We start from the raw sequence: 144,179 nt of genomic DNA on the forward strand, positions 1-144,179 counted from the left end.
TTTTGTCTCCAGCCCTAGCAACATGCACCGGATTGGTGGATATGACAGCTCACGCTGCCTGCGATTGGCCGTTATTGTGGAGCATTTTGAGCAGAGAAATTCATCTCTTGCTCTACTGGGTGTGGGTTGGTGTAGGAGGCTGCAGCAGAATGCTGAAAGAGCCAGCAAATCAGGCTGTAAGTTTGTTTTACCTCCGCTATATGAAAAAGAAATAGAATGGATGCTATGAAAGTGTCATTTCAGCCGGTACTCGTGCAGTTTATGTGGCAGCCACACATCAGAAGAGATCCGAGTTTAGCATCAGCGAGATCGTTTTTCTATAATAATTAGTCATGCTGATAATGAATTCAAATGGAAATGACTAAAGGCATGCAGGTTTGTCATGTGACCTTCAAAGGAAGAAAGTCAGCCATATCTTTGCCGTTTCTTCCCATAAAATCATTTTTAATGCATGCATACTCAAAAGCCAATAATATGGTCCTTATCAAGGCACATTCATACTGTATGTCAAGCACATTATTATATTTTTGAGAGGCGAGTCTGCAATGCAGTGCTGAACACTAATCATGGATAGAAGGTGCAATGCAGAGGAAAACCATTTGGTCTTCTTAAATTCAGTTGAGGATTCACCACGGTGTCTGAACCTGTTAAATAGTTAACAAAAAAATGACAGGACTTGGAATTGAGCACACTTTGGTGTAATTCAGCATTTTGAGTAATTGTTCTGTTTTTTTAGATGAGTAAATAATAGAGGAACAATACACACAACCAGCATTGACATGATGCATCTGTGACTACTTGAGTTTGTTTTTTCTGTCTTTTTATTGTTATAATTATTTTGGCTCTTGTGCAACTGCTACATAGTTATTCACATTCAAGATATTGTCACTCAGGATACAGCTAAAAGTAAAAAGAAAAAAAAATTGAAAGGAAAAAAGGCAAATAAACGATTTTAAAAATACTGCCAAAGACAATGTATGGTCCATGTTCTGAATCGGTCACGGAAACACTGATTCGGTAACTTCACTTGTTTAAACCACACGTTCAATGTGCATAATATGACAAGAAGAGCACTCATATATTGTTCAGAGAGCAAAACATTGCTTAACAATGTCATGGTTACAATTTACCAAGAAAAACGCCGGTACATTTAAGTGATCAGTAGTGTTTCAAAAGTCAGCCTAGCTAAAGAAAAAAACATTCCATGTCACATTGGGCAACGCCCATAACAGATCGATTTATTGTTAACAACCACAATTTTGGAATAGCAAATCAAAACGAAAACTGATCAATTATAAATAAACAATAAGAAGCCAGTTTACTCTTCAATTATAGGAATACATAACATCCAAGATATAAGTTAATAAAGTCAAGCTATTGTATAAATACATCACCAGCATGCACAATATTGAATCATTGATAGTATCGTTGTAATTATCTGACACTGACGAAACAGTATACTTGGCAAGTGCAAAAATAAATTAAACACAGAAGTAAACCACAAACTTTGAAGCTGCAATTTTTTCCTATTTTTTTTCTTTCTTTTTGTTTTTTTTAAATCCAGATCAGTCTCTGCCTTTTCCCCCAAACTGTCCTTCAAAAAAGTCAATGGTTCCAGTAGTATCAGACTGATTATGATGATTATATGACAGTGACTGAACTTTATCTGTTTTGGTGCATTCAAAGAACACAAGTTCAATCGCTGCACTTCCGTCTAATGGCTAATTGAATTTCCAGTTCAATCAATTGAGCGCAAACAAGATGAACTTGTGACTAATACTGGAACCATTTAATACTATCATTATCCTTCGAACACCACCTAACCCTCTTTTGAAATGCATTTCTACGACCCAAAACATAAATAAGCAGCATCCCTTTGAAATACATCAGTCCATATGCCAGTGTGAGGCTGCCATTCCCAACCAACAACGACCGCTTCCGGCTGATTGACTGACATTTCAGTGGTTTTGGCAAATGTCAAAGAGAACCAAGAAGAGGGAGGCCCATTCAACTATATATATTTCTGTATATATTCAAACTAGGACTTCAGCCCCCCCTTTACCACCCTTGATATTTTTTTCTTTTAACTCGTGGAAAAATAAAGAACTGCTGCTGCAGAGGAAACCATGGCAAAAGCTGCTGCCAAAGTCCACCAGCCATTTTTATGTATCTAGATAGAGAGACTGTCTACTTTTAATTGTTGCCCTCCCCAGCCTCATCGTCTTGCTGGTCACTCGTCCACAGTGTTAAGTTGTCTCGGAGGAGCTGCATGATGAGGGTTGAGTCTTTGTAGGAGTCCTCATTGAGGGTGTCGAGCTCAGCGATGGCGTCGTCGAAGGCCGTCTTGGCCAGATGACAGGCCTGCTCCGGAGCGTTCTGGATCTCGTAGTAGAAGACGGAGTAGTTGAGGGCCAATCCCAGCCGGATGGGGTGGGTGGGCTGCATGTGCTCTTTGCTGATCTCGTGTGCCTCGTTGTAGGCCTTCTCGGAGGATTCCACCACGGTGGAGCGCTTCTCGCCTGTGGCCACCTCGGCCAAGTAACGGTAATAGTCTCCCTTCATCTTCAGGTAGAAGACCTTGCTCTCGTGCTGGGTTTCGCTGCAGTTCTTGATCAGGAAGTTATCCAACAGGTTGAGCACGTCCTGGCACACGGCCTCCAGTTCCTTCTCAATCTTCTCGCGGTAGGCCCTCACCATCTCGATCTTCTTCTCGTTGCCATCCGCGGAGGTCTTCTGCTCGATGCTGGAGATGACCCTCCAGGACGAGCGGCGAGCGCCTACCACGTTCTTGTAGGCGACCGACAACAGGTTCCTCTCTTCGTTGGACAAGGCCTCGTTCAGCTCGGTTACCTACGAAGGAGGCAGATAGAACGCCGTTTGAGAAAAGAGACGTAAAACATCCAACAAGGTGATTACGGATATGCTTTCTTCATAAGTTGAGCAAATTTACATTAAAGTCGCCATGAAATCATAATGGACAATTCTTGTTGTTTTGTGGAATATTGCAGTGTTCGTTATAAATGATATATCCGTGCATACTAGGGCCGCACGATGAATGAAATCGCAAAGGCTGCGATTATTTTTGTATGAGCAGCTTGTCAGTGACGTACAGTGATCAGTAGTAAACGCTGCTCCATCTGAAAGCACTGCGAGTTTGAAAAAGCAGTACGCGTCAAGCATCTTTCAAAACATCATAAGCATTTATGAACCTCTTGTCCAACATCAATCTTCAATTTATTCAGCTACAGCAATAGTATGATGCCCATAGGGATTTCCTGGAATGAAGCATGTTGTCTACTGGCGTGTCTGAGTGAGAGCGCCCTCTAGCTTTCAGATGGAGCAGTGCTGCACTGACAAACTGCGCATAAAATAATCGCAGCCTTTGCCAAATATTAAGACCTAGTGCATACCGTTATTTAATTTTTTTCATGTGCTCTTCTCTTCTCTGATAATGTGTTTAATGGCACAAGAGCGATAACGGAAAATCACATCACTCACATGAGATTGACCAATAGCAAACCACAACCATCCAATGATCCTATCAATTCTCCTTTGACAAAATCAAGTCCTGCCCTACACTTTTTCTCAATGGAGAAACCGTTTCACTCGGATATACATCGCAATAGGGAACAAAACTTCAATTTCTTGCCGACTTTAACATTAAAACGAATGCACAATGCTTAATTTTTCAGTTGCATAATGATAATATCCACACAGAGCTTCATCAGCTGGCTGAATCCATTGTGCAGCCATGAGCTCAAGTTATATGCCAAGTGCAGTTTCCATGGCAATAGTCTCATTTTGTACAGTAGTCCAACTCTATCTAGCGAGATGACGGAGCACTAGCGCTACACAATGCACTAGAGGTGAAATCACTTCAGCTGAGAGTGGGGGCAGGGTGAGGATAGGGGGCAGGGGCAGGGGCGGGAGGCGAAATGTTCCCACATACCCCTCAGGGCAGCTGCAGTGTAAGTTAACACGATCTCTGTGTGGCAGTTCATGTGTTAGGTGGCCTTCTCTCTGACCTTTCTCTTACCAAACTGTGACTAACATACTAGGTATGTAAAACTAGGCTGATTCCATATTTTCACAAAAATCACTCATTTCAACTACAGATTTCCTTCTAGTCACAATGTCAGAACCTCTTTGTGGAGCACTAACATAATATCACATGTGTTTTCTGTAATGATGAAGGAACTGTATGTGCAATTAAACACTTTTCAAAGGCCATGTGCCTCAGATCAAAGTTTCTGATTTTAGATTTCAGCTAAAATTATTCCCTCAGAGTACAAAGAGAATTGAATTCAAAGAAAAAGATCAGAGTAGAAAACAGGAACAGTGGTAGGACAGGAAGACTAGACTCATAACGAAACACAAGCAGGAGGATATGAAAGAGTTTTATTTAAAAAGGAAACAACAAACGTATAGCTATTTATGTCTGGGTACACAAGTTCTGCGCAACACAGATTTGGCATTCCTATCGAAGACAGATAGTAACGGGTAGTTGTGGTGGGTGACGGGGTAACCTTGTTACCTTGGTAGCCGTGTTGAAATCGGATGCAAATTTTTACACATAAGGAAGCCGTTCACAAATTTTAAGTAAAAAGCCGGATGATCTTACTCAAATGTGAAGTTTTAAGCTTGGCCTATTGCTGCTCATCTCTTTGGCTGAATGCATCAAGATAATGGTAATGGAAGCCTGTGGGCACTTTCCCATCAGGTCTGTGGTGGCTAAATGGGCTTTTATCCATGGGACCAAAGTAACTAGAGTCAAACTGCTTTTAAATCTCCCCCACAGATCCATGAAGCTAAAATTTCCTGTCCGGTGTACAAAACAATCTTTGCAAGGATGGGAACCTTCCCTTTTAACAGTCATTTGGGATTTCGATCAAGGTAATATGGCGGGCGGTAAGAAAATATATCCATTTTAGCTAAATTGATCTGGCAGATCTTTGCAATCAATAAACTTATTGTACATTTTGGTATTCAATTAAGACTTTATTTTATGTAAAAATATTATTAAAATATTTATCTAAATAGGTCGTAGAGTAAAAAGCATAAAGTAGACACATCTACATGCCACTTGTAATTAAGTCAAAAATGTATTGCCATGGGCAAGAAACATTCAATCACTCAAGAAATAAGAGAAGAGATGCTAGATGACACCCCTCCAGAAAAAAAAGCATGATGTCAGCACTTGACAAAGCAGAAATGGAGGGGTCCTCCTCAATCTCCATAAACCTATGTAAGACTAGAGTCTCCTGAATGCCCTCACTCAGATGGGAATATAGTCAGGATGCTGACGTGAAGAAGTGTTAGAGCTTAAGATGCAGATGTTTGCTCCCCCCTCGAGAAGCCCTAAGGCCTTGAATGATTTCGTTATGGAGCCCTGTATGCTCACCCCTAAAACATTGTTAAAAATAAAATAACAGAAATAATATTAACTAGAAATAAACACTATTGAAGAGATACATTTCCTTCAATAAGCTAATATATAAATCTGTGGGTTTAGAACAAGAAGGAATCATGGACCTTACTGAATCATGGACCTTACTGCAATATGACAAGGATGGAAGATTCTGGAAGGAATGCTGCTGCCTCTAACGTTGGTTTAGAGGAAATATCTTAACAACTCCTATATGTAGAAAATGAATATGGGAAGACATAAGCAAATTATGAGAATGCGTGAGGGGAAAAAAAGGCATTTTGAATTGATATATGCTGGTGATGGGAAATGAATATCTAATGTATTTATGACAATACACTAGGTAATGAACAACAATGACAAAATGCCTATTTCTAGTGTAAATTCAAATACTATCCAACACTGCGTTTATGACCATGAATATGCATTATGTTACGAAGAGCAACTATTTAAAAAAGAATAAAGTGCAAACTAGGGATTTTCTCTCTTTTTTTTCATTTCTTTTTTTCCATTAACTCTGAAAGCTATGTTGAAACAGATCTTTATACATTGTCATGTGTCGTCTCATTCATTTGAGTGTGGCTTCGGGTAAGACAGGAGGCACCGCCCAAGATCCAGACAGTCTACACCCGATCCACTGCACTCTCAATAATACAGCTCTGATTTATCATAGATCAACACTCTCCTAAATATTATACGACACCATATTAATGCATTTCGTTACATGCAATATTTTTCTGTCACTTCACCCATGTGGTCTTTCAACACCCTACCCCTTTTCCTCCAAATGCATCGAGCTTAGGCTACAGTAGGCTATGCATAATACGACAATTATATCACCATATTATATTATACATATTCTAGAAATAAATTGAAAGAATGACTTACCGATTTCATGGCTGCTGCCATATCATCATATCTCTCTGCCTGTTCAGCCAGCCTGGCTTTTTGAACCAGCTGCTCGCGGTCAACCATGTTGGATGGTTATGGTTTGGACGATATAATTTGTTTTTGGGGAAGAATTGGTAATATTGTATGAGCTATGCGGTGTAATTGACTGAACGAGAGCTTGTCTGCAGCTGTTCCTCGCTATCTGCGCTCGTGCCGACGGGCCACCCTCGCCCCTCCTCAAGCGCTCGAGGGCTACGTCAGGGTTCTATAAACGTGGGTGCTATGGCAAGCTGCAACATCATTTCTAACAGTTGCTAAAACTAGCAACTATTGTTATGTTAATAGCACATTTTTAATTATTAGTAAGCAATCCAACAGTGACTAGTATCTTTATGTATTTATATATATATATATATATATATATATATATATATATATATATATATATATATATATATATATATATATATATATATATATATATGCATGCTATAAACACTGCCGTTCAAATGTTTGGGATCGGTAAGATTTTTTTATGGTTTTAAAAGTAGTCTCTTATGCTCACCAAGGCTGCATTGTTTTTTTTTTTTAAACAGTAATATTGTGAAATATTATTACAATTTAAAATAGGCTAATTGTTTTCTATTTTAATATATTTTAAAATGTAATGTTTTCCTGTAATCAATGCAAAGCTGAATTTTCACCATCATAAAGGCTGATTTATACTTCTGCGTTGGACCTATGCCCTGTGGGCTACACGTTGGTTTTCATTTACTTCTGCATGATTGGCCACGTTGACACGCAATTACACATGCAGAGGGAGCATGTGAAACCAGAGGGAGTGGTTCTAGACCAATCACAACGCTTGAGGTCATTTTTTGGAGAGGTGCAGGTCAGGGTACGCATGCTATGAGTGAGTTTGATGCAGAAGTATAATTTGGACTTTACTTAAGTCTTCAGTGTCACATGATCCTTCAGAAATTCGAATATGCTGATTTGCTGCTCATGAAACGTTTGTTACTATTATTATCAATGTTGAAAATGGTTATGTAAAAAAAAAAAAAATCTTTTATTCAGCAAGGATGCATTAAATTGATCAAAATTGACATTTAAGACATTTATAATGTTACAAAAGATTATATTTCAAATATAACTTTATTATTCACCAAAGAGTCCTGGGGAATTGTCCACAACTGTTTTCAACATTGATAATAATAGTGAACTATGAATAATAGTTAACTATTTATTAATAGTTAATTAATAGTTAAAGGTGGTATCAGTGATTTCAGGCCCAAAAATATTTTTATCACATTCATTTAATCTTTCCTAACGATCCGCTAGCTGCTCGCCCCATAAGCATGCCGTCAAAAAAACGCGTCTCTGTAGGCAGCCTAGGCTCTGAGATCTGCACACAAAAACAAATGGTTTAGCCAAACACTCAAAACCAAAACAAATAGTGTTCCAACCAATCACCGACAGGGGGAGGGTGTTGTGAGGATTTGAGCCAGCTTTTTCTTCAGCTCTGACTTCGCGTGCAGCCGTACACGAGCACAAAACCTCACAACACCCTCCCCCTGTCGGTGATTGGTTCACTATTATAATATGCTGATTTGATGCTCAAAAAACTATTAACAGTTAACTAGTGATAGTTAATTATTAATTACTTTTAACTAGTAATTAATAGTTAACTATTAATTATTAATTACTAGTTAATAGTAATTCATAATTAATAATTAACTATTACTAGTTAACTATTAATAGTTTTTTGAGCATCAAATCAGCATATTAGAATGATTTCTGAAGGATCATGTGACACTGAAGACTGGAGTAATGATGCTGAAAATTCAGCTTTGCATCACAGGAATATTTATATATATTCAAAAAGAGAACAGTTATTTAACATTTTTAACCCTAACCCTTACCCTTTTTAAATCAAATAAATGCAGCCTTGGTGAGCATAAGAGACTTCTTTTAAAAACATTAAACATCTTACAGACAGATAGATAAACAGACAGATAGACAGACAGACAGACAGACAGACAGACAGATAGATAGTTTAGTTTTAAAAGAATCAATGTTTAAATGGCTTGCCATATGGGTGCCTCACTCATGATGTAATAGTCCTTATATGGGAGTGAAGAGGCCACATATCAGCAGTGATGATGATGGCACATTAGAGGTCTTCTAAGAACAAATGCAATATGGGAGAATGAGTCACCCACTATTACCAATTCTAGCACCCCTCCTCTATGGAGTGGAGGATTTTGGGGATGACACAATTATGGTAACATTTAGGATACTAATGTGTCTCATGTTTTGTCCATGCTCAGAAAGGTTATAGGTTATTAGACCGATGGAACAGACAAACAACTTGGTCTTTCATATGAGTCATTTTACAAGAACGGTGAAATGTGTATCCCTTATATAGGGGAGACTGGGGCTAGTTGTCATATGGGGAATTGGGCACAAAGTTTAACTTATCTTTAATATTCTCTCTATGAATTCATTTATTTTACATTGTTCTCTATAAGTAGGTAATTTGAAAGTATCATCAGGAAATTCCAGAATAGAATAGAATAGAATAGAATAGAATAGAATAGAATAGAATAGAATAGAATAGAATAGAATAGAATAGAATATGGAAGTCTCTGGAATATGGTCACTGCAAACAGGAAATTCCAGAATAGAATCGAATAGAATATGGAGGGTCAAGAATATGGTCATTGCAAACAGGAAATTCCTGAATAGTATAGAATAGCATATGGAAATGGAAATGACAGCAATATGCCAATTACATATATGAATAGAATAGAATAGAATAGAATAGAATAGAATAGAATAGAATAGAATAGAATAGAATAGAATAGAATAGAATAGAATAGAATAGAATAGAATAGAATAGAATAGAATAGAATAGAATAGAATAGAATAGAAGTCAAGTTTTTTCCCCATGACCGTAGCACCTGGTTCATACAATATCTCCACAATATTTTTTGGTTCTCCTTAGGTAAGCCCAGGCAAACCTTTTTTTGTTTACAAAGGATTGTCCTGAAAGGGTGAAAAGGACATGCTGGGTTACTTCTTTGGCGATAATGCGGTTAACAGCTAGCTCTACTTGGCACAGTTCAGAACGGATGGCTCAGCTAATCGGCAGGGCTGTGCGCAGCAGGACTGGGCCAAATCCACTGGCAGAGCGTTATTCCTTTTCCCTGTCCTTTCTCGCCATGGCGTGAAATTTGTTCATTCACTAAATAATTCAATAGACTATCTTTAAAAAAATGGACTTGACAGATGTCAGATTTGCATTTGGAGACGTTTCAGGTAAAACTGATCCATTTCATCCAAGAGGATTAGTCTCAGGCAGATTATCTTGGCTCCCTCTCTTAATGCTAAAGCTAGGGAGCATATGGGTGTTTGCTAACCACCTGTCTACCTACTGAGGGGACATCAGACGGACAGTCACTCACAGGGATAGAGGAAGAAGGCTGCAATGATTGGGCTGGATGTTTATCTATATCCAGATGGTCTTAGGGTTGCTTCACCAGAAGATATAGAGAAGTGGGAATCAGAGAGGGAAATGTATGAGCCAAATGTGCGCCTCTTTGTGGCTCTGTTCTCATACAACCCTGCGGTGATGTCACCAAACCCTGAAACAATGGAGGAGGAACTGCCTTTTCAACAAGGACAGATCATTAAAGTAAAGATGATTTTTTCTTCTTCTCAGTTGTTCTTTTATCTAATTCACAATTCGCACTGCATCATCTTCAGATCTTTTGTGTTCTGCTTCGCTCATGCTGTGTTGGGAAGCTTCAGAGTCAGTGGGATATGTTCTCTTGTAGGTATATGGAGATAAAGACGCTGATGGCTTCTATAGTGGGGAGACTGGTGGTCGCTTTGGTTTTGTGCCAAGCAACATGGTATCTGAGATTCCTGTGGAAGACGGAGAGCTTAAATGTCATCTGTTCCAGCAGGGTTTTTTACCAGAGGAGACGCCTTCTATAGGCAAGTATTTTTCGTCTTTTTTTTTTTTTGATAAAAGTATCCAATTAACACATTATTAAAAGTATTAAACTATTATGGATTTATTGATTGATTCATGGCTTCTTTGTACCATTAATATTAGCACCCAGTGATACTTCTAGTGTGGCGGATGGTGGGAAGGTCCACAGGATGGTGGCCATTTTTGATTATGACCCTTGGGAAAGTTCTCCAAACTTGGACATTGAGGTGATTAATAAATATTCTAAAAAATAAAAATGTTTACATATCTCCATGTGCTCCAAATATTAATTTTACAGCTATTTGTGTGTGTATGGTTCCGGTAAACCCAACATTATGGGGACAAAATGTCCCCACAAAGATGGCAATATCCGAAATCCATGTCCTTGTGGAGCCATTTTTTGGTCCCCACAGCTTATAAATATGAAATTGAAATTTGAAATTTGAAAAAAAGTAAAAATGCAGAAGGTTTTCTGTGATGGGTAGGTTTAAGGGATAGATTATACAGTGTGTACAGTATGACAGTTATTATGTCTATATAGAAAGTCCCCATAAAACCGAGAGAGATCGTGTGTGTGTGTGTGTGTGTGTGTGTGTGTGTGTGTGTGTGATTTATTTAAAAAAAAAAGAAATTATAAAATATTTTAATAATAGAAATTAATAATAAAATAAATAGTTAATATTTAAAACATTTTGATTTTGAAATTATTATTAAACTAATAAGTTTTATATTAAAATATTTGAACTATTATAAAATAATAATTATATATTATTGCGAGCATTTGATTTTTAAAAAGAATTAAAATATGATATCAATATAACAAGTATGGAATATTATTTATGGTAAAACTTTAGTTTAGGGTCTAATTCTCTAGTTGCTTATGGATATTGGCTGTTTATTAGTACTTATAAAGCACATATTAATCATATATTCTACAAAAAGCAGTAATTAGGAGTTTATTGAGGCAAAAGTCATAGTTAATAGTTAGTTAATGGTGAGAATTGGACCATGTGTGACATTATTTATTTATCAAATGATAATCAAGACATAAATGAAACATCATAGCAACATCCTATTTATTGATAACTTTATTTAATGAAATAGCACTTAAATGAATCCTTAAATATAAAATATCAAATATAATTTATGTGTATTTGGTTGTTTTCTTCTTTAGGATGAGCTTCCCTTTCGTGCTGGAGACATTATATATGTTTTTGGGGAAATGGACAGTGATGGATTTTATTATGTAAGTATTACAACTCTGTCTATACCATGCATGCATTTTTTTTTGTAAAGATCACGAGTTAAAGAATGAATGTTTTATTGATCCAGGGGGATCTACATGGTTATCGAGGTTTTGTGCCATCAAACTTCTTGCAACCACTGCCTTGGGATTAATGAAATGAGCAATCATAAATCAAGAACAGAAGAGTGACCTCAGATTGTGACTGTAACCCACTTTACTGAATTCAGCTCCAACTCCATTCTTGCTTTTTATTTTTCTGGTTATTTATTTTATATAAAGTGTCTTTTTTTCCTGTAATGTACTGTACATGACACTATATGCGCCCCCTTATTGCACTCGACCTTCTCATTCACTAACTTTAGCTCAAGTACGTACATTAAAGGGAATTCACTTCTGTATAATACAAGAGCTTTCGGAAGCAGCTAGTGTATTATAGCCTTAAATAACTGATAATGGCAGTTTAATAATTTTCGTTTTTTACTTTATAAGTAAGTGTGTCTTCTTTATATGATTTAAGCTATTTTTGTAATGTCATTCGTCTGTGTTATTTTAACAACTCCGCACTCTGTTTTTCACACATATTTGCAGTTTCTTAATTTCCCCATTTCGTAATTTATTCAATATACAAGTTAATGTGCATATGCAGAAAAAAAAATAAAAAATAAAACAGCCATGAAACACATTCGTAATAAATATTTCATAGATGGGACGTTCATTTTCAGCATCTTTGGTGCTCCATCGCAGCCAACAGTACACTCATCCATAAAGTAGGAAACACTACACCGTGTAAAGACCTTTAGTAGTGCTGTCTACTTTATGAGTGACTGCACTGTACCTCTGAAGTTCCCGCCTCGTCTCTTCGTGGTCCAATCGTTACATTGCGTGCTTCCTCTTATCTCCATGTGCTCCAAATGTTCATTTTACAGCTATTTGTTAAACCTGTAAGAAATTAAATCAAATGAATGCATTTAAATGAGTCAAATCATGTTTAAACATGGTTGGGTGTTCGGCTGCATCTACTTCATAGTTCATAGTGACTCACTGTAAACCATAAAGGAGTTTAGAATCATTTTTATTGCCTATATATAGTGCTATAGCAGGTAAAAATGCAATATTAAACTATTGCTGAACTAATCTAAAAACAGTATCATGTGTAATACATCCAGTTTTGCTGCGTATTAAGTTTTTAATGTGAAGTCTGAACCTTTGAAATGGACTATTACATTTTGGTATTGCTAAACTACTTGTAAAATAAATGTGTACAAAGATAAAAAATGGGTGTGTGTGTATTTTATTTTATTTTTTTATTTTTTTATTTAAGTTGTAACAAATTCACTTAACTCTATTCACAATCACATCGAGCAGTTCACCATCTTAGATAATTGAAGCCAAGTTTATAAAAACTGTATTTTTATCCAATATTTTAGAATAAACCGAAGAGCAGTGACTTACCAGTTCTCTGCCTACTTGATCCCGGAAACAACAGAGAAAAGAGAAAGAAGTTGTCGCCTTTTAACACTTTTTAGGCCACATGGTGCAAACCACAGGAAGAGGCCCTGCAGTCGCTGTCTTAAAGAAGCACAAATTCGCACGCCTATTGGACTACAGCGAGTTTCGTTCGAAGACAGACTCAAACTAATTCCTTTTAAGGGCATTTTAACCGATAAAAGTCCGATCAGAAATGACAGAATAAACCCTGTGGTCTTTAGCATATATCAAAATCACACAAAGACATAAAGAGGAAGTCTAGTAAACATGTGATCAGATTGCACCAGGCTTCCACATAGTCTGACTTTGCATCTTTAAAGCTACATTATTCCATTTTCAACTTAAATAACAGCTGTGTTGGGCTATGAGAAAGTATGGTCAATGGAAGATGTGCACATGTTTTGTTTTAGTTATAATCAATAGCTTCACTATAGCTTAAATATATTAAGCATAATCTTGCTCGCAGCTCTTGGTGAGGGGGAGGGGTGCTTGTGCAAAACCACACTGTTTCATCAGCATATTACATATAGCTTTGAGTGGAATATGAGGGTGCGATGATGTGTCATAAATGTCAAATGAGAGTTATTTAAACTGATGGCTTGCTAATTTTACATCGCTTTATGGTAAGATGCTGATAAAAGTGAAACAGTTATCATCTGTTGAAATATTGCGCACGTAGTTAATCGAGCAGATACGAGACTATCGAATCATATGTAAATCAAAATGTAATTCGAGTCACTCTTTCTTCGGTGTCATTTTCCTCAGACGCTCAGACTGAAAGACTCTTTGTCCCAGACTCCCCTGAGTACGTACTTTGATAAACAGGAGGCCGTTCTCCCATTTCCCTGAACATGATGTACACGCGATGGACTTGGTTGTCTAGACAACCCAAACCTCAAACTCTCGTTTGACACGCACAGAAGGAAGTGGGGGATGTGCAGACACTTCTCTATGATGTACACTGATAATGTACCTAGTGTTGTAAAAACTTTTTTACAGACGAGTGATTCTTTAAAAATGGGCAGTTTGGGCTATGTGGGCTTTGCTTTTCACATTTGCACGTTTATTTCATTTGTTTAAAGGGTTAATTCACCCAAAAAACACAAATGAGGATATTTTTTATGAAATCTGAGACATTTTTGTCCCTCCATTGACAGCTATGCAACTACCTTGATGCTTCAAAAAGTTCATAAAAGTTAATAAAGTTCATAAAGATTGTAAAACTAATCCATATGAATTGAGCTGTTTAGTACTTAAAATGTCTAAAGAGACTTGATCACTTTATGAACAGTTTGAATTTAGGCTTTTATTCGCACATAAACATTCATCAAGGCACACATAAGTAATGGTAAACAGAAGCTCAAGCATGTTCGTTTGATGTACGAGAAACAATGAGGTTCATCCATTCTTGTGTTACGCAGCACGTTTGAGCTTCTGCAAGAACCAATGAGGTTCATTCTCGTGTTACGCAGCACGTTTGAGCTTCTGCAAGAACCAATGAGGTTCATTCTCGTGTTACGCAGCACGTTTGAGCTTCTGCAAGAACCAATGAGGTTCATTCTCGTGTTACGCAGCACGTTTGAGCTTCCGCAAGAACCAATAAGGTTCATTCTTGTGTTACGCAGCACGTTTGAGCTTCTGCAAGAACCAATGAGGTTCATTCTCGTGTTACGCAGCACGTTTGAGCTTCCGCAAGAACCAATAAGGTTCATTCTTGTGTTACGCAGCACGTTTGAGCTTCCGCAAGAACCAATGGGGTTCATTCTCTTGTTACGCAGCACGTTTGAGCTTCTGCAAGAACCAATGAGGTTCATTCTCGTGTTACGCAGCACGTTTGAGCTTCCGCAAGAACCAATGAGGTTCATTCTCGTGTTACGCAGCACGTTTGAGCTTCAGCAAGAACCAATGAGGTTCATTCTTGTGTTACGCAGCACGTTTGAGCTTCAGCAAGAACCAATGAGGTTCATTCTTGTGTTACGCAGCACGTTTGAGCTTCAGCAAGAACCAATGAGGTTCATTCTCGTGTTACGCAGCACGTTTGAGCTTCCGCAAGAACCAATGAGGTTCATTCTCGTGTTACGCAGCACGTTTGAGCTTCCGCAAGAACCAATGAGGTTCATTCTCGTGTTACGCAGCACGTTTGAGCTTCTGCAAGAACCAATGAGGTTCATTCTCGTGTTACGCAGCACATTTGAGCTTCCGCAAGAACCAATGAGGTTCATTCTCGTGTTACGCAGCACGTTTGAGCTTCCGCAAGAACCAATGAGGTTCATTCTCGTGTTACGCAGCACGTTTGAGCTTCAGCAAGAACCAATGAGGTTCATTCTCGTGTTACGCAGCACGTTTGAGCTTCTGCAAGAACCAATGAGGTTCATTCTCGTGTTACGCAGCACGTTTGAGCTTCTGCAAGAACCAATGAGGTTCATTCTCGTGTTACGCAGCACGTTTGAGCTTCTGCAAGAACCAATGACGTTCATTCTCGTGTTACGCAGCACGTTTGAGCTTCTGCAAGAACCAATGACGTTCATTCTCGTGTTACGCAGCACGTTTGAGCTTCTGCAAGAACCAATGACGTTCATTCTCGTGTTACGCAGCACGTTTGAGCTTCCACAAGAACCAATGAGGTTCATTCTCGTATTACGCAGCACGTTTGAGCTTCAGCAAGAACCAATGAGGTTCATTCTCGTATTACGCAGCACGTTTGAGCTTCAGAAAGAACCGATGAGGTTCATTCTCGTGTTACGCAGCACGTTTGAGCTTCCGCAAGAACCAATGAGGTTCATTCTCGTGTTACGCAGCACATTTGAGCTTCCACAAGAACCAATGAGGTTCATTCTCGTATTACGCAGCACGTTTGAGCTTCAGCAAGAACCAATGACGTTCATTCTCGTGTTACGCAGCACATTTGAGCTTCCACAAGAACCAATGAGGTTCATTCTCGTATTACGCAGCACGTTTGAGCTTCAGAAAGAACCAATGAGGTTCATTCTCGTGTTGTGTTACGCAGCACGTTTGAGCTTCCGCAAGAACCAATGAGGTTCATTCTCGTGTTTCACATCACGTTTGAGCTTCAGCAGGAACCAATGAGGTTCATTCTCGTGTTACGCAGCACATTTGAGCTTCCGCAAGAACCAATGAGGTTCATTCTCGTGTTACGCAGCACATTTGAGCTTCCGCAAGAACCAATGAGGTTCATTCTCGTGTTACGCAGGACGTTGGAGCTTCAGCAAGAACCAATGAGGTTCATTCTCGTGTTACGCAGCACGTTTGAGCTTCAGCAAGAACCAATGAGGTTCATTCTCGTGTTACGCAGCACGTTTGAGCTTCTGCAAGAACCAATGAGGTTCATTCTCGTGTTACGCAGCACGTTTGAGCTTCCGCAAGAACCAATGAGGTTCATTCACGTGTTACGCAGCACGTTTGAGCTTCCGCAAGAACCAATGAGGTTCATTCTCGTGTTACGCAGCACGTTTGAGCTTCTGCAAGAACCAATGAGGTTCATTCTCGTGTTACGCAGCACATTTGAGCTTCTGCAAGAACCAATGAGGTTCATTCTTGTGTTACGCAGCACGTTTGAGCTTCCGCAAGAACCAATGAGGTTCATTCTCGTGTTACGCAGCACGTTTGAGCTTCCGCAAGAACCAATGAGGTTCATTCTCGTGTTACGCAGCACGTTTGAGCTTCCGCAAGAACCAATGAGGTTCATTCTCGTGTGTTACGCAGCACGTTTGAGCTTCCGCAAGAACCAATGAGGTTCATTCTCGTGTTACGCAGCACGTTTGAGCTTCCGCAAGAACCAATGAGGTTCATTCTCGTGTTACGCAGCACGTTTGAGCTTCAGCAAGAACCAATGAGGTTCATTCTCGTGTTACGCAGCACGTTTGAGCTTCTGCAAGAACCAATGAGGTTCATTCTCGTGTTACGCAGCACGTTTGAGCTTCCGCAAGAACCAATGAGGTTCATTCTCGTGTTTCACATCACGTTTGAGCTTCAGCAGGAACCTATGAGGTTCATTCTCGTGTTACGCAGCACATTTGAGCTTCCGCAAGAACCAATGAGGTTCATTCTCGTGTTACGCAGCACATTTGAGCTTCCGCAAGAACCAATGAGGTTCATTCTCGTGTTACGCAGGACGTTGGAGCTTCAGCAAGAACCAATGAGGTTCATTCTCGTGTTACGCAGCACGTTTGAGCTTCAGCAAGAACCAATGAGGTTCATTCTCGTGTTACGCAGCACGTTTGAGCTTCTGCAAGAACCAATGAGGTTCATTCTCGTGTTACGCAGCACGTTTGAGCTTCCGCAAGAACCAATGAGGTTCATTCACGTGTTACGCAGCACGTTTGAGCTTCCGCAAGAACCAATGAGGTTCATTCTCGTGTTACGCAGCACGTTTGAGCTTCTGCAAGAACCAATGAGGTTCATTCTCGTGTTACGCAGCACATTTGAGCTTCTGCAAGAACCAATGAGGTTCATTCTTGTGTTACGCAGCACGTTTGAGCTTCAGCAAGAACCAATGAGGTTCATTCTCGTGTTACGCAGCACGTTTGAGCTTCCGCAAGAACCAATGAGGTTCATTCTCGTGTTACGCAGCACGTTTGAGCTTCCGCAAGAACCAATGAGGTTCATTCTCGTGTGTTACGCAGCACGTTTGAGCTTCCGCAAGAACCAATGAGGTTCATTCTCGTATTACGCAGCACGTTTGAGCTTCCGCAAGAACCAATGAGGTTCATTCTCGTGTTACGCAGCACGTTTGAGCTTCAGCAAGAACCAATGAGGTTCATTCTCGTGTTACGCAGCACGTTTGAGCTTCTGCAAGAACCAATGAGGTTCATTCTCGTGTTACGCAGCACGTTTGAGCTTCCGCAAGAACCATTGAGGTTCATTCTCGTGTTACGCAGCACGTTTGAGCTTCCGCAAGAACCAATGAGGTTCATTCTCGTGTTACGCAGCACGTTTGAGCTTCCGCAAGAACCAATGAGGTTTGTTCTCGTGCTTCAAGCAAGTACAGTTGAGCTTCTGTTTCGCTGATCAGTGTTTATATGTGAATAAAAGCCTAAATTAAATGTTCTCATCATAAAGCAATGTTTATGTTTCTTCAGAAAATTTGGAATAAACCGCTCAATTCATATGGCTTAGTTTTACAATCTCTTTATGAACTTTTTGAAGCGTCAAAGTAGTTGTGTAGCTGCCAATGGAGGGACAGAAATCTCTCAGATTCAGCATTTCAGAGAAAACTTTTTTGAACATTTTTGTTCAAAATTTTTTAATTTCATGGCTAGCAGTTATTCATCCAAAATACGCACAATTAAAAAAATATTTTCCCAGTATTTGCATAAAATTGGAAAACATTACAGCTTGATTGGAAATTATGTATAATAAAAATATTCTTTTCACAAGTACCCAAGTACCTTATTTTTTTTTTTCGGTTTCCTTACATATTCTCATATTTTATCTCAAGCTCTTCACTGACATGTTTGTCTTGGCCTTGGTAAACAAATTTATTGCTAGTCACGCTCGAAAGGCCTATATAAATAAAATATGTATAAAAATAAATTCTAAATATAAAAATATAGACCATTTATAAATATAAAAAAAGTTTTATCATTATTTCACTTCTTGTTTCTTGTTAAAATATAATAATTCATCTTTTTACGATGAAATGTTATATTTTATGATTTTACATCTGTGTCCGGGACAAGGGTAAAACAATAAAATGTACACATAAAACCTATTCAAACATATTAAAAATAAATGATGTAGGCGTGATAAAAAGTTTCTAAGGAAGTTCATGTGTTATGTGTGACCTTCAAATAACAAAAAGAGCTGTAATATGAAGATCTGTTAGTAATAAAGAGTAATACCCGGACATGAAAGTGCACAAAGCTGAAAAGACAGCCCACTATTCGAAGTAAATTATTTCATTACATTTGCAGCAGTTTGCATATGCAGCATGTGTGTGTGTGTGTGTTTGATACGCTAGCATCAGAGCTTATGAAACCTGAAGGTTGAATCTAAAGGTCAAACATAGAGGACGCTGTTTTCCTGTCTTTTATCAGACACATAAATCCATTATCAACTCCACCATGAACTTTTTAGTGTTTTACAGAGTTTTACAGCTGTTTCACTGCTTGTCCTGGAAAATGTATTCTCACTGTTCAAGCAGGAGGCGTTGAACTTGAGCTTACACATCTATTTCTGTACAATACTGGATTAACTCCTGAAATAAACACCACGGTATGGATAGCGTCTATAAACTAACTCCGTGAAAAGATGGGTATTATCCAGACAGGTTTAGATTAGGGTTAATTCAATTATCTTCTTTGCCTTAATATGCAAACTAAATGCCTTTATTGTGTCTTCATAACATTTTAGAGACATAAAAGTTACATTAAAGATGTCCCCCTTTTTTAATGCATAAATATCAACCAATGACTTCAGAATTTCAAAAACAATCAACGTATTTGTTACACTTTAGTTTTAAGGTTTCTGTGTTACAGTGTAAGTGTGCATCTAAGTAACTACATGTACTATAGGGTTAGAGTCAGGAATAGGGGTTGGTTTAGGGTTAGTGGCCTGTAATTATGCATAATTACAGTTATTACTACAGTAACTACATGTAACATGTGTAACAAGGACACTGTAAAATAAAGTGTTACCAACTTTTACATCACTATTACTTTTTTGTTGTATTTTTTAAGTTAGAGTTGCGAGTCCGGAAAAAGTGTCTATTTTATAATCACCACTAGATGGTGTTACTATGTAAATTTCAGAGACTGGAACTGCCAATATGGGTTATGTTCTATTCAAAACAACCTTCTGTTATACATTATGCTATGTCCATGCATCAAAACTCTCATTAATACACTCTCACAACTTTAAGGTATAATATGCACTCTTTAAGTACAATGGTGTACCTTTTGAAAGCCGCACCAGGGACAGCTTTTGTGCCTTTTTTTCTGAGTGTACTTACAACAGTTAATAAACGTAACATTCTTCTTATGTTTTCATTCATTTAATTTTACTGTTGTCATGTTTACTTACTGCTCCAAGACTGTGCAACATTATCCATATGATAACTTATAATAACTGACGATAAGTGTTTTTTTATGTAGTAGTTGAAAACAAGTGAAAGTTTGTTATTGGTGGAGAACATCTTTACCCATTATTAACAGGAAACTTTATGGTCACCAGGTTTTGTGCTGTAAAATGTAAAAGGAGGGGACACAGAGATAGCGCTGTTATAAAATGCACCACTGATGAATCCCATCATAAAATACATTCCCTCTTCTTTAGCTGGATTGATCTTTATGTGGGATTTTATTTTTTTTTTCAATTCAAATATTAAGGATGAATGTGCTCTATCTTTCCATTCTTTCTATTTTATGCAGGTTTGCGTCAAGTGCAGGTGGGTTAAATGATTTTTGTATATGTCATATCATTTATACAAACAGATTTAGCTACTGTTGAATTTAGGGAGTTTTGAGTTCATCAATCCATCATTTTGGATTTTAGTTTTATTGGCTTTTAGTGAACATTTGCACTGTATGTGTTGGAAGGCCTTTCTATATAGCGCAGGCCAAATGAACTTTGTCTGAGTTTAAAAAAAAATATGTACCAATATTATCTATAATGGATAGTGTATCAAGATTTCAGGCAACAAGAGTTGTTGATGCACATTAGACTAAATAGAATACAAATGTATTAACTGAATGACATTGGTCTGTATTCATATGTGCATAATCATAATTACATGTGATTGTATTCCATTATTAATACATTACAATACATATGAATTCGTTTAGAATGACTGAACTTTACTTTCTTTCAGAGTGGTGTTATCAGCACCAAGTAACATGCAACAACACGTGTGTAGGTGAGAACTGAGCCTTGTTCAATGTCATTTATTAAATTATAAAGAAAAAATACACTACCGTTCAAATCAGAATCTGTTTTTTTGTGTGTGTTTTTTTACTGTATCTTTGATCAGCATTGGTGAACATAAGAGACTTCTTTCAAAAACATTTGAAGAAATCCAAACTTTTGAATGGTAATATATGATTTATGATCCTTTATATATATATATATATATATATATATATATATATATATATATATATATATATATATATATATATATATATATATATATATATATATATACAGGACCGGATGAATGGGCAACCGTTGCCGCACACTGTGGAAATGGAAAACAGTCACCCATTAACATTTTAACAAAGAAGACTTCTGCAGACAGTCATCTGACCCCAGTGCAGTTTACAGGCTATCAAGAGATTATCAATGGTGTCATTATAAACAATGGACACACAGGTAAGTTTACTTAAAGGGATAGTTCACCCAAAAATGACAATTCTGTCGCCCTTATTCCAAACCTGTATGAGTTTCCTTGTTCTGCTGAAGATATTTTAAAGAATGTCGGTAAGCAAACAGTTGATGAGCCCCATTTACTTCCATAGTATTTTTTTTTTTCATACTATGGCAGTCAAAGGCTACCATCAACTGTTTGGTTACTGCCATTCTTTAAAATATATTTTGTGTTCAACAGAAGAAAGAAACTCATACAGGTTTGGGACAACTTGAGGGTGAGTAAATGATAGAATTTTCATTTTAGGGTGAACTTATTCTTTTTATAGTGAATAGCCTTTACACACATTATTTCACTTTAGAAACACTTTTTGTCATATATTTTTCCATCCTTAGTGCAAGTGAATCTGCCGAATGGAGCAACAATTAATGGGGCCAATTTAGGATCCACTTACAAAGCTCAGCAGCTTCACCTGCACTGGGGCAAGAACGGTGGACCTGGATCAGAGCATACGATAGATGGAGAGAAATATCCTATGGAGGTATTACGCTTTTGAGACAGGTTTTATTCTTACAATAAATCGACAAGGATCTATAATCATGTATTATGTATTTTTAACAGCTGCACATTGTACATATTAGAGAAAATTACACCTCTGTGGAACAAGCCATTGGCGAATCTTCTGGAGTGGCTGTTCTTGGATTTTTTTATGAGGTAAAACCACAGATGCATTGGCCCCACTTTAAATGAAGTGTGTACTGACATTTAAATGAAGCATTGATACAATACACTTATTGTGTACATACATGTTTTTACATTGGACTTCTGCAATTACATCTAAAATGACACTGTTGACGCTTTCCTGACCCTTAACTCACCCTTAAACCTATCCCTAACCTTATCCATGGGCCGGTTTCACAAAGATAGACTTTGACTATGGCTTAGATATAGTAGATAGTCAGACTTCAGATAGACATCTAAATCAGACCGTTGCACAAAGCACTTAAGACTCTGACTATCTTAAGTAGGACTACACTGCAATGCATTCTGGGTAAAATAAGACACTTTTCAAAACAAAAAACATGGCGGATCGAGTAAGTGCATTCAGCCGCTCAGTGCAGTTTACCCCAGCGGAAAATATGTGTTTGTTGGAGGAGTATAAATGACGGAGTATGTTTTTATGTTTCCACTGTTCGATCGCGCCCGTGCCATCTCTCTCTGACACACACACACACACACACACACACACACACACACACACACTTCAGCATTGCAATCTTGACATCGCAGCCTGTTATTATGCAGCGTTCACACAAAACGCGAATAGAGCGTCAAATTCGCGTCTATCGCGTCTAGTTCGACGCTTGAACATTTTGAATCCATTCGCGCGTCCAAGGCGAATAGGACGCGCGTATAAGGCGAGCGTTTGAAGCGAAATAGACGGTTGAACAGTCACGGTGTATTGCCCGTGGCACTTGCGTATGAAAGGGAGCGCGTCGATCGTTGCTCGCGTTGACTATGTAACGGCCCTAACAGTTACAAGGACATTTTACTTGGGAATGTAGTAACAATACAAGAAGAAATGTTTAAATTATGAGCCATTTCCCCTTTTCTTCTGGCAGTTTGTAATATAACTGATTGTTACTGCTGGCTGCCAAGGTAACATAGAGTCTTTTAGACCTAAGTTAGCCTGGGGGTAAGGTGTCTAATTTATTTGGTCTAAATTAAGTCAGTCTTTATTTTTGTGAAACAGTCTAACTTGCATTAGACTGTCTATGAGCAAATTTTAGACTTGTCTAACACTATAGACCGGTCTAAAATAGCTTTGTGAAACCGGCCCATGGGCCATATCTCAATAGCAACAAAAGTGTTGTGCAAAAGAACATGGACAGAATAAGTTTACATTGTATCAATTTATTTTTTTATGAACTGTATAAGATACCTAATATAAAGTGAGACTGATGTGATCATAAATGTTTGTTATTTACAGCTAATAAAAGTGTTTTATTGTGTCTATCTTATCTGCAGGAATCAAACAATGCCAATAAAAAATATGAAGCAATCATAAATTCTCTGAAAAATATTACACACCCTGGTAAGATTTGTCTATCTAACTTTGTTTAGAAGTTTAATAAATATGTTGTTTTATCGCTTCTTGATGAGGTCCTATATGTCACTCAAGGACACTATCTATTCTCTAATACGGGAGACATGTATAGTGTATGTTCAGCAACCTGCTATATTTAGAGAGAAGAAGAGGAACTTTATGACAGTTTATCTTTGGTAACACTTTAGTTTAGGGTCCAATTTTCACTATTAACTATTTACTTATTAGCATGCATATTAGGATATTGGATGTTTATTAGTACTTATAAAGCACATATTAATCTGCATGACCATATTTTACATTCCTTAATTCTACCCAATTAATAAACAGTAGCCTAATTAGGAGTTTATCGAGGCAAAAGTCGTTTTTAATAGTTATAGTTAATAGTGAGAATTGGACCCTATCTAAAGTGTGACCACATCTTTTTTAGGCACCAATGTAACACTTGGATATGTATCACTGGACATGCTTATTCTCCCCCATGATGAATTGAAGAAGTACTATCGCTACCAGGGGTCTCTCACCACACCAGCCTGCTCTGAAGCTGTGGTCTGGACAATATTTGAGAAAGCGATTCCACTCAGCAAAGAACAGGTAGTTTATTATACGTATCCACCTTATATTGCGACGTAAGCTCTGTGAATCTTCGAGACTTCCAATTCATTCGCCTGTGACAAGATAAAAGTTATCTTTTTATAACTAGAAGAATAACATAGTGCCATAAACAGTCACTTGCCAATATCAAGCAGCATACCGAGCTGTTTTGTACAGCTAGAATTAACAGTAAGCGGATGACACTGGACGCCAGACATATTCAATTTACAAATGTAAAAATAAGGTGGATAAACAAGTGAAATTTTAACACAGAATGAGTCGTACCATACCATATGATACCATATACACCATATAACCCTTTTCTTTGTCTTGCAGCTTTCTGCATTTTCAAACTTGGTGTTTTCTGATGGGACTGCCATGGTAAACACATACCGGCCCGTTCAGCCGCGGTATGGACGTGATGTGTATTATTCTAGGAGTTTTGTTTTTTGTGTTAGCACTGTCTTATTGATCAGCTCTGTTTTCACATCACTCTATGTTCTCACGGTCTGATTTATTTTTGGGTATTGCTCGAAACAAGTTTTTTTGGGGGGATAATTTGTTATTAATTCAAGACAAATCAAACTTTATTGTTGTTCAGCCATGTTCGGCTACTATTATCTAACATAAAATGAACCTAAAGCACATCCCACATCAGAGGCCTTCTCGAATGTAAGAAAATTATTTATACAAAAGTCATAATTGAACTGATATTGTTGAAAAAACTGTTGTATAAAAACAATATTTAGCTGTGTCTGTTATAAGAATGTAACATATTGTCCTATTTTGAATCATATTTGTGGAAAGTATGTGCAAAAGGACATTGTTTGACATTACACTGCACATTAAATATACAGAGAAACACAGTTCACAATACTTAAGAAGTGTTTTGGGGGATTTTTATGATTGTAAATACTGTATTCTTGCTTTTCTGAATTGGTAGTCCTAATTGTAAAACAATTAAAAACTCAAAAAAAAAAAAAAAAAAAACATAAACCAACAAATAAATGGTCTACTCACTGGTAATTGTTTATTTCAATGTATATAATGAATAACTAACCCTGTGAAGATTTTACAGCCTACCTAGATTTTATTGCATCTGGGATAAAAAGGAAAGTGAGTTTTCATTGGCCAGATTCTCATGAGACAGATTATTCATTGACACGCAAAGTTGTGGGATTTGATATTGAATATATCTGGCAACCGATAAAAGAGATGAGAGGGAGAGAATGAAGTGGGAACCTTGGGGATTTTACAGTTAAAAATATTAGACTATCAAAAAGACGGGGGAAAAAACTATGCTAAATGTGTACTCAGAGGTCCTGGGTGGAAATCCAGCAGTTAGCCTATGTCTAGAGGTTTAAAACAACCTTGGGCTGGAAAGCTTTGCTGGACCTGGCAACCCCCTGATCATCACTGCAAACTCACATTTGAAGAAGTGTGACCGCACAGTCAGTTGCCCAGCACTTGATATTCTAAGAGTAACTTGTAACATGGATCGCTGGAAAGGCAGGGTTGCTCTTGTCACTGGGGCTTCAGTGGGAATCGGAGCTGCAATCGCAAAGTCTCTTGTGCAGCATGGCATGAAGGTGGTCGGATGTGCCAGAAATCTAGAGCAAATACAGGTAATCTAGCGTTAACGAGCAAACAGCAGTGCGGTTCACTGATACACTTGCGAGAAGTAGCCTAAATGTAGGACTAAACTTTGAAGAATCGCATGTTCTTTTTTCTTTCGCAGAATTTGGCAGCAGAATGTGTCAGAAGTGGATTCAGCGGCACTCTGTTCCCGTATAAATGCGATCTGTCTGTAGAGGACGAAGTGTTATCTATGTTCTCCTGGATCAAAGTTCAACATCAGGGCATTGATGTGTGCATTAATAATGCTGGTTTGGCTTTCCCAGAGCCTCTATTGAGTGGCAAAACCAGTGGCTGGAGGACTATGATGGATGTAAGTAGGCTAACTGAATACTGTAGCCGTGTGTATCGTCTTGACACGACAAAGCGAGTCAGTGATTCATTTCAGTTTTCAGTGAGCCGATTCGATCGAGTCAGTGATTCATTTACGTCATTGCGTGCTCTCTGACATCACGGCGTGCATATTAGGCCTACGTTGTTTTTTTGGTTTCATTTATTATTAATTTTTTTTGTTTTTTTTTGTAAATGCATATCCACATTCAGTTTGTTGTATGTGCCAGTTTATAAAAACGAACCAAAATATAATTTGCATTTACTTTTACAATTGTAATTTGAATGTTGTTTGAATACAGTGCTATTAAAACCATCTGTTTTTATATTTATGTTGATAAAACTGTTGAAAACTAACATGAATATATGTATTTGGATATTAAAGGAACTTTCTGCTTTATCAATCAATGGCTTGGTTTACTCCTAAATGTCTTACTGATCGTTTTTTTAAAAAATAACTCATGACTAAACTCATGAAATAAAGAATTTAACTATTTTTCAGGTGAATGTCATTGCCCTGTCAGTATGCACCCGTGAGGCTTACCAGTCCATGAAAGAAAGAAATATTAATGATGGCCATATCATTAATATTAACAGGTAGAATGTTTTATTATATATTTTTTGCCAGTCTTCAAATTCCTGCCTGTGCCGAGGCAAAAACCATTCAATATCCTTAAAGCTCTTGTTGTGTTTTAGCATGAGTGGACACCGGGTTGTTAACAATGCTGATGTACACTTCTACACTGCCAGCAAATATGCTGTGACTGCTCTCACTGAAGGTCTCCGGCAAGAGTTACGCGAGGCCAAAACCCACATACGTGCCACAGTGAGAACAGGATGAACACTTTTCTAACTTTAAAACTAAAGTTCTAAGACTTGTTGGCACTAAGATCTCTCTTTTTTTAACAGTGTATATCTCCTGGTTTAGTGGAGACCGAATTTGCCTACCGGTTCCTTAGTCAAAACCCAGAAAAAGCTGCTGCTACCTATAAAACTATAAAGGTAGACAAATCCTGATTCTTGTTTATGATGTAGATTATTGTTTACACTTTTAAATATGTAAATGATATTTACAGTGCCTGCAAGCAGATGACATAGCAAACGCAGTGGTGTATGTCCTAAGTGCTCCTCCTCATGTTCAAGTAAGTGTCATCCATCACTGGAGAAAACTATTGTGCTGTAAATGATTGCTGAGATTGTTCATATTCATACAATCAGCTTGAGCTGCTGTGGTCATTTTCAGCAGTGTATTTTCTTGGAAGATTTCATGTAATTGTTTTTTTTCTTCTTCCCCGTCTCTAGATTGGTGACATTCAGATGAGGCCTGTGGAACAGTTGACTTAACTGGAAGAGATAAACAAGAACAGGCATCGCTGACATCTCAACCATCTTAAAAGTTCAATATATAGTTTCAAAGATTATATGTAGGGAAAACTCCAAGAATGTCCCTATAAACTGTTTCTGCACTCCAGATCTTTTGAAATGCAAATAACAAGAACACAGAACACTGATCTGTCAAATCATGAAGTTTACATTTTATAATTACTTATAAAATCTATATGTTATATATATTTAAAAAAAGACTTTAATTAGTATTGGAGAAATTATGCAAAGTGTGCTGGGTGGTTTTGGGATCAAATATAGAGTTATCAGTCTTGCAAAATGCAGAATCACTGTAATTCTTTGCTTTACATTATACTGATGAACAAGCACAAGTGAACATACAGTTGTGGTCAGAATTATTGGCACCCCTGGTAAATATGATCAAAAATGGCTGTAAAAATAAATCTGCAAAGTTTATCCATCTGATCTTTCATTAAAAAATTAGCAAAAAATCTAACTTTTCAATGAAGTAAAAGAATTGAAAGTGGTGGTGGTGGTGGGGGGGGGGATTACATTATGAAATAAATGTTTTTCTCCAAATCACGCTGGCAATAATTATTGCCTTTTATTAAATACCTTTTGCCAAGATAACAGCTCTGAGTGTTCTTCTTTTTTTCTATAATGCCTGATGAGTTTGGAAATCATCTGGCAAGAGATCAGAGGTCATTCCTCCTTACAGAATCTCTCCAGATCCTTCAGATTCCCAGATCCATGTTTGGTGCTTCTTCTCTTCAGTTCACTCCACTCATCAGGTCAGGGAAAAGGGACGGCCATGGCAGAAGATACAATTTGTGCTCAGTGACACGTTTTTGTATTGATTTTTATGTTCGTTTTGGATTATTGTCCTGATGGAAGATCCAACCACGGCCCATTATAAGATTTCTAGAAGAGGCCATCAGGTTTAGATTTTTTATCTGTTGGTATTTGCTAGAATCCATGATGCCAAGTGTCTGAACAAGAAGTCCAGGACCTCCAGCAAAAAAAAAAAAAAATAGATCCACTCCATTAAAGATCCAGCAGTATATTTGCTGCCAAAAAGCAATTTTTTTAAAGTTTCATCTGACAATAGAATCCGGTCCATTTTGAAGTTCCATTTGTGTCTGACCACTGAATATGCTGGAGTTTTTGGATGAACGAGGAGCATTTTTCTTGAAACCCTCCTAAACAACATGTGGTGATGTAGGTATTGTTTAATTATTTCTTGTAGGCTTTGACCCCAAGACTCAAATAATCTCTGCAATTCTCCATCTGTGATCCTTGGAGAGTCTTTGGCCACTCAAACTTTCCTCCTCAACGTGCATTAAGACAATATAGACAACTGTCCTCTTCCAGGCATATCCGTAACATCTTTAGTTGATTGGAACTTCTTAATTATTGATGGTCCAAATGTGGATTATCAATTCTTACAGCCACTTTCTATTTTGTGAAGCTCAACAATCTAATTCTGACCACAACTGTATATGTTTTGTAGATTGTTCAGGAAATCTGATGCTTTTTTTATACATTTCTGTTTAGTTCTGTGTCTGCAGTTCTGAGCTGCTATTTTTAAGTGATGCACTAATAAAAATGGAGGGATTTATATCATGATTTTCTTCTTAAATTGTTTGTGATGAAACTATCAAATAGCTTTTTTCTTTTTACTGAAGGTTTCAGACAAATTGATGCAATTTACTGCATTGAGGGCAAATTTTGTATAGCACTGCAGGAACGTGATGCTTCCAAACGTAAGTGACTCAGAACACAGGCACAAAATGGGACGCAGAATTTGCAGAAACAATCCTAACGGTTATACACGTTTACTGAACTGAATTTTACTGCTACACTGGAAAATGCGGAAGAGGCAATAGCGAGCTCTTGCAAAAAAAAAAAAAAAAAAGCGAGCCCTATTGTTTGAATTCAACAATTAATTGCTTCCGCAAAAAAATCTCGGAGGAAAAGATAGGCGTGATCAGGTGTGGCACAGTAGGTCGTGCATTGGCTAGATCCTTAGACTCAGTGCATATTCAATAACAACAGGGAAAACATATGAAGTAAAGGTCACTGCAAACTGGCAGCAGCTCTTCTGTAAGAGTTTTGAGAACTTGTAACATGGATCGCTGGAAAGGCAGGGTTGCTCTTGTCACTGGGGCTTCAGTGGGAATCGGAGCTGCAATCGCAAAGTCTCTTGTGCAGCATGGCATGAAGGTGGTCGGATGTGCCAGAAATGTGAAGCAAATTGAGGTAATTTACATTGCGCATTTGTTGCAGAGGATTAAAGATGAACAAAATGTCTGCTGATTCATTAGTGATACCATTCTGTTTACTTTTTTAAAGTTTGACAGCACCCTGGTCAGTTAATGGAGAAAAAAGCAGCATGAACATTATTCTAAATTTCTCACTTGATGTTTGACACGATAAAAAGTCATACAGGTTGAGAAGAACATGGGGGTGAGAAAATTAAGCCAACAAAGTCATTTCTGTTATCATTTAAAAACATCTTAATGTTTGAAATGCTTTACATAACAACGATTTCATATTTCTTATAAGACATGCTACAGTGTGTTCATAAGGACAAAGTTCTAAAAATTGGTAGGTTAGGTAGCTATAATAATTAACCTCATGCACAATTTGTTTGCTTGCTCTGCTATAGCTTGCTGCTTCTCTGCCAATGGCTTTGAGCTTTGACCCTTCATGAAATGTAAATCTCGAAGTGTTTTTCCATTTCTAGAATTTGGCAGCAGAATGTGTCAGAAGTGGATTCAGCGGCACTCTGTTCCCGTATAAATGTGATCTGTCTGTAGAGGACGAAGTGTTATCCATGTTCACCTGGATCAAAGTTCAACATCAGGGCATTGACGTGTGCATTAATAATGCTGGTTTGGCTCTCCCAGAGCCTCTATTGAGTGGCAAAGCCAGTGGCTGGAAGACTATGATGGATGTAAGTAAATCACAGAATAAATATATAGGTATTTCCATTCTGACAACATGCAGCTAGAGTATGTAATTTTAGTCAATTTTTTCAAAAATTTCAGGTGAATGTCATTGCCCTGTCAGTGTGCACCCAAGAGGCTTACCATTCCATGAAAGAAAGATATATTGATGATGGCCATATCATTAATATTAATGGGTACTATAATGTTTTAATGGACATTTTTAGACATATTTTCTGCATTTATATTCCTGTGCCATGCACCAAAGCATCCTGACTCTAAATATCATACTATGTTTTAGTATGTGTGGACACCGTGTTCTCCACAATGCTGATTTACACTTCTACACTGCCAGCAAATATGCTGTGACTGCTCTCACTGAAGGTCTCCGGCAAGAGTTACACAAGGCCAAAACCCACATACGTGCCACAGTAAGAACAGGATAAACAAGACATGTTATCGATGAACACTTTATTTATGAAAATGAGTATTGCATGTCCAATGTTCATAAATGTGCTGGCACTAAGATTGCTCTTTCTTTGACAGTCTATATCTCCTGGTTTAGTGGAGACGGAGTTAACCTACCGGCTCTTTAGTCAAAACCCAGAAAAGGCTGCTGCTACATATAAAAGTATGAAGGTATAAGTATAAGACAAATCCTGATTCTTGTCTGCAGAGCATAAAAGGTCATTGTTTACCTTTATAAAATTTGGAAATCATATTTGCAGTGCCTGCAAGCAGATGACATAGCAAACGCAGTGGTGTATGTCCTAAGTTCTCCTCCTCATGTTCAAGTAAGTGTCATCCATCACTGGAGAAAACTATTGTGCTGCAGCATTAACATGTTAATGTTTGCTGTCTTTCAGGATCACACTTTGTAATATTTAAGTATATCCACATATCTTTATGTGTAAACTTGATGATTTATAACTGAATTGTAATTTAGAGTTTTTTCCTTTGCTCTTTGTAGATTGGTGACATTCAGATGAGACCAGTGGAGCAGTTGACATAAGATAAACAGGATCAAGTGCCAATATCAGGGTCCAACGTTCACAGACAATCAAAGATCACAGGCGTGTCCAATATCGGATAAATAATTGTCAAGTCTCTACATTTTTTAAATGCATTTTCTAAAAAAAAAAAAAAAAAACCTGTTCTGTTTCATCATGATTTTTACATTTTTATTGTAGTAAATGAAATGATTTTGAGAAAATATGCTGGTGTTAATGAGTACAATTTTGATTTGACACAATGTGATAAATACTTTATGTGCTTTTCCAATAGCTCTTTCTGGTTTTCTTGTGAAAAATAAATAAAAAGATAAAAAAGTGCCAGTATTCAATAGCGAACTGAAAGCATGCAATATCAAGAATATAAAAAAGTCTGTAAGACTTTCATTCATCTTTGGAACACAAATGAAGATCTTTTTGATGAAATCTGAGAGCTTTCTGTCCCTCCATTGTCAACTACGCAACTGACACTTTGACACTTCAAAAAGTTCATGAAGAGATTGTAAAACTAATCCATAGGCTTTATGAATTGAACGGTTTAGTCCAAATTTCCTGAAGAGACAAGATCATTTTATATGATGAACAGATTTAATTAAGGCTTTTATTCACATATAAACATTTATCAGTGAACATAAGCTCAACTGTACTTGCTTGAAGTGTGAGAGGAAACATCATTGGCTCTTGTGGAAGCTCAAACACGTAACACGAGAATGAACCTCATTGGTTCTTTCTGAAGCTCAAACATGCTGCGTAACCAATGAGAATGAACCTCACTGTTTCTCACGTCAAGCGAACATCTGAGCTTCCATACCATAACTAATTTGTGCATTGATGAATGTTTATATGGGATAATGGGTGGAAAAAAGCCGACATTCAATCCAGTGGCGTAGGCAGAAATTGTATTTTGGGCGGGCCAGTGAAAAAGTGAGTGGGCCAATAGTTTTTCCTAGAAAAAAAATTACTTAAATAATAATTAATAAGTAAATAATAATAATATATTAATAAGCATGGTTTGAAATGAATAACAACACACTCCCCAATTTCTGTTAAATCAACCATATACAATGCAGCCTGGTGGAAATTAAGCTTTTGTGCCAAAAAAATTGCAACTAATTTAAACTAAACAATGTACAGTAGGATAGCCTATAAGGCATTCAGCTATACAGTACACAACACACCAGTAACTTAAGGCGAGACAGGTGAATAGGGTAACATTTTAAAATAATAGATATTACCATAAAACTTCCTCAGTTATTCTGGAGAATGACAAACAACTAATTTTGAGAAAACAGCATTTAAAGATTTGTAATGTAAAAAATCATACTTTTTAGCAGAAACAACTATTTACAGACACAATATCTTATCAAATCATCAGCAACAACAATACAAACCACCTAAAACACATCAAAACTTATAACACAGCATTTATGGCCAACAACTGAACAGAACCCCAGTCAAAAACAGTCAAAAACACACATCAAAATGTCAGAGCACGTCACGTGATGCATCTGAACGAATCACATTGTCAGAAATTGATATCAGCCAATGAGATTTCGCTTTTAGAGTTAAATGCCCCATTGTACTTTCACGATTGGTTGCTGATTAAAGGAATTTACCATATTTGGTTCCGACAGCATTGTGTACAGGAGAAAGTAGAGAGCTTTTCAACGGTGTTTGTTATGACAGGTGCAGAAAGCGATCGCGGTGCAGCATATTGATTAACAACGCCAACTTTTGTTGAATTTAGGAGAAATATACAGACGCAAATAGACAAAATGTAGTAAAATAAAGACCTAAATGTGTATTTTGGATTTTTTTTTTTCACCACAAGTCTGAAATAATGCATTGAAGACAAATAGCCCAAAATCTTAAAATTGACCAGTGAAAAAAAAACCCGATGTTTTTGCCGTGTCTCGCCTTAAATCACTTCACGGGCAAAAATTAAGGAAATTAGTTAAACAACTGGCCTACCTTTGTTGTTTTCATTCTACAAAACAAGATGCAAGTGCCTGGGTTTAGTATTAAAAACAGAAATGATCTCATCATAGTCCAAACAGAGTTATTTTTCAAAGAACTAAAGGCCGCCAGAGCCCGCCGCCTAGAGAGTCTGCCTGTCGGACTCGGAACCCCTAGCAACCATAGCAACCAATTACGTTCCGGAGGGAGGCTTTCACGCATTTTATTCGGAAACAGAATTAAACACACACACCAGTCAACAATAAATCAGGTTTATATTAATATATTTTCTTAAATACATTTGAATAATAAAAATAAACTAAAAATGTATTTTGATCAACTTGCCTGGGCGGGCCAGTGAGTTATGTGGGTGGGCCAGTGCCGCCCTGGCCCATTACTGGCTACGCGCCTGATTCAATCTGTCAATCATTTAAAGCGATCGTGTCTCTTCAGAAAATGTTGCCACTCAATTCACATGGATTCGTTTTAAGATCTCTTTATGAACTTTTTAAGCGTCAAAGTGTAAGTTGCATATAACTGTCAACGGGGGACAGAAATCTCAGAGATTTCATCGAAAAGATCTTTGAGTCGTGTTCCGAAGATGAACGAAAGTCTTGCGGGTTTGGAACGACACGAGACGAGGGAGAGTAGAATTTTCATTTTTGAGTGAACTATCCCTTTAATTATTGCCCAGAAGGGAATCGGGGCAAAGATAAAATACAAATCGCTGCACGGGTCGGGACGCATTTATGTTCATTTCAAACGCAAGTGAGTTTGTTTTGGATGCAGAGGTGTTGTTTGCCGCACAATGAATTTTGCTGTCAGCATCAGCAACACTACACGTTTGAACAGTGTAGGATGTTGATTACTTTGATTAAAGCCTTGTTTATGGATCTTGATTTGCTAGTATTATTTTTTTTTCTTTTGTTGTGACAATTGCTAACGAATTAGACAAAATTGCTGCTATTGTAAAATGAGGTCGTTTGCATTAGCCTATTTAATGCGAAATTATAGTAGAATCGGAAGTGTGTTGCTATTGGCTAGATTCTCAGGGAGTGTTCGATTACATAAGGGGTTGCAGTGATGATCTGACTGCAAACTGGCAGCAGCTCTTCTGTAAGAGTTTTGAGAACTTGTAACATGGATCGCTGGAAAGGCAGAGTTGCTCTTGTCACTGGGGCTTCAGTGGGAATCGGAGCTGCAACCGCAGTGTCTCTTGTGCAGCATGGCATGAAGGTGGTCGGATGTGCCAGAAATGTGAAGCAAATTGAGGTAATTATACAGCTATCTGCAGAAAAAAGTTTGCTTATACTGATTGATGTCGAAAAACAGCATCGTGTGGAAATTGAAGGTAGTTAAAGACGCGCCTCGCACGACATGAGCAGGCAAGAAAGTGTTTGTACAGAGAAAGTCTGTGTTGTTCACTATTTATTAAATACCTTGATAATTGATCTTTTATTATTTTATATCATGTAATTTAAAATATGTTTAAAAAGTGCCCAATCTTAGCAAAAATGTCCAAGATTATTCAATAACAACAATGCATTGTAGCCTATATTGGATTCCTGCCAAATATAGCCTATACTGTATGATATAACAGCAGTAATAGTGGTTCTGAGCTTCAAAACCTTCATGAAATATGAATCTCAAAGAACTTTTTCTTTCGCAGAATTTGGCAGCAGAATGTGTCAGAAGTGGATTCAGTGGCACTCTGTTCCCGTATAAATGTGATCTGTCTGTAGAGGACGAAGTGTTATCCATGTTCACCTGGATCAAAGTTCAACATCAGGGCATTGACGTGTGCATTAATAATGCTGGTTTGGCTCTCCCAGAGCCTCTATTGAGTGGCAAAACCAGTGGCTGGAGGACTATGATGGATGTAAGTAACTCAGCAGGGACACAATAAGCAGTTATTCCTAATCTGCCAATATAACGAAAGTGTGATCTCATCTCAAAATGTTTCAATTTTTCAGGTGAATGTCATTGCCCTGTCAGTGTGCACTCGTGAGGCTTACCAGTCCATGAAAGAAAGAAAAGTTGATGATGGCCATATCATCAATATTAACAGGTACAGTAGAATTTCATTGCACCTTTTTATGCATATTCATGTTTATGTCCAGGTACCAAGCATTCAGGACCTTAAAATGTGTTTTAGTATTTGTGGACACCGGGTTATCAACAACGCTGATGCACACTTCTACACTGCCAGCAAATATGCTGTGACTGCTCTCACTGAAGGTCTCCGGCAAGAGTTACGCGAGGCCAAAACCCACATACGTGCCACAGTGAGAACAGGATGAACACTTTTCTAACTTTAAAACTAAAGTTCTAAGACTTGTTGGCACTAAGATCTCTCTTTCTTTAACAGTGTATATCTCCTGGTTTAGTGGAGACGGAATTTGCCTACCGGCTCTTTAGTGAAACCCCAGAAAAAGCTGCTGCTACGTACAAAAGTCTAAAGGTATAGACACATTTTCATTCCTTTCTACACGTTTTAGGTCATCATTTATTTAAATATTTAAATATCATATTCACAGTGCCTGCAAGCAGCTGACATAACCAATGCAGTGGCGTATGTCCTAAGTGCTCCTCCTCATGTTCAAGTAAGAATCATTTATCACTATTTTGCTGTTAATGTTTGCAGTCACAGTTTTCTGATTATGAGATGAATGGGATATTTTGGTGATGAAATTAGCCTCATGGGACAAGATTGAGAATGAAATCTCTGTTCTTTATGCTGATCCAGCAGTGGGGAATTTCCTTGGTAAAATCTTTATTTAATGGCAGTTTTTATTGTTTTTTAAACAAAAGTTTTTTCTTTCTCTTTGTGTAGATTGGTGACATTGAGATAGTGCCCGTTGAGCAGCTGATGTAACATGAACAGATCAACAGGATCAAGACTCTCTGACACCTTGTGGCAATCATCAAGTGGAAAATACTGCTCTGCCTCACCTTGATGTAACATTTTGTTTTACTATTTTATATAGACTCAATTTTTAGAAACTAAATACTCTTGGTTCTGTTTGATTAAATATTAAAACAATTATTAGCCTTGCAAAATACAGAATCGGTGTCATTTATTTTCCGTGTCATACTGATGAACATTTACAGACAAAGAACCAGTGCTGATGCTTCTTCACAAACTTTACTTTTGTGGAGACAAACTTTACAGCTCAGCATTGCAGGGTCACATTGCATTATTGGCTTGAATCAAACATTGACTGAGGTATTGAGTTTAGACCATAAACCCTTGTAACCTGAGGTATTACCTAACTCAACATCTTAATGCACCTTTGAAAAGAAAAACATTCTCGTGGAATCAGTAAGATTGGTTTAATTTTACATAGTAAGAAACTTTTACAACTGAACAAATTATGCTAGAATTAATGATGATAAAAAGACATTCGCATTCGCTTGTGAAGTCTTGTGCAGACTTTTATGATACATTTATGATACATTTATACATCTTATTCACTTTCATTACACATTTAATTTCAAACATTTACCTCTGTTTTATGGGTAAAGAAAATCATATGAGTTGGAACAACTTGATGACAGATCAGCATTTTTGAACTGACAGCACTATTATGCAAGACTAGACCTGATTTTCACTTTATCTCTAAAGTGTGTGTGAAGAAACTTCCAAATAGCTCTTTACTCTTTCTTGGTTTTTCTGCTTTTCTCTGAAATCAAGCGTGACAACTGTTGAATATTAAAAAGTACTGAAAGTACTACCAACGTTTATCATGCCAAGAGCTGAAAACAACACCTTAATAAATTATTTTAATGTTGTAAAGTTAAATGTTGCTTTCCAATGCCTTTATGATGACTGATGTTGCTCTTGCATCAGCTTTAAGACTCTGTTGCTGCTCTTGGTCCAGTGTTTCCTCATGCATGATTGGCATCTCAAGGAAAATTCCCTAGCAACCAGAAATGTTCAGTCCAAAGTATATAAGGGAAGCATGAAGTGCTCATTGTTTTGCCATTAAAGTATTCAAATTGTAAAGCGGATTACAATTATCTTGCTTTAAACCAAAAATGATTTTAGTTATTTAGCATCTTTTATTTAGTTATTTAGCCACTTTTCATACTTTTTACCCCCCTCACATTCGTTCTAGTTCCTCTGCTGCCTTTCGATGACCTGTCTCGTCTCAGCATGTGGACAGAATGTGCAGTTACTCAGCAAAAGCCTCTTGTTCTCATGGGAACACGTTCCCGCCCTCTTAACCCCATTTCCATGACCGTAACAGCACGAAACGCTGTGGAATCAATCATGAATCGTCTTTTATGCTTTGTAAGTGATACTATTGTACTGTTTTTGGAATGTATATTATTTCATAATGCCTACACCCTCTGAATGCTGGATTATTTTTCCATGTCTGGGAACCAGGGAGCTGGTATGAGACTCCACATTGTTTTCATGTGCTCATTCTGAAACTGCTGAGTAGAGCAGGGTCACGGAGGAGGAAGTTGGTGTGATGCAAAATGGTGTGATGTTCTGCTCAGGCCATAATATGAATAAATTTGGGTGGTCCCTCTTTTGAATAATGGAAAACCCACATTTGACCGTGTAATGACACACACACACATATGCATATTTGCACCTTGATCAACTTTTGTGGTTACTTAGACATTTAAAAACCCTATTGACACATAAATACTTTCAAAATCCCCAACCTTAATAGTTCAAGTCTTAATTAGGAGGTCAGATCCCCCAAACTGGCATATGTGGCATATTTCAGACTGCGATTCTGCAAAGGCCACACTTTTTAACAAGAGCATGTGAGGGTCAGCTGATGGGAGATTTGAGTCCAGTGTTACAATACTCATTTCAAGTCGGAGGGTGAGTGAGGCACCTAAACCAGATTATCCTTTGAGAAGAATGTGACCCTTTCTGCTTAAGTCCACTGGCAAAGGCCTAGGAAGGCCAAAGTCTGCGCTAGAACAAAAACTGGGTTTTTTGGTACTGTAAATAATCAGGTTACCTGGAAGTACACTAAACACTTAACACTCTGTTTTATTAAAAACGAAACCCATATGTTTTCTTAAACAATGATATATGAGAACCACCAGTGCTCTTATTTACTTTATTCAGCAATCATGTCGAGAAACACATGCTTTATAAAATTGATCTGATCTGTCAGTCTACCATCAATGGAGCTATAAAAACAGAGTAGGTAAAAACATGCTGCTTATTAAAACAAATTTGCCGCATATCATAAGGCAGCCTAGAAGATAAGGTCACACCATGTGGAGCTTATTGAATTTCACTCTCTCTTAAATTTTCCACGCTTTTCTCGGTTTCCTCGCTCCCTGTTTCTCTTCATTTTCGTGCTCCTAGGTCTGCGGGTAGCCATGGACGGAGTGTTAGTCTGTAGAAGGGGAAACATTGATGCCGTATTTATCTCAGGATCCTTCAACTGAAATGCAGTGTCCTTTTCCATCAGGGTCGGGAGGGGTGTTGTGTCTGCAACGTCAGGCAAAACCGCTTCATAGCAGATTTTGATAACGCGCCTTCCACTTCTTCCCTTGGTGTCCTTCGAACTTTGTTGTCCGTTTTTTGTTGATGATGATGTGAAGCTTTCCATTGGGTTTTCAAGTCGGTGCAACCCCAGTCTCTCTGGCAGGTCAGTTGGCCCGACAGTCGCAGAACTTGTGTACGGTCGAAGATCCTGAGAGCTGAAAACATGAGGGGGTTCTTCTGTAGAGGAAGCAATGATTTTCCTCATTCTTTTTCTTCCTTCTCTCTGCCTTGAACTTGGCCTTCTGGTTCTAACAATGGGTGTTTTTTGTGTAGTGACTACAGGTCCCTTTTCTTCTGTGTACTGTGTACTTTGCATCACCTCCTCTCTTACAGTATTACCGGGACTTGTTGGCGTTGCGAGGGTTACACCTTCGGTCGGACTTGTCGAGAGCGTTTCTTTCTTGAAATATGGTTGGGTGACTTCTGTGGACGGATTGTTTTTTCTTTGCTTTTTATTCCCGCCTCTTTGTCTGAGCTTAGCTCTGACCTTATCACGGACAGCTAAGTGAGCTGTAGGAGAGGAAGAGGCTAACTCTGTGTCATTTGCTTGTCTGTACTCTAGAATCTCTGGTTCTTTATCTGGCTTTAGTGAAGTGGTAATGCCAACAACATCCTGATTATCACTCATTGTCCTCTGAGGATCATCTCTCATCATTTTATTAGAAAGCGGCCCGTTTCCTACAGAGTCTAGCTCAGTGTTCATGAAATTGTTTTCTTTAATGCTAAACCGATTCATCTTCGCCGATTCTTCCATGAAGTTGTTCTTACCCATGACCTCTTCTGTTTGATCGGTCGGCGGCGGCGCGCCTGCCGTTCCTTCATCGACCTTTAACATGGCGTCGAGTTTTTTATTCTTCTTCCTGCCTTTACCCTTCCCTCTTTTCTTCTTGTTCTCTTTTTTCTTTTTCCCGGAATTTTTCTTCCTCTTCTTCTCTGACGCCTGAGTTTCTCCTTTAGCTGTGTCCGTGGACGAGCTTTGCGAGGTGGAGACTGTGGCGAGGACTTTAATGAAATCCTCTGCAGCTGTCACCACATTTGTAAGCGAGGGCTCCTCAGGGGTGGCGGTCTTCGATTCAGAGAATGTCGACTGTGTTGTACTTTCAGTCTTGTTCTGCTTTTCTTCGTCTGACTGTTTCTCCTTAGGAGGAGCGATAGACAATACGTCAATGACATCAATCCCCCCGAAATCATAAGGGATCGATTCTTTAATCACTGCGACGGGAACTCTGTCATACTTTTTACACCTTAATGATGGAGAAAAGAGTAAAAATTGCATTAATTTGGCTGCTGGAGAGTATACCAGAGGATAAAGAAGCATTTACAATTCCTGGAATTTGATACTTACACCCCATACCAATGACGCTCAACACACTGTTCTTCAAATGAGAATTCAAAGCAAGGCGCTTCGATCACATTAAAGAAGGCCTGTCCGACCACACGGGATGAAGTGTCATTTACAAGTCTTAGGCATTCCTTTAAGCTGTAAGAAGCACATATAAATATGGAGATGATTTCAAAATGTTAGATTTTTGAGCGTTTTCACATTAAGATAATGCAGCTGTAAATCTCACACTTAAACAAAAGTTTCATTTAAAAACATACAAAAAAGTGGTAATCTGCTGCAATCATTAATTTGATTTTATTTCTACCTGATCTAACCCTTAAATTTAGTTTTGCTGGTGTAACCTACAGTATGTTGATTGTAATATATAAATTGGCATTGAATTGAGTTAATTTAACTTAAGTTATCTGGACATTTTAACATTTCTTTCACTGTAGGTTGTAACATCATCACGATTTTAGGTTAAAATCACCTTTTAGCCTTACCATTAAATAGTTAAAAAAACACTAACATTTCCATGTGTCTCAATGACGTCATAAAAACGACAAGTGAACAATAGTAAGATTTCAAAAAAAATGTTTCAAGTAGTTATAAAAGAAGTAGAGCATGCATGCTGCAGGACAGTGCTGTCAGCAATCAAACTTGAATATCTGGACCTCATTAAACTTACGCATTGTCGCAGTCGCAGTGGCTAAGGGAGTGCCATTTAAAGTTGGTGTATCCATAGTTGGAGGAGAATGCATGAATGATGTATGGGCAGTGATCATGGACGCGGCAACATTTGTCGGTCTCTTCGAATTCGCCTGGAGGTAAAACATCACACGCACTATTACAAAATGGCCAAACACCTGCTGCTTACAGTCCGAACATTAAAATCTCTACACATTACACAAATAAGTGAATTAAAATCAACTCACCTAACTGTTCATAATGATCCGCGATGTTTCCTGCACCACACCAAAGCGTCCCGGGATAAGTGAAGCCTCGCTTGGTTCGCGTCTTTTTATTGTTCGCTCCATCAGAGTTCGGCTCTTTTGCTTGTTTTGTTTTCGCGATCACGTTTCTGTCGCCTTTTGATTTCAACTTGTTACAGTTCGCCTTCGCTTCGGACACCCCCGTCAAACTCATCTCTAAATCGGAGCTCATTTGGTTTCTTAGACCAAGTCTGCAAACATGCATGAAGGATTTAACTTGCATTTCGTTTTGGATCACAGAGCAGTCGACCAGGCTGCCCTCGGAGTCGTGCACAGAGCGAACCTCTTCAGCTCCATCGGTAACCTGGTGAAGGTGATACTCTCCGACAACTGAACTTTTGGCGCAAAGAGTGTTGTTGAGCATGTAAAAGAGCTCTTTGCTCTCTTTTTCGGAATCTAAAGATTGGCTTAAGAATTCGCCTTTAACAAAGTTCCTGTCTAGATAAGACAGGAACACGAAAAACACGGACCACATCGCGGCGGGCGGCACTTCAGCACCACGGAGAATCAGACAGCACCTTGTCCTCTTCTGTTCAGCGAGGACCGGTTTCTTGTCTGCCGCTCGCGGGGATTCATATATTACCGGTCAATAATGGGAGGGGTCTGTCATTTAATTAACCCTTTCCTCCTCCAATGAACTTGAATAGCCTACCACATGTGCATCTGTTTCCTCCTCCTTTCGTCTCTGTGGCGAGTGAACGATGTTCAATGATTGCCCTTTTTTATGCAAAAACCTTTTATATTTGTAAAAGGCAAATTCGTATTTTGCGAGAGGGAAATGTCGCAAGGCAAAAAAGGAACAAACAAAAGCGTGTTTGTTTTGTTTATTTTTAAATTAAATCGATGCTTTGTTGAAACCACATTTTGTGTTAGGCTAATTTATTTTTATTCATTAAATTAAAGGACAATAGAAAGCTAACATTTCAATTGCAAGCATAAAACAACGCACAAGACATGAGAATTACAAGTATTTAAAGGACATGAACTCTGCATAGAAATTCCAAATAAAAGACTTGGGATATGATTTTTCAAACAACCTTTCATTCATTAACCACAAAAGTTAGTTTACAACGCAAAATAAGCGCCCACATCGCGTGGCTTTATCAGTGTCTTAGTCATTATTTATCACGTTTAAAACGTTTTAAGATAGTTGAGCGTGCTATAGGCGCCGAAAAATTGGAACATATTGACAGAATGATTGATTTTTGCCCTCCTGAAAGACATTCCGTGCACAGAGGTATACAAACAATCATATCACATCGTATTTATAAATAGTCCTATAGCATATTTTTAAATGAAATGCACAAATATTTTCAATGCAAGGTTCCTTTTTAATTAACCTGTTTGTTGTGTGCACGAGCATCATTATAATGTAATCCCAATGAATGAAGGATGTAATGGATATCTGTGTTTTGACCGCAAGTAACCCCATCGGTCTCCACACCTCGAGATTTACTTTGGTGACGCAGCAAGGAGGAGGTTCCTTTGGCGCTTTCCATAGTAACAAGAGATGGGGTGATTCTTCCGACCCAACGAGATTGGGCATTCTAGTTTCACAAAAGGAATGGGTAGTGACCTAATTTGGAACAGTAGGCTTTTTCAATGCAGACCAATGAAGGTCTCCACGCAGTTATTGAACATCAGTCAGTCTTTTCCTATGGTTACATGGATCTTAACTTTGGGACTTTAATAGTCGCATGAGCGCCAGCAAAATGGGGAAAAAAATAGTAATTTAGTTTGTACATACGCAGGCTAATACAAGGCTGCTGCGATCAAGCAATTAAATATTTAGTTTTCCAGTGCTGTATTTTGTTTATTTTAAAATGTAAGAAATAAAAGAAAATAACAGATAAAATTATATGATTAAATTTCTCTGAGAAATATGTTATTATATGAATTAGCCTATACTTAGCTAATTGGTGTAACATTGTTGAAAGGGGTTCAAACAACGAACCAAGAAAATAATAATAATAAAATAAGGAATTTGGTATGTGCAAGCCCAAATGCAAAAATATTTATGGTCGGCTTTCAAATAGCTCCCACTGAGTCCAACAGTGGGCTTTGGCAAGGAAATCGGATTGGTGGGGGTGGAAACAAATGATGTAAAATCAGCAGAGGCAACATGCGACATTGTTGGAAAATCCGCACGATGTATTATTCATTTAATTCTCATTAAAGACCTTTGCCATGGGATTTTAATCACTGCGTGTTTCACATACCTGACGAATTGCTATTTCATCAAAACTCTCTGTGCAATTTAGAAACACCACATTTTCATTCATGTTTATGATACAGTAGCACATTTATCTCAGTTCATGCAACTATACCTGCAAAATGAGGTCCAATTCATTGGAATCAGGCGCCTTCTGGCACCTTTCACAATAAAGATGCTTAGCCGTCTGATTAGGATATTGCTTATGGATTTCACTGTTTTTTGAACAAACCATCGAAACCGTTAAATCTTAAAATAAGTTAATTGCACGTTTTCAAACACTGAAGCACCAAGATAGCGTATAGACAAGCTAATAAATTCTTACTAGAAATCTCGTATGCTGGAAATTATATAAAATAAGAATAATATTGAAATTAATCTGGAAAAGAAATAATGTTTTAGCTTTCCTGAAACCCCGTACAAAAATGTGCATAGACTACTATTTTTCCTAGCTGGATGTAATAGCCTAATGCTTCCTCTGTACGGTCTGTATTGTTGCATCATTAGTCGTCAATAAAATAAGGGGGAAACAGATAGAAAATAATAGGAAAACCTAATACAAAAAAAAAAAAATACAAAAAAAAAACATTAAATACTTTGGTGAATAATAGTTCATTGATTATTTGAAGCCACTATATTCCACACTAGACAATATTCACCCATTTCTGCTTTCTATTCCACTGCTGAGGAACTAGCCTACTTCACGTCTTTTTCTGCAAGAAGATCTATTGTTTGAGGAGTCTTATTTTGTTAAGAGCTTAGGTAGTCTATATTTTTGCTTGGCTCATGTGCTTGATCACCACAGTGACAGGTGTCAGCGTCACTACTTTAGGACCTCGGCTGAAATCGCGGAGGGATATACAGGGCTCGCAACACAAGTGAGAATGCGGATTTATATCCTGATTATATGAAGGGAGCACTCAGTCTGATTGGTCATATTGGTCAGTAGCGCAACTAGGGAATTTATTGGGCATTTAATATTAAAACACATCCTAAATGTATGGGTCCATATTTATTTAGGCCTATAGTTATTTTACCATATAAGAAACATTGTGCAGGAACAATCCACTTGTTTGCCGCCTATAGCTACCCAGGGACAGCTTCCCGTCAGACCTATGCGGTCATTGTTAATGGACATCACATGGTTTGTGGTTTAAACCAATAAAATGTAATGTGTTTATTATATGAGTAATGCCTGGTCACTGATTGTTCTCTGATCAACCAAACACAATGAATATATGACCCCTAACTTAATCGGATTGTGCTTCAGGCATCACAAAAGACATGGCTAACCAACTAGACAGAGGGAGGAGGAAGCCCCTTTTTAATCTTTTATATGCAGATTTATGTTTATGATAGCCTCATCAACTTGCATATGTTATAAACTTAATTGTATCTAGTGATAATATTCAAAGTTATTTTAAAGATCTTTCAGAGTTGCAGAACAGAATTATTTTATGTTTCTCATCGCAATTGACATCAGGTGTATATCAGCAGGAACCTCACAAATTAGGTGTGTGCAAGGTTGTGAAATTTCTACAAATTCTAATGCTGATGTTTTATGAATGTTAATGAATTAAATATTAATATTATTTTATTTATGTCTTTAAATTGACCATAAACTGTCCATCAAATTTTCATTGGTTTTAGTGAGAAACAGCCACAGTGGATGTGAAATGAATGAATACACAGCAACACACACACACACTCACACACCCTCCACACAAACTGATGTCTTGATGCTATAATGCACAAAAAGGTTAACTTGAAAGTAAAGTTTCTGAAAAATCAGGAAGGTGTCCGTCTGTCAGTGTCCAAATCAATCCACACATATTTTGTGGTGGAATGACCGAATTTCAAGAGGGAAAAAGTTATTTGTCTTTTAAGATGGTGTCTGAATTGGTACAGTTTTTACCCCAACTTATGATAAAACTAGTATAATGCATTTTATTGTAACATAGGCCTATCATCAATTAAGGCATAAATAGAGGAACATTGTAAGACCAAATACGATAGGATTGGAAGACATTAATGGTACAGTCTCACATCAAGGTAGGCTATAAGCATTTAATATGACAAAAGAATCATAATAGGCTCATATAACATGGGGACATGCATACACACAGGAATATACTATATAGCCTACATGTTGGGATAGTTGGATTATGAGTTAAGGACACAGACATCTGTGTGTATTGGTACCGCCTTACATTCTCCTTTGCCACCCTTTCGTGCCTAGCATGGGCGCAGTGGGTTGAAAGGGGAGATCTTTTGAAGTCACCAAGGAACCTAAAGGTGTTTCTGTTTAGCACCTGCAAGGCAACTAATGTGAAAACTCGGTAAAGACTCATCGGCGCTAGGCCTGTGATTTACACAAGAAAGTTTAAAAGCTAGCTGAGCTTAGAGTGGAATCGATCATCGTGATTCAGTCAATGTTACAGTATGTGGATGTGTTTATGTGTAGCCTACTTGCTGGTTGTTTTGAATACATTAAACTTACCGCGGACGACTCGCTCTCTGGAAGAATCCAAAAAGAACGCTTCAGCTCACGAACACACTGAGAATCTCAGCACACGCACCTCCCCTTGCTCAGCACCAAAGAGTATTATACCTGTCAATATATAGATGAGTTTTTAAGCTTATTTACCCCTGTTTAAGGTGATTTGATCCGTTGCTGGCTCAACTGTTCACTTAAAACCCAACAAGTTAACTCAACTCGTACCGATTGAGGAAACTGATTGCGGCAAACCATTTAAGTTTAAAAATAAATACATGAGTATTGTGAACTTGTATATATTGATGACTCAATATATATATAAGTTCACAATACTACAGTTGTACAGTTGTATTACAGTTGTACAGTTGGTTAGTTGTATCACAGTGTTACAACTGGCTGAGTATTAATTTATATATTTATTTTGCCACATTTAACTTTGTTGGATTTTCACAAACAAACTTTGAATTTAAATTCAAAGTATGATTTTTTTCACATTTGTTTATTATGCACTGATCAGTTGTTTATTTATTAAGAATATAGCCTGTTTTTCATGCAATAAACCCTTTAAAATGTGATTTTAAAGCTAGTTTTTATTATTATTACTGTTATTATTATTATTATTATATAATAGATATTATATAGATATCTTTAATACTTCTTGAGTTACAGGCATGCAAACTTTGGGCAAAAAACACAAGTGCTTTTTCCCATTTTGAACAGTCACTGTTGGCATATGCAACAAAGATTGCTAAAGTCAAAAGATTTACCTAATAGACCTACCAATCTCTGTGTAAAAATAAAATAATGATGCCCCCATCTTTTTTAATCCATTTTACCCCCCTGTAATTTGGGTCCAAAATGTCATTTTGACCCCACTCTACAAAAATAGTGGATTACTCAGTCGATATTGTGATAGAAATATTTTATATAATGGCCTCAGAAGTGGTCAAAGGGGTATTTTCAACATGAAATGTACAGATAAATGTAGACTAAGGATGCTCAGTCAAATGTAGACTTACCCAAAAAGTGCTTAAAACAGAACTAACATCACTATCATTTGCTTAGATTATTACAAACCAATCACCAGAAAAAATCACAGTGAAGAAGACTTGAGCGACATAGATTTTTACTCAACTGTAAGATGTAAAAGTACAAGTATCTTTCTGTTCAATAGTCTTTCTTGGTTGTTGCGACCTGGTAGTGAATACAACTTTATTCCTGCAAAGAGCAACTTGAGCCGTGTCTGCGCAGCTGAGGAATAGAAGTACTAAAGATTCTATGCTTAAAATATCACCGCAGAGACAGTGAAAGTGTTGTAAGACTATATCCGCCCTCGGGGTGAGGCTGTAATACTCTTGAGTTAGTATTAATGATCCTGTGTCGGACCAGTGTATACCTGAGAAGGACGGCGAGAGTGTATAGATGCTAAAGACCTGGTGCTCACGTGTGGTTTGAGGTAATGATAGCAGCTTCTTAATGGGGACGCCCTCACCACACTTCAGCGAAGTATTGGATTGTATTATAAACATATAAACTTAAACTTTATTAAAAAGTATTCGGGAAGGGAATTACCTTGAGATACTACAGTGTATTATTTTATTATATTAACAAATGGAAGTTTACATTTACATTTACTGTACATTTATTAATTTAGCAGAAGCTTTTATCCAAAGCGACTTACAAATGAGAACAACAGAAGCAGTTAAACTAACAATAGGACAACTATATGCAAGTGCTATGACCCTTTCAGTTTATTCTAAAACAGTACCAGGGTTTTTTTTATTTTATTTTTTATAAAGATAATATATAAAGAATAGAAGAGAAAGTGTTAGTATTAATGGATCAAGTGTAGCCGAAAAAGATGCGTCTTCAGCCGTTTCTTGAAAATGACTGCGGACTCACAGCTCTGGTTGAGTTAGGCAGATCATTCCACCAGCAGGGAACAGTCAAGGTAAAGGTCTGAGAAAGAGATTTTGTGCCTCTTTGAGATGGCACCACAAGACGACGTTCACTTGCAGAGCACAAGTTTCTGGATGGCACGTAAGTCTGAAGTAATGCGTTTGGGTAAAAGGGAGCAGAGCCAGTGGTTGTTCTGTAGGCAAACGTCAGTGACTTGAATTTGATGTGAGCGGCAACTGGCAACCTGTGCAATTTTGTGAGGAGAGGAGTGACGTGTGCTCTCTTCGGCTCGATAAAGACCACTCTTGCTGGAGCATTCTGGATCAGTTGCAGAGGTTTAATAGTGCAAGCCAGGAGAGCATTACAATAGTCCAGTCTGGATAGAACAAGCGCTTGGACAAGGAGTTGTGTAGCATGCTCTGATAGGAAGGGCCTAATCCTCCTGATGTTGTATAAGGCGAATCTGCAGGATCGGGCAGTTCTAGCAATGTGGTCTGTCAAGTTCAATTGATCATCAATCACAACTCCAAGGTTCCTGGGTGACCTTGATGGAGTTATGGATGACGAACCTAGCTGAATGGAGAAGTTGTGGTGTAGTGTTGGGTTGGCCGGGACCACAAGCAGCTCTGTCTTTGCAAGGTTTAGTTGAAGGTGGTGGTCCTTCATCCAGCCAGAAATGTCTGTCAGGCAGGCTGAGATGCGAGCAGCTACCGTCATATCATCAGGCTGGAATGAGAGGTAGAGTTGTGTGTCATCAGCGTAGCAGTGATATGAAAAGCCATGTTTCTGAATCACAGATCCTAGTGATGTCATGTAGATGGAGAAGAGAAGTGGTCCAAGCACTGAGCCCTGAGGCACCCCAGTAACTAGATGTTGGGTCTTAGACACCAGTTTAGAATGATGTTCGTGAAGAACATCAGATAACCAGGAGGCAGAGGGTGTAGTGCGGGCAGGCCTGGAGGAAAGGGAGCAGAAGTTGTCCAAGCAGGAGGTTAAAGTGGAGAAAAGAGTGTTGGTTGCACTGTTAGTATCTAATGTTGAGAGCTGATCAGGTGGAGGAAGTGTGGATGAGACTAGGGTTGTGCCGATGGACGATGGCTGACCGACATCACGATGGAGACCCACCATCGTGATGCCACGCACCCCACCCTGTCAGACCAGCCCAGTCTCACGGCAGTTCGTGTTCGTGTGTACACTAGTGGTTGGGAACCTATGGCTCGCGAGCTACACCTGGCTCTTAGGCAAAAATCATGTGGCTCACAAGGTCTCTCACCCTTTACCAACAAACGATAAAAAAAAAATTAAGACGTACGTGTTCAGTGCTGTTCGCGAATGTCACGAGTCACCAGAGAAATCAACTAACCGCTTACGTTTCTGTGGTGACCTAACAGTTACAGCTCCTGCACCGGGATTCAAGCAGCTGTGCTGCTTGTTTAAGGTGATGGCGAAAATCATTTTAGAACAGCAGCAAAAATGTAAAAGTAGGCTATATCAACTTAAATATATATTTTTATTTAAACGGGTGCTTTGCTGTGCAAAGAGACATTTCGAAACATTTCACCCGCTAGCCGTTGGTACTTTCACTTTTGCAGCAGATAGCCTACCCTTTATATCCTATAAATGTGTCATATTGTTGATAATTCGCGCAGATTTCAGTTGACGATTCTGTTTAAAGTTATTAATAACAAAACATGAATGAATGAGAAAGAAAAGAGCAGGATGCGCTTTATATTGAAGAGAAATATTAAAAGCGTGATAAGTCGCGAAAGAGAACTGAATTCTACTGACAGGATGCTGTGCGCGCGATCCGAGCGCAACACGGACAAGCATAGCAGCCTTTGTCTTCGGTTGCGCGCCTAAACGGCCAAATAAACAAAGAAATATTTCAAAATGTCAAGCCGAGTATTCCCGTAAACACAGTAGATGTATAACTAGGCTACTATGTGCATTCTCTCTCTCTCTCTCTCTCTCTCTTTCTTTTCATGATGGTCAGCACGATTCCGTACTAGCACACCCCCCCCCCCACGATATCATCGTCTATCGCAATATTTTACTGTAAACATCGTCAACTGCCAATTTAGGGGACATCGCCCAAAACTAGATGAGACCAAAGAGGATAGGCGAGAGGGTGAGAGTGAGCGTAAGTTTCGCCGAAAGGTGACCTGTGGAGGAGTGTCTGTGTTGTGTTCTGATGCAGGTTGATGTTGAGAGTGAGGAGGAGTGATCTGAGGTGTGCAGTAGAGTGACTACTGTATGGTCAGTGGAGCAGTGGCATGTGTAAATAAGGTCCAATTGGTCACCTGATTTGTGAGTAGCCGCAGTAGATACTCGTTTGAGGTCGAATGAGGCAAGCAGAGTGTGGAAATCAGCAGCCTGAGGCTTTCCTAGGTGAATGTTGAAGTCTCCAAGAACTATGAGAGGGGTACCATTCTCTCATATGATGAGTAGCACATCAAGCTCCTCCAAGAAACTGCCAAGTTGACCTGGTGGACGATAAACAACTACAAAATGGATTTTAATAGGCCTTGTGATGGTAATTGAATGTGATTCAAATGAGCTGTTTTCACATAGAGGTGGTAAAGGATTAAATTTCCAATTGTTTGAGATGAGAAGACCAGTACCTCCACCCCGTCCAGTCAGACGAGGGTGTAGACGAGGGGTGTAGTCAGACGAGGGGTGAAGTTGTTTGAATTGTCCGTGGTGAAGAAGTCAGATTAGTAGGCTGTATTCGTATTGAGAATTTCCATGACAATATACATCCATTACATTTAATATTTTGGCTTTCATCACTATTTATTTTGTCTTTCTTCAGAAAAAAATATTAACAAATTCCGAAATTTTGAGCTAGGGAAGTTTCCGAAATTTGGTTGATTTGACATGTAATGACCCATTGTTGTGAGTTATCAAATAGTCACATTTACAGTTAGGCTAAAGTATAACTATCATTATAGTTCCCATTGGATAATTTTAGGATACCCCATTAGAAATATAAGAGGACAAATACATTATAAAAACAGTGACATTGTTTTAACAGTAATAGATTTTCTCATTACCCAATTATTTACTAAAATGGTGAATGTCTAAGTAATCTATGTTTTACACTGAGTAAATACAAACACAGCCCAGTGCCTATGAGTCTGGTTTGGAGCTAATGGATTACTCTGGAAGAGACATGCAAACGCCCCTTTTTAGACTACTTAAACTTGACACCAAAAAGGTTCATGCCGTTACCAGAGTGAGTTTTAAGAAGTCTAGTGGTCTTTCCAGAATGGATGTTTTAGCAGGTCCCCAAAAGAGAGAATATGGCTGGTACTTGTCTCTTATGGCACCAAACACAAAGGGACCGAAGTTTGCATGGCTTGATCCATCAAGACTCTATTGCAATTCACAGGTAAACATTCCCTCGTGTTGCATGCTAAACTTAGAGTGTACAATGTACTTTATTGAGTAACCTAGCTTTGAAACTTTGTATCTTGAAGTCTGGAAGGTAAAGTAAGCATTGCTAGAATGTGATTGACAACCATGGGCTTTATTGTTTAAAGTCTCTGATCTCTGTTTTCTGTTTTCTGGCTGATCCAGGCACTGTCAGATTGTGTAAAAGATCTTCTAAAACCATTCAAGAATGAGACCATTGACCTGGTGGCTGGAATAGATGCCATGGGCTTCATCCTCGGTATAAAACCTTCACTTTTGAAGCTGGTATAGGGTAAGACAGTGAACTCGAGAGATTATATTTTTAGCTCAGTTCACATGTTCCAGGAAAAGTAAATATGACTCCTGGGGAAGTAGACTAAATATAGAGTGGGATATTCTCCACTGCCTGACTTAATGAAATGGATATACTAGCCTATCTCATCACTAGTTTGAGATGAATGAATGACTGAAAAACAGTTTACTTTTATTTTTTACTTTCTCCTCCAATTTCAGGGGCAGCTGTGGCCATGACTTTAGGAAAAGGATTTTTGGCCATTCGAAAAGCAGGACACTTGTGTGTTGAAACTCGCACTCAGGACTACAGCGACTACTCTGGACGAGAGAAATGCATGGAAGTGCGTGTTGATGTATTAAAGCCAGGTACTGATTTACATTAACTCGTATATGTCACTATAATGCCACTCTTAAAAATAAAGATTCCAAAAGGTTGTTTTTGCAGCAATGCCAAGGAAGAACCATTTTAGTTCCTCAAAGAACCTTTCGGTGAACAGTTCTTAAAAGAGCCATTTTCTTAGTTTGAAGAACATTTTAATAATCTAAAGAACCTATAAAGGTTTTTCATAGAACCATCAATGCCAATAAAGACCTTTACTTTCAAGACTGGTTGATAATGGAAACAGACAAATCTAAATAGTTATCTTTTTAAATATAATGTTTGCAGTGTTTTATAAATTATTGATCAGCTCTGCTGTCCTATTTTACTATATAATTCCACATAATGACTGCAGAACTGTGTATTCAAACATTTTTTTCCATCAATGACATCTAGTTCTATAACATCAAAATGGGAAATTCTGAGATGTGTTATGATGTATTTCAGGTCTACGGGTTCTTATAGTAGACCAGTGGATTGAGACTGGAGGAACTATGAAAGCAGCTATCAAACTGGTGGAGAATCAAGGAGCTACTGTTGTAGGTAAGCATAAAACACCTAATACAAATGTTTTGAGACATGGTGAACATATCCACTGACCCTCTCCACCCAAAACCGTTATGTCTTTCTTTGATATTGATTCTCCCCTTTAGGACACTATAAAAATAAATAATGTAGCTGGAGTGCGACTGGTGAGAGTTTATTGACATTCTTGTGCCATTAGCTGCTGTATGCAAGATACAACACAAAGGATTTGAACAGCTGCTTTCTGTGAGAGGGTGTAATGGCTCCCGCTGTCGAATGAATAGGATCACTTCAGTAGCCTTGATTAACTTGCTAAAATGAGTGCTATTATTTCTCTATTCTTTGTAGGCATTGCTGCTGTGGCCATTGAAAACAGCGAGGGAGGGAAGTGGCTAAAGGAAAACTATAAATATTCCCACTGCATCCCAAATGAGCTGCAATCTCAGATAGACAGTCAATACTTGGAATCTTTAAAAACTTCAGTGGTTAAATACTTAAATCAGGAAAATATATATAATCATGTAAAAATGTGAAATACCAAAGTGGAATCAGCCCTTGAATCATTTGGAGAAACAAAATATTTAGGATATTATTCAGAGGTTGTGCATTTTTGTGTATGGAGATGTATAGATCATTTGAGGACTGATCTTTCTAATCTTAAATGGATTTGATCCATTACAGACTTCGTGTTTTAAGCATTCAGTCAATTGTTACACACAATTACCAATAGAGGTCACTATCAGATTGTAACTCAGATTTCTAGCTATTACCAACTTGAAAATAGTAAAAATCAATAATGATGAATTTAATGTAAATGAAACATTAATTAAACAGTATTAATACAGGGTTTTTGCAGGTTTTATGAAGATGAATTTAAGAATTTTTAAAGTCCTTTTTAAGACCAATTGTAAAATTGTAAAGAATTGAAGGGAAAATAATACATCATTATGTTCCATAAAAATGTAAATGTCAAAGGAGAAACCCAATGAGTAAAAAGCATAAACTCGCTTAATTTTGTTACATTTTTCCAGACTTATTTTTGCATTTGTATCTCAAGTGAATTAATCTTGATTTAAAGATGTTTAGATATTTGTATTGGAAACAAGACATAAATACTGAGGAAGATATTCATTTTTTGCCAAGCATGCAACATTTAATGGCATGACATTATAAACTCTGATTTAAGACATTTTTAAGGCTTTCATTTTTGTAAGGGTGAATTAAGACCTTTTTAAGACCCGCAGAAACCCTGTAACACGATAATACTGTTAATATTAGGACTTTTAGGGAAAAAACTATTTTATTTATTGTAGAAGTTTAAATAAATAAACGGCTCATTTAAGAAAAAGGAAAAGCATTTTATTTAGAATAAAAATGTCAATCACAGAAAACTATGTATACATGTCCTAACACTTATAAAGTCTTTATAGCAAAATTCATTTTGAAGCTATATGAATGAATTCCTATATAACTTCAAGATAAATGACCCTTTTAATAAACAGGATTCTTTATATAGAAAAATACAGATATCTCTGTTTATTGCTTTTTGTGCAACTCATGCATGATCCTCTTATGTACCTTTTAAAATCAGTGCTGACGGTAAACTTAGCAAAAATGTGAAATAAAAAATGTCTTTGTAATTAACACAATATAATAATTAATCACTGATAACTATTATGCATAAATTGTGCATAGAAGTCTAGGGAAAACAGAATACCGCCGTTGCCACAAAAAAATGCAAACCTCAGGCTGTCCAACAAAGGAATGTTTTCTTTTATCCAGCGGATATTCAGTTACACCCTATGAATAATAAACCACACTGCTGTGGTTCTCCATCCCACTTTTTATATTCTCCCTATGTACTGTACGTACAAACATGTAAGTTTGCGTGCATGTTTTGCTTTGGTACCCTTATTTTTTGGTGCAAATGTTTGCATTTTCACAATGTCAGTCTTTACTGACAACAGTTAGGCTGTTTCTTCTTGGAAGTTGCATACAGGTTATTTGAGTTGCTGTTGATTTCTGTGAGGATAAAAAAAAAGTTTCATGTTTTATTTAAATGCAAATGCAATATTGATTATATGTACTATTCATCAGTCCACGTTGTTCTACAGAAAACCATTGTTTCATAACCTTTTATAAAAACGTAATAACTTTTTCATCCTCTGAAAGCACTTTCTTTAATGAATTCAGGCAACCCAGGCAAGGAACCAATAATGTCATTGCCAACTTTTCATGATGCAATCAAATTCCACGGATATAATAATGTCCTTATTGTACTTACGAACAACTTCCCCAATCCGTCTAGATCCACTTTTCTCCAGTTCTGCCAGTACATTGGCCTCAAATGTTAAAGACGCCACTCTGAAGAAAAACTCTCTCACATTCTCCCCTACAGACACAAAAACAATAATTTAACGACATTAACAGTAGCGACGCTGATCTAAGGTTTCCCAAATACTTAATATGACTGCAAAATTGAAACTGCAAATCCCATTAAAATATACTAATCTATAGTATTTGTGTCTAGTTAAGAACTCACCAGACAAAGCGGACACAGCCCAGTACTCTGCTTTCATCTGATCTGCCAGTTTAATGGCATCCTGCTCAATTAGTGTATACTGTGCAGGAGACTGCAGAAAAGACACATTGGTTTGACATAAATATACACATATATTGTATTATGCTGGCCTTGAACTTTAATATAAAACATATTTACTGAGTCATATACAGTATGTAACTTTACAATTTACAATTATGAATTATAAAATAATATAATGTTGATATAAAATAAAAATGGACACTCACACTCAGATCTTTCTTTGTGCCAACCAAGAAAAGCAATACACTTGTAGGATCATTCTCTTTCATTGCATCCTCTAGCCATTGCCTTTAGAAGAGGATGATACATTTCAATGTGTGAAGCAAGAATGAAATGGAAAAAAGTATTTTCTTCCCTATTGAGATGTATATCCAAGTGATACAGCATCTTAAACTAGGCAAAATTAAGATAAAACTAGGACAAAATGACTATTGCTCAACCCTCACACTGGTGCAAACGTCATCAGAAAATAAATATTGTTGCGAGGGGGAGGAGACGTTAATGAAGGCATATGAATTTAAAAAAAATACTGATGCACGTGGATCAATCATTTGTAATAAAAACTGCAATATTTTTGAAAATAAAATTACCTTGTATGTTCCAGTGAAGCAACATCCGTCAAATCAAACACAATGATTACAGCTGGAAACAGGAAATTAAAAAGAATATTAACTGTTGTATCTCAAAATTTAGGGCACAAAAATTTAAATGGGAAAAGAAACGTATTCATTATTATTACTAACCAGAGTCATCACTAGGCCCATTTTAGGAGGGTTTTACACCCCCCCCCCCCACCCAACAAATTTGCAGTAAAGTCCATAATATGTACACTAATTCGTGATCGCCTCGGCGGCAGGCTTTGGCTCATCCCCATATTTTAGTATCCGTACAGCCAGCGTCAGAGGCAGAGGACAACGTATGTGCATTTATTGATTAGATTGTTATAATATCAGCATCTGTGTAGTTCTTTGTCATAAATGCAGTTTACATAATATGATGCGGCAGCAATTCAGGATGGTTTCTCATCCACTGTAAATCCTAAAATTGCCCGTTACTAACATTAATGTAATGTTACATTAAATAATGTATTAAAATGGAATAAAAATATTAGTTGTTAAATTATATTGTTTGTTTGTATTATTTAATGTTATTTTCTGGTGAACCATTCCTTACCCTGAGCTCCTCGGTAGTATGTAGAGGCAATGCATTTAAATCTCTCCTGTCCTGCAGTGTCCCACCTCAAAAATGAAAACAAAAAATATAGCTGTATAAATAACTTGTTTAGAAATAATTAGGCTGTCATCAAATTTGGGTCAAACTCACAGTTGTAGACTGAAGGGGACCCCAAGAACTTCAAACCTCTCCATCTCAAAGTCCACACCAATGGTGGCCTTGTAATTCTTGTCAAAGACATTTTTGCAAAATCTAAAGAAACAAAGTTTAAAAAGATTAAATGACTAGGTTACACTTTACAATAAGGTTTCATTAGTTAACATTAGTTATCAACTTTAGTTAAAGCTGCAGTCCGTAGTTTTTCCCTCTTTGTCGTTATCTCTGTTCGAAATCTGCAATGGCAGTTATTCACAGAATTATGAATAACTAATTAATAATTACTACATTAAATGCCCTTTTGATATTTATCCTTGTTTTCGCATGGGCCTGGTTCCAGTCTCTTTTTTTCTGTAGCCAGTCTGAAGTCTTTTGCGTTTTACAACGGGTGAATCTCTAGTTGTCAGTCCCTGGTGATTGTCGTTTGAACCTTTCTTTCTGAAAGTTTCATTATATCAAGTGCTGTGAGAAAAGGCTATAAATCTCCACCACCAACATCCTCACACACAATATAGCCTACTAGCCGAGACTCCTTCTTTTCGTCTACAGATGTGACGTAATGACGCAAAGACATGCTGGAATTTCCCGCGGAAATCCACCAGTACCACTGGAATTATTACAAGCTTACCGTTTTGAAATGAACTAAGGCAAGCTGATAGTTTTGAACACTGGCTGGTTATGAACTTGCTCAAAAATTTAGTTTGGATCATTTTTAACCCAAAAAAGTTACGGACTGCAGCTTTAACAAACTAAGAATGAAAAATACTTCAACAGCATTTATTAATCTTAGTTCATTTTAACATTTATTAACACATTATTATAATACATTTTTATTAGTTCACATAAACAAATGATGAACGACTGTATTTTTTATTCATTTAACATTTAACAGATTTTAATAAATACTGTTATGTATTGCTCATTTTTAGTTCACGTTAGTTAATACATTAACTAATGTTAACAAATGAGACCTTATTGTAAAGTGTTACCAATTACTATATTCAGCCAAACACTAACTAAAAGCAAGCTGACTGCTTTGACGTAATCTGTTATAATTCTGCAACTTTGCTCACCTATTAATCAAACAGGTTTTCCCCACTGCCAGATCACCCACTACAATGACCTTGGAGATTTTAAACCTACTGGACAAAAAGCACAGGATAAAACAATGCTGCATAAACCACTGATTCAGCAAAACAAAAGATAACTTCTCACCCCACGGTTCCTGTCCTCTGCTGCTGACAGGCCGTCTTCACCTTGCTGTGGAATTCATTCTCTGTGTTCAAAGCAGCGCCTTTGCTGAAGCACTACAACAGGAGTGAATATTAACACTCATTACTTCAGGAAGCACTTGAGGAAATGGGCCAATGGAGGAATTTCAGAACAAGCACTACCATCAGTGCATTGTGTGTAAAACATGTACCTTAGGAAGCTGGCCGATTATGCGGTCTTTTCGTACAGGGGGCAGTACACTCATGATGATGTTCCTGCAGGAGAACCACAAAGTTATGAATCACAGCTTGGCGTTGTGTTACATGGGCATGGCACACACCATTACAGAAGGAATTGGTAATGGCTGCTCAGAATGAGGCTCTAGAGAGGGAGACTTGCATTAATAAAAAAAGCATATTTATTTTAGTTCAGCTTTTGTGTAAATTTGACCGTCATTGAACAACGAATATGTAGGAACTGGTTGGTTTTAAATAGTTGCCTATACTGGGTCACTAAATAGCGGCATGGGTGATGATGACTCACTAATCTGTATTTCGTTAATCCCAAAGTCAATCTGAGAACAAAGAAAAACACATAATTTGGGACAAAACGTGTCTGACCTTGTTTGTGGTGCCTCTTTTTTGTCGACTTTTGGTGTAATATGTGTGGCTTATACACAAGGCTACATAGTCATATAAAGAATATAAGATTTATTAAATACTGTAGCAACTTAATGAGTTTTGTGATGTACATAAACATGCCAAACGTCACATTTTAAGAACAAAGGATACATTCTTTAATCCACCTTCATCTTCATTCCATCCTTCCAAAATCATATCCGTGCTCCGTAACACTGTTGCTACAAACAAACGTGTGCTTCTTACCTCAGGACGTTCCTGTGAATGTAAAGCGCTCTCTTTCTGAGACAAAGAAGTTTGAAATGCGTTTATGAGTTAAATGCAAGAAAAAGAAAAACGAAAAGAAACTGGAGGGAGAGAAATATTCATCTATCGCGTACAGTTTCCAACTTTCTAAAGAAAACGGAAGGATATTCCTTCTCCGACCGACGGAAGCGCTGGGAACTGCAGTGCATACAGATGATCCGTCTCCTCCAATCCCCCGGTCTGTCCTCTCCAAAACCAGGAAAGAGGGGTAGGTAGCAAACGCCCCCTACAGCCCTAGGGTTATATGTATGTATACGGCACTATAATACGGTTGTTACCGTGCATTTCTTTTAATAATGTGGCTAACATGTTATTACACATGTTATGACCGGGTTTGGTCATCTGTTTTTAAAGGTAGGCCGTAAACGCTGCAAAAATACCATACGTATTTTATTCTCTTGCGTTTAAATTGCGTTTAGAAACGTTTTGCACTCAATTAACATATTTGTTTTAATAATTTTTGTTATCCCTTGCAAAAAGTTCTGGGTTGTACCATAGTGGTTTTAGGCCTATGCAGCATTCAAAGGTTTGGGGTCAGTAAGATCATAATATAGGCTATTAACATTTTTATTCAGCAAGGATCCATGGATTATTCAAAAGTGACAGTAAAGATATTTATAATGCTACAAAAGTATATAAAATAACATTAATATATAATATTATAATAGCCTAATATATGTAGCGTAATATCGCTGTTCAGCTTTGCAAAGAAAGATCTAGCCTATACATTTTTTGTGTGATTTTATGAAATGAATTTATAGGATAGAAGTAGCCTAGCCTATGTGATTAGAATGGATGTTGGAATTATAAACTGCATCTTATGTTGTTTTTGTTAGAGAAAAGTATTTGTTAGCAAAATGGAGGAGTACAATATTGTCCCCAGACCTATTTGAGGGTTTCCCGCCAAAACCTCTAGCGCCACCATCAGATAGGCTAAAACATGTAGACTTCATTCATCTCCTTATAACTTTGTATTAAAAAATAACTTTGCTTATAAATGTTTGTCTGTCCAAGATATGGTCCAGCTAATGTGCACGTGTAGAGTAAACAAACGATGCAGCAATGAAAAATGCGATTGGATCTTTTAATTGCCACATTGATGGTTGCGATTTCTCCCACTGTAGCCTATACAAGTGGACCGTGTTTCTCTCCTGTAGGCCAAATGGAGGCTACCTGTTCAAGGTATGGCCTACCTAGGCTAGTAGGCCTACCTCTTTTCAGTTTTCAAACACTTTCAAGCGCTCTAGTGAGCTAGTCACCTCGTGAGGTTTGATTTTGAGGTGCTCCCCCCTATAAATTGCCCACGGTTAGGCGCCGTGGCTTAGTTGGTTAAAGCGCCTGTCTAGTAAACAGGAGATCCTGGGTTCGAATCCCAGCGGTGCCTTATTAAATGTGCGCTCAATCTAAGAATGAACAACATTCGCGAAACAGTCTACGTCTTACAATCCATTGGGGAAATCCGAGGATTTTGATGGATTTTTGAGCTGGTGTTTGGAGACTATGACAGTGCGTCTGCATTTTGAACCAGGCTACATTGTGCAGAGACCCGAGAACCTGTCATTCCTGCTCACAGACAGAGCATGCAAACTCAGTGCAGGACAGGCAAAAGCCTGGAGAAGAACCATCACATGGCCCAACTGCAACTGTTGAAACGGGCGGGCTCTGTGGCGCAATGGATAGCGCATTGGACTTCTAGGCAGAATGAGGCAATTCAAAGGTTGTGGGTTCGAGTCCCACCAGAGTCGCTGATTTTGGTGATATGTTCACCCTATAATGCAAAGTGTTGCCCTTAGGCAACAGAAACTTTAACCCGTTGTGTTCTCAACATATTAATTTAAATAATTTCAAGATGCAAAAGTCTGAGAACAGTCCAATGAGTTGTAAGTGAAATGCACAAACCAACAACACTTTTTACGCATTATAAAAGTTTAGCATAAAAATAATTTAAATGTAGGCTATCAATCAATACAATTATGTAATCTTGCATACGCTGAAATTATCACTTGTAAGAGAATTTTTTTTATATTTAATTTTTTGCCATCAGCCACAAGAGGGCAGCAGACAGAAAAAAATATCATGGTAAGGGCTCTTCGTTATCTAACAGACTAAGTCGGTTACAATGTGGTGGAACTTGAAAGAATATCAGATTTTACATTCGTTTTGTTGTACCGATGTCTGGACAATGAGTGAAATGAACAGACTGTGAAGATCAGATGTCGATGTCTGTATGTCTTTGTGTAGTCTGTAAGCGTGGGTGTTCCAAACCCTATAGTCTTTTAACAAGGTTTGCTGAATAAATGATAGGCTACTGTTGAGCAATCATACTTGGTTTAATCATGACTCGGCAATAAATAGGACAATTCTGGATCTTTTTTAGTTAACCTTTAGGTTAAAAAGAATTTCCTCTTTTTCATCTAATGGATTATTATTATGTCTTCAAAACATGTGCTTATAACCATTTCATTATTCAGTCACATTTGCAGTTTATTGTTCTGCTAGCCTATTGTTCAGTTTCTAATGTTGTTATTCTGACTGTGGACGACTGAAGCTGAGATGTTTAAATAGTAATTGAATATTTAAATGTCAAGACGTACAGCATATAAAAATACACTTCCAAGAGTAAGGCTTTAGCACATTTGAAAAGGTCATTTTGTGAACTTTTCACCTTTCAAACCACTTCTATTTCTGTCAAACCACAGTCTCTTTGCTCTGTTTAGTTATGTTTAGCTCTGTTAGTCAGTCACATCAAGATGAAAATACACAGTGCATGCTAATTTTATCAGATTAATAATGTATGTTACACCAAGTGTTAGCCTAATATGGCCAATACTCTAGTTGAAATGTTATTAAAGATATTACATTGTGTTAATTCAGTGTAGAATTAATTCAGATTAGCGTTAAATTACATAAAGTCACCGTTTAAGCAAATTTACATGATTTGAATTTTATAAAATCTGTTTGAGTCTCACTAAAGTGTGAGAACTGAGAAATTGCTCAGGGCTGATACTGCAGAAATTCTCAGGGAAACTAACCAGTAATTTGCATGACAGGACAGCATAAGCCTCCACGGTTGCTTCACAGCGGTCAGTGTTTTTTCTAGCCCTCCTCCATGCAATCATGCAAGTCAGTTGTGCTCAACCTAAGATTATTTTTATGACCTGGACATTTTTAGGAGATTTGAGTCATATAATACAGCAAAATTATGAACTTTATAAGCAAAAGAACCTTTTGAAATATGCTTTTACTTTTCCAGAACCAGCTTGGTTACATATTTGGTTCATCCCATAAAGCACACGGTAATCCAAGTTTGAAATGTTTCATGCCTCAGAATGTGACAGTCAGTGATCAGGAATGTTCAGTGTTTATATACTCACCGGAACTGCTTTGTAATGTAAGAGGACAATATGAGGCGAAAGGACACTGCCGAAACTCATTCTCAAAGGTGTTGCTATTTCTTTTTGAACGTATCTATATACCTATTATAGTTCTTCACAGTACTGATACTTTTACCTTTTTTAAAGGGATAGTTCACCCAAAAATGAAAATTCTGTCATCATTTACTCTCCCTCAAGTTGTTCCAAACCTGTATGACTTTCTTTCTTCTGCTGAACACAAAAGAAGATATTTTAAAGAAAGTCGGTAACAAAACGACTGATGGACCCCATTGACTTCCATAGGGGGGAAAAAATACTATGGATGTCAATGGGGACCAGCAACTGTTTAATTACCGACCTTCTTTAAAATATCTTCTTTTGTGTTTAGCAGAAGAAAGAAAGTCATACAGGTTTGGAACAACTTGAGGGAGAGTAAATGATGACAGAATTTTCATTTTTGGGTGAACTATCCCTTTAAATGCTCTTGGATAATTTAAAAATAGCCTTTGAAATGAAAGAGTTTCATCTTGGGTTAATATGTGTTTTTATATTAGAACTTTGTCAGCATGAACAGATGATGAAGATGAACTTGTGAAATGAATCAAACATAATTATTTTATTTATTTAGGAACAAAACATTTTGTTATTCCCTTTCAATGAATGGAAAAAGAGCAAACAATAGTCCTATATGTGCTCCTGAGATTTAAAAGCATCTAACTGAGGTCTAAATCACTTCCTACGGCCAAAAAGGTCAGGCGGTTACCATGAAGATAAGCCAAGAAAATATTTTGTCTAGACTTTATCTCAGCTGTAGGCCATTAAATCACCAGTGAACAATCTTCTTTTGAGAATCAAGTGACACCATAATAGTAAGGTTGTGTAAAAGCGGTCCACTGGTCATGGTGGTTTTACCTGTGTTATGTGGTGTTGAGAAGAATGTGTGATTCAACCCCCTTTAAAGATCTGGTCTTGATAGGCCAAATGTTCTCTGATGTAGAAATGGTGTTAGCTTTTAGGGACAGACATCAGAATTGTTTGTTCAGCATCAAAGCCTGATTGCTACCCAACAGGGAACGTACTCAGAACTTCCCTAACGTTCTGGCAAGGTTCTTTCAAACTTATGAACAATCGTTCTTCCAGTAATGTTAACCTTTGTTAAATGTTATCTGGTCTTTAATAGACCAGCGGCACCTCGTGGTACCACAGAGAGGCACAAAATCACTCTCAAGAACGTTTTCGTTCAGTGTACCTTGCTGGTGTAATGATCTTCCCAACCCTCCCAAAATGCTATTTCACTATCTACTACTTCAACATATTCCTTTGTCGCTCTACCTCTTAATCCCTCCCCATTCTAGCTTTAACTATCCTGGGACTCATTTCCCAAAAGCATTGTGAGCCCAAGTTGATCGTGAAGATGCAACAATATTATTGATCTGCCTGCATTGACACCATTATATGAACTGAGCTAGACGATCACTTTTTTCTCCAGAGCGGCTAATTTTACAACAAAAATGAACCATCACTGAACTTACTTAAAGGTATAGCGGAGGATTTTTTACATCCGGGTGGATAGCCTATACTATTGGTCCTCCTAATTGTCAATCATTCTGGTGAATCAATCAAACTTTTCAAAAAGTGGAGAGGGCGGGTCTTATCTAAAATTCGGAAAGATCCTCCACTATACCTTTAAGCTGGACTATGATGCTATTTTCTTCTTTCTTCATTATTTTCCTGTTATCACTGTAAAGCGGCTTTGAAACAATCTGTATTGTAAAAAGCGCTAAATAAATAAAGCAAACAACAAACCAATGTTCTCCAAGATCAACTTAGCTCACAATGCTTTTAAGAAACACAGCCCTGAGCGATGGCTGAAACTACAAGCACTTCACGAGTTTATTGCCTCTTTAAGATTAATCGTTTGTTGTTTTCTCAATTGTTAGCCGCTTTGGTCAAAAGCATCTGCTAAATGAGTAAATGTAATAATCAAAACATAAGTACAAAAATGTTATTTATATAATTCATGGAACGTTTTTCTGAAACATTTTAACTGGATGTTAGTCTAATGTTTTTTCAGATGGTTCTAAACTTCTGAAAACATTCAAAAGTAATGTTCCCACAATACCCTATACTAGCAAAACCTTAAGACTATTTTTTTGTAAGCTGGCCTGGGTAATAACTGAACACAAACTTCACTTTAAATAACATAACCCTGGTGTCAGAGTCAGTTCCCCCTGCTCATTTGCTGTGTTTTGTCCCCTCTAGAACTCTGTAGGGGTACAGGAAGTGTTGCCTATAGTGACGGGGCGCGTTCAGAATCCAGAAAACATGGAGAAGTACGAGAAGATTAAAGTGGTCGGCAGAGGAGCATTCGGGTAAATAAAACGAACGCGTTATTGGTTCGCGAAATGTTTTTAGTGATGTGCACTCGTCTGTTTGAACTAGTTGATTTACAAAAATATTATTGTACGCTCTAAACTCGGTAGAAGTTTTACTTGAGGAACTCAGTTGAAGAGCTTTAAATGTGCAGCTCTCCTCTCAGAATGAGCGCGAGCTGTAGCGGAATATACAGCGCATCACTGTCTCGCGTTTCCGCATTCCATCAGTAGCCTACAGTTACAGAGCCATTATCACCCTATTCAACGAGTTACAGTTGCATTAAGAGTTTGAAAACTCTCACTTTCAAAAGGAAAAAGAACTGTTGGGCAATGAGTAGCTCACCCTACTCGTTTTAAACTTCCCTGGAATGTTTACAGCTTTCCTAATGGAATTACTATCGAACTTTAGAATCTTAACGGTCCAGTTACAAACATAATGGAAAAAAAAAAAATACTTAGAAATGACACTTTCTCACTTATAGGCTAAGTTAAAGTGTGGGTAGGCTACTGTTCTGTGTGAAAATTGTTGCCTACTCAAAATTCAAAGTTTCTAGCGTAAAAAACATATATTGGAGAAGTAAAAATATTTGAACATTTATTTGTAGGCTAAGTAAATTAAAAAGTAAAGGTCTTATAGCTTTTTAAACTGATCAAACCAAAACCTTGTGGTAAAAGAAGTGCATTAATGGGATAGTTCACCCAAAAATGAAAATTCTGTCATCATTTACTCTCCCTCAAGTTGTTCCAAACCTGTATGACTTTCTTTCTTCTGCTGAACATAAAAGAAGATATTTTGAAGAAAGTCGGTAACCAAACGACTGATGGACCCCATTGACTTCCATAGTAGGAAAAAAAATAATACTATGGATGTCAATGGGGACCAGCAACTGTTTAATTACCAACCTTCTTTAAAATATCTTCTTTTGTGTTTAGCAGAAGAAAGGAAATCATACAGGTTTGGAACAACTTGAGGGAGAGTAAATGATGACAGAATTTTCATTTTTGGGTGAACTATCCCTTTAAATTGGATTGACTGGATACTTGTAGCGTACTTCAAATCTTAAAAGTAACGCAATTTTTTTATAAACTGTACTTGCAGGTAATAGGCCTATAATATAAATGAAATAAAAGGCATCTTAAGTGTACTTAAAGAGTGCACTGTCATGACAGTTTCTTAACACACCTAAATACACTTAAAAAGTGCACTTTTTGATAATGTCATATTAACAGTTTTGCTATAAAGTAGCCTACATTTAAAATTAGGGTTCAGTGTCTTTGTCTCGTCTCGTTAATGTTAGTGGTTTGTTTCTCCAGTGATTCCCTGAGTTTTTTCTGCCTGTACTGTGAGTTTTTTGTATTAAAGACATTTGTAGTCGCAATTAATCGATTAGACAGCACTAATTTAAAGTTAACTAAACTAAATTCCGTAACACTTTATTTTAAGCTGGTGTAATTACTGAAGTTACATGCACTTAATATAGTAATAACAATGATGCATAATTACAAGCAACTAACCCTAACCCTTTAGTGAGTACATGTTGTTAATTAATATTACTCAGTACTTATTTGTGTAATTACACTGTAACAAGGTCACCTTAAAATAAAGTGTAACCTAAGTTCTAAATTCATCATTATAAAAGTATAATTACAAATATATTTAAATACACAACATACAAGTTTCAATAGAAATGACATTAAAGAATAATGTTGTTTACCATAAATGCTTGTCAGTACATTCATCAGTACACTTTAACCTGTTATTTCAACCTCTATCCTGAAACCTAAAATTGTTCAACTTTAAATTCAGCTGTTAAACTTGAAATTGAAATGCACACATTGACCTGCATCCTGGCTTTTTATCTGATACAGGATAGTGCACCTTTGTCGCAGACGCACCGATGGCGCGCTGGTGATCTTGAAGGAAATCCCAGTTGAGCAGATGTCCCGTGATGAACGTCTCGCGGCCCAGAATGAATGCCAAGTCCTCAAGTTACTCAGCCACCCCAACATAATTGAGTATTATGAAAACTTCCTGGAGGACAAGGCGCTAATGATCGCTATGGAATATGCTCCGGGTATACACTTTCATCACTCACTTTTTGATGGTGACTTAAAGTGTTCCTAAGGACAAAGTTCATAATATTTATTACTGTGATGCAAAAATAATAAAAAAAATATTTAAAGTGTATGGTAGGAGTTGTTTTAAAGCCTTTAATCTGTTTTCCTTTTAATACAAAAAAAGTGTCATCACAGTAATGTCACAACATATTTTTAAACAAAATATGATGGAAAATCATTTTCTTTATGCAAAATATAATAAAATAGGTCATATAATAAGCATTTTGAATTATGTTTTTTCTCTTTATGATGATCCTAGGTGGAACCCTGGCTGATTACATACAGAAACGCTGCAACTCCTTGTTAGATGAGGATACAATATTACATTTCTTTGTTCAGATCTTACTGGCCCTTTATCATGTGCACAATAAACTCATCCTACACCGGGACCTCAAAACCCAAAACATACTCCTAGACAAGCACCAGATGATAGTCAAAATAGGAGACTTTGGAATCTCGAAAATTCTTGTTAGCAAGAGCAAAGCTTATACTGTAAGTAACAAAATTGTCTGTACTTCCACAATGATTTGAGTTTGACAGCATGCGATTTAGTTACAGTCCAGATCCTCCTTCTCATGACAGGTTGTGGGGACACCGTGTTATATCTCTCCAGAACTTTGTGAAGGGAAGCCATACAACCAGAAGAGTGACATTTGGGCCCTAGGCTGTGTGCTTTATGAGCTTGCTAGTCTCAAGAGAGCTTTTGAGGCAGCAGTAAGACATATTTTCTTATTTTCTGGTTGTCTTGATTTTGAAAAATCTGAACATCACAAATTACAATAATGTGAATGACAAGCTAAGCAACTTCTCTGTTTCCAGAACCTGCCAGCCTTGGTGCTGAAGATCATGAGTGGCACATTTGCCCCCATTTCAGATCGTTACAGCCCAGAGCTGAGACAACTAATTCTCAACATGCTGAATCTGGACCCATCCAAAAGACCCCAGCTCAATGAGATAATGGCTCATCCCATCTGCATTAGGCCATTGCTCAATCTTTACACTGATATAGGCAACGTCAAAATGCGCAGGTAGATTTATTTTATTTTATTTATCGCATTTAGTTGTACACTTTAAGTATTGTAAATGCACTTATGCACTTTGTTTGGCTGCTAAATGGATTCAATTATTCTCTTTTTAGAATAGAAAAGCCACTTTCTACTGCACAGACAGGCCCTCATGGAAGACCTGGTGGACGCGTGACCAGCACCAGAACCAGAGGTGGGGTGTTATTTCCCTAAATATTGTCTTATTTACTAATGTTATGTTTTGAAGCATCTTCGAATATTTTATTAATCCAACCTTGGCCTTTGCTGATTAAACATCAGGTTTGGAGTTCATAGTAAGCTTTCATTTAACTCTGCATGAGGATTTTCAGGTGCCATTTGTTCCATTTCATCTACTAGGAGGACTGTCCTGTCTAACTTCAACAAAGATGATGCACCCATTGCCTTTATCTTCAGTGTACACCTGGGGCAGTGGCATTTCCATTCCTCTGCGTCTGCCCATGTTAAACACAGAGGTTATACAAGTGTCCCTGGGCCGCACACAGAAGATGGGCATCACCAAATCTGGGAGGCTCATCACATGGGAGGTGAGATGATGATTTTTCTTGAGTATCAATCATGTTTTATTTCCGTTTTTAATTTTTACTTCGGCTTGACTCTATGCCAGGCCCCCTCGGTCGGATCCACTGAGCCCACTCTGCCTGGTGCTGTTGAGCAGATGCAGCCCCAGTTTATCTCCCGCTTCCTGGAGGGACAGTCTGGTGTCACGATCAAATCTGTCTCATGTGGTGATCTCTTCACCACCTGCCTAACAGGTATGCTTCTTATAATCCAGAATTTTCCGAGCAGGTTGTGGCATCATCGATTTCAGAATCAACCGGTCCTAACTACACAACCAAACCAAACAAGGTTTAGTCACTTTACATGTCCATCAAACTGCCTAAGTGGGCAGTTCTTAGACTGAAGCTGCAAAGTGGACATGACTTTAAATCTGTCTCTGCAAAATTAAGCACAAAGTGATTTAAATGTTTGCGATAAAATGAAAAACGGATGAAAGGAGGATGTAATCACCCCTTTAGACTATTCTTCCTACAGAGCTCATTAAGCAGCATTTGTTCACACTGCAAAAGCTAATCTCTTGTCCCCTGGCATTGTAGCACAGCGGTGTACATTTGTCTGCTCTAGAGTAAAGGATATGCTATAACTATTCGTCTCTGCAGGGGAATCATTAGTCACCAGCAGATATAGAGGATTAAAGAGCTTGACTTCCAGCTCAGTTGCTCTTCTTGTGCAGCGGTTTGCACTGACGGAGAAACAATTGTTGTTCTTTGTTTATATGCAAGAGCAACTACAATCTGCCTAATTTGCTTTCGGTTCTGCAGACAGAGGTATAATCATGACGTTTGGAAGTGGAAGCAATGGTTGTCTTGGACATGGGAACTTCAACGATGTGACACAGGTAGATTTAGATGATCTTTTTTTTCTTTTTTGCAATGGTATATTTAGAGATGCTTGCTCAGGGAAGCTAAGGATTTAAACAAACTGACCTTAAGTATTAACTCAAAAATAAAGATGATCCGCTGGCCTGGGATCAGTGTGAGAGAGTTCTCATTGTTTACTGAAACTAAAAAAAAAAAAACTAAAAAAAACTGTTAATTGAAAATTAAATATGAATATTAGATGAAAAACTTAGACAAATAAAATTAATTAAATAAAATAAGTTCAAGTACTAAAATAAAAAAAAATAACTAAAAGCACATTACAAAATGAAATTACCCTAAAATTAAAATGAAAACTGAAAAATAAAATATTAATAAATACTATAATAGTATATAATACTTAAAAAAATAATAGTTTCCTGTATGGTTATAATAACTGTATAATTTACAGCTATTATTACAAATTAGATTGTTCTAAAGAAAGCTTGTCTTTATAGGTGTAAAAATAAAAAATAAAAATAAACAAATCACATATTTGTTACGGTGGGACAGATGCAAGAGGCGTGCGGATCCATGTGCAAAGCTTTTAATCAGCGAGATGCGTTCAGAACAGGCAGAGAGTAGTTCAAAACCAGGCAGATGATCAGGACAGGCAGCAAACACTCAGAGTCGAAGGACAAAGCAGAGGTATCAGAGGCAGGCAGCAGACAGGGAGATATCCAAAACAGAAAGGTCACAAAACGGGCAGGCAGACACAGAAATGAACACTCAGTAAAGTTCACAATAGTTAACCAATACTCAGCAACCAGTGAGCTCATGTATCAGTAATTTATAGTCCCTGATATTGACTACAGGTGTGGAAATAATCAATGAAGCAATGAAGTATGGGAAATGTAGTCCAAAGTAACCTGTAACTGTGTGTGCAGTGAAAAAGTCTTAATCGTGAACAGGTGACCTCTAGTGGTGATAGGATGGAAACAGCAGGCATAGAATGTGTCACAATATTAGTATTAAATCAAAAATAAATAATAATGAATGTTATAATTATAATAAAATAGACATTTAAAAAAATAAATGTAGAGATAAAATACATTTATGTGAAAACAATGGCTGGCCCAAAACTGCCATCAGAAAAATCGTGCCTCGGCTTGTGATAGAGACTTGGGCCAGTAAGCAACCACCTAGCAATACCCTAGCAACCAACCAGAAAACCCAAGCAACTGCATGGCAATTTGCTAAAAAAAACCTCTTAGCAACTGCATAGCAACACCTTGGAAACCACCCACAATTCTCTTGTAGCAACATGATGCCTACGTACAACACAGAAGCGCTGCGCAGTTATACTACGTGAATTCACTCGAGGCCCAGAGAGAAGGAAATGAATAGTGGAATAAAGTCGTTATTTTTGTTTTTTTGTGCACACAAAAAGTATTCTCGTCGCTTGATAAACTTAAGATTGAGCCACTGTAGTCACTTGGACTATATTAACGATGTCTTTAATAACTGTTCTGGGCCAGCAAGTTCCAATCCCTTAGAAGCCTATGGAGGAGTGATCCAGCTCTCAGATTTAATCAAAAATATCTTAATTTGTGTTCCGAAGATGAACGAAGGTCTTACGGGGTTGAAACAACATGAGGGTGAGTAATTACTGACAGAATTTTCATTTTTGGGTGAACTAACCCTTTAAGGATAGGGATATGGTTAGGGTTAAATTTCCGGACAGGAATGTTGTTCCAGGATCAACAAAATCAGGACACCTCTAGTGTTTTCTTTACAAAATGTGAAAATCTAGTGTTAATTAAAGTCATATTTCTCCATGTTCCTGTCTTTGTATTCAGCCCAAGATAGTAGAGGCTCTTCTGGGTTATGAGTTGGTCCAAGTGTCCTGTGGAGCATCCCACGTTCTGGCAGTTACCAATGAGCGAGAGGTTTTCTCCTGGGGGCGAGGAGATAACGGTAAATGAGCAACATCACTTGTCACTTGAATACTGTGTTTCTTTGTGTTTCTCTTTGTACACTTGCAGACAGCAGCAGCAGCGCCTCCAGGCAGGCCTGGCATTTTGTGCTCCATCGTTCTCGTTCTCTCTCTCCGCCACGCTCACTCTGTATTATGTCTCTGTTTGACAGGCCGGCTTGGTTTGGCCACTCTAGACTGCCACAACTCTCCGCAGCAGGTGAGTTTGCCTGTTGATTTTGAAGCCCAGCGTGTGCTGTGTGGGGTGGACTGCTCCATGATCATGAGCACACAGCACCAGATCCTGGCCTCTGGGAACAACAGGTACTCCATATGTCTTCTCACAGTTCATTATGTACAAAAACAGTATGAAAAATATCATATTACTTTAATAAAACATATTATATTACATTGGGAAAACTGGAGTAATGTCTGTTCAAGTGATTTTGGCTGGATGCTTATATTTCATTCATATTTATATTGATATAATACTTTATATTGATATAAAGCTTGGGGTCAGTAACATTTTGTAAATGTTTTTGAAGGTTGTCTCTTATTTTCACCAAAGCTGTATTTATTTATTCTTAAATAGTGTAAAACTTAAATAAAAACTTTAAAAAATATGATTACAATGAAAAATAAATGTTTCCGATTTGAAAATGTTTTAAAGTGTAATTTATCCCAGTAAGCTCAAAAGAACAGCGATTATTTGAAATAGAAATCTTTAAATCTTTTGTAGCATTAAAATTTATTACGTCTTTGCTGAATAAAATGATAAAAATTTTTTTACTGACCCCAAACTTTTAAACGGTATATAGATATAGATATAGATATACTCACTATTTCTCTCTTTTACTTATATATTATTTCTTTCTCTCTTTTTCACTTCCTGAAACTTTTCCTTGCATTGCAACAAAATGCACAGTAAATCATTATTTATTTATTATTTACTATATTTATTTTCGGTTTTCCACATTGAATGATGGGTAATGTGGATATTTAGTTCAAAGTATGTGCATGTTAAATTATATAATCAGCATTAATAATAAAAAAAAATTCCAGTTCAAATTTTCTACTGACACAATTCTTTAATCGTCTTTAAGACAGAAAAAGAGGGCTCACAGAAAACCCAGATTTCCCATTAGTAATGATGACATCATGTGCTCATGACTTGAAGGCATCATCATTTACCAAAGCTTCAGACGGCATGTGGTTGGTTGAGGTGTTGACTGTCACAGATTCCCAAATGTGTCTATATATTTTGACATGTTGCTGGTTAATGAGCCTCAAATGGATTTTTCAAAAGCCTGGTATGAGTCTAATTGCAATTATAAATAATAATGCATCTCAAATTTGTAAAAAACAAAAAATCTCCATGAATGTCTTGCTAAGCAGTTTTGCTTATGTTAGGCAGATTTTCACAGATTGCCAAACCAGTTTAGGGAGTTAACACTCCTCATTCCTGCTTCAGCATTTGAAAAGACTGTGAATTATGAGGACATTTCATCACAGGACATGACCAACACAATGACCATATTTTAAATAACAGTCACACCCTGTCAGCCGCACCATCTGAGTGCTAAATATCGTTGTTTATGACCCTTAAAGGTGATGATACACAGGGCAACTTTTTGAGCAATGTTGCTGGGCAATCTTGCTGAGCGATTGTTGCTTGGGCACTTTCCCATTGAAAATAGGCAATACATTTCTATCTGGATCATTTTTATCAGTCGTGGGCCTTGTGTCTCATCTGGTTGCCCGTTGACGGCAACATTGCCCAGCAACATTGCTCAAAAAGTTGCCCTGTGTATCATCACCTTATTAGAGCAGATTTTCAGAATAAACCCATTGCCCTTTGTGAAAAAGAAGTACACTGTAGCATACTTTAAAAAAAGAACACTGATTGACACTTAATTGAATGTTAACGACAATTCAAAATGTATTGTAGTTTAAATGTTGTATTGAATACAATTAGCTGAACTTTAGAGTGCTTTTTTGACCCACTTTAGATATAAAGTACATCTTTATATGTAATTTCACAATTACTTCTATTGTACTGCCAAATGTGCTGACAAGCATTTTTGGAAAACTAAAATATACTTTAAAGTCATTTCTATTGAAACTTGTACTGTAAGTAATGTATTTAAATATATTTGTATATTATACAAATATTTGTAATATATTTGCCATATAAAATACATTAACTTTAAATGTAATATCAAATAGCAATCTGCATTAAAATTATAATCAAGTACTTCACAAGCGTTTTAGTATGTTAAAACTATGTAAGTGTACTTCTTTTGTAAGCACAACAAATTTGAGTCCCAGACTAAAATGCATGTTTGAACTGTTTTAACTGAAAGCAACTTGCACTAACATAATTTCCTAAAATATGTCAGTGCCATTGTTTTGTCTCAAGATGCACACCAGTAATGTTTTTTTCTAAGGCCCGTTTCTAAAAGCTACTTAAATGTCCTAATTGAACTAAGGCCTGATCCTGGCTCAATCTAAGCCCTGTCTGTGAAACCAGGCCTAAACGTACTTTCTTTAAGTACACTTAAATGGCCTTTTATTTGATAAATATCATATTATCTGCAGTAGATTTTTTTGACATACTGAAGTGCACATTCAATACTTTTCACAGAGAGTTGCTAAAGTGATATTTGACTGAATAAATAACCATCTTTAATGCAGATTTAACAAGCTGGGTTTGGATAAGGTCTCAGGCACAGACGAGCCCTCATCTCACTGTCAGGTGGAGGAGGTCCACACGTTCCAGCCTGTCCAGTCTGCTCCTCTAAATGTTGAGAAGATTGTTTATGTGGACATCGGCACAGCACACTCTGTTGCAGTCACAGGTCAGAGCACTTCATTCACATTCCAACTCAATGTGCTGTTTTGATTTAGACTGAGGACTGACTCACAGTCTATGAGTATGTGCCCTAAATGCAGAGAAAGGTCAGTGCTTCACCTTCGGCAGTAACCAGCATGGGCAGCTTGGCTGCAGTTCCCGCAGAACCAGTCGAGTGCCTTATCAAGTCTCAGGACTGCAGGGAATCACCATGGCCGCGTGTGGCGATGCGTTCACTCTGGCTATTGGAGCAGGTAAACAAGACGTATACTAGTGAATCTCACAAAACAGGTCACACTGAAGTCTGATGAAGCCTACTTTTAGGAGAATTAAGATTTTTAAAATTGTATTGTCATGAATCTTTTAATGACAACAAAGTATTCTTCCACCCCAATTTTCATTACTGCAATGCATCCAGACATAATGATCCTGATTTTTCACCCATGATTAACAAGTGTGTATTGTAATTATTGTAATATAGTATTATAGTGTGAAAAAGTATTGTAATACAATGTATTTTAACCCTCTAATTTTGAAAAGCTATTTTAAACCATTCAGGTTTAATGTTTATTGGTAAATCTGATGTTACATCCAATCCAGCATGGGTAAAAACCTCTTTGCTTTGGTTTTTATTTATAACGGTATCAATTCAACAAAAGCCTAAAAAATGCTAATGCTAATAATGTATTTTGATGGTCCATTTTAGACATTCTACTAACTATAAGTAACTTTGCAACTACATGTCAACTAACTTTCATTAGAGTATTAGTAGACTGTTAGTTAACTGTTAGGTTAGGGTTAGGTGTTAAGGCCCGTTCACACCAAGCACGATAACTATAAAGATAACGATAAAGATAACTATATATGTGTCCACACCAGCGACCAATAACGGTCTTTTTATTCTAAGCACGCGCGCGCCCAGATGATCCAGATCCATTTTAAATGCGCGAGACCTTTAAATTAGAATGGATTCTGATTGGCTGTCAGTGTTTTATCGTTCGACAGCTGGAAAAAAATCGTTCTGAAAGTGATCCCAACGATATCGTTCCTCATATCTTTATCGTTATAGTTGTGGTGTGAACTCTGTTATTCTTTAATATGGAGAACGATTTTTAGAATTATATCTTTATCGTTATCTTTATAGTTATCGTCCTTGGTGTGAACGGGCCTTTAGGGTTCGTGTAAGTAGAATAAGTTGACATGTTGTCGCAAAGTTACATATAGTTATAATGTCTAAAGTGGGTCTTCGAAATAACATGTTACCCATTTTGTTTTGCATTGTTAATGACAATTGGAGGGAAATTTTTGTCGCAATACAAAGGAATGTAATGGTCCTAAAACAGAGAAAAAGCTAAATATAATATAATTAATGTAATGATACTGGGATAAACATTGAACTGGACAACCAAACTAAAGGTTTGCTCAAAATAAATGCAATGCATCCCAGACAAGGCTGCTATCAAGCCATCAATTTGTTCCGTCACAGAATGTGCTCTAGTGGGGGCAGGTAGGTTAATTAATGTGACATGTGACTAAAGGTCAGCATGTAACCCCGACTGTGTCCCAGAGGCTTAGAAGACTCTGAAGACCTTTATTGTTTCATGTTGTCTTTGTTCATTCATGATTCTCACAGGATCTGACATGCAGAAAAATAGACTGACAAAGATGTTATTCAGCCAGAATTGTGAGTAAATGTTCTGCTCCTTCATTCGGCAGAGGGGGATGTGTACACCTGGGGTAAAGGGGCACGTGGTCGACTTGGAAGGAAAGAAGAGGATTCTGGGATACCAAAGACAGTGCAGCTCGATGAGAGCCACCCTTTCACTGTCACGTCAGTGGCTTGTTGCCATGGAAACACACTGTTGGCTGTGAAACGTAATGTGCAGCTCTAATTACTTATACTAATGTTTACAGAATCTAGGCATTTATTGTAATGTATTTGTTGCAATTATCTATTGTTGATGATTTGGCATTACAAATGTTGTTGTCATTGTTCTCTCATTAGCCCTTAAAACACAGTGACTATATTCTTACTCATCATTTCTCTCCTTTCCTCAGCATTTTTTGAAGAGCCTGTTTCAAAGTGACAGCGCTGCCTCTGCCCAAATTCCTACACACACTCCACAGAAGAGGAATAAGGATTGAGGGATTGGACGTGATACTGTCGCCTCATTGAGAATTATAAGCCATGCAGTTGCGTTTACAATGTAACATGATTTCCAGCTATGTAAAGCTTTTTTTTTTTTTTTACAAATGTAAATAACTGTTTACTTATAACAGCAGAATTGCACTAATTCTCTATTTGCAGTATTACATATTTTGTTTGTGTACATAAATTAGACTGAATTAGGTTAAAATGAATCATAAATATGTAGTATGTTAAATAATGCCTGATTCCTCACTGAGGCCGGACTGAATGGAAGAAAAAAAATGCACAATTATTTTTGTCAAGATAATAAAGTGCTGCTTATGTTTCCACCTAAATGGAAGTTAAAGCACAATTTCTAAAGTATATCATAAATGTATGCCTGCTGGGCATTATGACAGTAATAATAAGGGAGTTCTTATTTGTTGGCAAAATATTTTTTTAATGAATAAAAGCTTTAATAATAAATATACATTTATAATTTAGGATAAAATATTCTTTATATTTCCAATAATAATAATACTAATTTATTTGTAATGTAATTATAATCATTGATAATTATATTTAATTATTTAGTAATGTTATTTTTAGCTAGAACAATTCTAATATGAATGCATATTAATGTATATTGCATATTAAAAAGCATATTCTTGTTTTATTTTCAGTTGAATCCCATCGAGAGCTCGTGCGTGCGTCCATCATGCTATGATGTAATTTTGTGCAATACGTGATGCTCAGAGCGTGTCATTAATGTAGCGCGCGCTTTTCCATGCAAAACATATTCACCGTTGACGAGAGTTTAATATGTTAAAATGAAGCCGAGCTTTTAAATAGTCTTACTCTAATAAACTGTCTTACTCTATTTCCATGATTTCTGTTGCTTTTGTTGTTCTGTTGACGTAATGTCTGCTCTTGCACGAATGTCGTGCGCTTTTCACCGATAGAGGGAGTCGTTTGCCTTACAAATAACTTTCTGCAACCTTTTGTTACCAGCGATTGCCTTTGTATGCACACTTTTGGAGTGTTATTTAGCCTAATAAATAAATAAACGTTTTCTTCTTTATTCGCTTTTTATATCGTTATTGATATTCTAATACTGTGTGTATATTTATGTAGCCTACATTTAATATTTTAAAAATATCATGTTACAAATGGGCAGAAATACAACTTCTGTATAGTTATAGGCTATTCAAGATGTGAATAATGGGGAAGGGGATTTTTTTTTTTTTACATAATAAGCACACATACATTTTAAAAGATTTTTTTATACACTCAAAAAAGTAAAGGTTCTTTATTGACATAATGGTTCCATGAAGAACCTTTAACATCCATGGAACCTTTCCATTCCAAAAAAAGTGGAAAAGGGTTCTTTAAACTGATCTTCACACAATTTAAAGAACTTTGAGAAACCAAAAACGGTTCTTGCATTAGTCTACTGCAAAAACCCACTTTGAAACCTTTATTTTTAAATGTACAAAATTTTAAGTGTACTATTACAGTGTTGTATTAGCCTATTTTGACTTGATAATACATTACAAGCATGCATACCTCAAAAATCGTTTTGTTTAAAAACCATTCGGTTGCGAGAGGGACCTCAAGAGAAATCCCGGCGATTACTGGCATAAATTCTGTTAAAATAATCCCTTACTTGGCTACATTATAACGCTCACAGACAGTATTACTGTAAACAACTGTAAATAAGCCTGCCCTTCTGATTTGTGCGGGGCTGAGAGGGATTTAAACGTGGCTCCTCCCTCATGAATAGTGGGTGGGGCCTGATATACCTAAACAGATGGGATCCGAGCTTTGTCTCCAGGCTGTCAGTGTTCTTCACGACAGGCGCTGTGAATGTGTCTCATCGCGCGCATCATCTCGGTTCATCAAAGAGCTCGAGCGCTGCATTGACAGCCTCGTCATACAGACAGACCGTCGGGTTTAAGCTGTCATCCTGATGGTGGATCGAGCCGTGTTGCTCGAAAGAGGAAGCTGAGAAGGAACAATACCGACGGTTTGGGAGCGCGAGCCTGTGTGTCGTTGGCAAGTGAATATCAGTTTACATATACGCGCTCTGTCAGCGCCTTATTGCAGAGGACAACAAACGCCAGTCTCTGTAGACGCTTAGTGTAAAAACCAGCAATGCCGGGGTTCGACTACAAGTTCCTGGAGAAGCCCAAGAGACGCTTTCAGTGTCCTCTGTGTAGCAAAGCAATGAGGGAACCCGTCCAAGTTTCCACATGTGGACACAGATTCTGCGATACCTGTCTGCAGGAATTTCTCAGGTAAGGAAACGTGTATTTGCTTAAGTAATGAGCTGTGGCAACAACAACTTCGCTATAGGATACACACAACCAACCTTGTAAGCAGTGGGGTGTATTCGAATGAGTTTTATCAATCTTCGTTTCAACACATGGCAGTCAGTCATATTTGCGCTACAGTTGACATTTTTTTTATTTCTGCCGGTAGGCCTTGAGTTGATTTGGTGGCCAATGGGAAACTGGGGGTGTTCTGAATGCAAATATTGCAAATGAAGTTAGTTGCTGTTTAGTGTCACGAGAGATAAACTGACAGATGGGTGTGTTTGGGAGGGAAATGTAATATTAACCATTTAGAAAAAGAGAAGGCTTGGTGGGTTTACTGTTTAATGAAATCCTACTATCAAAATCTGCACTGCAACATTGTTGCTGTAGTTCCAGCTTGTATACCAAATAAGAGCAGGGCCATCACTAGTGGAGCAGTTCCTGTCACATTCAGAAAATAATTAGCCTACTTGTGGAGAAAATATTTCGAATATTTTTCCTCGAGCCTGTCCATTTGTGGTCTACCTTTATAAACGTGGGAGACAAATATTTTCTGACCTCTGTGTGTGTGTGTGTGTGTGTATTCAGGCAGTAGAGACCCTCAGCTCTGGCCCTGTCTGTCATTTTGACCTGAGGCGCTACAAGGCTCTTTGAGGGGGGCAGTCAGTCTCCCATGTGGGATTGGGAAGCGAAACCTTTATTGGAATCAGTGTGCTGGAAGACTGGCTGTTCGTGCAGCACTAATTTGTGTGATTTGTTTGCTAGGTCATGTAGGAACGACTTAATGCATAAAATAGACGTGCTCAAATTTAATAACAAGTCAAATGGAAAAAATTAAGGCATGCAGGCCAACAAAATAACTCTGCAGCAGTTTTAGTATTTGTCGACATGCATATTAAACATCGGTTTTATAGCTTTCAGTTTCAACTACCAGGAAATTTAAAACAAGAACATTTACAGTTAACAGTTATAAAGCAGGAGTGCCCTTTAAATGACTCTTCTCTACTAATTATATAATGTTATGTAAGTATCATCTCATTTGGCTTGGTATTTCCTCTGGGAATGACATGATGACACTGTAAACATGACACATTGAATGATTGACAGCTGATATGCTCATTCTCACCTGTGACGTTGACAGCATTAATCATGCATAAAAAAAATAAAAATAAAAAAAAAAAGTTTTTCACCATAAGGAGAGAAGTCTGGGAGAAAATAAGCTGCAGTATTTGTACTGAATACACTATTATTAAAAACTTTATGGTTGGTAAGATTTTTTGAAAATGTTCAATGTTCAATGTTTTTGAAAGATGTGTTCAGCTCTTTTGCTCAGCAAAGCTGCATTTATTTGATCAAAAATATTGTATCAAATTATGAAATATTATTGCAATTTAAAATATAATTTATTCCTCACATGATCCTTCATAATTAATTTTAATATGCTGATTTGCTGCTCAAGAAACATTTCTTCTTATTATCAATTTTGAAAACAGTTGTGCTTCTTAATATTTTGAGTAAACCATGGCAGATCTATCTATTATTTGAAACTGACTGGTTAGTCTTTACTGACACTTTTGATCAATTTAATGTGTCATTGCTGAATAAAAGTATTAATTTCTTTAGAAAATCTTTCTGAACACAAACTTTTGAACAAGGTGAGTTATCTGGCAGCCTTACGTGGGCCTGATTTGGCCTGTGGGAAGCCAGTTGAATAGGATGTCAGTGCAAACAGATCACATTATGCCTTCATAAATGTTGCACACTAACATAATATCTTTGTATTTATATTTAGAAAGTTGACAGATTATTGTATCATGCCAACACTAATATCTGGACACAGCAGAGAAACATGAGTGCATGAATTGATTTTTTTTTTTTATATATATATATATACATGATCAATTCAACACTGAACAATTGCAACAAAGGCACAATACGAGTCACAAAGATCTTATCTAGTTTTTCCACATATCCAAACAGGTTTTGTTTCTTTCCTGTGTGCATGTTGTGGAGTATCAACAGAACTTGTGCTGATGCTGTGGTGACAGATAAGAGGTTTCAGGTCAGGTTTGCATCTCGTTGAGATTACAGTGAATGCAAGGTCCACTATAGATAGACACCCATAGAAACTGAATTATCATGTACGTTTTTGGATATTGGGAGGAAGAAGGAAGCACATGATGTATTTTGCCTAAGGCTCTGTGTGTTTATGTTTGTACTATTCTCAGTAAACCTCTTTCCTCTCACGCCTACATAGGAGAACGATTCTTTTAGAATGCTATGAAGCTTTGCTCAGTTTTATTTTCTCAAAATTGCCTGAGATAATACAAATAAAAGATGTTTCATGTAAGACTAAATGAAAGCAGACAATGCTTATGAGTCATTGGGTCATTAGTGTGTCACTGGGAAGAAATCTGATCTACTTCTCTTTATAAGTAACCTTTTTTCTTTACCAACGTATGTCACCAGCTAATGAGTAACTTTTTAACACTAGTTAAAGCTACTCGATTAAGCATCTTTTTAAAGGGACTAGAAGCACAAAATGCAGTTTCTTTTTTTTGAGAAAGGTCTTTTGAGAATGAGAAGTGATTTGCATTAAAACTACAATAATTTGAACCTTTAAATTTAATTTAAATCAGTGGTTCACAACCAGAGGGCCGGGGCCCACTAGGGAGCTTTAACAAATTTCCAAGGAGACCTCAAGATTACTTAAAATAAAGACTGGTGCCCACTGTATGGTTTATAATAGTATCTTAAGATTGTTGCTTGTCAGACTGTATGAGCATGATCCCCGCTGTAAGCCATTGTAGCCACTGTAGGATCTCAGTTGTCATTAATGTCAGACTGTACGACAGTCAAGATGCGTTAAAAACGGACGCACGGAAACTCATATGGAGTTTTATATCATCAATCCATGACATGTTCGGTGACTGAGCTGCATTACATGCGCGATTTAGGGTGTGTTCACACTTGTAGTTCAGTTCGCTTGGTTAGTTTGGTCTGGTCCAGAAAAAAAGGTACTCCTTGTATGTTTAGCATTCATTTTAGCATGTTAACACAGAACCTAAAGGCATAGGGAAGGGACTCGTGAAGAGCTTATAAACTGTGTAAAGGAGTCAAAACAGCGGCAGGAATCCCTCCGTCACACACACAAACGAAGATTGTGACGTGGTTTTGATGCCTGTACCGAACCGTGATGTTCAACATCACGTCTGTGATGAGAAAAAACAAGTATGCTTGAACATTCTGTCCATTTTAGGGTCGCATCTTGTGACATCATGTTGGGTTTTTGGTTTGTTTACATGTCTTTGGTCTGTGTTGCATTCATGTTTCATTTGAACCGCGCCAGAGTTTGTTTGGAAGCAACTTTTTAGCAGTCTTGGTCCACTTGTTTGGTGCACACCAGTGTTCGGATAGCAGCATTCACATTTATTCAAATGAACCGCACTAACAGAGCAACGGCAACAGATTTAGTTTTAATCAAATGACACACGCCAAGTGTGAACACACCCTTAAATGGTGGCTAGCAAACAAAAATAATTTTGATTATGGCTTGTCTTGAAAAGAAAAATGTAAAAAAGCGAAGACTATGTGTGAGGAGCAAGTGGTGGTTTGTAGTTGTCTCACTAATTGCGTCATCCGATTCTGCGCTCCTTTTGGTTTTTGATTTGACGGTTGTCGTAGGAGTAGTCACACTGCAGGACTGTGCGTCAAATCTTCTGACACTGACAGTTTCATCTGAGGCTAAACTTGATCGCAACGGTCATTGATCTGCTGTCGGCGAACATGTCCAACTAGCGATCAAGACCTAGGATTAGAGGATTTTTTTAGGATTCGTAACATTTGTCTCAGACGGCCAAATCGTGGCCAAAATCGTTCAGTGTGCACCCAGCTTAAGACAAAACAAGACCAGTATTGGATACCTGAATATAGGAGGTAGATTAATTTTAAAAGTGTGATTTATAGACCTGGAAAATAAATGTCTTGTAAATTATTAAAATGTTATATGAATTTATTATTATTTTTTTGTCATGCTATCACTGGTGGGCCTTGGAGTCAAAAAGGTTGAGAACCAATGATCTAAACATTATATTAAGCATTACTTGTTGAATTATTTTGAGGTGGATGTTTAAATCATGGTCTATGAGTATTGTGATGATCAGAATCACACACATGGCAGATCATCAGGATAAGTATGTGCTTTGTTGACATTGCGTGATAACCGTGTGTTTACTTCTTCTTTGTTGTGTACAGTACACATTCAAAGTTATTCCATCCGTTATTTCAGTCAGCCTCTGATCAGTTCAGACCTGCCGTCACTTTGGGAAATGTTGCCATATGTGCAAGGATTTACATGGGTTATGCTCTTGCACAACAAAATCCCAACTATGATTCACCATCTGCTGCGTTTTAACCATTATTGGAAAAGAGCCTCCAGCTACTTCAGGTTGAGTCTCACGCTACATGCACACCTATAGACTTGCCCCGTAAAACTTGATTCAGGTCTGAATCTGAAAGCATCGGATTTGTCCCATTCATGGCAACACGCTTTGACTGTTGGCTATTTGCGTTGTAAATGGAGCGTGTTTCCGCTGAAGAAGGAATGTGTAAGGAAGGCGGTTGTCTCAGAAGACCTAATCAGCGCCGGGAGGGTCAGGAGGGGCCGACCCACAGGGTTTATCACTCCGGCAATCAGCTCAAGTCACATGACCGTGACGCTAATGCAGAGTAGATGAACCTTGAACTGAGGGCATTTGGTTCACCGGCATAACACAAAAGAAGTTCTCATAATATGGGCTAACATCTCTGAATGCACACAAGGGCACCCTTAATGTCATAAATCAATGGTTTAGACTAGGCAAGTCAAAAGCGAGTCAAATAAACTCTGGAATGTTATCATTTGGTGCTTTGTGAGATAACGGTTATTGGTTTGTAGTCTTTTATTCAAGCTTTAGCTCTGTTTGTTTTGGGTCTGAACTTTTTGTGTACATATTCTGCTCACAATACACATTAGGTGTGTCCCAATTCACATACTACTCTGCTGTTTTGCACTATGAATAGTGGAAGCAGTGTTTTTAAACTGAAAATTCCAACAATTAAAATTGCACTTCAAAAACTTGGGTGATGCACCTAATTAACTGAAAAAACAAAGTGTGTGGAATGTTAGACACAAGTTCATACACTCAACATTCGCAGCTTTATTAGCTGAGATAGCTTTATCAGCCTACATAGCGGAGAAGGAGCCCAGATAGCAAAAAAGTCGTCTATTAGACGTTGAATAGACGTAAATCTTCAACATCTAATTACAACTTTTCAATGTTGAAAACAGGTCGATCTTCAGCGTCTTGATGGAATATGTAAAACTCTTTAAATTTATTTGAGATAATAATGAACATGGTTTGGTAGTTTGTTTTTCTCCATTATTTTAGCATGTATAACAGACTTATCCTGTCTTAGATTATCAGTTGAAAACATGTGGTATCTTAGATGATCAGTTGAAAACACAAAGTCAAACAGTCCGGCCGAAACTACTTTCACGTCGAAATCACGTCGAAAACAAGTCCAAGGCGGATCGACTTATTTTCAACCATATTTCAACGTTGAAAGACGGTAATTGTTTACTGGGAGGGCTATCTCCATGCTGGGCAACAAACTAGCTGTCTGAATGTCATACACTAGACTAGAGAGTTGAGTACTAGTGTGTATGCCATTTGGGACAAAACTATCAATTCCTGTTGCATTTTTCTTACCGTTTTTCACAGGATTGCCTTCTCAGTTATGGATAAACATGATGGTTATTTAGAATTTGGCCGAAACAATACCTTTTGGAGCAGTCTATGAAGTTATGTTGTCTAGGTAGGCAGCTCAGTAGGTTTTAGAACATTAAGAAGTTTTCCATCGACGATTTGCTTCTCTTGCTGCTTTGCACAGCTTCGGGTGACGCATTAAGGTAATCCAAAATCCATATTAAAGTGTTAATTTTATTACATTTTATCTATTTATTACAATAAAGGCTGTTTCTCAAAATGAGTCAGAAATCTCCACTTCAGGAGCACTTGTTACTGCCTTGCCTTGCCTTGCCTAAAATTATTCGGTTATCAGTATTTTTTGATATATGGTGATATCATCTGACATCTTTTTTCTGATATAAAGAAAGACATCCAAAATCCCCTCTGTAAAATTCTTTATTATAATATCTCAACAAAATTAAGAATATTGAATCTTGCTTCAGCCAATGTTTAGATTTCGGTCTAGAAATGTATGTAACTTAGTATTTAATTAGAGTTGAACTACCCTTATTTGTATATTTAAACATAACATTTTAGAAAACTTGAAATACAAAACCAATTGTCTTGTGATTAATCAACTGGGAAAAGTATGGTGATAGCTACAGTATTAGTTCAAATTTTTACCATATTCACCTGTAGTATCTTGCCTTAGAAAAAGGCATGCATGACAAGGCTGCCATTCAGAAGCTACTTGTATCCAAAGAAAGTACAGAAGGTGAATATCCTGGTGCAAGGAGCACAAAACCTTAGCTTCAGTTTTCACAGCCTAATTTTCTCAAACAGAATGTCTTTTTTCATAGAGAATCTGAATAGAGTTCTCTGTGTCTTCTATTGAACTCAAGCCCTCCTGCGTTCTCTTGAGAGCTGATGGTCTGTAACATGTGCACACTAAAGCCTTGCAACGGAAGGATGGGTTTATTCGGGGTAGAACAGGGTAACTGGTGACGGGCAAAGTGGGAAAAGAAAGATTGACTACTTTCCAGCCAGGGCCATCTGTGTGAACAACATCTTTTTTACATTAAAGCTCAAATGAATTGCCCTCTGTCTATTGAGATACAGAAAGGAGCCTCTTTGGCCTGTCCCAGATAGTGAGAGGTTCTTTGAGGAATGGGAGATTTAGAGGAAGCATTGGTGCCCAGCTCTGAGAGGAAGCCAGACTGGGTATGACAGCTGGGAGTCTGCATCCCCCCCCCCTCAGGATTCATGCCATTGAGTCAGATGAATAGTGACTGGGCATCCTCTCTCACTTCCTGCACGGCCTCGTCAAAGACCCTCACATCCTCTCACAGGTGCCACTGGTCATATAAGTCATCTGTTGGCTGGGTCCATGACAGATAAGATAAGATCCAAACACTTTTAAAAGAAACGTTTACATTTAATGAGTCAAAAAATGTCATGTAGTGCAACCATCAAGTAAAAGTAATCATATACGGTATTTTATTTTCATCTTGAATCTTAAAAAAATCATAAATATCATCATTTTTTGGGAGATTATTTAATATTTTAACAGACTTATTGACCTTAAAGCTCCAGTATGCGACTTTGGTATTTGACCACAAGAGGGCGCAGTTTCAACAATAACAAAGGCGAAGCTTGATGACGCTATGAAGGAGGTGACGATGGGAGATGTCGTTTTTTTTAATGCGTTTTCACCATCTAGCGATATATCTACATGGAATTAATGAATCATGATCACGGATGAGGTAATTTATTCGTTTTTGTATTACCTGTATGTCTGATCGTATTATTTTATTTCATCATAATTAATGAACTGCAAGGAACGTGAAATGTTATGCTATATTATCTGCAACATACAGCTATTTGTCAAATGATTTGTTTGGTTAATGTTGTGCAGTTTTACGTTTTTATGGTTAATGCCGTGTTGTGTAACGTGTTCAAACCAATATCTAAAAGTAAATTTGAACGAACATTTGCAAGTAATGACTAAATATATTTTTTTAACATCATATCCGATTGTATTTAATTGTACTGCCATAAGCTCGGTCACCACACGTGATAAAAAGCCTTACCAAAGTACAAAGAGCAATATAACTTTGTTTATAAGTGCTATTATTGACAGTTGCATGTCTTACCTGTCTATCAATACACTCGCGAGAGAGTCTCTGTCAAGTCCAAGATTGTCGCGCAGCTCTCTCCATCTCGAAAACGCCTGCCGATATTTATCTGGGTTTTATTCCTCCGTTTGTCACACAGTCCGTGACTCCGCGTGTATCCGAATATGGACGCTTTCGTTTTGTTGGCACTTCCATACTCGCCAAAGAGTTCGTGATCCATAACAGCTATAACCGTACAGTCTATGGCTATAACGCTATAACCACCACTTCCGCATTTGACCATGCGATATTCCGGTGTGGTGGGTCATATTTTTTATTTTATTCTTTTTTTATTCTTTGTCAGACGTCTTTATTGTTTATTGTGATGAGAAAAAAAACCTCAATAAAGTTGTTGTAAAAAAAAAAAAAAAATCCCGTGTGGTGGAATATCCTATCACATGGTCCACACCGGAAAAAAGGGATATTGCGTCACTGAGGAGCGACATTTCTTTTCCGGGACGGCCAGTTATTTAAAATCGGAATTTCTCTGAAATAAAAAATCTTTGGAGACTTTTGAGATATTGTAAGTACACAACTGGAGGAAATATATCACACTGTGCAAGTTATTTTTGGAAATTTTATTACAAAATTCCTACATATTGGAGCTTTAACACTCTAATACAATTTCCTGTTGTTGTTTTTCTGTATGCAGATCACACCACATGACTTGACAGACATTTTTCAATATTAATGAGCATTGTAGCAGATTTCTTAAAATATATTTTTGTTGGATTATGCCAAACTACTTAGCAAGATTTTCTTATCAAGAATTTAATTATTTTAATAAACCTTTTTTTTTTCATTATGATATCAGGAAAGTTGCATCACACTGACCTTTTTGACTTTATGCAATCAAGAAAATGAATTCTTAATATAGAAATGAAAGACATGCTCATATTTTAAGGTAAAAAAGTATTTAAAAAAAATATATCAGAAATGATTACTTCAGAAATATTACGTATTTTTTAGAGTCATGCCACATGACATTTTACAGCCAGAACTTAGCATGTCTTTTCATAAAAAGGTCAAATTATATGATATTTTAAGAGACTTATTGACCATGCCATGTGGTCACAAGAGTCAGCAGGGGTGTATTCAAGTCATTGTGTGTATGAATTGAAAATCTTTTTTTCCTCCATAGTTATGTATGTTAGTCGCCCCACTTGACTTTGATTTGGTGGGAAAAAGTTTTTCAAATATTAATAAGCAAATTTGTTATTTGTATATTTGGTAAAATATTGTATAGTTTTTACTAAGAAATAATAAGATAATGCCAAACTACATAATGTTTTCTTATTAAGATTTGTATTCTTTTAATAAAGCTTTTTTTCTTCATTCAAATATCAGGACAGTTGTACCCTGATATTTTGAGTTTATTAATATTGAAATGAATTTTAATTCATAAATTAAAAACATTTTCATCATATGATTTTCACATAACTTTCATACATACAAAATGTACACTCTTAAAAATAAAGCTTCCAAAAGTTTTTTTTTTATTATTGTTGTTGTAGTAATTCCATGGAAGAACCATTTTTGGTTCCCCAAAGAAACTTTCAGTGAACAGTTCTTGAAAAGAACCTTTTTTTTATGTGAAGAACATCTTAATAATCTAAAGAACCTTTTTCCACTTTAAAAAAAACTTTTTTTGGAATTGAAAGTTTTCATGAATATTAAATGTTCTTCACGGTACCACTGATGCCAATTAAGAACCTTCATTTTTCAGAGGGTACATAGTTTTCTATGCTGAAAGTCTTTGTTTTGGTGTGAATGAACTGAGATCAGGTCTTGGCTGAGTGATGTCATAGGCTTGAGTCTTTAGGGATGTTGTTATGAGTGCAGTGGACCTCAGCTCCAGCTGTAGTTAACGTTCTGGAGTTAAAGTTCTCCATCCCTTCCACACAGCTGCAAGCTGGCGAAGGGTGAGGCTGTTATTATCAATGCATTTCATTTAAATGTTTTGCATCAGCGCTTCTTTGGTTGAAAGTCCCTTAAGGGTTCTGTGTTAATTATCATCGTAGAGGGTGTTATTAGGAGCTAAAGGAGGTTCAATGAGGGCGACACAAAAAGTGGGCGAGCTCTTAACATTCCTGACTGGATTTTCTGCCCCATTCAGATGTCCATCGTCTGCAAGCGCATAGACAACATTCCTTTGTGAAAAACCGTGGTGCTTGACGACCTGGGACGCTCAGTGATATTAGTGAGGGGTTCATTAACAAAGTCGATAGAGGTGTTCGTGGGGATCCAGGACTTGCCCGGGCATGCTTATATTTGAAGAGAAATCAAATAATGATACCTTTACTCCCCTTGGGAGCAGATACGCAGGGAACTATTTCAGTTATGCAATACAGCAGTTTGTCACTCACGCCATACATGCTGAGGCCAGGTTGCTCTAACCTAGACCTGCCAGAAGCTGGCATGCCTCAAACAATAGCTAATTTGTGATAAGACAAACATCGCTATTACTATTGCTTATACTTGGGAAATGAAAAAATCTCTAACACTAGGTATTTATATGCCATCCTACTCTATGTGCAATGGATGTGATTGATGCCTTAAATTGTGTGCTGTTATGTTTCGTGCTGTCAAGGTAGTAGACTTATGATTTTTGGCTTCTAGGACCACTTCTGTCCTGATTCCTTCGAGGGGAGGGTCTATGGGCAGGTAAATGTATTTTGTTGTTTTTCCAGATCTTTTGACCTAATGGACAAAATAAGCTTACGGCCAGAGACGACGGAAAAACATACGGAGAGCATCAGCTTTAGTTTCTGTTCTGACAGCCGCAAGACCACGCCGAACGCTGTGAATCAAATTTTAAGCAGTCATAAATATTGTGTTGAGGATTGCATATTCTACTTTGTTTCACATGTACAAATCTATTTCAAGAGAAATTGTTTATTTTATTTCTTTATATAAATTCAGTTAAGTGCTTCGTTGAATGTCCCCTCAGCTGACAGGTGGTTGAAGGTCATTTAAAGCATCTAGATGTAATTAGTTTCTCTCGGCTGAATTATTCTGTGCTAATGCAAACCTCTAAATCCCAGTCGCATCCGGTTCCGCACACGCAGCTTGTGTGTTTTTCATTTTGCTGTAACTCTATCATGCCTTATCCAACGAGTAACATGGTTTAATCAAAACCGAATGCATTTGCCTGGGCTCTGAAGGGGGCTCAGACAGCTGAGAGACCACTGGTGTGAGAATGCTATCTGTTGTGTAGTTGACAGGCAGGCATGTGAAGAATCTGCTGGTGAGCGAGCAGCTGGGGTGGCCAGATCTTGAGGAAGGAGGTGTCTCTCGCTCCGAGGGCACCTGTCTCAGTGAAAGGCTCTCTTGTAGAGCGCAACAGGTGTTGGCAGAGCGGTTAAGCTCTTCGGTTAAAGCGTACACTCATTCGCTGTTATTGACTGTCAATTCCGGAGGCCGGCCGGATTGAAGGTCACAGCCATTGGTTCCCCTTTGTGAAAGAGGCAGTGTGATCGCTTCCTTCCTGCCCTACCCTGCGCAGATCCGCTCTATATAACAGCTCAAAGATGCCCTTTCAGTTCCAGCATGGCACGTTACCCTCTTCTCGCTCCCCTGGCTTACTCTCAAATGTGTCAGGGCAACACAAACTCGCGCTCCCACGTCCTAACCCGGCTCTAAACTAGTGACACTGATTCTATGAAAGAGGACTGAGAAAGCCACTTCCTCATTTTCAAGGCCAGGCGTGTTGGTCATTCTTTTCCCTGGAGATGAGAGAGATGTTAAAGAGCTTTCTGTTTGAACTCATTTTTGGAGAATTAAATGTCCTTTCGTCTCTTTTTTGGCTTTTGAAAGGACAGACAACATCATTCTGTGGTGAAATATTGTTACATAATGACCACTGTATAACCGTATATAATTGACCGCTGTCCCACACAACCGATTTTCTACATAAATGTGCTAGTATCATGTCTTGCATATCACTTTCTTGCATAATATAATTTAAACTCAAATCAATATTTATTTATTTAGCTAGTCAGTTAATTTATTTATTCAGTATCCTATTTATTTATTTATATATTCATTTATTTATTTATTTTACCCATTTTTATATTTGTAATGATTTATTGAAATTATACCATGATGTGACAGTCTGAAATGACCTTGTCATGTCTTTTTTGTGATACTATTTTCTTGTCACAAGTTATTAAAATATGAATAATAATATAACAATATAATAATAATAATAATAATAATAATAATAATAGTTCATTAATATAAATTGTCATATTTTATTTTAAAATATTTTAATAGCCTAATATATACATTTTTAATGTCTTAATTGTTTTTATTATATTAATATGAATTTAAATATTAATTTAAAACTCCTTGACTATTACTACTATGTATTGCTTAATAAAAAGATTATTTAAAGATTAAAAATAAAATTTACTTTTTCATTTTGAACTCTGTTTGAAACGGTTTTACTACCTTGACGCTTTTAATGTTCCACGGAAATCGTTGGTTGTATGCTGTATGTAAATGCATTTTTATTTATATGTCTTGTTTATTTGTGGTATGTATGTAATGTATGTAATGTAGCGTTTGCATGCATGTATTGTATTGTATGTTTGGTAATACATTGGTGCAAAAAAAAAGTGAGTCGTGTCATACATATTAATATGTGCAAAAAGAACACCCCATCATTCAAAGGGAACGGCAAGGCAGAGCCTATGTGGGAGAGAAAACGAGAGGATTGTGTTTCCGCTCCATGTGAGGGTACACTGCCTGCGCTGTGGGATGATGGCGAGCACAGGAGTTCTAGCATGTTCTTATCAGCTACATGAGTGCACATCTAGCTTCCTAACAGACTCGCCGCTCCCTTACACACACACACACATACACACGCCTCTCTCTCCGGCATTAAGAGCCTCACCTTCACCCCGTTACCATGGCCACTGAAGTTCCGGGCCTAGCCAATCGGTGGCACCGCTGACAAGTGAGGCGCGCACACACACACACACACACACACACACACACACACACACACACACACACACACACATACACACACAGCATCCCTGATGAGGTACTGACGAGCCGCCCTCTCGGCTTTCTCTGACTGTCTCCCTCTAATCAATGAACTCAAATTATAATTACATAATCCTCCTACATAGGGAGTCACTGGGTTTAATGTTGGTTTTCAAACTTTTTGAAGTCAGGAACTCCGAGACAGGCGGAGAACGCTCGGGAGGTGTTGTCTCGGGACGCTGGAGGTGACTCATCCCGTATTAGGTGCGTAGTTTGTGTCCACCAGCACGCGGTGACTCACACAGCCGATAACGAGGGTAAATTATTTTGCTTTCACAAAGCATTTCACCAACTTTCCAGTCACTTTTACCGCTGCATTATAAACATCGCTGTACATATCTGCAGCCACAAGTGAATATTTTCACCCACTCTTTCAGAACGGTTCTTGGTCACATGAGGAAATGCATGGTATAATTAGACTCTGTAACTGTGCTATTGGGGTGTGGTTGAGTTTTTCCCTGGAGCGTCTATGGAGTTGAGCTAAATCAAGCCTCCCACACAACACGTATATTCATTTATTCTTTCCACACCTGGTACTGTACACCGTCTCGTGCATAGGCGCACAATAAAGAGCTCTGTCAGTCAATGGCGTGTCACGCTCAAGTCTCGCCTAATAGATAATAGTTCATTTACAGTTTATTCAAGCCATCTTTTGTGAGGCTCAATACAACTCGACTCACTGAGAAGAAGCTTTGTGTTGATGCTTAATACATTCACTCACTGGATGACAAGGCTGCTATTTGTTTTTATTCACTCTCTAAATGAGGGAAAATGCAGCATTATGAAGAGCTGATGATAAGTGGAATATGTATGGTGAAAATAGATATCAAATAAATAGATGCTGAGCTCATAGATATACAAAATCGGTTATTTTTTTCTGATTTCTTTTTTAGTTTATGCTACTCATAAAGAAAATCTGATACATTTACAGTAAGCCGTTATCACTGAAAATCTTTTTTTGCCTCTTCAAATTAGCAGAGTAACAGGAGAGGAAAGAGATAATGAGAATGATAAATTAATAGTTTTATTGATAAATATGATCAAAGATGGCTGTAAAAATAAATCTGCATTGTTTATCCTTTTGATCTTTCATTAAAAAATAATTCAATAATTGAACCTGTCATTGAAGTAAATGAATTGAAAGTGGGGGGGAAATCACATTATGAAATAAATGTTTTTCTCCAAAACATGTTGGCCATAATTATTGGCACCCTTTTATTAAATACTTTTTCCAACCTCCTTTTGCTAAGATAGCAGCTCTGAGTTTTCTCCTATAATGCCTGATGAGTTTGGAGAACACCTGACAAGAGATCAGAGACCATTCCTCCATACAGAATCTCTCCAGATCCTTCAGATTCCCAGATCCATGTTGGTGCTTCACCCCACTCATCAGGTCAGGGAACTGGGATGGCCATGGCAGAAGCTGGGGGTACTTTTTAATCCCTGTTTGCACCAAACATAATAAATGAATAAATAAGTAAATGAATAAATAAATTGATATTTAATTAAAAAAGAAACTGTGGAGTGATTCGGAAGACATGAAACTAGTGCAGCTATAGAAAATGAATTGCTTGGTACAGTGGTCAATTATATAGTTTAGTGATCATTATGCAACAATAATTTACCACATAATGATGTGACTGACCAGTCAGAATCAAGTATCTTAGAGAGTCATGAGTCACTGTTGTGCTCTGAGGAGAGAATGTGCTCTGTCCTTTGCTGGCTAATGACCGATATTTCTGCCTGATAATATTCATTGGCCGGGATTATCTGTCCTGTTCCACCTGCTGTCATGGTAGAACAGCGCATGACATTCAGGAAGGTAATCCACCCATCCTAAGGATTATCACGCTGCTAATTTGCCTGTAGCGAAGCCCGAGGGTGTGGAGTCTGTTTTGTGTCCCCAAGTCTTGATAGTTTTTCATTTTTCAGTACAGAAGCCAGCCTGGAGTGTGAGGCGATGAACGGAAACTGTGTCAAATTTCATTACTTCTATTTTATGGTACACACAGTATTTGAAAGTGCCGCTTCACTGTGTAGACTAAAAGGAATTGATCAGGAACAAACACGCAGATCATTTGATATGCACGCTCATATTTGCTGGTGTCTCTTTACATGATCATAATCTCCAATTGCATTAGCTCCTTTATCTTTTGGACCCAACAACAAAGTCGAGAACATTTAGAGCTGGCCATAAGCTTCATATCTAACACCCAGAGCTCTGAACTTGCTCAAAGGCTCTCAAACTTACTTTTCTTCCAAAATAAACCCTTTGAATTTATCAAGCTGTTGCGAGATTATCCAACAGACATTATCAGCTTGTTCTTAGAGCTTCTCATTTTAATGAATTATGTATTCATCCCAGAATGAGCTGCGAGAGCTTACTCTTTTGCATCTAGCCCCATAGCCATCTGAGAACCCGGACCTTTTTCAGCATCGGGCCTATCGAATGAGAAGAGCAAGATGGGCTCGCCGCTGGAAGATAAGCTAAGAAACAGCTAATCCTGCAGTCCTTTATGCTTATACTTTCCCTACTAATTTCCACATCATTGAATTCACAATCCTTTCCAACTGTTAAGGAGCTTTTTAATTCCGACTGGCTTTGTCTTTGTCATGTGCATTATGTCAGTTTTAAACTTTAATCAACTCCTCAAAAGCGACAGATGTGATGTGAGAATTTGGCCTAAATGTCATTTTCATGAATTAAATGCTTTGTAATTAATCATTTATCACATTCAGGGCTTCATAAGACTTCGCTTGACAGCTTTCAAACGTGTGTCCACCCACTTTATCTCAGTCCTATAGAGACCTTAGTCAGAATGGACTCCATATCTAATTCGGCACTAACAAAATCAAGACACGCTGGAGATAAAAGCAAGAGACAATATAAACATGTCACATTTGTGTATGCCAAATTATTTTACTGTGATAATTCCTCACAGTTTCATTGTTTACATGTGAAGCCAGAGATTACAAAATGGGAATGAATGATTCAGACCGACTCATTTGAATCATTTAAAAGATCCAACTCAAGAGAATGATTCTTTCACAAATAGGAAATCACTAGCCTGGTAATACCAAACTCTGCTACTTCGCTTTGCTTCGTAGACAGAGTCTGGAATGGCATAATAGAGAAGTGTTTTCTCTCTCGCGGGGGTCGCTTGTCTGAAGTTTAAAATCATTGGTTACCCGTAAGCCAATCACATAACGTTTGGTTATGGCGTGTGTTATGCGCATGCTCAGCCGCATCTAACTTCCACTGTAAACACATGTATGATGCGAAAACAAAAACCATCGAGCGAAATACCGGAGTGAACATGGCTGTGAACGATTTTTGCAGATTATGTGAAGTAAATCTACGCATCCACAGTACAATCAGTGTCTACGTCACGGCTCTCAGCCCGCCCTCTGTTCGTTGATTGGCCGGCTGTTTTCAGGCCGGAGGAAAACGGAAAGCTATTACGCTGTCTCAGACTGAGTACAGAAGCGAAATGAAATTGAGCGGAAGTACGAAGTCTGACGTAGTCAGGCTAGGAAATCACTACTTATCAGGGCAGATCAGGGTTATTATTGTTAACTAAAACTATTAAAACCATTTTTGTTCATTGAAATAAAGTTTAAACAACTTTTGAAAACTAACTGAAATAAGTTTGAATTGAAGGACTAAAATTTCCAATTGAAAATAAAAATAAATTAAAACTGAAATAAAAATAAATTCAACTTAAAATGTAATATTTATAAAAAGCAAAATCTAACAAAAATATTTTTTAAAAGCACACACAATTAAAAATAAATAAAAAATATAAACTAATTAAAAAATATGAATCAAAAGTATAGAAGCTGAAACTGAAATAAATAGTAATAAAATGACACTGGTGAATGTCTGAATAACTTTAATTTACTAAATAACTTATTTTGGGCTGTTCTTCAAACAAAATTTCAAGGAACAGTTCACCCACAAATGTTTGACTGACATAAAAGGAGATTTTTAAAAAATGTCTGGTTTTTCTTTCATACAATGAACGTCAGTGGAGTCCCTTGTTGTTTTGGACCCCAATGACTTTCATTGCATATACAATAACTGTACATACAAAAATATATCTTCTTTTGTGTTCTACAGAAGAAAGAAAGTCATACAGGTTTGACGTCATTTCTGAGTGAACTATCCTTTTTAATATAGTGCATGAGTCATAAAGAACTACTTTGATATATAAATATATATATATATATATATATATAAAGCCTCAGTCCTCATTTACATTCATTATTTTGACCAGATCATTGTTCAAAAATCATCTTTTGTGTTCCAAGGAAGAAAGAAAGTCAAATGGGTTTGTTATGACATGAATTCTCATTTGTGGGCGAACTATTCCTTTAAGACTCCATCATTTATCCTCAGGAGAACTGCTGTTTTCTAGTGTCTTAAATCTTAGGATTAACATAAACTAAGTCATCCATCAGATGTGCTGGTTATCCGTCCTCTCAGTATCTGGGATTAGTGTGACACTTCTTTAATATCTTCTGTTATTTTTAGAGCCGGATTCCTCTGACCCCGTCAAAGCCTTCCTTGTGCCCCGTCTTACCCGATCGTTATAGTTAGCGACACGATGACCTTTGACAGCGTTAAAAAGGGGGATCGCCAAGGCACATCAAAGCGCTTTGGTGCGTATGGAGAGTGTCTCTTTTAATAAAGCTGTCAGCACAGAAGGCATGCGCTTGCGTTATTCAGGAATCTATAGCGTCGCTGCTCGCTGCCTCCCCTCAAAGCATTTGCCTTCTCATGGATGAACGTTCAGCAAACATCTGCCCTTTACCGAGGAAGCTAAAATTAGACTTGCCGTCTGTAATTAAACAGCAAAAGCAGCCTGTCAGAGGAACTTTGTTTGCCATTCATGCCATTTTTCATGATTGTGCGCCAGCATGTACATATGCATATGTAGGAGGGAGAAAGAGAGATGCAAACAAAGAAAGTGACAGTAAAACGAGTGGGAGAAAGCTGAAGAAATGGAGATGACATTTCGAGTGAACATCAAAAGCAGAGGATGTGGCCGTTTCACATCTGCACTTGACTGTAGCTTTTAGCACCTCTACACGGGCCGGTGTCTCCTTCTCACATGTGTGCAAAGTCTAATGGAGAAACGCTCCTTAACCACTTTGAACATTCACATATGAGATCAGGCTCTCCCTACTGCTCTTTCAAGTCACCATCAAAGCTCACCAGGAACCATTATACGCCATTGACACCTTTCATAGGCTCACCACTTCCAGGTCTAATGCCAGGCCCCATTTACACCTGATTTTAGCATCTGTCGGTCTCTCTCGGGGATCTGATCAGGTGGACCGCACTAGGTCGGATGTGTCTTGTGAGACACTTTAGGAGATGTTTAGGACCATCACAGCATTTATAGTGTGCACTGCTACACCAGTTTGTCACTGAAGGATTGTCTACTTATGTAATATGCAATTGTGCCAAAAAACTAGTCCAGGCTAAATGAGAAAACAACAGTTTAATTATATATTATTATTATTATTATTATTAATAATAATAATATGAATATTAATATTTATTTATATTATATTTTGATGTTTATTTAAATTGTTTAAAATGTAATGTATTATGAAAATTTTGAATATAGATTAGCTTTAAAAAAATTACAATATATTTTTTTAATTATGTTTAAAATGTTCAGAGTTACAATTTGAGTGAAAATTTAAAAAATATATATTATTATAATATATCATTTAGATTATATATTTTTCATTACAACTATTTAAAAGTTTCAGCATTAGAGTGTGAACTTTCAGGAATATTATATTACATTATATTATATTATTAAAATATTAGATTTCATTTGGATTTTCATATTATTTCATTACAAATCATATTTAAACTGTTCAGAATTACAATTTGAGTGAATCTAAGACAATTATATTGTATTATATTATTAAGACATTACATTAGATTATTTTTTTATTACAAATTATATTACATTTTCAGAATTTGAATTTGAGTCCAAATTGAACACAATTACAGTATATTATAAAAATATTAGATTATATTTTTTCTTTCAATCATATTTGATATTTGCATTGTATTATATTATTAAATATTAGATTAGATCTTTTCTTTTTAATCATTACAAATGATACATTTTCAGAATTACAATTTGATAAAAATTTAACAGTTATATTGTATTATACAAATATTAGAATAGATTTATATTTTTTCCATTACAAATTATATTTTACATGTTCAGAATTACAATTTGAGTGAATATTTAATATTATTTTCATAATGTTTTAGTCTTTTGAGGATGTCCTTTTACTTTAATTGCAAGAGCACTAAATCTGCATGAACTCCACAAGTGTGATATGGTTATGAATGCTACAAATTTGCATATTTGAATCTACAAACCTACAAATAGTGCAGAATCTTGCAGAACTGGACATGCAGGTTCTGCTGGACTTGGATGATGGCAGGGGAGGTAAACGCATGGCATCTCCATCAGGACTAATAGTAGCCGCTTGGCCTGGTGCAGATAATTTAATGAGATGGAATTGATTTTCCTTTGCTTCCCTTATGCATCTGTACTCTAACCAATTACATAAAGAGACTCCCTGAGTGAGCTTTTGCTCTTGAAACCTCTTACAGCTACGTTCAGATGTTGAATTCAAGGTTAGGATGCCCCTAGAGTGGCCTTGATATATTTTGCTACACTGGTTCTCCCTAAAAAGGAATTCATGCATTCAAAATTCATTTTATTCATTCACATTCAGTTCAGATTTACCTGAGCTCCTGCTACCTGTTGTTGTCATTCCTCTAATTGTGGGTATAGATTTAAGTGTGGATTGTCATTGAGGTCACACAGTATCATGATTGACTGTGGTTTCCATTATAGTCAGCAAGGCAGAAAATATATTTTGCCAATATAGTGTATGAGGATTAGAGGCCCTTCAAATGTTCAGTCGCGCATCTAGTTGCACAGACATGCTAAAAGCATGCTGATTAACTTATTGATAGACAGTTGGGACTAGCAGAATATGGAGGTTTGGAGTACTTTTATTTTCACAGCGGCTCTCCTACCTTTACTGTTTAATGATGCCTGTCTCCTCCAGGCATCCTCATCATTGCTGATGGAAGTATATTAAGCTCTAAACTTAAAAAAAACCTTCGCATCAAAGATTCTGTCTTCCACTATCCTCATTCTGTCACATATTTTTCTAAAGTACACTTCAAGCCATCAGTATGAATAAGAACAGTTAGCACATTTCTTGTTCTAGATAATCTTTGTATATACAGTATATTCAGAAGTTGTCTGCATTTAATATTATTATTATTATTTCAAAAAAATGTCAGGAACACGTGAAAGAAAGCAGTGCAACAATTCCTGCACTTTGTATCCCATTTTCAAAAGTTTGCATTTTCAGGCCCCCGAAACGCTGTTGTCGAGTAAATGAACGGCCAAAACGCATAAAGTTTTCCGTATTTAACGTTTTTTTAAACCGTGTCGTGTAAACAGCCCCTCAAAGCCTTTTAGGAGTAAATATGTGTTTTAAATAACTATTATTATAATGTAGATTATGTTAGTAATATGACATTCCTGTAAAGACTGATATTTTGCTAACCTTTGAATACGGAGGGACTGTGTGAATCACAGATGGCTTGTCTCAACAATGTCAGAGGAGTGATGAGAAAAGTGTGGAGAAAAACTGAAGGGCTTTGCGTAAGCTTGAACCCGTGTGACCCGTGATGCTACTTGTCACATAGCAGCACAGAATTTTGACAGGTTTCTGCCCACCATTGCGATTTCGGAGTTGTGCCAAGACACCACCACACACTTCCTCTGAGTGCGTCATCATAAATGTACAGTTGATTCAGCTTCTCCACGCACAGGATTTGCATTATGAGTGCATATTAAAGCTGTAATGTTTTGTATCAAGGTCAAGATTATTTGACTTGGTTATTGTAAATTACATGAATAATGCCTAGGACATTCAATGAAAAGGGTAGGCAGCAGTGAGTGAGTATCAGTTAAGTACTGGTGTTAAGTGCTCAGCCCCTGCTGTGTTGTAAACCAACAGACATGGTGGATTTATGATGGTCAAGCCCTCACAATCTGAAAGCAATCACGGCGTTGTGCTGACCTGAGCCTGCCGGCGGAGGTTTGTGATCTTCACAGTCAGGTGGGTGGAGTGATCTGATGCACCATTGTCCATCCTAAATGTCAAGTCAGAAACTTCACAGCCTTTTCTGTGCTTTTTCACTTTGTTAATAGAGAAAGTAACGAGTGAACGGGAGATAATTGGGAAGAGAGAACAGGAATGAGATCACAGGGTGGAACTTAATCTGCATATCTGGTCAAATCTGGTAAATAAAGTCACATTTGAGGTATAAATTCACAATTACTAGAAAAAAAGCCGCAATTGTGAGACATAAAGTCACAGTTACAAGAAAAAAGTTGCAGTTGGAAGATCTGAAGTGACAAATAAAGTGATAATAAAGTCGCAATTATGAGAAGTTGCAAATGTGAGAAATAATTAATAATAATAAGTAATATAGATGTAGTTGTGCGATCTAAACTGACAATCAAGAAATTAAGTGAGAAGTATGAGATATTAAGTCGAGTTGAAAATGTGAAAAAGGGAAAACAATGAGAAATAAATTCGCAATTACGAGAAATAGTTGCAGTTGTGCGATCATAAAGCCACATTGTGAGATATACAGCTGCAATTACAAGAAAGTCCCAATTGTGAGGTATAAAGTGAGAATTATAAGAAATATAGTGATGATTATGAGAACTTGCGAAAAATAAAGTGAAAACAATATTTGCAATTACCACAATAGTCACAAATGTCAGACATAATGAAAACAATAAGCAATAAATATAAATGAGACAAATAGTATTACGAGAAAAAGTGTGAGATATAAAGTTAGATGGTGAGATATATTGATGAAACTATGAGAAATAAAGTTTTGACCATGAAATGGAAGTGGAATTCATAGAAAAGTTAGCAGTGAACAACATAAAGATCTTTTGTAAGATTTGAGATATCACAGTTCTGGTTTCCTATATCCAAATGAACATAGAGTGCACATTTCAAGGGCAGAGATGCATTTAGCTGTCTTCAACCGTATTCAAGTGCACTTACTATTCATGTCTGTTGAATCCATGACTGTAGACCTCCATACAATTCTGTGACAGAAAGCGAGAGATGTTTCATCATAAAGAAGGCAATCAGATTCGCTCTCAGCCTTTCTAAGGTTCCCTTTGTTGAGCTTTCTCTACAGTGATTGGCCACTTCCCGGTGGTCTGCCTGTCAAAGGCTATGTGGAAGGTGTGAGTGCAGTGTTGTGACGCCTGTCCTCATCTATATCACTTTGCTAACGGACGGCTTACTAATCTGACCTGTGGGTCACGGCAGATATTTTAAGGAGCTTGGGAGGCAATCAAGAATCATTGATGAGAAGTGAACAGCTCTGTTAATGCTCCACAGCTGACCCTAATGTGCCTATGGGATGTAGATGATGTTCGAGGAGAGATCAGAGGGCTGTAGCTCTGTGTTAGGTGAAGGGAGACAGACATGAATATATATTAGTCTGCAGGCACTCTCGTCTGTCCTGCTGTTACAGCACATGGGCCTTCGTCTCGATTGGTCGTCTTTCTAGCAGAACATCTGTCAGGCTAGCCTGCGTGCTGGAGGAAACTGAGCTTTCACTTATTTGACCTATTGGTGCAGTCAAGTAACTTAAAAGCATATTGTGTCTGCCATATTACATTACATTATTATATTACATTACTGTTGAGAGGTTTGTAAGTGTTTTTGAAAGAGGTCTCTTCTACTCACTAAGGCTGCATTTATTTGGTCAAAAACAGTAAAATCAGTAATATTGTGAAATAGTATTGCAATTTAAAATAACTACTTTCTATTTGACACGTCACATGATCCTTCAGAAATCATTCTAATATGCTGATTTGGTGCTCAAGAAACATTTCTTATTATTATTAATGTTGAAAACGGCTGTGCTGCTTAAAATATTAATGAATCCTTGCTGAATAAAATGATTTGTTTCTAGGGCTGTATTTAGAAAGCAATTTGATAAATATCTTAAAATATTTTGTTAAACATATTTGGTATTTCAAGTGAAACATTAACTTTGACAGTCCTAAATGTACAGTTTCCACTGACATTTTTTTGTATGAGGAGCGTTGAAATTTTATATTATGTGCAAGCGTGAATACGATTTTTATGTTTGGTCTGGGACAAAATTAGGGCGACTAAGTGACGGCCGAATTTTCATTTTAAGTGAACTATCCCTTTAACTCAAATCTGTCAAATCAGCACTCTTTGTAAAGTTCAGAGAATCCATGTGAGAGGGCTTTCAAAGCACAGAGAAAGTGTTTCTTTCATACTTGCTTTAGCATTGAAGATGAAATGCATTTGCTGATGCTGATGTTTTGCTCCTTATGCTAACACTAATATAAAGCGCTGAAGCAGAATGATGAGTCTTAACAAATGAGTCAGTACCTCAGAGTCAATCCGAATTAGAGGCGTTCAGCAGATGAATGCATAGCTGCTGGGTTTCTCTTCCTCTCTGGAAACAATCGGTCTGACAAGTCATTTATTTACACGGTGAAAAATAAGAGCATCCAGTTTACCGTCCACACCTCTCTCTCTGTCTCATATTTGTTTATCAGTCAAGGGGCAGTCCTCGGCTGTAAATCAGAGCGCATCTGAAAAGCTGAACAGTCCCAATGGAACCGCTTTGATAGTCTAGTAATAGTCCAACATCCATTTGCATTTGTAGGTCTGCCTCTGGTGGGTAATTGATTGACCTTTTTTTGTTAAAGCCTGTTGTATTAATTGCAGCCCTACTGACACACTGACCTTAATGGATGTCTCTGTCGTCACCTGAGGCGTTAAACCCTTTCCATCTGGCCCCCAATCAGCCCGGGACAGTCCACGTCATGTGACATCATTCTTATTATTTTAGGTGAACCATCAATGAATGGAGATGTTGTAGCTTTTGTAGCTGTCTCACTTGCTATTGCTAGCCTCTGGGAAACTGCTGAAATTGCAAAATTGGAAAAAAATAATAATAATAAAATGACTGAAAATATTACAATAAAAGCTTATTCAAAATATTATTAAATACTGTAATGGTAGTATAGAAATAATGCTAAAGTAAAGCTGGTATGTGGCACATTCGTAAGCACAGTTTAATGGCCTCTATATACTGTCTGTTGGCAGTAACAGGCAGTTGAGGGGCCGTATTAACACATCTCTCGGGACCGCTTCCACAGATGGTCCTTTTGGATTATTTTTATGTAAATAACAGTGCTGTACAGTAGGACACAATGACACACACACACCTCCCCCTGCGCCATCACTGCTATCTGCAGTCACTTCCATTGATGTCACCATGAAATATTCACATGGTAAATAGTGTTCTGGACGTCTAATGCTGCCAAAGGGGCCCCGCTAATGAGGCACGACGCCCCTCTCAGCTGGTCGCCTCACAGCCGGGCTAAATCTCATGTCTTCCTTTTTCTTCTTTATGTCCCACCACAGCGTCTTTCTCTCTGGCTCCTTTTGGCGTTGTTGTAAGCAGTTTACAACTAGGGTACATAATTAACCTTCATCCTTGTAAAAAAAAACTGGGGAGTGGTGGCGAACAGCCCAGATTAGGGCACTCCTCCAGTCAGACAGAAAGGCAATGTTTAGTGGTGCTTGCCAAGGCATGACTCACTATTACTGGTGCGCATACTTAAAGTAAGGGATTTGAACAAACCCCTAATCCTAAGTATTAGACTTCAGTGTGTAAATCATCTTGCACTGTTTGTACTACAGACATGAGTTGCGGTCATTTTTTTGTCCCATCTATTAATTTATTTAAATATACTTTAAAATGCAATGCATGCATACAATATCTTAAAGTCCCACTGAAGTGCCTTGAAACGCAGCGTTATTCAATGTGTTGACGCAATTTCCACTGAAACAGGAAGACATTGCAGGACATATCGAGCAGCCCCTCCCCCTTTTTAAAATGGCCAATAGCGTTTTATTAACATCACAGCTCGACCGACTGATGATCTTTACAATGGAACAGAATCAACCCTGAACTTCAGCTGAACAACAGCCAAAATGCATAATTTTCCTGTTATCACTGTAAAGCTGCTTTGAAACAATCTGTATTGTATAAACCGTTATATAAATAAAGGTGACTTGACTTGACATGTGCCATTCACCATAGGAAAAAGTAATTGTGTGAAAAACTGACCGATTTCAGCCGCACCTTCAGCATCTATTTATAGTGTAGGGGCGGAACGCTTTAGATTCTAGAGCATTTGATTGGACAGAAAATCTGAAGTGTAGAATGATGTCATCAAAATCATTGGTCCATATTTGCAGAAGTAAGAGACTGTAAGTTTTGAATGCTTATATCCATGGCCGTAACCAGGGTTTGAAAATTAGTGAGGTCCGGGGTGAGGTGCAGGGCCGGATTAAGAATTCGGAGGCCCCTGGGCACAATGTGATGTAGGCCCCCCTTAGGCAGGCCAAATGTATAGTTTGTCGAAGGATATTTGAATTTTGCATTAACAGTTTTAGTTTACTGACTTAAAAGGAACTTTGTTATACTATGCTGGAGTAAATTTCATAAATGATCGTTCTTTCCCATAGGATTTTGTAAAACTATGATGGGTGGACCTCTGTCCCTCTAGGGGGGTTCGGGGGCATGCTCCCCCGTAAGAAAATTTTGTACATTTTAAGGCTAAATGCATCAATCTGGTGCTCTTTGAGAGCTCAAAATTAAGAGCTTCAACGGGCTTCAACCCATGAACTGTGCAAAAAGAAAAAACATTGACTTGTACCTGGACATTAAAGGGGGCTCAAACTTATTTTTTAGTTATGATATAGAGTTTGTCTACATTACATTATCACTGGTGTTTTAGTATGCCAAACAATTAGTGATATATATATATATATATATATATATATATATATATATATATATATATATATATATATATATATAATATGTATATATATATATACTGTATAAGAATATGACACATAGGCCTACTGATGATGAATAAAGTATAAGGCTATTAAATAGCAGTTCCAAAATAGTTTTTGTAAATACAAATAAGTTGGTATGTCAGACCACAATCATTTAGAAATATAGTGCAAAAACACAGTGAAAATAAGTGGCATTTTTGGGTTAAGGAAACAACAGTAACCATGGTAAATACACAATACTAACATGAGCTGTTAATGAACATGACCACTGATCCTGATGAATAGAATGAAAATTGAATGAACATAAACCTGCATGTAAATCATTCCAAACATGAAGTAAGTTGCGGAATTTATTGGCACTTTTTGGTAATTTCATGACTTACAAATTGACATCAACTACGATGTTGTTGCATCATGCTTGTAGTTTCTTTTGCGCTTTATTTATAATAAAGTGACATAAAGCGCTCTGCCGCATTTGCGCGTGTAATTGAAGAGGACGCGCAACGAGACTGACGGGACAGGAAAGTACGTTTTGTTTAGGTGAGAGACTTTTTATTTCGTAACAAGTTACAAATAACGTTAGAATAATGATACAGATCTGTATTATGCTATTGTTTTTGATAGTGTTGTAGCCTACATTTCTTACAGATAATCATGATCATTGCGTTTGTCTTACCGAATTTGGTATCTTCCTGTCAGCAATTACAGTTTGTCTAAGCTTCTTCTTTTTATTAATGCCACGAAAAACATAAAAAAAAAAACAAAAAAATAATAATAATGAGAAAAAAGTTCAAAGCTTGTGTTTTGGAAAAGAAAATTAATATATCACTAGCCCTAACATTCAACTTTCCACTTTATTAACGTCCTAAAGTGTCACAATAAATGGGAAAAACGAGTCCAAAAGACGTATAATAGGTGGATCTGGCAACACAGAGGCTGCACCCGCGCCCTCACTCACAACCATAGACTGTAAGCTCACAACGCGCTCTCAAGCCCCGTTCACTGTTCCTTCTCTCAGCGACATGAATTGCAAACACACATATGACGTAGCTTAAACGGCTAATTAATCATTCAGAGAGCTTGAAATTTTATTTTTGAATATAAAAAAATGACCGAGGTCCGGACCTCGGTGACCTCATAGCTGGCTACGGCCATGCTTATATCTTCTAAATGCGAATTTTGTCATTGTTTTGGAGCACTCTAGCTTATAGATGACCTTAAGGCTAACATATTCATACTAAAAGCCCAAAAACAACAACAACAACAAAAATTGGTGATGGGCATGTTTTTTTATTATTATTATTTCTGTATTGAAATTGATTCTGTTTTATTTTTTGAGGTAATCAAATAAAAAAATGTATTATTATGTCTCACAGAGACAAAAATGACATCACAGAGGGACCCCTGCAGACAGTCCTGACTGTGTCAAGGTCAATAACTCTCCTAAAATATCAGATAATTTGACCTTTTTATGACAGGACAAGGTTAGTTCAGGTTGTTAAATGCCCCCCAAAACTTGAACTGATTCATGATATTTGTTTAAGAAGAAAAAAACATTGGAAAAACATATTTTTTTAAAAACTTTGTGTTGAAAAAAATGATGTTAAAGATGTGTACACATTTGTATAGAGGGAAAATGTCAAATCTAGTTTCCCCTCACAATTTAATTTGAGCTGCTTTCACACTGAGTCTGCTGTTTATAACAACCCTGAACAGAATCAATTATTTGTATCTGATTTGTTCATTGAAGATATTGAAAATATATCCTTCTTTTCTTCTGTTTGCAGTGAGGGGGTCTTCAAGTGCCCAGAGGACCAGCTCCCACTGGATTACGCCAAGGTAGTAATGCACTCAGCACTAATCTCTCCTGCGTTCTGCTGTAGAACAGATTACAGTTCAATCTCTCACAGTCATTTACATCCCTGCACTATACAGTGGAGTTACAGGGGCCTCTTTCTGTGCAACTTTCCATGAGTGGCTCTGCAAATGTATGAAATACTAATGTGTCAACAATAGCAGGCTATGCTTGTGAGTCAGTGACTGCCCCAGGCGCTAACCCTTCGTCCACGCTTCTCAAACCACCCGAGTAATCACACTAATGAACTACCACAGGCCACTCGTTTCCCTGGGAATGTGGAAAGGAAGGAATGAAGAAAGAAATGGAGATGACACATAGATTTGCTTGGAATATGACAGAATATATTTTATGCTGCTTTAATGCTGCAGGGTGGTTTTTCTGCAGGGAATTGCAATATATAAACCTAGGTTGTGTGGACAAATAAGAAGTCTCAACTCACACCATTGTTTTCACAATGATTAGAATCATTTAGCATGTTTAATTGGACATAAAATGTGCATCGATTCAAAAACAAACAAAAAACCATAAAGTCCATAAAATATGTTTTCTTTCTAGAACTAGAACGGAAAAAGTAAAGATCTAAAAATAACAAAGATAGCATGATAATAAACTGTAACACTAGCCAAAGGATGAGAGGAAGGGCAAAAAAAGGATGCTGTGTTAAATTTAAAAATGATTTAAGGGTTAATCTTTTCATGAAGGTGTTACATATTAATACAGTAGCCTCTGCTGTTAAAAAAAATATATCAGTTAGGCAATTTTCTTCTGCGGTTTAGCTAATTTAGACCACGCCACATTAAAGTAGGAATTTCACTAAATCTTTAATCAAAATTTTGGCTAATGTTTCATTTTACCCTTACCCTGAGCTGAGAAGAGTCTGCAGTCTTTAAAGAGTCATTTTACTCAGGTGGTGCCCCAGAAAGTGAGATTAGGAAACCTCAGAGTTCTCCGGCAGATGATCAACATACTGTAGCTTGAATTTAACAACAGTGATTTTAAAGCTACTCTAAATCAGTGATTGGCTGCCAGTGATAAAATACACAATCGTACACAAAATGCTTCACGAATCTTTTGTTGCTGATTTTAAATCAGTCTCTGTGTTTATTATTATTATTATAAATTTTTTTTTTTTTTTTTTGGCGTAAATTCATCTCCAACTTTCAGCCCTATTACTCTTCTAACATCTGAGTCATCTTCTCATGCAGTGCGTTTGACACGCTTCTGGAAGGGCACATGCACGGAGTTAAACCTGTTCTGTGTTGGAAAGAGCTTTAGCGCACTAATCCGTTGAAACTGTGATTTGCATGAAGTCAGGGGGATAACTCTACTCATCCTGGAAAGCCTGGAGTGCTGCAGGAGGGGTGTCTGATGCTCATGAGGCCTAAACACACACAATTATAGCACAAGCAGTAATTTCTAAAGACCCGACAGCCGTCCAGTCGCCCACAGATTACCCATCCACCTCCGCAGGGCTGTTGTTCAGTGCTGTCTTTGCCTGTTTGAGGTTGGGTTCACCACACGTCTCATGTCTCATTTAGTCTACCTACTCTGTCAAAACTATAAAGTGAATAAGTACACTACCGTTGAAAAGTTTGGGGTCAGTGCTGGAATGTAATTTTGAAAGAATTTAATACTTTATTCAGCAAAGATGCATTAAATCTGGAACCCCATTATTGATAATGGTTAACAGTGACAAAGCGCCCTGAAGTTATCCAACTTGTGCAAATTAGCGGCAGCACAAATCCGCATTTTTTTTATACTGAAGATTTGCCTTCTTATATGTATTGTATTTATTCATTTATTTTTAATCTACAAATCTTCCAACATTTATCAGTTGTTGTATGACTGCATGGCACAGTTGCGAGAGTTTATCTTAGTATGCCAGAAAATCTGTCAATGAAAATGAATTTGTGTGTGCGTGGTTGGGAGGGTTAGGGGAGGCGGCTCCGTATGGGATGACATGGGTGGCGAACGGCCACGTCTTCAGTGCTGCCTCACGTGCTGTCTTAACACAGCAGATCTGTGTGTGTGTGTGTGTGTGTGTGTGTGTGTGTGTGTGTGTGTGTGTGTGTGTGTGTGTGTGTGTGTGTGTGTGTGTGTATGTAAATCCTGCCTGCAGCGGATTTGGGCTGATTGGATGGAGTACCGTCTCATCCTTCATCGACTTTATGGCTGAAGGGAAGATGCAATAGCTGCTGAATGCAACGTACACACACAGACGCACGTGTACACACTCGTTTCACGGGGCTCTAGTTGAGGCCATCCGTCTCCGTGAAATTGAATTTGATCGTGCAGCAGTGCATTTGTGTTTTTGACAAAACATTATTCTTTTCCCTGTCTCTCAAAATCCGTTTTACGCTTAGCGTTTTTTTTTTTTCATGGTGTTTCATCGTTGTTTATGTAGAACAACAATATAAAAGCATCAATGTACAACTGACTATGAATGACTACAAAAGTGCAATTTAAACATATATTTAAAAAAAAAAAGATATTGAAGTTTTTTTTTTACTTAAATTAAGAAATCTAGATGGACATCTTTCTTTAGAAATTATGCTCGTTATAGATGATTGTATATGAAATTTCACTTGAAAAATGATTATGGCAGCAGTAATTCAGCAAATTATAATAAACTTATGGAAAGAGCATTATAACTAGATGTATATCTTCAATTTAGACATTGTTGAGCCAATTCAGGTATGTGGTTTGCAGTCTTGCTCTTCATTCATCACAGATTTTGTGAGTATATTTGTTAAATTTTGTTACCTAATTTAAATAATTTAATTACTAAATAAAGCGCTAAAACAGCAGGAACAATTCATTATTAGTGAATTTCCCCCACAGTGTCAGTATTGATTCAAATTGTGTCAGAATTACAAAAACTGGCTGTGAATTTAATTTAACTTCAGTTAAATTAATCAGTTTTCATCCCAAGTGAACAATGTTGCGACTTCCAGGAAAAGGTAACACTTTATTTTAAGGTGACGTAGTTACACATTACTACATGTACTTAATATAGTAATAAAAGTTAATTATGCATAATTACAAGCAACTAACCCTAAACCAAAGCTCTATAGTAAGGACATGTAGTTAATTGTACTAACTCAAATAAGTACTAAGTGATATTAATGTAACTATGTCACCTTAAAATAAAGTGTAACCCAGGAAAATTGCCGCAAAATGGAAATGGAAATGAAAATCTAAGTTAAAAGCGCTGATGAAAAGTTGTGTACCTCAATCAAATTATATTTAGATTACTTATTTTATTATTATTTTATGTTTTTAATTATTATTTATTTGCATTTTGGTTTTCATGCAGAATTTCTGATATCCCAAAATCTGCATCTCTCTTTCTACAGTCTTTCTTCAAATCTCCCTCTTGCTCGTTCTCTCTCCTCCACCGTCATACGCCCCCTAATGCTGATTGGCTACACGTTTGTTGTTGTGTTAGTTTGTGTCTGTCCGACCAACTTTCAAACAGTATTTTTCAAATATAGCTTACCCCACCTTTAACTAGATGAACACTCAGGAAAATAACATAGGCTTTCCACACATTAACAAAGAAAACTGTTCAATGAACAGAAAGAAGAGAGGGTTTGAATACACACAGAGATAATTAACGGAACAAGAAACAGGTGTGTAACTCAATCAGAAACCATGGAAATAAACTAGTAAAAATAACTCAGGCAAACAGTGACAGGGAACAATAAAAACAAAAACTAAACACAACATAACCCTGACATAACCTCAGATTATCTGTCAGAATACCACTGAAAATAATGTGATTAACATGATTTTGATTGGTGTGAAATTTTATGAAATACTCAGTCAAGTTACACATTTATTGTGTTTTATGGTCAATAATGTCTGTCATTTCCGAGTACTCAAGTACTCACACACCTATCCTAATGTATATCAACAGACAATCCCTTTTAGTGTGGGTGACGCCACAGGCGGATACTGTGCCATAGTTAATAAGTGAACGTTTAAATCCAGACCTCTGTCCTGTCCTTGAGTGGTTAATATATGAGTGTGTTCTAAGAGAGGAGACAGCGGTGATTAATGTGTCCTTGGTGTAATGGTGTGTTATAGATCTATCCTGACCCTGAGCTGGAGCAGCAGATACTGGCGCTGGCCATCCGCTGTATTCACAGTGAAGAGGGCTGCCGCTGGACCGGCCAGATGAAACAGCTACAGGTAATGATGCTTTTCTCTTTATCCAGTCTTTCTGATGCTTTGTGAAAATACTAGTCTCCTAACATAGCATCTGCTTGTATTGTGTCTAATAGTATCTGCTAGTATTGTCTGTTAGCTAGCACTGATTTGTTTAAAATGTGTTGTTGTGTTAAAGTGATGTTTCACACTAAATTAAAAATGATGTCACCATAAATGTACACTACAAAGCATACTTGTCTGTTTCTTTTCCAGAGCCACTTCTCGACCTGCGCCTTCAACGTGATCCCCTGCCCCAACCGCTGCTCCGTCAAGCTGACGCGCAGAGACCTGCCCGAACACCTGCAGCACGACTGCCCCAAGCGCAAGGTCAAGTGCGAATTCTGCGGGAGCGAGTTCACAGGAGAAGCCTATGAGGTACCGAGGTCAAACCACGTCTGACACACATTGTTAGAGAGTGCTGCAGGCCTGTTGTAGAGTCCTAAAACCTGGAAACAAGCATGTTAGCACTTCCGGTTCCATCGTTCTGAAAATGCGTTTTGGGTTAAATGCCTGAAATAGGGTCTGTGGTTAACACAAGCTCAAGATATTTTCACATTTTATACTATGACAAAATACATTAGTAATACCTTACACTGAATTTTTTAAGCTTTTACATGTCTTGAAAAAGACACATGCTAACAAGTGGCTAAGTGGGACTACAGAGGTCGTCACAACTAACTTGCTGTGTTTATACTCCCGCTCTATTCTTACTCAAACGTTTGAACTAAGTTAAGATTGAAAGAGTTTTTGGAAGATTGAAAGAGTTCTTTACTTCTGCTAGTTACATTTACAGTAAACTTCATTTGCGAAGATTATCTTGATGAATAAAATGTGTAAAAATCAGTCACAAAGCTTATTTTCTTCAACAGTCCAAATGTCAATGGAAAAAAATCCTATTGGCTTTTGTTGAGAGAACCAGGGTGATGCTAACTTCATCCCTGAAGCACTCTATTGTTTGGAATATTAGCCTTTTGGATACATTAGTGTGTTAGCTTTCTTATTTGATTACTGTGAGTTTGTGCTCTACAATATGGATTGCTACTTGAAGGAAGAGGCCTGTGTGCTGCTCACCATGGTGTAATTCTGCAATGTGTGAATTGTAAGAATTCGTAATTAGCAAATTGGCAGCTTGCTATCGTAGTAGCACAAGGACCGGGGTTGTTCGCTAATATAGTGCCACTCCTATTTTTATACATGTAATACAAACCTCACAATGTTTAAAAGTGGCATTTAAGCATTTTTAATTGCATTTTATGGGAATCTTTCTTTTGTGTGTCGTGGGTAGGCTGCAAAATTGCACTAAATTGTTACAGTTTATGATTTAAGAACTATTTTATTTGGGATTTGCCACTTTTATAGCCAGTGGTGAAATTTGTCTGTCTCTTTGCGCTATGAAATTGCTTGCAAGGCAGATATGATATTAAACAAACATTCTAGTTAGGGCTAGAATACACCACATGACTATTGCCCTGATTTGAGGTTTGAGAGAGTCGATACTAGTTGCCTAAAGAGTAAATTCAAAGCCAGTCTGCAGATTTTGTGCAGTCATAGTTGAAAAATTTCACAGAGAATCGCATAATGTATGACGGACACACACTCTGATGTTTTTTTGCTTCAGACTATGAATCCATCTAGTCAAAGGATTTAAAAAAAAAAAAAAGTAATTTCAAGCATCTGTCATTCCTCTCCTAGCAAGAGTTTGTGTTTGGAAAGGCTTGAAGGTCTGTTAGTGAGGCGTTTAATGTATAATGCTCAGTTTTTCTCTGTAACCATTTAGAAAAATCAATAAGTGTATGATTCCTAGAGTTCTTACTTTTTGGCATTAATTATATACTTCCATATAGTATAGTTCCACAGATGTGTCATTAAAGAACAAATTAGGTTCCACAAAGAACTTTTCATGGAACAGTTCTTAAAAGAACCATTTTTTTTTCTTATCACTCTTAAAAAAATAAAGGATCTTTATTGGCATGTATTGTTCCATGAAGAACCTTTAACATCCATAGAACATTTCAATTGCACAAAAGGTTTTTTATGGTGGAAAAGGGTTCTTCAGATTATTCAAATGTTCTTCACACTTTAAAGATCTGTTCCCTTAAAGTTTTTTTGGGGAACCAAAATTGGTTCTTCTATGGCATCAATGTAAAAAAAAAAATTGAAACCATTTTTAAGAATTCCACTATAAACAACCTTTTGTGCAATGGAAATATTCAATGGATGGGGTTCTTCATAGAATCATTGATGTACCATCTACTGTATATGCCCTCTCTACACTGTAAAGACTGTGTCGGGATGGGTGTTGATGTTTCAGCCGACAAAAAAGAGTGCCACGACAGCGACAAAGCAGATCATTTCATGTATGCAAAACCTAAACTAACCTAAATCTTCAACAGTGGTTTTCTTTGCAAGCTCTGGCAATATCTTCAGAAAATGCAAATCTAGGTTCTTTTCTTCCTCTCACATCTCCATCTCCTTTCAGAACCACCAGGGCATCTGTCCGCAGGAGAGCGTGTACTGCGAGAACAAGTGTGGCGCAAGAATGATGAGGAGACTATTATCCCAGCACACCATGACAGAATGCCCCAAACGCACACAGCCCTGCAAGTACTGCGGAAAAGAGTTTGTGTACGACACCATCCAGGTGAGTGACACGGCACAGCGAACTTCTACACCCAAATCATTCAGTGCTTTGACTTAGACTGTGACGGCCTTCAGCTGTGGTCTTACATCTGTACGACAGAAAAATGGATACAAATAGTGTTTGCTTATTGACTTTTCTGTGCGCACGTCCAACGCCTGGTGTTGATGGAACAGTGGCCGCTCAGTGGTGAATTAAAAGGGTTTTGAGGCTCCACAGGGTGGGATGGCAGTGGGCCTGTGACTACATAAATGCTGGCTTTCATTCTAGATTCTAGGTTTGGTGCCAACCACAGCTTGGACTGGCCTTGCTTCTTTTCATAACACCTGCGTTCACACACACAGAGATATACATTCTGGAAACACAGTGAGATTCAGCAGCCCAGCTAACACACACACTAGCTCTGTTCCAAAACCTAGTGCGCTGCCTAGCTACATCTGTCATGGAACTTCATAAGTTTGGAGTGCTCTACATAAGCAGCAAATCAAACAAATAGCGCTCCGCAGGAAAGACTAGATTTGTAGATGATTTCAATTAATTTTGATGTTAGCATGTTGCTAAGCTAACACAATGATAGCCTAGACATATATAGGGTTAGTTCACCCAAAAATGAAGTTCCCCCTCATGTCGTTCCAAACCCGTAAGTCTTTTGTTCATCTTCAGAGCACAAATAGAGATCTGTCTATTTAATGAAATCTGAGAGCTTTATTTCCCTCCATTGACAGCCTATATTGAAAAAATGTGATGTTTCCCCATTCAAAGAGATAGGAGCTGCACTCGACCTGTGCCTGAGAGACGTTTCAAAGATGGCCGCCAAGTGAAATGACTTGTCTTAAAAAGACTTTGCCACAGTGCATTTAAATGGATACCTTTAACGCTGCCTCAGAGTTTGGTTAAAACGAGGGATATTAGGAGGCGGCGTAATTAAGTCACCTACCTTTTTGCACAGCACTTTGTGTTGTGAACGCCTATGATGCCTTAAAATACTGTCTCTGTAGGCACCCGTAGGTTTTGGAACCGAAAAACTGGTCTTTTAATTTCCTTATACAGAGGAGGATTCACATTTCGTTTTTCTTTTGTTGCATCATTTCTTACTTTATGACTAACATTTGGCCTACACTTCAATCCAAAGCCTGAACATTTATCAGTATGTGAACTGAACCCATGACTTTGGCGTTTCTAGTGTCACGCTACAGGAACACGAGTGCAGCGACTCTTATAGATGATCTCATGATGATTTCATGAATCCATGCATATTTTAGTTCTCGCATCTCAGAGCTCAAGCTGTTATTGCTCAAGATATCACAGCACAACCTACTGATTCACGTCAATGCTGACTGTTGCCTTTCATCCCCCAGAACCACCAGTACCACTGCCCTCGCTTTCCTGTGCAGTGTCCCAATCAATGCGGCACCCCGAACATTGCACGTGAGGATCTGGCGAACCACGTGAAGGAGAGCTGTGGCAGCGCGCTGATCCTTTGCCCCTTCAAGGAGGCCGGCTGCAAACACAGAGTGAGTCCTGCGCTGTAACTTCACCACGTTCATATGCTGCCCAATGCAGTTTTCCTTCCTCCACACCTGTAAAACTATGTGTCTGAGTCAGTAAAACATTCCTTTGAAGCTTATCATAGAAGACTGCTTTTAAGGATGGGCTGTCTGCTATATCATATTTGCTAGTTTTTGAGATCAAGGGAGTTCGGGGTAATACGTTTTTAATGCACTTTGCAGGCATCACTGTCAAAAAATTTACTGTAACATGTCTCTGGTCTCCTGTTTTTACTTGCAGTATATAGAAACCCAAGAGTATGGAGGACTAGTAGTGCTAGTTAAAAAAATAATAATAACTAAAAGAAATTATCAATTTATTAATTGAAAAAAGTTAACTTTTTCAAATGAAAAAATAAATATAAAACTTATTTAATTAATTATGCTTAAAACATTTTGTTAAACGTAACAGTAAAATAATAAATAAGTTATTTACATGTTTATTTTTTATTGATGCGTTGAAAATATAAGTAAATGTAACAGTAAAATAATGAAATAATCACTTTTCAAATAAAAAAAAGTAATTTGTAAATACTTTATATTCTTAAATGTTGCATTTAAAATGATTAATTAATTAATAATGTTTTATTGAGTAATTAACAGTAATTAAATAAATCATTTTAAATATGTCTGTTTATTTATCAGTTTGAAAAGTGATTTATTCTTTTTTTGTTCATTAATAGTTTGAAAATTGTAGATAAATGTAGCAGTAAAATAATTACTTTTTGAAATGGACAAATAAATAGACATATTGCAACTGTTTATATAGTTTGTGTTTCAAATTTTAGTTACATGTAACAGTAAAATAATTAATCACATTTCAAATTGACAAATAAGTAGATATTTTAAACTGTTTATTTAATGAATCAGAAAAAGTCATTTGTAAATGTTTATTATTTTTTTAAATGTTGCATTAATTATCAGTTTATTTATTGTTATTTAACTACAGTTTTTTTAAAACATTAATTATATAAACATTTTTAAATATGTCAGTTTATTTGTCAGCTTGAAAACATTATTTATTCACCTTTTATATTTTTGAATTAATACACTCATACATTTATTCATTGATGGATTGATTCGTGTCAAATTAAATATGATGTCAACAATGATAATCAAGGTCTATAGTTATGTTAATAGCATTGTGCAGATCAAAACAAGATGAGCACGCTTTAGTCAGCACTCAAATTTATATTATGCTTATGCAAATGTTCTGTGCTCGGGTTTATAGTGCCCAAAGATGGCAATCGGACGACACCTGGAGGAGAGCACAAAATCCCACCTAACCATGATGTGTAATCTGGTGGGGCGGCAGCGACAGGAAATCATGGAGCTGAGACGTGAAATGGAGGAGCTGTCGGTGAGTCACGACGGCGTTCTCATCTGGAAACTGACCGACTACTCGCGCAAGCTGCAGGAGGCCAAGCTCCGCAACAACCACGAGTTCTTCAGTCCGCCCTTCTACACGCACCGCTACGGCTACAAGCTGCAGGTGTCCGCGTTCCTGAACGGCAATGGCAGCGGAGAGGGCTCGCATCTGTCCATCTACATCCGCGTGCTTCCCGGCGAGTACGACAACCTGCTGGAATGGCCCTTCTCCTACAAGGTGACCTTCTCCATTTTGGACCAGAGCGACCCGTCGCTGTCCAAACCTCAGCATATCACGGAGACCTTCAACCCTGATCCCAACTGGAAGAACTTCCAGAAACCGTGCAGCAGCCGGAACTCGCTGGACGAGAGCACGCTGGGTTTCGGCTACCCCAAGTTCATCTCACACGAGGAGATCAAGAAGAGGAACTACATCCGTGACAACTCCATCTTCCTCAAAGCTTCCATAGAGATCCCACAAAAAATCATGGCCTGAGGACGTTTCGTCTTGATGGACCCTTCTTCCTCTCGGAAACTCTACCGAAAGACTCAGAGCTCGTCTATCTGGTTATTAGGCTGGTTTTGAGGTATCTACGTGTAGAAGTGTTTCGCAAAATCATCACTTTAAAACGTTTTGGATTTGCTTTCTAACACTCTCTTCCTCAATTTACAGCAACGCCTTTGGACATTCAGTAGTGCCTAGAACATTTATTTTAATTTAAATGTTATTTTTATGTCATTTCTCTCGCAAATGTCAAGCGAACGATTGAAGCGGACTGTGAAAGGCTATTCGTAACCTTTGCACTTTGAGAATGTTCTTCGGAAGCGAGGCAACGGAGCTCTGACACGGTGGCAAGCATTCGGCGTACACACACTAACCCTCTTTTTAACCTTTTGTGTACACGCTTTCGCCCAGCACCGGTCCTTGATGAGAAACTCAACAGAAACTCAAAAAAGCGTTGATTTCTTGTTTAACTCGTTTTAAGTAAACTAACAACAGCTGTGAACTAAATGTAGCTTAACTCGCTCTAGCGGTTCGAGGTTTGTTCGACACAACGGTGCATAGTAGTATTTGATGATACGTTATGTTTTTTCAATACTATATAACATTTGGGACAGATTCAGAGGTGCTAAAGCATGGTGGCAAGATTTTTCGTTATTGTACAGTGGAAAAACGACACATTTTTCAAGCTCATGCACTCCGGTTCGGATCGAAAGCCATGCGAGAGATTGTTTACATTCAGTCTGTGGGTGTTTGTGAGGGTTGCATTCACAGGTCACATGATCTATGACATGGATCAGTTTTTTTGTACTGTATACCTGTATTCTTAACCAGCGTGTGAGGGCTTGTTGCGTTGCGGCGGACAGATGAGCAAAAGGAACCAAATTTTTTTAATATGTGAAAAAAAGTAATGTGAGCAACCTGTTGCGTTTGTGTCATAACCAGAAGGGGGATTTCGAATGTTAACTCTGGACTCGCATGCTCAGTTGACTCTTTCTGTTCTTTGTCTAACTCTGTCGGACGCTGGCAGATGATGAATAGAAAGGTGCGGGCACTCGCAACGGCCGCCCAAAAGCGCGTCGAGTGCAAGGGCGTCATATTCGAGTGGCGCTGGTAGCCATGGTTACCCGTGCCTGTTAAAGCAGCATGTGAACGAGAGGAGAGTTCTTCCATGTGCCTGAGGAAGATGAGCCTTGTGCAATATGGCTGCCATTGCTCCATACAGACCAGTGGAGGACTTTGTCAATACTTATTATTATATATTATATGTGAATACTAATTAAAAAAAAAACATGCAAAAAGCACATTCTTCTTCACATTTAATCTCGCTATGATACCAGCTAATATTTTGCAAGGATTTTGAGAAAACCTGGGAGAAAAAACAAAAACAAAAGACATTTTTGCTAAGATTCTGTATTTTACAAAGTACTTCAGATGTTTTCTACAACTCTTTTTGACGATTAGTTTCGGGGGCTGTACATTGACGTTTTATGGACCCTTTTTATGTTTCACCTCTGTGGCATTTTCTCAGTCATTTTGTTTTGTCTGGTTTGGATTTTGCATATTATGTCTGTATTATTTCCTCTTGAAGAAGTATTTATTTTAAAGCGCCATGACATAAGCTTGACAAGAAATGGTGCAGATGTTTTTATATGTTGATTTGATGATTGCTTGTCAAATATCACTTGAAATAAAACAATGTCTACAAGGTCTGCTCTGATCAGGTTTCGTCTCTTAAATGTTGCTGGAAAACCCCTCTGAGCTCTCTTTTTTTCTCACGTGACTGTCGGCATCTCAAAGTTTACATGGCCCGCAGTCGCAAATGTTTACCGATCCCTCTGGAGCCGCACACAAGACCAGCGACACAAAGCTTTTGTAGAAGAAACAGCCCACGGTTGACCAAAAAAGAACAGCATATTCTCCAATTTAGTCTCAACTAACTTCTATAAGCCTTGTTCAGACTGTCAGTCCAAATCCAGTGGAATCCAATCATAATCAAGTGTGAACGGCAAATAATACGTTTACAAATCCATTTTGAGCTACATTCAGATTTCTGGAATTCTGTTTTAGTCTGACCATTCTAATTGATTGACCGCTCTAACCAGATGTGGGCCGGATCTGGGCCGACACTATGTTGCTGTCTGGGTTTGTTTCTGCAGCGACTTTCAGCATGTTTATGTCGTGGCTTGAGAAAGTCACATGAACCACGTGAAATCCGATTTCAAATATGAATGTAGCTCGAAACGGGATTTCAGTCGGATATGCACAAAAATCGTATTTGGGCTGACAGTCTGAACTAGGTTAAATAACTTTATAAACTTTCCATAAGCCTCGTTGAGACTGTCAGTCCAAATCCAATTTAGTCTATGTGTATATCTGATTGAAATACGATCAGATTTAGAAAGTGTGAACAGAAAAAATCACACGAAATTGTTATTTTTTTTATTTTTTTTTATAGCTACATTCTTATGTGATTTGAAATCTTATTCAAATCCCATTTCTGGAAATCCTTTTCAGTCTGACTGATCTGATCGGATTTCGCGTGGTTTATGTGACTTTCTCACGGCAAGTAAAACGTAAACATGTCAAACGTTGTTATAGGAAACATGCTGAAAGTCGCTGTAGAAACAAGCTTGTTTCTTGTTTCCTCCATGTTGGTGGTGTTGTTGTTGTTTTGGGCGTATGCCTACCAACACAATGTCTTTGCCATAGAATCCAATGCAGATATTCCGAAAAAGAAAAGGGCGCCATTTGAACAGGTGCGATACACAATAATTGAGACCAGATTCCAATCTGATTTGGACTGACAGTGTGAACATACAGTAGTGTCCACAGTAAGATACAATAAAATGATGTACAGCCATAGTTCCCATGTTTGGGATTGCGAATAACAGAGAGTTGGGTCTGGAAAAGTTATCAAATGGAAACTTCTGTTGTGAATATACATTGTCTTGTTGCACTTAGCTCTGAAATATTGCATCAGCTGCTCCTTTGGAGTGCAATCTCTATGAAACGATTCAGAAAAACTTAATTCAGTGATCACAAACCACTGGAAATGCATTGGTGAAAAGGTGTGGAAACCCTTAAAGGTCTTTACAGATACAGTTTGGCTGAAATGGCTCATGTCACAGCTTTTATTTCATTCACTCCATTTGCAAGCAGTCATGACGAGTGCCAAGTCTGCACAGTTTTTTTTTTTTATTGCTTTGTTTTAACAATAAGTGAAAGGGGGCTGAATCTCATTTCTGCCCTCACATGTGCTGATCTCCCCCAGAGATGAAGGGGAGGAAGTGAAGCAGACACGTGCTCAACTTTGATGTCGTGCCAGATGTTTTCTCTGGACTCTGTACGGGTGTATGGGAGTTTTTGGAGAAAAGAAAGGCTTCTCACAAGTCCCCCAGAGGAGAAAAGCTGTGCAGTTAAGACAGGCCAACCCTGAAACAGGCTTCAAAAACTTTGTGTTGAGACCTAAAAGTTTGTTTGAAATTTGAGGAAGGGTCATGTGTACACACTACCATTCAAAAGTTTGGGGTCAGTAAGAATTTTTAAAAGATTTTAATGCTTTTATTCAGCAAGTATGCAAATAAATTGATCAAAAGTGACAGTAAAGACATGTTACAAAATAAATTCATTTTCATCAAATAACAATCCTGAAAAAATTAATCTCAGTTTTCACAAAAATATACTAATAAGAAATGTTTTTTGAGCAGCAAATCGGCAAATGGTCTTAAAAAATGTGTAGTTTCTTTATTACATTTTTTATACTCATTCATATTTAGAATTATTTTGTTTATATATAACTGTATATAATATCAGATAATAATGTATAACACAAAATTCTAATTTCATTGTGAAAGGTGACATGCACATGTTAAGAAACTGGAACTCTTTTTAAAAAGTTATATGTGGATGTGAAGGTAGTTGAATGTGCAAACTTTGTTTTAGGAAATCATATTTACATATTTCATGAAAGTGTGGCTTTGAGAGTGTTCTGAGTAAGTTTCTCCAGCCGTATCGTTTTCCACAGCAATGCTGAACACAGAGTTATTTAAAGTTAACTGCAATAACCCAAAGCCGTACAGATGGCCCCTAAGTTTCCTGGCACAGGGAGTTCAAACAGCAGCCCTGCGCTCATCTAGGGCAGAGTTCAGTGAAAATAGTGAAAATAGTAACATCTAATTACACATTAGCTCATACATGTTTGCCATTCGGAGTGGAACAGTCACGTGTGGCACAGAGCCCAGCTATAGACTGCTCAGCGCTCTTTCTGTGTGTCACTGATGCAATAAGTCAACAATAAAGCCTCTCTCTCTCAAATTCAAGGACTAAACTCTGTTTACGTTAGCCTAGGTGAGACTCTTGGCAAGCTACACATCAGAGAATGTCAATGAGTGGTGTGTGCTTGCTTGAATGAGTCCCTTGAGCCCTGTGTGGAGAGGGATGGGATGTCTGTTTTCTGACTCACTGTCAATGGGTATTTATAATAATGACAAATATTCGAAAGAATATTGAAAATATGAATTTAGCATATAAGCTAACAGCAGAGTGTTCTGAGAATCCTATACAAATAGTGTGAATTAATGGCAGATCAAAGAACTAAATTAAATATTGATTTGAGTAATTATTTTGAGAAAAATAAACAACTTTTTTGCACATTGTTTGTAGAGGCCATTCTTTTTCTCACAGTAAAAATTAAAAAATTAAAAAGTGATTGTAAGATAAAGATTAAAGGGAGAAATAAAGTCACATTTTAAGATATACATGTTGTTATTGTTAACTATTTTGATATTGTAAACTAAAACTATTAATTGCTTGTATCGATTGAAATAAAGCTGAAATTAATATAATATAATATAAAATATTATTTAAAAAAACTTGAAATGTTGTCATAGCATTTTATTGTCATATTGTCATATTTTACTGAAATAAAATAATATAATTTAGGTACACATAGCCCACATTGTGGAGGCCTACTGTTATGTAACTTATTTAAAGTAATAATAAATCAATACATCATCAATCCTTCTTCCATAGCGTTTTTTTTTTTTTTTTTTTTGTCTCACCCTGATTAACTATGATAAGCCTGTTATAAGAATTTATATTTTAGACCTGACAGGATGTTTTTTTTTCTGATGGCGGTTTTCGCGGGAAATACATAGGCCACGTCATTCGCCCGTGCATGGCTCATCATATTTGTGCTCAAGGAGCGAGAAATGTTGACACGGCAAATTTCGAACCTCCGGGGTTTTAAAAAACGAAAACGAAAGAAAAAAAAAAGAAGAAGAAAAATAAAACTAGTCAGGACTCGTAGTAAAACAAGAATCAACATTGGCTTGGCTTTTCGGAGATGGCATGAACTGAGGGATTTGAAATGTTGTGAAAGTGACGCAGAGATGGTGTTTGTATCACTCAACTGGTGAGTAAGGTATTTTATTGAACAGATATTAGTAGCTCTTTAACAGAGTTCAGTCATTATCATCAAAGCATTATCTATTCTGAAGGCTGTTGTTGTTTGTTATTGTTGTTGTGAGTTTATTTTCTTCCTCAAAATTTCAGTTTCGTTTTTTAACTGCTTGAGAGTTACACAACACAGTCCTTTATAAACTCATAAAAAGATGACAACAGAACAAAATTACTAAAACAGAGTAAAATTAAAACTGAAAAAAAAATATTAATAAGTATTATAATAGTAGGCTATGTAAATAATTCTCAAGTATCATATGAAGTTATCCATGTTGTGGATATCCTGGTTGTGGATTATTTTGGTATATTTAGGAAGCTGTTATATTGTTATCTCTCCTTTTTACAGAGCCAAAATACAGGCTCTTTCCCCTTCCCTACAATCACTGAAAAAGCAAAAGATGCAACTAGCCTACAGTTTTTATATTTTTGGAGAAAAAAAAGTGAGAGGTTGTCTGTGGAACACTCAACGTCAAAATGCATGTTCTGCATAGTTGCCGGGGTCTTGCCATGCGTTTGCTAAGGTATGATGTGTGGTTTTTTTAGCATGTTGTTGTGCAGTTGCTATTGGCTGTTCTGGATAGTTGCTAGGGGGTTACTAAGTGGTTCCAGTGGTGTTCTATATGGTTGCTAGATGGTTGATGGGAGATTGACCTGACGGCACTCCATTCATCTCGGTAGCAGAAATGTTTTCATTGGGCCGACTGTGTAATATGTAAATTAAGTATATAATTGGAGTTTCATCTGCTTCCAAAAATGGATGCTTTCAGAAGGGTCATGGTTTGCTGCTGTCCTTGGATGCTAAAACGCTTTGAAATAGAAGTTCAAAGGATGTTCAAATCAAAGTTGACGTCCTGTAGTGTGACAGGAACAGGGGGTCAAGATCTCTTTCTATTTCAGTTTCCCTTTCTCCATCTCTTTCTCTCTCCCTCGCTCAATTTATCCGTTTTCTCTTTCAGTATTTAACATGCACGTGAGAGTTTCCACTACCTCACAGATAAACACGGTCTGAAGGAGGTGTGTTTCTAGACAGAACAGTCAAACTGGTACATTTCATTCAGCATAAACTTGAAATAGGCCTACTTTCAAAATATAAAAACTTAATGTACTATGTTACATAAAACTATGTTAAACTAAATGTTATCCAGACTATCCCAAAAGAGTTCTCTAAACAAACAATATCATATTATAGAATGTTGCTGATTTGTTAAGGGCTTGTGAGCCCCAAACAACCATTGCAGCATGAATAAATGATGCTGTTACTATAATAGGATTGTTGTTTTGCTTTATTTATGCTGTTGCTGTTTTGTTGTCACTGTTAATTTGTTGTCAGTTACTTGATGTTTGTCAGTTGTCACCGTTGTTGAGGTCCATGTGTAACTTATTTAAAATTATGGCACTTAATGGGCCATATTTTAACGGTCAAAGTGCATGGTCTAAAGCGCAGGGCGCAAGTGCACTTAAAAGTCCGTGTCCACTTTTGCTAATTTAACGATGGGAAAAATGGTCAGTGCGCATGGTTTAAAGGGTTGTCTCTATTCTCTTAATGAGTAATGGGTGTGTTTTGGGCGTTACGTGCAATAAACCAATCAGAGTCTCATCTCCCATTCCCTTTAAAAGACAGTTGCGCTTGCCAGTAAGCTGAGTGTACTCGCGTTGTGCCCCCGCCTATAGACGCACATTACTAACGTGCTCTTTAAATAACAAAAATATTGCGCCGTTGACTTTAGACCAGGTTTCAGTTGGTCAATGGCACAGTCTATTTCAGTTGCCTCAAAATAGCAACGCGCCAACAATGCACCTGAACACACTTCGTTTTCAGACCAGCCCATGGGCGCACAAATGGGTGCAAATGCATTTGCTATTTAAACAATGTGGCGTAGGATGTGAAAATGATAACTGCGTCGGGCTGAAACTAGTAAAAAACACTTGCGTTGCGCCGTATTGCGCCGGGTGTATGATAGCACCCTAAGTCTTTGCTGTGCAAGTTGTTCCTGAAAATATATTCAGTAGATGAATTAATGACTAATTATTTTCAATTCTCAATGTTGTCTTATGCCATCCTGCAGCTCAAACAGTAGAGCACAGCGCTAACATCGGCCAGGTCATGGGTTTGATTCTCAGGGAAAGCAAGAACTGATACAATACCTTGAATGCAATGTAAGTTGCTTTAGATAAAATCATCAGCCAAATGCATTCATGTAAATATTAAAGGTGCACTAATGAACTTTGGCCTCTCTATTGCTAGTTGTATTTTTTTAATGTCATTGTATGTTTTGAGGCAAGAACAGTTTTCAACATTGATTTTTAATGTATTCTCTTAATAATTACATTTTGTTGGGTTTTACCAAACAGTGCAGAGAGTCAACACTGTTCACCATGCGAGCGAAGGCAGCATGCATAAATTTACAATTGTTATGCACAACATGTTTGACGTAAAAGTCCTGACAAAACGAGTAAAACTACAATATGCACTTAGTCCCATGAGCATGACTCACTTTCTCTGTCTCTCCCCCTCTCTCAGATAAGAATAGACATTTACTTGATGTTTTATCCACAAACAACAGAACGATTACGCACTAGTGTACAACGACGCAGCTTTTGTGAAGCTGAATTCGTGCGCAGGCTTTCTGAGAGCAGACATGATGTCTTTTTCTGTAAGTTTGCGTCAGTCATGCTCTCTGCTCTCTTAATGGAGGGCGCTTTATTTGGGTATGAGAGACAGGATGGCATTATCACAGCCTGTGGGCATGAGTTTCATCCTCACAAAAGCTGAATGCAGGAGATGCATCACTGAGCTCTCATTTTAGATTATAGAATAAATTGAATTGCAGTACTTAAGCTCATAATTTCTGAACTCCTCTCAGTGTGTATCCCCGCTACCTTTTCTGAAAATGAACTGTAACTCATGGAAAATGTGCCTTACTGACGCATTGATGAATGTGTCTTTTCATGCTAAACTAGGAGCTGTTTCTCCTGAGCCAGGAAACTGTTGGTCAGAACAGAAGTTGTGTAAGGTTCGTGTTGCTCTTAGAGTTGTGAGGAGATAGAAAGAGTTATGATGTGGAGGTAAGAGATGAAAGACAGGTTGTTCAGACTGTTCAAAGAAAGAAGTCCCAGTTTGGGACTCACAAAAGTATTTTACACAACAGGTGTAGCTCTCAAACTTTCCCGTTCACACAAAATTGAGGGTAAATTTGTGTAAATAGTCCCTTTCACACATTAAACCTAGTAAATTACAGTAAATTATTTTTTTTTACCAGATTTCCGGTAAATAGTATAAAAATGGGCTGTTCACACAAGAAACCGATCTTTGTACTGATAAGAAACCATTCACACATCAGTACCAAAATACCAGCAAACTCTGTGATGTCAATTATCATAAATGGACTCTAAATGCTCCACCGTTTTCTTCATATACCTGGATCAGGAGAAGCGCTTTAAGGTGTGTTGCCCCACATGGTGTCTGTTGGCATTGTTCGGCACTTGTCTTTGCTGAATGAACATGTCTGAGAATGTCTTGGATTGAGACGTGACGTACTGCAATCTGGTGACTGTAGGGCAGGAAAAAAATCGATTTGATTTAAAAATCGAGTTGGTAGGTCAAACCGATTCATATTTTAAAAAAATAAATTTTTTAGATTTTTTTTCTCCCCCTCTTCAGTATAGCGTACAATACATACATTTTGCATTCGCCAAATCTTCCTTCAGGGTTTCCGTAGCATGCTCCCTGCGGCGCAGCCCTCGATGCTTCACGACATCACAACAAAAAGACTAGCATGTTTAATTTTTTAAAGGTCCTCCAAGACTATGGCGCGCAAGTGAGTGAGTGAGTGAGTGAGTGAGTGAGAGTGTGTGTTCGCGAGTGAGTGAGTGAGTGTGTGTGACTGTGTGTGTGCGCAAGAGTGAGTGAGTGTGTGTGTGTAGGCTATGTGAGTGAGCTTGTGTATATGTGCGAGTGAATGAGTGTGTGAGACGGCTCGTGATGACTGGTCGGAAAACAACGTGTAGTCTGACATGTTTCTTGTCCACGACATGACAAGATTTTTAGGAGTCAAAATCGTGTAATCTGACACAGTGACTATTGTAACAGACAAAAAAATCGTGTAATCTGAACCAGGCATAAGAGTTACCTCAGGATTTTTTGTTGTTTTATTAGCTCAATCCAAATACAGTATAAATCATTTGGATGTTTAACAATCTTTATTGCACACTGCACAGTGACTTTTCAGTTAGAGAAAGGGTTTGCCTTTGCAATTTTGTTTATGTTGTTGCACTTTAATTAAATACAATAAATATATATTTTTAAAATATATTTACAGTTCGCAGTTATTTTGTTTTAAATGGGGGGGGGGGAATCGAATCGTAAATCGAGTTTTTTATTAAAAAAATCACAGATATTTTTAGGGGAAAAAATCGCCCAGCTCTAGGTGACTGTTGGTGTTAGTTTGTGTCTGTTAGTGCAGACAATTTGACATAATTTTCCTTAGTTCTGAGGGACAGGCATCAAGGCCATGGTTACACAAGATGAAAATAGTTACTGTAGTACTGCAGTTACTCTGATGCAACAATCATCTATCCTACCTGTTTCTGGAGATCTACCTTCCTGCAAAGTTCAGTTTCAACCCTGATCAAACACAACTGAACCAGCTGATAAGATCTTCAGAAGTAGTTGGTAATTGCAGACAGGTCTGTTGGATTAGGGTTGGATCTGAACTCTACAGGTGTGTAGATCTCTAGCGCTGTGTCTGAAATTGATTGAATACTTCCATACTATATAGTTTGCGAAAAACAGTACGCCAAAATGTCCCTGCATGACCTACTACTTCCGCCAAGATTCTGAAGTGCGCATTCGATGGACACTCTACTATCCCATGAGGTCACGAGAGGGGATTTGTGAATGGAACTGTAGCAACACATACAGTTATCTACGAACTGTAACATCATGGCGCATGTAGTACATCCGAATTGTATTCATATTACCCATATTCATACTATATAGAACATACTTCACGAATTCACAAAGTTCAAATTCAAATGTTCAAAAAATGTTAATGTGTTAACTCGTTTCTCGAAGTCGTCGTTCATTATTGCTACATCACATGTTGAAGTCAGAATCAACATGGAAGTGAACAATATATCGTGAACAATAAACCCAAATAACTACATCTGAATGTAAATATTATGTGAAATATCCATTTATATCACTTATTTATTTATAGGCCTACATGGTATCACAACTAAATGTGGTGCAAACCATGAAATTTGAGCGATTAACGCCATTCGCTAAAGACTTGCTTTCCGCTCACTGATCTTAAGATCTCTCATATGTAGATTATAGATATTATATATGATATTATCAATATTTAGACCAGCGTTTCCACCAAGCAGACTGGTAAAAACCCTGACTCTTGGAAGTTACATAAAGCCAACCAATCAGAATCTTTCCATTTTTGTTCACAGTGGGTCAGTGGGCATGCTTTCTGTATATAGATATGGATCTCATACATGTGATCTGAGCAGAATAATTTCAGTTATTGATTTGCAGATGTAATACAGTAAACTATTACTAAACAGTACAAGCTTTTGTAACTCTGTAAGACTAAATACAGAGATTAGTTCAAGAATGCTTCTTTTAAAGACCCCTGAATGCCTAACATAGAGCTCCAATGAAAAATTAATCTGACAAAATTGTATTTTTTGCTGTAGTGGTTCTGAATTAAGCAGTTTCCAGGCCATAACCCTCATACTACAGTATTCCATTTGACCCTAAATCCCTTGAACAGGAATGTCCTGGAAGTTAATAGTGGAATAGTGTTTAGGCTTTAGATTTCGAGTGCACTGTTGATGTGAATGAGAGGCCTTTAATCTGGCCTGACAGGAAGGGACATGCATACTGTATCCAGGCTGAGCCGAGACTCAGAAAACTGATGAGAGACTACTGACATAAAGCCCACACATATTGGCTTTGGACCGATAGAAAGCTGTATCTGTAGCTGCCTGCCATGTGTGACATTCATGTAAATATTTTTCACAATGTGTTACTTCCATAATGAGACATATTTCAGAAAACTGTTGGAGTAGGAGTTTATGTATTTTCAGTCTCAGAAGAGACGATACTGATTTTGACTAAATTAGATCAAGTAGGATTACTGAAACTGTTTTGCTTGTCATCTGTCTGTCTAAATTCCATAATTGATTACATAAATGCTGTTGTCAAGATTCTGAAGTCAGGTCAGGTGCAGCTGATGATCATTATTGTTTTAAAGTGTTATTTATTTCCCCGTTTCATTTAGCGCAGTCAGATTCGACCATTATAATTTGTCAAGGTCAGAGGTCAAGCTCTGAAGCGCTCACCCCAGGACTGCGATACGCTGTTGTAACCACATCATGGCTTCGACTGCTAAGCTGTGCTAATCCTATTACACACACTTTCATCATAACCAAAACATCTCTGTTAGATCTCTCTTTTATAGCACCTTTCCTCACTGCCAACAAGAGAGATTTGCCCTTTCAAGCCGTCAAATGAGAGAGAGATATCAGTAAAACGGAAAAACGCTGTGACGCTGTCATTCAGTAAAACAGTTTTTTTTTTTTTTTTAAGATTAACATTTCCAGGTATTTCTTTAGACACTTGAAAACTCTTTTTACTTTATTGTTAGAAATATCTATTTAAAGGTAAAGTGTGTAATTTCTGTGGCACTAACATCTCCACCCATACATCATGTTTCTTTGCCTATTTGAAACTTACTGTAAATATGTCTTGTAATTGTTAACAACATGGTTGAAAGAAATATATTTTCCTAAACAGTATATTTTTGTTTAAATCTTGACTACTTGGCAATAATTGTTATTTTTATATTATGTTTTTAAAATATGCTTTAGACAATATTTAGATTTTAAATTGTACAAATTGTCAAAAAGCAGAATTTTAACATCCACAAAAAACTATAGGTACTTAAAAGTGATGGGGCTTTTATATTCATATATATGATTTAATTTATTTATCAAAATGTGTCATTGACATTTTATCTATATATTTTTACATATAGGTGGTTTTATATATGGCTAGTAGTTTTGCTTGTAAGCAAGATTTTGGCACCTGGGGTTTGCATGAATGCCATTTGTCTGTTCTCTCATAAAAGCTCACAGATTTAGTTATTAAAAAGAGGCCAAACAAACAGTGAGAGTGGAAATTCTGCAACAGATGGTCAGCGGAAGATTATGCATGAACACTTCACAGCTGACCTCTCCACACCGCTCACACAGCTTATCGGAGAGTAGCTTTAACATGACAGTCAACACATTCGCTATGAAACTGCTAAGCTTGGACTGTAATTTTTGTATGTGTATTACAGCACTGACGGTTTCCACTAGATGCGTGTGTGTGAGAATATTCAGCACCTCCCTCTGTTGTGTCAAATGATTGTCTGTGCCACAGATCAAATAACACTGCGTGCACTCCAGACCGTCTTTGCCTTGTGCTAATCTTCATTTGTTTTAAAACAATGGAGGGAAACCATGGAAAAAAATAAGGTCAATAAAAAAAAAAAAAATTATAACATAATAATAAAAAACATTTAAAAGGTTATAAAAGTAAGTGAATGTTGCTATTTAAAACACTATAAAATCCAAATGAATAAATGTATAAAATAAAGGTAAAGGAACAATGCATGCAGATAAAACAGAGATAATCTAAACCTGCTGTTACTATTCCCATACATTATGATGAATTGAATCAGTGTGGAGATTGTGCTCATAAAGTTTGATAATGTCCCACTCAACAAATAATTTTTCTTTGCCTGAAAAATCCATGGAAAATCTTTTCTTTCAGAGAGGCAGAGAAAACAGTTACCGCCTCATGTTAAAGAAATGACGAGTCACAGTTGAGAGCACGTGCTGTTATGACTGTCTGCCTGTGAGAAAACCTGCCAACAGGGAAAGGTAGAGAGAAGCGGTTGCCAGGGTGAGGAGACTCTTTTCCGTCAAGCTTGCTTCTGATTGGCCGGGTCCTTGTCTGAGGGAAAGGAATCCTGCCAATTGGAAACAATCAATGTTTTGTTGCTGGGTCTGAGCCATTCCACAAAGCTGACATTTATTGGCCAAGGGTTTGCCCCATAGGTTTAAAACGAATACACTCAGACTCTTCAGCTTATTAGCTGAATTACTTTTCCAGTAGGAAACCGACGAGAGTCTAAGAGGCTTTGGGAATACAGCGGCTCTTTTACTTTCAGATTCAGAAAGTCATATTTAAATATCTGTTTGTTTTGTACAAATACGAATACGAGTTTGGCCTTTTCTGATAGCCTAGATCTAACGTCGAATTCAGTTATAGACTATACAGAGCTTGCCACTCTGAATACTTTCTTGGATACACAGTAAAACTGGCTTGAAACATTTATTGGGACTTTCAGCGTCAGCATAAGTAATGCTGTCTTTATCAAATCTAAATTTAGTTATTGCTTGTTAAAAGATACGCTTTAAACTTAAGTAAAGGGGTAAGTAAACCACGTTGCATTTTAGTTACAAGCGAGGAATATTGGCTCTGTTTACATATTTTATTGAACTGGAGCCACATGACAGACAAACCCTCCCTCATTTAAAAAACCGAGCATGAATAATAGTCTCCTTTGGGTTAGTGTTTGATGTCACATGACTCTTTCTCTGGCTGCTATGTATTGCTTGTTGACAGACTCTTGTGCTGTCGTCTGGGCTGCTGTGGTTAGACAGCCATGCTGATGAAGAACAATGCGTTTTACAAGGCCTTTTGTTGGCTGACCCCCAACATCCCGCTTTCCATTTTTCTTAATTTTAGCACAACTTTTACTGTTTTTCTTGAGGGAGACCACCAAACACTTCCAGACAAGACTCTATTTACAGGTGAGTCGGACACAGGCTGTCAAGAGTATGTCTAGGTCATATTTTATTTCCTAATAAGAAAATTGTAAAAACTATGACAATAATGCCATTTTCATTGGCATCTTCTTCATATGAATTTCATTTCATTTTCACATTTCCCCTTCAAAACAAAACAAAACAAAGATATTTTATTTAAGTTTGTATATATTATTTAAATATAAAGTATATAATCATTGTACTTGTAGTATTTTCTACACATTTTTAAAATAAATGTCATGCAGTAAAGAGAATCTAATGAGAACAGTCCTTACCTCGGCCCTCCTGTGTTTCGGTGCCATATGTTGTCAGTCCACGTGGACGCTGAAGTGTACAGCTATTTCATTGTGTCACAGTGCAGACAGATGATAGCAGACAGCATTTTAGCGTCAAAATAAACCAACACTGACTGCGTTTGTCTGGCTGTCATTTTAGCCCCCTGGCTGCTCTCTCGCTCAGAGACAACGACAACTAAGATTACATGATGTTGAGATATGGCGCTCACAATTATGCAGCACATCTCCAATCAAATGTGGTCTGTGCGGATTACTCAATGCAAAAGAAACCTTCCAGGAACCAGAACTGACAATAAGTAAACAAGCTTTCATATTGTAATGAATTAATAAGCAGTAATCTTGGTCTAATGTGAGATGACAGTGTATCTAAATGTCACCCACACTCATTGCCCAGGGCTACCAGACAGAAACTGCCAGTTGGGCATGAGTAATTGAATGGGGGGGGAAAGATTTGAAACAATAGATTTTAATTGCATTAATCCGTTGCCTGTGACAACAATGAATGGGGGGCCGGGGAGATGGAAATGGGCTTCCCTACATTTATAATTACACTTAAATCAGAAACGTTGGCCTATAATTAGGCAGCAGAATTAAGGTTATAAAGGCAGACCTCCAATTAATCCAATCCGCAGGCAGCGTGTCATATTCGCTAATAGGGAAGGTCTTATCATGGCAGGTCATCAGCGTTTGAACTAATATGATGCCATATATCAGTTCATTCTTGGAGGGTCTGATGTTTTTATGAGACTCTGCTGTTGTAATTCAGTCATCTGAATGAGCTGCACATGTGCACAAGTCACGTGGAGGGTGGGTGCGTTTGTGGATTGAGTGAGCAGGCTGGCCTCTGTTTTGGGACCATTGTCTGTGTGTGTGTGTGTGTGTGTGTGTGTGTGTGTGTGTGTGTGTGTGTGTTTTTGTGTGGGTGGGATCTGTAGATCCAAAGACGGAGTACATCTGGAGTTGTGGCCACATAGCGGAGCCAGGCGCCAGAGCTTCTATCCATCTGCCCTTCCCTCTGTCTGTTTTCTTGCTTCACATATGCTTGCACATGCAGGACTGCCTGCAACACGCGTGCTGTTTCCATGCAATAAACCAAATCCCTCATGAGGCTTGCAATGAGTGTGTGAAACAGATTTCAGGTGATGCCGCTTGGAAAGGTAATGTCACTTTCGAAAGGGCTGGCAATGTCCACAGAGAACTATAATCTTAGTCACTTCATACATACAATGGTGTGAATATTTAAGTATATTTTTAATTTCTTTGGCTTTGGTAAATCATATTTATGACATAAAATGTCAAAATTATGACATACCAATATATTTGTGACTTTTTTTTTTCATAATTATGACTTTTTTTTAAATAATAATTTAATATTTCATAATTATCTTATTATTTTGACTTTTAGTCAATTTCAACTGTTATAATTATGATTTAGTATGTCACTTTCACTTTTTTTGTCTTTTTTTCCCAAAATGGGCTTCCATAGTCCCGAAAGAAGCATAAAGAAATTAGCCTCACTAAAATAATTGTATTATTGGAAATAAAACTTTATTAAATAGTTTGGCATAATATTTCTCAGAAGAAGTTTTCACAAAACTGATTATAAATATTTGAGAGAGTCTTTCCGACCAAGTCATGTGGTGCGACCAACTTTTTACCCTTAAAAATATAATGTTTTGAAATAATAAATAAGATGTGTACTCTTACACTCATTTTTCGAGGTGTAAGGAAAATATGTTATTACATGTTACTTCATGGTTTCACCACGACATTGTTAGAGTCATTAAATGTAATGTATCTTAAAAATGATCGTTTTTTCAAAGCAACATGAAACCAATATAAATACAAAGAGCTTTCATATCACACATGGAAAGAAAGTAAAAAAATTCTCTAAATATTTGACAAAGCTCAAACGTTTACTTTCAGGCAGACACGCATGCCTGCTAATTGTTCACAACTTTGTAAATCAATTCTGACTGAGTTTTGGGAACAGATCCAGTCCGTCTGTTTCTAATTAAAACCCATCCACGTGTTTCTGGTGGATTAGTTGGATCTGCAAGAAATCCATGGACGGCCAAGCCCACACTATTGTCCTGAGTGACAGGCTGAAACCTCCATCTTTTACTTCGGGAGCTATGATTACAGTTCATTTGCCTTTGCTGCACAGACATAATGTGATTATAAGAGGGACTGTAATCATTGTCATGGAAAACTTGGCCAAGATTTCCATGTAGAGAAGAAATTATGAAAAGTTAAAAAGTAGTTCTGCATTGGTGTGACACATATTATTCTTTATATACTACTGTATGTACCATAACTCACATAATACAGTATTCTCAGTGCCAGCATTAACTGGGCTCATATTTGTCACTTCTTTGAGTCAGCAAAACCAAACCAGAGGAAGTTACTGAATGCTCAGTGGGGCAAAGAGGAAATAGTCGGAATGTGAAGAAGAAAAACCCACAAGGGGAGAGTAAATTACATTGAGGATCCTTCCAGAACCATCTCTCAGGATGAGCACATTTAAGAGGCAACTGGGAATGTCATAATGAAGAGGAAAACTATCCTGCTATACTAAGCTGCTCTGTGGCTCAACTCAGACAGGCAGCTCTAAATCACTGGCCTTTAGTGCTTCTCAGGTCCAGTTATAGGACTTTTGGAGGGAGTGAGAGAGTAAGCGTAGAGTAGAGGAGAGGGGTTACTGCACGTTTTGGCCCCATATCGATGGCTCAGGAGGAAGCCTTCCATCACCAGTGTGCCTCTGCGTACTGCTGTGCCTCAATGCACAGTGTCGGATTTCAACACATGGAGCACATTATCCCCTGCGCTGACACAAACTCCCATGCCCAGTTATGCCCCACCAACCCTTTTTGTGTCGTTTGGGGCTTTTCATTGTTTTCTGTGCAAACAAAGAGTAAATTGAATGTTTTGAGTGGCAGGAAAGGGCAAAGGTTTACTGGTGAGAGACAGTGGTTGCAGACAGTGAAGTTGGTCAACAGACTGGCCGAGACAATAATTCGCAATAATGGGAATTCCAACTGCTAAAAGGGAGTATCTTGTTTCAAGTGTCACAGCACTGGGACTCTTTCAGACTGTGCATTAGCAAAAACTACAATCTTAAAGCAGTGATTCTCCTTTTTAAAGCCCAGACCCCCCATTATCCAATACAATAGTGGATGAAAAGTTACTTTCATGATTCAAGGCGTTTTAACAATTGCATGTTCTTCAAATAAATACAATAGGATATATAAAATACATTTTATTTGATTATATATTAGTCCACACTGTACATCTTTATTTTATGTTTTTATGTTATTTAATTAAAATAATTGTAATCATCTTGCAGCCCTCTTGGAAGTCTTCCGAGGACCCCCTAGTAGCATCAGACCCCTGGTTGAGAACCACTCTCTTAAAGAATGTAAGCAAAGTAATATTAATGTAACAATAAAGCTAAAAACTTGCACATTTGTCACATATGATACAGTTCTAAAAACAATCTCAGAACACATGTCCATAGCAGTTTATACACTATAGTATTACAGTAATTGGAACCTATGGGTTAACCCCTTACTCAAATTTTTTTTAAAGTTTGTGTAACCCAGATTCTACAAAGGTGATGTGTGTAATTCTTGTGCCCCTAGTGTCAGCAAACAGAATTACAAAAATAATGTTTTCAAACAAGTTTTTTTCTGAACAGACCTCACCTACTATTGGTTGGATAGTTCCATTCCAAACTGAGGAAGTGATAGATAGATAGATAGATAGATAGATAGATAGATAGATAGATAGATAGATAGATAGATAGATAGATAGATAGATAGATAGATAGATAGATAGATAGATAGATAGATAGATAGATAGATAGATAGATAGATAGATAGATACTGTAGATAGATACTGTAGATAGATACTGTAGATAGATAGATAGATAGATAGATAGATAGATAGATAGATAGATAGATAGATAGATAGATAGATAGATAGATAGATAGATAGATAGATAGATAGATAGATACTGTAGATAGATAGATACTGTAGATAGATAGATAGATAGATACTGTAGATAGATAGATAGAGATACTGTAGATAGATAGATAGATAGATAGATAGATAGATAGATAGATAGATAGATAGATAGATAGATAGATAGATAGATAGATAGATAGATAGATAGATAGATAGATAGATAGATAGATAGATAGATAGATAGATAGATAGATAGATAGATAGACAGACAGACAGATAGATAGACAATGAGATAGGCAGGCAGACAGACAGAAAATGATAGATAGATAGATAGATAGATAGATAGATAGATAGATAGATAGATAGATAGATAGATAGATAGATAGATAGATAGATAGATACTGTAGATAGATAGATACTGTAGATAGATAGATAGATAGATAGATAGATAGATAGATAGATAGATAGATAGATAGATAGATAGATAGATAGATAGATAGATAGATAGATAGATAGATAGATAGATAGATAGATACTGTAGATAGATAGAGAGATAGATAGAGAGATAGAGAGATAGATAGATAGATAGATAGATAGATAGATAGATAGATAGATAGATAGATAGATAGATAGATAGATAGATAGATAGATAGATAGATAGATAGATAGATAGATAGATAGATAGATAGATAGATAGATAGATAGATAGATAGATAGATAGAGATTTCTCGTCGAGTGAATCTGGTAATATCGCCATGATGGAGCATGTGGGTGAAATTAGCATAGAATATGGCAGTGCAACATTCACATTACATTACTGTCGTTTCGCTGTCTGCTCTGCTCTGCTCATCCAGCACAAGTTGCCGTCGCACAGTGCAGCAGGAATCACAGTTCACTGATCGCGTGATGATAGCGGAGGATTCATTGTTCAACACAGCCTAAGCGTCTGACAAATGTCTTATCTTGTAGAATGCGGGCTCAACACCGCCACTCCCTATACACAAAGTATGTGCGATCGCGAATCCGAAATTGAAAGTAAAACGCGAGCTCCCTGATGCGGTCAAATTAGGCTGCATACATACATAGCCTGTCTCCCAATATCAAACCTATCTCTGGACTGTGCAGTTGTGGCTATGGTCTCTGTTTGCACTTTGAATATTGAGAGAGTACTTTGATTATGGTTGCACTTGCACTTATTGTTTGCACTTAATAAGACTAAGATTTAATTTTTGGTTATTTCTACTCTTTTTATTTCTATGATTAATTTGTGGAAAGGAGTTCAATTAGGAGGTCACACACAGCCTCAATCAGAAGTTCTGGAAGCTCATAATTCATGTACAGTATTCATGTACAGTAAGGTATGAAGAGACTCATCTGAAATCACACAAGAGAGAAGCCAGAGAAGAGTTTGTGGCAACCTTTTACAGTGCTTGTATATTGTTGTCCTTCAATGCATTTGATAATTCATACTCATAAAATAGAACTGAAATGACATTCATTACAAGATGATTAATTAAAACATTTCAAAATGCACCTGCAGAGTCTTTTTCCAGTCATGAATTTTGTCATTGAGGATTTCTATATTTAATATTGTGCAAAATCTCGTCTCGTTCTCGTGAACCCAATCTCGTGTCTCGTCTCGTGAGATAAGTGTCTCGTCACACCCCTAATATATAGATAGATAGACAGACAGACATCACAACACCTGCCTGTAGGCTGAGGGTCATGAAGGCCCTGTGGGGACATAGTTCTCTTTCACCTCTGTCTGTGTAATAAGAGGTGTGGTGTTTGATGTAATCAGTGCAGCACAGAATAGAGTCTACTGTAGGTGACACAGTGGGAGAGAACAGCGGTGAATGTTGCCACTGCCAGGACTCTAACTCGGAGTGAAGTGCAAAACAATCCGCATGCCATCTTTAATGAAGGCAGGGGGCGGCCAGAACGCCGGGGTAAAATGATGAGGATACAAAAGTGATGGACGTCATCTGCTCATGAAGCGTGTAATTATACCAGCAGTTTGCTAATGCCAAACTCCTGCAATTACTGCCAATGACAAAAACAATCATTTAGAGAAAAAGCGGAAAGACACTCACCTGTGAGTGGATTTTTTTCTCAACCTGTTTCCTGCTGTTATACATCTAAGTCCTGTATCCTGTTTCCCTGTGTCCCCCAACTCTGAAAGACTTAGAAAGAATACGCTCTGATCCATCTATGACATCCATAAAATCCAGCAACATATGAAAGAATCCTGAATATGCAGAGACTATTTATGTGATAAGCCATTATTACAGACTCTAAGACTCTGATACAGTACAGATCTTAAAGAAGAGAAAGCAGTTTTCTAAACAATAATGTAACTTTTTAGGGTATTGGACAACCACAACCCCACAAGGCTTGTTTAGAAAACTGGCATATATAACTGCTTTCTCTTCTGTATACTCAGATGTAGTCTTAAAGTATTTTTGATTGATTATTTGATTGATTAATTTCTAATATCTAAAATCTCATTACTTTTCATGGACCTTTAGAAATAAACTCTTAATTTATTTTTACTATAGACAGATAGATAGACAGACAGATAGATAGATCTGACCAAAATAGACCAAAGCGACTTGCATTGCATTTCAAGGTACACATTTTGACTAGCCTGGATGCCAGCCGAACTTAACCCCGCCCACAACTTTTGAGGTCGGGAAGTTCGGTCTGGACTTTATCCGTTGTGGATCAACTATGCTCGAACCAGAGTTGTTCGGACCAATCAAACTGTCAGGGTGGGGTTTATACGATGATGGACAGATGATCAACAGTAACGTAATCATCCACGTCACCAAAGAGCGCTTGGGTTGAATTTGTTTACAACAAAGATGACTGCCCATTGAGATGTCTAGATTCCGCCATCGCGTCTGTTATAGAAGATATCGACAGCGCATTCATTTTAAAAGAGGAACGGAGAACCGCGATCAAGGCATTTGTCGATCGGAAAGATGAATGAAGAACATACGTCACTTACTCTGTTGCTCTGATTGGTTGTAGGTCTATCCAATTGAGTGCAGATTCGGTTGAAACACACCTCTTAATCACAGACCAATGGAGCAGTATCAGACTCACATTCTGACTAGAATTTATGATGACATCAGGCTACATTTTTACATTCTTTTCAGTTCTTACTTTCCCTGGGAATCGAACCCATGATCTTGGCGTTGCAAGTGCCAACGCTCTACTGTTTGAGCTACAGGAAAGCAAACTATATTATATCACACCCATCTGAGTTTAAGAAGTGACATTTTATTTTCCACTGTGAAACTAATATGGCCTTTTCCCTACAGAGTTTAAATGCATGAGCGTAACTGTGTTTAGACTGGCTGCATTGACAATGGAACTCACTGAAAAATAAGCTAGCATGACAAATTTTACTAAGTTGTTTTACTGCCGTTATGTGTTGTTTGGAGCGAAATCCACTGTAAATGATATGATGGTGTGCAGTAATAGGGATCACCTTACCATGTGTAAGGCCTTGCAGATTTTACGATCTCCTATTTGATATTTAATGACCACCCCCTCATAGCAGTATACTGGGATCAGAAGGGTCACTGCGCTTGCAGTGATAAACATAATAAACAAACTGCTAACAATAAGATGTCTTTTTTAACTCTGTTCCTACTTTACATTTGCTATGCAAGTGAAAATGATTCGATATTATAATCTTTCTGGTTAACGTCACAGCTAAATTTCATAGTCTATGTCAGTAGTGTAGCCATGTATGGAGCACAGCTCACAGAGAAGTCACTTTCTTTCAAACCAAGAAGCTTTCTGTTGATCAGCATTTGTGTGACCAGTTTGCTTGAGAAAACCTTTCACTCGCAAGCTAAATTCTAGATGGCACAAATTCCTGTTCAAGTGTAAAAATGGCAAGTGTTATTAGCATGTGATGTTTTATTTTTGCAATCATGTACAGTGAAAGATAAAAAAAAATTGTCAAGTTTTTAGTTAGAGTTTAGAATAATCCTGGAGAATAACACTGAATTTGGAATCAGAGAACCTGTTTTAGCAACTGGAGAATGAATTCCTTTATTTTATAAATAAATAAACACAAGCTCTTGATCTTGATAATCACGTTCTACAGGGTAAATGAGAAGATCCAATAAACATAAATTCTAAAATGTTCAAGCCTATTTACTGTACATTAAGCAACAACAAAAGCAATGCACATAAAATGAGTGTAATGAGTGTTTTGCCTAATATTACGTGACATAACCCGTATAATCTGAATATAAAAGAAAGTGGTTGCAGTAAATGCTGATTGTTTTTCCACTGAACCAGCATGAAAACAGTACGAAAAGTGAAAAAGAACAGCACTTATTCGAAAGAGAAATGTTTTATAACATTTATAAATGTCGTAACTGTCACTTTTGATCAATTTTAATGTTAATGCTGAATACAAGTATTCATTTCTTTAAAAAAAAACTTTGAATGGTAGTGTACTTTTTTGTGTATTGTTCCATTACAGCATGACAGAGTAACACAAACGACGCAGAACTCTTCTGATATCAGATTTCAAAGCCAGAAAAGAGTGAAACAAAAGAAATGTCCCTGATTGTCGTCTAATGTGCTCGGCATCTCTGCTTACATGACCTGTGTCAGCTGATCTTATCTGTGAGATACTTGATGCACTCAATAAGTGATATGTCAAGGACCAGTGAGAAATCGCACCATAAGACTATAATGGCCCCGAGGGGGTGTAAATTTCAGCTTGATGGAAAGGGGGGTCTGGGCTTATAGTGAGCTGCTGAGGTTGTGGTTAGGAGCTCTGTGTAGAAATTGAATGATTTGAGAAGAAGAGCAGTAGTGGTGACAAACCCCTCGCTTTAATCAGCCATTACCCATATTCCTTCTGGAGGGGTCGAAGGTGATGTGTTCACATGGCCCCAGAGATAAACAGGCCCATCCAACGGTAGGCCTTGAGCACACGAGCTCCACAATACCGTCCTCTTCTCCCGGGCCGAGAAAGTTTGTCTGCTCAAACAGAAGTGTTTACAGATTTGAGCCAGTCCCAGTAGTTCTCGCCACCCACAGAGCTCTCACAATAAGCAGAAGGTGTTGGGAGCCACAGGGCATGAGAGAGTGACGTAACCTGATCTGCTGTTCGCCAGCATGCGGGCAGATTGATTTCAACCTGCAGATGGACAAAGTGCTCCATCAATGAAAGGCCTTCCATCCAGCTGGCCGCCGCTGACCCCTCACCCCCAGCAAGGACACTCTTCCTGGGGGTTCACATGCACCCTGTCTTTGCCTTAACGCTTCTTAGAGAAGTGGCACATACATACAAACTTATTAGCATAGCCATAGGCTATCCCTTTAGCAACAATTAAAGCCTTATTTTCTGGTTTAGGAAAAGTTCTGCTTATCTTGTTTCAGGTCTGCTACGAACTTCCTAACCCATCTGGAATGGATGTTGGGGTGTATTTCTGGAGAATAGTACCCTATTGCAGTAGATTTTGAACTTTTGTCAAGGACCCATATATGATGATCACCTTGCAAAGGGAAACTCTATAAAATATAAAGGCAGCAATAGATTTTATGACTTATTAAAAATAGTAAGTGTGCTCTTGTGAAGAAAACATTTTGGTGTTTACATTATCATTGTACAAAAGGCAAAAAACTATTCAAATATTATCTGGAAAATTATTATTATTAACTCAAAAAAAGATATATATTAATAAAAACATTTTATATATTGCAAATTTTTTGCTCCAGTGGACATGTATGTTAATTGATCAATGTGAATGGGTTTGATTTATTCTGGGAAAACCATTTTTTCAGTTGGTATATTTAGACCCAACATGGTCCAGTGTGTGTGTGTGTGTGTGTGTGTGTGTGTGTGTGTGTGTGTGTGTGTGTGTGTGTGTGTGTGTGTGTGTGTGTGTGTGTATAGAAAAGAGAACGCAACAGAGCTTGTAATAAAACAAGAATCAACATTGGCTTGGCTTTTCGGAGATGGTGAGAATTGAGGGATTTGAAATATTGTATAAGTGACGCAGAGATGGTGTTTTTATTATTTAGGTGAGTAAGGTATTTTATTGAACAGATAAACTGTATGCAGCTCTCTAACAGAGTTGATTGTAAAGCATTATCTATTGTGAAGGCTCGTTTCATCATGGTTGTTGTAGCACTGTGCTGTTATTTATTTTCAAGGAAGTACAAGGCGTTTCTCAATGTCAAGGAAGGATCCTCGGAAGCCAGAATTTCGAGGATGCTACGTCATCGACATCCGTCTAAGGACTGTTCCAATGTCGAGGATCCTCGGAATTTCCACCAAGGACTGAGTCCTTCGTTCGAAAACTATCCCATATACAGGAAAGGATGCATATGTGTAGCCTTCGCGCTCTTCGCGCTCTCAAATCACCCACAATCCTATGCGCGCAGCTTTGCTATCTTGTTCAAAAAATTCAAATGTTGTTGGACGTTAACGGAGTCGGAGCGTTAACGGGTCAATATGCTTTCAAATGTAAATATATTTATGTTACCAAACATTTGTTTTAAAAAATAATTACATCCATTATGTTATGGATCAAATTGACCCGCACTGTTTAAACACACTTGACAGTCAAATAATCAATATGATTAAAAAGGAGTTTATTCATTTAAAAACGATTATATTGCCTGAGTGAACAGAACTGCGTCCATAGCAACGCTCTGTTTTTCATCACTTGCTAGCCTGTTCCATTTACGTGTTCTCCGAATGCTAAAGAGGCGCCTCGCCTCGCCTCTGAAGGAAGTGACTTGGAAGGACCAGTCCTGCCAATGAAGTATCCTTGACATTGAGAAACACCTACAGTGTCTATTAATGGGTAAAGCTACAGTAACGTCTTCAGCTGGTCAACTTGAGATCCTTTCTAAACTGGTTATATTTTAAGCCTAGTTGTGAATGTTTTATGAGCAGTAGGATAACCATATTCATCCGCACAGTCATGTAAAGCTGAAGAACAACCAAAACAATGATTTTTAACTGCTGGAGGGCCAAAAGTGTACCTTAAAATAAGTGTTGTCTGTTTCCATTTATCAAAGAATACACATCACAAAAATGTATCACAGTTTCCACAAAAATATTAAGCAGCACAACTGTTTTCAACATTGATGATAATACGTTTTTTGAGAAAATCAGAATCAGAAAGGGGGTTTATTCGCCATGAATGTTTGTACAGACAAGGAATTTACTTATAAGGCAATAGTGCAAATATGCAAAAGTGCAAATGAGCTAAGAGTTTATAGTTTATAGACAGTGCAGCTATGGCAGTGCAGTGCAGCTAAATCATCATTCAGTCAGCATTAGAATGTTTTCAGCTTTCCCATGACAGGAATAAATTACATTTTAGATATATTAAGATAGAAAACAGTCATTTGAAATGGTAATATTTGACAGTATTGCTGTTCTTTATTGCATTTGCAGCCCGGTGAGCATAAGAGACTTCATTCAAAAACATTAAAGAGTTTACTGGCACCAAACTTTGTAACGTGTGTGTGTGTGTGTGTGTGTGTGTGTGTGTGTGTCCTATCTCCCAAATAAAGGGAAATGACAGGGAGAAATTGGATGATGACAGTAAGTGACAGTTGCAGATTTACCTGTCTCTCTCTAGTCAGCTGTAACTGATGAGAAAATCTAATCAGAGATAGTGAAATGGGCAACTGTGGTGAACTGATTCATGCTGAAGAGAGGCTGGACATTTACTGGCATGGCGTATTTAGATACACCTTTACAACCTGCAAGTCTATGACTCAGCTTTTGAATGCTTTGAGATTTATCCTGAACTCAGAATAAATCAAAGTAAAAGATGAATTGATGATCGTGAATCTCCATCACATGTACACTGTTGTAGAAATGACATTCACACCATACAGTGTTGTTTTCTACCACATATTCTGACATCTGCTGTATTTAGTCAAGCATTCATCAATCAGTTACGTACTGTAGCACACTCGATAAGTACTGGGGGGTGTGATGAAGATTTGCTTTTGAACTGCTTCATGAATAAAATGCAGAAACATTAAATCCCCAAAAGGCATTAACTTCATTATGCCAAACACACATTTTTTGGCAGTTGTGTTTTTCAAGCTTCAGGCCAATTTCTCTGAAATAAAGCTGCAAATCCACCAAAAACTACATCATTTATTACCCTTAATAATGGCCATACATCCCAGAGCCTCTTGGAAACATTCACGTCAACTGCAATCTCAGCACTACACCGCCTCCCTCCCCCATGTATAGCAATTTTCCACACATTATTTTTCTTTCTTTCCCTGTGCTTCTTCTGAAAAACTAAAATACAGATAAAAAATGATGTGTAGCGAACCTTGCAACAGTATTACCCGAAGGACTTGGCTGTGCTCCAGAGACAATTCTGATGAATTAGAGTGCAGTGAGAGAAACTGCATGAAGGAGGAGGAGTTGCATTTAGAGATGGACCTACACAGATATCGCTCTCCAGTGTTGTTCTTTTCAGTGCTGCATTTTCTTATGTTAGAGGGAAATTTAAGTCAAATGAAAATGGTTGCTTTGAATTTTAATCCATGTAGGTTGTGATCTATGTATTGATGATGTGATGAGACTGTGGGCTCTCTGCCTCAGGAGCATTTGGAGGAGCTTTAGGAATGTGCTCAAGGATGCCAGTCGTTGCCCAGTGCATTCAGTCAGATCCTTCAGGTCTGCGCCAGCAGCACTTGGCAAAAACTCATTGTCTGCTTGCACAGAGTCCAAACTGAACCCCTCTGTCTGCTTTAGATAACTGATTAAGGCTTAGACTTTCAGGGCGCAGCACTATAAACTTTTTCAAAAAAGGATATATATATATATTTTACTAATATATAAAATATGTGTCTATTATATTTTCAAAGTCGTCATGAAATCAAAATGGACCCTATTTACTTTGTTAGCGCATATTACTAGTCTTGTGGTGAACAATTAATCCGTGCAAGTTAATACACAGAAAAAAATTGTCATGGTAATCTTTAATCAAAATCTGAAAAGTTACTTCCGGTCTGGAATGGCGTTCCTTCTCTGATGACGTCAGTTTGACGGCTTGGGTTGAAAACGCTTAACCACTCCTCTCAAACCGTTAGTCTGCTATGAGCGGAGATGGAGAGGAGGAGCGCAAGAGTAAAACCCTGCCCTCTGTTCAATATTCCTCTTCACTGGGAAATACGTCACAACTCTGGAGAAAAGTTGTTTGCAACTTCCGGTTCACGGGGACTTTAATGTAATATTTATCTTTGATTTACACTACTGTTCACAATTCAGTGGTCGGTAAGGTTTTAATGTTTTAAAAAAAGTTTTAACAGTAAAATGACTGTTTAAGTGGAACAGGGAAAAAAAGTGCAAGGTCTAAAAATGTGTTTTTTAAAAGTTGAATTTCTTTTAACTTGAGCGCCATGTTTTTAGAAAGCCGTGTTATACGCAATACGCTGC

At 37.5% G+C, this 144,179-nt stretch overlaps 10 protein-coding genes across 11 annotated transcripts; 7 read left to right on the plus strand and 3 right to left on the minus strand.

Moving 5' to 3' along the window:
• Nucleotides 1–809: 809 nt before the first annotated feature.
• ywhag2 (3-monooxygenase/tryptophan 5-monooxygenase activation protein, gamma polypeptide 2) lies at nucleotides 810–6,555 on the minus strand. The gene is made up of 2 exons (XM_081369870.1): nucleotides 6,314–6,555; nucleotides 810–2,850 (listed from the first exon to the last, which is right to left on the minus strand). Exons 1-2 carry the CDS (start codon nucleotides 6,398–6,400, stop codon nucleotides 2,194–2,196), a joined length of 744 nt encoding a protein of 247 aa, XP_081225996.1. The 5' UTR covers nucleotides 6,401–6,555; the 3' UTR covers nucleotides 810–2,193.
• Nucleotides 6,556–9,765: 3,210 nt separating this feature from the next.
• Nucleotides 9,766–12,825, plus strand: LOC308693068 (RIMS-binding protein 2). Its single transcript, XM_081369781.1, has 5 exons — nucleotides 9,766–10,013; nucleotides 10,156–10,318; nucleotides 10,440–10,543; nucleotides 11,491–11,562; nucleotides 11,649–12,825. The coding sequence occupies exons 1-5, from the start codon at nucleotides 9,807–9,809 to the stop codon at nucleotides 11,712–11,714; spliced, it is 612 nt and encodes a 203-aa protein (XP_081225907.1). The 5' UTR covers nucleotides 9,766–9,806; the 3' UTR covers nucleotides 11,715–12,825.
• A 7,572-nt stretch (nucleotides 12,826–20,397) lies between these two features.
• On the plus strand, nucleotides 20,398–25,027 carry ca4b (carbonic anhydrase IV b; the record flags this gene model as incomplete). Its single annotated transcript, XM_081371183.1, has 8 exons — nucleotides 20,398–20,455; nucleotides 20,879–20,923; nucleotides 21,214–21,378; nucleotides 21,769–21,914; nucleotides 21,995–22,087; nucleotides 23,402–23,468; nucleotides 23,911–24,074; nucleotides 24,411–25,027. 8 exons carry the CDS (start codon nucleotides 20,398–20,400, stop codon nucleotides 24,585–24,587), a joined length of 915 nt encoding a protein of 304 aa, XP_081227309.1. The 3' UTR covers nucleotides 24,588–25,027.
• Nucleotides 25,028–25,310: 283 nt separating this feature from the next.
• On the plus strand, nucleotides 25,311–28,011 carry dhrs11b.1 (dehydrogenase/reductase 11b, tandem duplicate 1). Its single transcript, XM_081371184.1, has 7 exons — nucleotides 25,311–25,699; nucleotides 25,813–26,022; nucleotides 26,542–26,636; nucleotides 26,736–26,865; nucleotides 26,949–27,041; nucleotides 27,116–27,181; nucleotides 27,342–28,011. The coding sequence occupies exons 1-7, from the start codon at nucleotides 25,568–25,570 to the stop codon at nucleotides 27,381–27,383; spliced, it is 768 nt and encodes a 255-aa protein (XP_081227310.1). The 5' UTR covers nucleotides 25,311–25,567; the 3' UTR covers nucleotides 27,384–28,011.
• Nucleotides 28,012–29,510: 1,499 nt separating this feature from the next.
• LOC308693209 (uncharacterized protein) lies at nucleotides 29,511–36,353 on the plus strand (the record flags this gene model as incomplete). Its single annotated transcript, XM_081370002.1, has 14 exons — nucleotides 29,511–29,642; nucleotides 30,130–30,339; nucleotides 30,434–30,528; nucleotides 30,633–30,762; nucleotides 30,878–30,970; nucleotides 31,060–31,125; nucleotides 31,302–31,333; nucleotides 34,404–34,569; nucleotides 34,967–35,176; nucleotides 35,271–35,365; nucleotides 35,453–35,582; nucleotides 35,666–35,758; nucleotides 35,835–35,900; nucleotides 36,131–36,353. The coding sequence occupies 14 exons, from the start codon at nucleotides 29,511–29,513 to the stop codon at nucleotides 36,170–36,172; spliced, it is 1,560 nt and encodes a 519-aa protein (XP_081226128.1). The 3' UTR covers nucleotides 36,173–36,353.
• A 2,018-nt stretch (nucleotides 36,354–38,371) lies between these two features.
• Nucleotides 38,372–41,722, minus strand: proca1 (protein interacting with cyclin A1). Its single transcript, XM_081369991.1, has 4 exons — nucleotides 41,081–41,722; nucleotides 40,834–40,966; nucleotides 40,167–40,301; nucleotides 38,372–40,065 (listed from the first exon to the last, which is right to left on the minus strand). The coding sequence occupies exons 1-4, from the start codon at nucleotides 41,610–41,612 to the stop codon at nucleotides 38,565–38,567; spliced, it is 2,301 nt and encodes a 766-aa protein (XP_081226117.1). The 5' UTR covers nucleotides 41,613–41,722; the 3' UTR covers nucleotides 38,372–38,564.
• A 9,250-nt stretch (nucleotides 41,723–50,972) lies between these two features.
• Nucleotides 50,973–53,878, plus strand: LOC308693637 (adenine phosphoribosyltransferase). 2 transcript variants are annotated; one of them, XM_081370710.1, is made up of 5 exons: nucleotides 50,973–51,136; nucleotides 51,325–51,418; nucleotides 51,673–51,819; nucleotides 52,280–52,375; nucleotides 52,706–53,878. In XM_081370710.1, exons 1-5 carry the CDS (start codon nucleotides 51,014–51,016, stop codon nucleotides 52,888–52,890), a joined length of 645 nt encoding a protein of 214 aa, XP_081226836.1. In that variant the 5' UTR covers nucleotides 50,973–51,013; the 3' UTR covers nucleotides 52,891–53,878. The 2 variants fall into 2 exon arrangements, with proteins under 2 accessions (XP_081226836.1, XP_081226837.1); XM_081370711.1 differs by having other exon boundaries at nucleotides 52,280–52,371; nucleotides 52,706–52,897.
• rab34a (RAB34, member RAS oncogene family a) lies at nucleotides 53,698–58,612 on the minus strand. Its single transcript, XM_081370709.1, has 11 exons — nucleotides 58,385–58,612; nucleotides 57,712–57,775; nucleotides 57,504–57,595; nucleotides 57,362–57,427; nucleotides 56,283–56,384; nucleotides 56,133–56,197; nucleotides 55,550–55,601; nucleotides 55,166–55,247; nucleotides 54,900–54,990; nucleotides 54,642–54,749; nucleotides 53,698–54,379 (listed from the first exon to the last, which is right to left on the minus strand). Exons 2-11 carry the CDS (start codon nucleotides 57,763–57,765, stop codon nucleotides 54,312–54,314), a joined length of 780 nt encoding a protein of 259 aa, XP_081226835.1. The 5' UTR covers nucleotides 57,766–57,775; nucleotides 58,385–58,612; the 3' UTR covers nucleotides 53,698–54,311.
• A 5,517-nt stretch (nucleotides 58,613–64,129) lies between these two features.
• Nucleotides 64,130–76,039, plus strand: nek8 (NIMA-related kinase 8). The gene is made up of 15 exons (XM_081369883.1): nucleotides 64,130–64,190; nucleotides 66,063–66,268; nucleotides 66,571–66,803; nucleotides 66,894–67,025; nucleotides 67,131–67,339; nucleotides 67,450–67,529; nucleotides 67,715–67,902; nucleotides 67,983–68,130; nucleotides 68,698–68,774; nucleotides 70,593–70,710; nucleotides 70,882–71,032; nucleotides 73,403–73,566; nucleotides 73,661–73,813; nucleotides 75,276–75,434; nucleotides 75,618–76,039. The coding sequence occupies exons 1-15, from the start codon at nucleotides 64,144–64,146 to the stop codon at nucleotides 75,644–75,646; spliced, it is 2,094 nt and encodes a 697-aa protein (XP_081226009.1). The 5' UTR covers nucleotides 64,130–64,143; the 3' UTR covers nucleotides 75,647–76,039.
• A 1,432-nt stretch (nucleotides 76,040–77,471) lies between these two features.
• traf4a (tnf receptor-associated factor 4a) lies at nucleotides 77,472–117,814 on the plus strand. The gene is made up of 7 exons (XM_081369739.1): nucleotides 77,472–77,984; nucleotides 105,765–105,816; nucleotides 109,925–110,029; nucleotides 110,261–110,422; nucleotides 112,527–112,688; nucleotides 114,044–114,199; nucleotides 115,464–117,814. Exons 1-7 carry the CDS (start codon nucleotides 77,842–77,844, stop codon nucleotides 116,094–116,096), a joined length of 1,413 nt encoding a protein of 470 aa, XP_081225865.1. The 5' UTR covers nucleotides 77,472–77,841; the 3' UTR covers nucleotides 116,097–117,814.
• Nucleotides 117,815–144,179: the final 26,365 nt, after the last annotated feature.

The sequence above is a fragment of the Scardinius erythrophthalmus genome, assembly GCF_964197995.2.
Source record: "Scardinius erythrophthalmus genome assembly, chromosome: 7".
NCBI classification, from domain to species: Eukaryota; Metazoa; Chordata; class Actinopteri; order Cypriniformes; family Leuciscidae; genus Scardinius; species Scardinius erythrophthalmus.

Bases quoted from the DNA above. Each gene is read 5' to 3' on its own strand.
- ywhag2 (XM_081369870.1), bottom strand. From the start codon at position 6,400: ATGGTTGACCGCGAGCAGCTGGTTCAAAAAGCCAGGCTGGCTGAACAG. The intron at 2,851-6,313 runs GTAAGTCATTCT...CCTCCTTCGTAG, and splicing joins TGGCAGCAGCCATGAAATCG to GTAACCGAGCTGAACGAGGC.
- LOC308693068 (XM_081369781.1), top strand. From the start codon at position 9,807: ATGATTGGGCTGGATGTTTATCTATATCCAGATGGTCTTAGGGTTGCT. The intron at 10,319-10,439 runs GCAAGTATTTTT...CATTAATATTAG, and splicing joins AGAGGAGACGCCTTCTATAG to CACCCAGTGATACTTCTAGT. The intron at 10,544-11,490 runs GTGATTAATAAA...TTTCTTCTTTAG, and splicing joins CTCCAAACTTGGACATTGAG to GATGAGCTTCCCTTTCGTGC.
- dhrs11b.1 (XM_081371184.1), top strand. From the start codon at position 25,568: ATGGATCGCTGGAAAGGCAGGGTTGCTCTTGTCACTGGGGCTTCAGTG. The intron at 26,023-26,541 runs GTAAGTAGGCTA...ACTATTTTTCAG, and splicing joins GCTGGAGGACTATGATGGAT to GTGAATGTCATTGCCCTGTC. The intron at 26,866-26,948 runs GTGAGAACAGGA...TTTTTTTAACAG, and splicing joins AAACCCACATACGTGCCACA to TGTATATCTCCTGGTTTAGT.
- proca1 (XM_081369991.1), bottom strand. From the start codon at position 41,612: ATGTGGTCCGTGTTTTTCGTGTTCCTGTCTTATCTAGACAGGAACTTT. The intron at 40,967-41,080 runs GTGAGTTGATTT...TTTTACCTCCAG, and splicing joins GGATCATTATGAACAGTTAG to GCGAATTCGAAGAGACCGAC. The intron at 40,302-40,833 runs GTAAGTTTAATG...TGCTTCTTACAG, and splicing joins CACTGCGACTGCGACAATGC to CTTAAAGGAATGCCTAAGAC.
- LOC308693637 (XM_081370710.1), top strand. From the start codon at position 51,014: ATGGATGTTTTAGCAGGTCCCCAAAAGAGAGAATATGGCTGGTACTTG. The intron at 51,137-51,324 runs GTAAACATTCCC...TGGCTGATCCAG, and splicing joins GACTCTATTGCAATTCACAG to GCACTGTCAGATTGTGTAAA. The intron at 51,419-51,672 runs GTATAAAACCTT...CTCCAATTTCAG, and splicing joins TGCCATGGGCTTCATCCTCG to GGGCAGCTGTGGCCATGACT.
- rab34a (XM_081370709.1), bottom strand. From the start codon at position 57,765: ATGAGTGTACTGCCCCCTGTACGAAAAGACCGCATAATCGGCCAGCTT. The intron at 57,428-57,503 runs GTGAGAAGTTAT...TTTGTCCAGTAG, and splicing joins CAGAGGACAGGAACCGTGGG to GTTTAAAATCTCCAAGGTCA. The intron at 54,991-55,165 runs GTGAGTGTCCAT...TCTTTTCTGCAG, and splicing joins GCACAAAGAAAGATCTGAGT to TCTCCTGCACAGTATACACT.
- nek8 (XM_081369883.1), top strand. From the start codon at position 64,144: ATGGAGAAGTACGAGAAGATTAAAGTGGTCGGCAGAGGAGCATTCGG. The intron at 67,903-67,982 runs GTGAGATGATGA...ACTCTATGCCAG, and splicing joins GGAGGCTCATCACATGGGAG to GCCCCCTCGGTCGGATCCAC. The intron at 70,711-70,881 runs GTAAATGAGCAA...TCTGTTTGACAG, and splicing joins CTGGGGGCGAGGAGATAACG to GCCGGCTTGGTTTGGCCACT.
- traf4a (XM_081369739.1), top strand. From the start codon at position 77,842: ATGCCGGGGTTCGACTACAAGTTCCTGGAGAAGCCCAAGAGACGCTTT. The intron at 77,985-105,764 runs GTAAGGAAACGT...TTCTGTTTGCAG, and splicing joins TGTCTGCAGGAATTTCTCAG to TGAGGGGGTCTTCAAGTGCC. The intron at 110,423-112,526 runs GTACCGAGGTCA...ATCTCCTTTCAG, and splicing joins TCACAGGAGAAGCCTATGAG to AACCACCAGGGCATCTGTCC.